This window comes from Nelumbo lutea, chromosome 4, assembly GCF_056320005.1.
Source record: "Nelumbo lutea isolate HS-2025 chromosome 4, American lotus-T2T, whole genome shotgun sequence".
Taxonomy (NCBI): domain Eukaryota; kingdom Viridiplantae; phylum Streptophyta; class Magnoliopsida; order Proteales; family Nelumbonaceae; genus Nelumbo; species Nelumbo lutea.
The window spans coordinates 40312372-40456550 of NC_142687.1; the positions used below are offsets into that span (position 1 = coordinate 40312372).

The window sequence follows — 144179 nt, forward strand, 5'->3', positions numbered from 1 at the left end:
GTGTCTTCGGCGTCACCTTGGGCAAGTTCCTAGGCTATATTGTCAATCGGCGCGGTATTGAGCCAACCCGGACAAAATAAAAGCCATTCTAGATATGAAACCACCTTGGAAAGTAAAAGAGGTTCAGAGGCTAAACGGCTGCATAGCCGCTCTAAGCCGCTTCTTGTCTAAGTTAGCAGACCGCTGCCTACCCTTCTTCAAGGCAGTCAAAGGCAAAGGGTTCGAGTGGACCCAGGACTGCCAGTTCGCGTTCGACGAACTAAAAAGTTACCTCGCTAGTGTGCCAACCTTAGCCCGGCCCGAGGTGGGCGAGGTCTTAGAACTGTACCTCTCGGCGAGCGACGAGGCGGTCAGTTCGGTACTGATAAAAGAAACTGACCGGGTCCAACGACCCATATATTATGTTAGTAAAATTTTGCAGGGAGCAGAGGCAAGGTACCCGGAGATAGAAAAACTAGCATACGCCCTAGTAATAGCAGCTCGGAAACTCCGCCCATACTTCCAGGCTCACACCGTCATCGTCCTGACTAACAAACCTCTTAGACAAGTTTTACTCAAACCCGAGGTTTCCGGTCGACTGACGAAATGGGCCATCGAACTCAGTGAGTACGACCTCCAGTACAAACCGAGAACCGCTATCAAGGCCCAAGCTTTGGCAGATTTTATCGCCGAGTGCACTTTCAGCCACGAAGCCCCACAGGTCAAGCCCGAGGTCCCCAGTTCGGGCAAACCCGGAGCTCCTGAGCCCATAGAGTCCGAATCCCGTGAAGTAGCAGCCAGTGTGGCATCTCTCCTGGTCAGGCGAAGCGCGAACTGGGATGAGGAGCCCTGGATCCTTCACGTGGATGGTTCCTCGAACCGGCAAGGCAGCGGAGCTGGAATAGTCTTGTGCGGCCCGAGCGGCACAAAATTAGAATACGCACTACGCTTTGAGTTTGCGGCATCCAACAACGAGGCAGATTACGAAGCACTGATCGCCGAGCTGGACCTAGCGCGAAAGGTAAAGGCAAAACACTTGGTCATCTGCAGCGATTCTCAGCTCGTGGTGAACCAAGTTACCGGCGAGTACGAAGCACGTGATCTCTCCATGATCGCATATTTGGCCAAAGTAAAAGAAGCCCTGCTCAAACTTCCGGTCACACATCATCAGGCAAATCCCAAGGTCAGAAAACACTGAGGCCGACGCCCTGTCCCGGTTAGCCAGTACGAGTCACAACAATATGAGAACTGTGTACATAGAGGACTTACCTCGGCCTAGTATTCTCGGGGGGACAGAGGAGGTCGCTCCCGTCTTAGAAGCAGAGCCGAGCTGGATCGATCCACTCGCGAGCCTCTTGATAGACGGAACCCTCCCTGCAGAACGCAATGCGGCCAAGAGGGTGCAGCGCCAGGCGACCAAATACGTCATAATAGACGAGCGCCCCCTCCTCATCCAGGGGCAGCTCGTTACGAGTTCGCTTGGCGACCCGCTTCCTCCTCTTCATACCTTGGAACAAACGCCCCCCACGAGTTCTCTCCGCGTCCATCACACCTACAGAAACGAGTTCGACATCAGAAAAAAAATGAAAGAACAAAGCAAGCAAGAAACCGCATAGCTAGAAACCTACCCGAACTCAGGCCGGCTGCAATAAGCTTGGCCTCCGTTAAGTAGTGGTGGCACTTTAAGCCTTGCCGTGCCCATTGCCGGAGACCCTTCACCGTCTCTTTATCAAGAGTTACGCCCAAATCGGGAGCGGCCTCACCCCACCCGGTCTGAAAGGGCCATCCTTGTGCACTTCGCACACCGAAGTAGTCCCGCTTCCAAGTCGGGACCTTATTAGGAAGATCGTGCAGAAGCTTAAAACCCTGGCGAGGAGAAAGGTAATACTCCCGTCTCCCCCCAGGAAGAGAACCCGCCTGTCTCTTGAGCATCAAGATAGATGAGAATATCTCTAAGTCTAAGGGGAAGTTCTGCTCGCAAAAAAGGGAAACTGTCCCCACCAGGTTTCGAATAGAGTTCGGATGAAGCTGGCCAATGGTGACACCGAAGTGGTTTATGACTTCGACGAGAAGGGGATGGAAGGGAAGTCGCAACCCTGCAGCGAACTGCTCTCGAAAAATCACGATCTCGTCTGGACTGTGTTCCCAAGGAAAGCTACCCGAATGAATAAAATATGTGTACCCCCCAGGAAGATTGTAAGACAGAAGTATGGATTGAAGCCCCTCAGGCATCATGGTCGAAGGACCAAATCTGTCTAGCATCCGACCTCGGCGGGAGGTAGACGCCAAACTACCCGAAGCGACTCGGCCCACTAGTTCATAGTCCTCAAGCTCCACCTCAGGATCACTGAGGCAGTCTGGGGACACGGCTCGGTTGGTGGAACCTACGTCGGCCCTACTCGAAGAATCGTCTGAGCTATCAAAGCTAGACATTGGGGAAAAGACGAATTCAAGAAAGTACTCACCGGAAAGTTTGAAGAAAAAGCCAAAGAACCGTGAAGACTATATAACCAGCCTTGACGTGAACTGGAAAAGACTTGGACGCGAGCTGAAAGGTTGGACGCGAACTCAGTAGACAAACCGCAGAAGTGACAAAACAACCCGGGTCCCCCACTATTTATAGCTACAGTAACCAAGAATCGACCGTGCAGATCGAAAACGATCCGACGGCCCACGTTCCTACTGACCACACGACCCCTAAGGTCGAGACGTGATTGGCGCACGTCTTTCCGAAAAAAGTGAAACGTCAGCGCACGTCTTTTTGAAACTGACGTCGCTTCGACACGCGTCTTTCCGAAACTGACGCGTCGCACGTCTCCCTGACAGTCGCCCGCGCACGTACAACAGTAGCGCACCTTTTTGAAATGACCCGCTGTCACATCCTAGCGGCACGAATTGGTTTGAAATTTAAAACGCGCGGTGTCACCCACCAGCATTCTTAAGCACGTTTCCAGCTTTCTCGGAAATCGAAAGAACCCTAGCAAAAGCGTCTCGTGCAGTGAAGGTTAGAAGGACGGGACAAATCCACCTGCTACCTCGCGAAAACTCCCCGCACCATGGCAAGACCCCCGGTGCAAGGAGTGGGGGGCAATTGATGAAGGAAGATTTGGCCCGACCTCTCTATTATGTGACACGTGGCAGAAACAACAGCTCGGCAAAAGGGGCCAAGCCTAGGCGGGAACAAGGGGACACACTTCGCCGAACTGACCCTTGTAACAGCTCGGGACACACTTCGCCGAACTGACCCTTGTAACAGCTCGGGATACACTCCACCGAACTGACCCACCTTGTAACAGCTCGGGTTATACTTGCCAAACACCTTGTAACAGCTCGGGATACACTTCGCCGAACTGACCCACCTTGTAACAGCTCGGGATACACTTCGCCGAACTGACCTGCCCTATAGATACCTCCGAGCTCAAGACCGCCTCGCTCAGCACTTCGCATCACTTGGCATCGAAACCAAACAAGTCGTACCACGCCTGACACTAAGGAAGTTCGTGCCCAAGGGCGCCGCGCCTGACTGACTTGGGATCTGACGTTTGGCGGTAGCACCCTAAACAGCCACCTGCCACCGCCACTGACACCGCCATCTCCAGTTAGATGACGGTTAGGCAGTGACGGTTCTGTCTCAGCAGAAAGGACGACGGCCGAATTGACAAGCACAAGGGTAATCATACTTGACCTGACAAGGGCCCCGGGACGAGTGCACGAAGTGACTATAAGAGCCACCTGCCCCCCGACAACGGAGGTATGCAAACTTTGCGCTATCTGGTATTACCTTGCTTTTGAAGGATTCTAACTTGAGCTTCGGAGCCTCTACACCAGGTTCCCCCCGAAGCTTCTCCATCTCCTCTGTTTCAGGTTCCCTGCTACCCCGTTCGGAAGCAAGGCAGCGGACAGTTAAGACCGGCCGGATCATGCCCCATCAGGTCCTGGATTGAACTCAAATTACCCAACAAAACACCTCACTAATTTATATTTATCAGCTCAAAATATTTTATAAATAAAAAACAATAATAATAGTAAACACAACTTAAATCAACATAAAACAGAAATCTTCATTAGATGGTCAAGTGAGTCATGTTACTTTCATAATTAATTATGAAAAAGTACGGACAGGCTTAACAAAGAAGATTTCTGATTTCCACATTTAAAAAATAAAAAAAAATCATATTTTATGCACTTATACCCGCCGCCCATGAATTAACGTCAATTCCAAACCACACTTTTGTACTTATAAAGTATAACCCTGTGCTGAACCGTCATTCTCCCACTTAATTAGCACCATATTTAAAATGTCTTGTCAAATCAGAACTAATAAGCCATATGAAATGGAAGCGTTAGGATCACGTTAATCCGATATATTTTTTATCCCATGTAGGATGCTATTTAGTATAGCGTGGTATCACATTAACCAATGAAACTGTCTAGCTAAATTTTAAATTCAAGAGAGCTTCCAGTTCCTATTGTAACGGGTCCAATGTCCCCCATACCAGATTTAATGGAAAATTAACTATACACAAGGCAACTATATATGGTACCTTATAAACTTTAACCAATCCGAAACCCTACTTAAATTTGAATTTGAATTTAAATGAATACTGTTGCAATGGCTGTTGGGACTGTTTTGGGACCTTGTATATACGAATCCGATTAGTTACCCATTGATTGATTTATCCGTAATTTTGTTGGGATGAGTGTGTGTTGCAGTACAAAATTGTATGCCTTGCATTGATGCCAATAATTAAAATAATGTATTTATTAAAGCCGAAATTCCTAATAATACATCCTAACCTGTATTTTTCAATGAGAAGTAGGGGAGATGTTCTCAATAAATGCTGATATCGACATATGAGACATGCTCTATCAGATGTCAATGTGAATTCATAATGCCCATATTGCCCTAAATTCAGTACAGATTATAAAAGTTGAACCCAAATACTTATTTCTACACATGCACAAAACTTCTCATGAGTAAAAATGATTCATTTGAAGGGAATAACTCTTTTATTTTGTTCCTCTGAAAGTCATAACCATAAATAGCAATTGTTGGCACTTATGTAATTCCAGTTTGTACTTTGTGAAGTTTTGTTCCATCGAGTGTTGCTGTACAAACTTTTCACCTTGCATTGCTGCAGACAATACAAGATATAGATGGAAAAGGAATAATGGGAGTATAGTGGGTCAGAAACACATGAACCAAATAGGGTTTGTTTTTCATTTTGTTGGAAAGTCACGTACATAAATGGATGGTTGTACCAAAAGTTAATAAAATCAAGTAAATTTAAGGGGAAAATTCTTGATTAGTTCCGCGTAATTTGAATCTAGTGCCACTTTGGTCCTTAACTTTAAAGCGTGATAATTTAGTATCCAAATTTTCAAAATATGTCATTCTAGTACTTATCGTTAATCTGTTGTTAAGTGGCATGTGAAAAGATACAAATACCTTTTGAGTGTCATCTAGTTCTCTTTATCAACCGTCCAATCATTAACAAAATATGAACAGTCCCAAATCCTTATTTCTTCTATTCAAGAAAGTTGGGGTCATGTCTCGGTGGGCATTTTGGTCTGGTGATCTCAATTTTTTTAAATAGAAAAGGCAAGGATTTTGGACTGTTCATTTTTTTTTATCAACATTTAGATGATTTATAAAGAAAATTAGATATTAAATTGTGTCTTTTCAAATACCACTTATCAGGCTGGTTAACAGTAGATATTAATCGGAAATTTTCCCTAAATTTAACCATCTGATTTGAAAATTTTAGTTAAAACTTATTTTAATTAACTTATAAAAATCATCATCCAATCGTAGTTCATGTATATTTGAAAGGGAGTTTTTCTTTTCTTTTCGCTCACAGAAAAGGAAGATTTTTTCCTCCTTAAGTAAACTCGTAGGTTATATTAGGGAGATTTGGACTAAATTTTTGCTCTTCATTCTCTTTCCATTCCCACTCAATCCTTCAACTTCTATTTATTTCATTCCACTAGAAATAATGAAAAGGAGTGCATAACAATGTTTGATTCCATAGACGATTTTTTCATACATTTTTTGCCAGTACAAGCAAAAACAGGAACCAACAACAATTTAACAAAAAACAAAGAAGCTACCTAAAGCCACAAATAAGACAAAACAGAGGAATTAAGGGCAAGAGAAAAAGGCTATTAGAAGCCAAGACCTCCTCTAGCCAGAGAGGGCTGGTCTACAGCCACTCCTGAGTGTGAGAGAAACCCAGTGAAGACAAATGATGTGCTGCAACATTTCCAACCCGAGGAACAACAAAAGAGGAGAAAATAGCCAAAGGTTTCACCAACTCTAAAATATCTTGTAGCAAAAAGTAGATAGACATGATGCAATTTTCAGCTCTCGAACGTTCGAGTGAATTAATAACAGGTTGGAAGTTTGATTAAAAGATTACCTTTTTCAACCAATATTTAGGGTCATTAATAATTACCTTCCTTCAAAGCAAAGGCTTCAGTTTCAAGAGTAGAACCTACATCAAAACAACCAATAGAAACAAGAAAAAGGACCTTTATCATAATGGGTTACAGCCCTAAAAGGACTAAAGGACTAAAGGACGCCTGAAACCAACATCTGTGTTAGATCTTTAAAACACCCGACTCCAGACCTGTTACTCACAAAGCGTACCTCACACTGGCCTCACAGTCTGTCCTGGCCATACATTCATACATTGGAAATATCTCCTCTACTTGTAATTATTATTTATGGGGAGATATTTTTAGTATAGGGTGAGATGTGGTTGTAAGGTCGGTGTGAGGCGTGCTATGTTAAGAACAAATTCCAATTCAAAACACCTCTACTAGTGGCACCAAGCCATGGGTTTTGTGCATGCATGTGTTGATCTTTCTGAGGACGTTTGAATCGAGTCTGAATTTTTTGCCTACATTTATTGCAATCACACATGGAGAATATCTCATCCTCTGCATAGTATTATGCAGAGGAAGGGGATAGTGTATCGAGGATAGGCGTGGACAAGGTTCTCATAAGCAGGAGATCCGGAGTCGTCTGAATCATCTCTGTCAGATTCCTGTGCAAGACAAAGAGAATAGCTGAGGTGTTCATCCCTATGAAGAATTTCGTTCTTGCTGCTCCAGATACTCCAAGATATATTACTGAAATGCAAGCAAGGGTCTTCATTTTTTTTTTTTCATTCTATTATCAAATTGAGAATCAGTCCACGAAGCAACCCAAGCATAGCTCTAGCTAGAACAGTTGAAATTTTTATTTCTTAAGCAGAGCAAGCTTCCAAACCATAAGCTCCTAGTGTGGTCATATCTCACCAGAGCATGATAGATTGGACAGATAGGGTTTGTAACAATCTTCTTGATTGCATAGTTTTAAAATATTGGGATGGTGTTCAAACAGGTTTTGTAAAGGAAAGCTTTACTCTCAGAATTACAGAAAGTTGTCAAATTTCCTTCCAATAATGCTTAAGGAGGTTTGAGCAATAAGGACTAGTGGAGGAGTCCTCCTCCGGGATTTAGCAAGAAAGTGGGCAAAGCTCACACTAAGTGGGTGTTCAGTAACCGTGATCAGACCATGATATATTGCGTTTTGAAATGCACTATATTAAGTTAATGGTGTTCGGTTAGCCTGTGGTGTGGACACACCACAAGTCAATTTTTCATCTACATGTTTTTATCGTGAATTAATTCACACTGTAATAGAATTTTTTATTAAGAATGATCTTATGCTTCACATGGTATGTTTTATTCAATTTATCTCACAATTTTATTAATGTTTTTGAACCAACGTTGATTTGGATGGTTGAACCATTTGGCTCGGGAGGCAACCAGTTCCGTTTTACCCCAAACTCGGTCCTTGGCAAAAAACCATTGAATTGGTCAACAACCTATTGACCCAAGCAATCATACCGTCAACCCATTTAACCTATTCAATAGTTTTTAACCATTTTTATTATTTTAATTAGTTTTTTATACTTTCTTAATTTTGTTGTCAAAATGGGTCATTTGTTCGAACTAGACGGTCAAACTATCAACCTGGGAACCAGTGGCCAAAACAGTTCCAGTTTTGGGTCATTTTTTAAGACATTGTTTTTTATTATGTATAGAGATACAAACAGATTGGATTGAATTCGAATTAGGGTATATTCAAATCCAATCCTACACTATTCATGGCGGATCCACTCCGATCTAAAGATCCAATCGGATCTGATAGGCAAGTATATGAATTCAAATCCGATCAAGAAGTCGGATCTTCAGATCTGATATGATCCAACCCAATTTGTTTTCTTTAAAAATTAATAAATTATTAAAAGAAAAATATACCAACTTAAATAAAGAAAAACAAAAAATACAAGTATTTTTTAATTATTTCATCATATATATACATAAATTTACAAAAATACAATATAAATAATATATTTATAAATAAATAAATAACATACATATACGTATTATATGTATATATATATATAACATATATCTATATCGGATCGGATCTTCTCAGATCAGATAGGGGTGATCCAAATCCAATCCAAAGATTCGAATAGGGGTGATCCGAATTTGGCCAAATAGGATTAGAACTCGGACCGGATCATGATTTGATCTATTTGCACCCCTAATTATGTATATTATTACAAAATAAAATATTACTTCTTTGTGTTATATAATATTTAATTTTATTTACATTTTTAATTCAATATGTGTATATTTTATTAATTTTTAATTAAATATGTATATATTTTATTAATTATTATTTTTATGTAAAATTAGTACTCTTGGAAACCTATTGATTTTTTAAAAAATTAAATATTGTTTTTCCTTATTAACACCCAAAAATCCAAGGCTCATCTGACATTCAATCCAATTATCTTGGATTTGGATGATGTATTTATGTAATCGGAAGATTCAAATTTGACCCCATTCATATCTGATTATATTGTAATATTTATTAATTTGAATATATAAATTTTATATAATTATATTAAAAATAATAAAAATATTATATATATATATATATTATATGAATTTATTAATAATAAATTTGGTATGTTATTTTACATTAATTTATTATAAATAGAAGTTGAAAAATAATTAAATATTTTAATTTTCTGTATTTTAAAATTTTAAAGCAAAGTCAAGTTAAATCTGAATTCAATCCGAGTCTATTAGGATTCACATTCGAATATGAGTCTTTAAATTGTATCGAGTTCAGATGTAGGTTTTCAATAATCAGATCAAATGCATCCAATCCATGTCCAATTTGATTATAACCCTACATATTATAGGTGAGATGCATGGAATCAAAACACATGGTATGGACTGAAATGCACCACACCTTGTAGAATGCCTATGTGGTGTAGTGTGGTGTGTTCTCATCTACACCACAGAAAACACACCACCCAATTTCTCATCTACATTTTAGAACACCCCCTAAACCTATCCTTGTGATCAAGGAACCAAAACAGCCTATCAACCAAGGCATGCTCATTTAGCCTTATTTTTAAGATCTCATTTGCATCCAAATCTCTTATCATAGAGAAAATCAAATTTTGGTTCCAAGATCTTATGATCAGGTTAATGGGTTCATGGACTTTTTCCAGACTAAGAGGTTTGGGATCAGAGACCAACATTTTAAATCCATCAATAGTGGGCACCCAAGGATATTCTCAAATGTTTAGATCCTCACTAGAGCTCACCACCTAATAAAGACTAGGGGTGAGCAAATGGGTAGGTTCTACTTGAAACCGAATGGAACCGACCTTGAACTGACCCTACCAATTTGTTATAGGGTAGGGTCTGGTTCCAAATTCTTGGAACCAACCCCTACCCAGGCTGGTTCCAGGGTCTAGGGGTTTGCCTTACCTGAACAAATCCGATTAACCGACCTTGGTAGAACCTGCCTTGGAATCGAACTTGCCTTGAAATAAACCCCAAAATACTTTTAGGGATGTGAAAATTTAAACCCAAGCACTCATGATTATAAAGGCCATGGTCTCACGTGAACATTTAGTTACTTAAGTAATTTGATCATTTGTTTTCATTATAATATTTGAATGTGTATAATAAGTAATGTAAAATGTATTATTTATAAAAGTTAAATTTAAATTATAAGTTATGAACCATACAATGATAATCTACATATTAAGTTACTCAATTTATCAATAAAGATAATATAACTTTTAAATTATATATTATATTTATTAAAAATCAAGTTTTTAAAGAACATGCTTCTTTTTTTTTTAATCTTTTTGAAAGGGGAATAAATAAAGAACATGTTCCACAGGTAGACCCTTGAAATGAGCCTGGAACCACCAAGGGCAAAACTAGCCCTAGAACTGACCTTCACAGGGTAGGTTCTGGTTCCAAAAAACCTAGAACAGACCCCTATAAGGTAGGTTCCAGTTCTGTCATAGAACCAAACCAATCCGGCCCATGCTGACCCCTAATAGAGACCCTTCTTTAAAAGGTCACAACCTGCTAGAAGACTTTTCCAACCCCAAGAACCATTCTTGGTGAGCTTGTTCCTTAGGAAGTTTTTTCCATGAAAATATTTGCATCTCATTATTTTCACCTAGAGATTATTTCTCTCATGGAAAACTCTCCAAGCTAGCTTAAACAAAAGGGCCAAATTAAAAATATGGGGGTCTCTCACCCCTCTCCTACCATTCAACCTATTCTTATAGATCCCGTTCCATCCAATCCAGGCAACTTTCTTATCATTATTGGAAGAATCCCATCAGAAGTCCTTTTGCATCTTCATTTGGTATAAATTTCCTTTGGGATTAAAAAATGAGGCATTGCATAGGATGAAATAGCATCATTCCTAGGTTGTAAGTTTGAAACCCATGCCTTTGGCCATTATCTTTTGAAATCTTGGACACATATTCCTGTTAAAATGGATCTTTGACTTATTCTGATTTACCCATTGGCCTGAGGCTACACATGATGATGCCAGAAATTAGACCATTACTACTCATTTGAGCTAATCTTAAAAAAAATAAGAGTCTTTACATACAGAAGAAAAGGATAGGGAGACAGAGGGTTTCCATTTATGAAAAGCTGATAAGACACAGTGGTGACATATTACATTATCCAACTAATCCATCTCTAACCGAAGCCCATAGTTTAATGGCCATCCATCTACTTTTCCGTTTCTCGTTTCTCATGGTATGTAGGAAAGTAGGATTTCATGATCAGAGCCCACAACTCTAAAAGGTTCAGAAACTTATTTCATAATAATAAACATTCATTTGCTTTGCATGTGAGAATAGTAACAATTCTGTCCAAATTTTGTAGAAAATAGTTAAGTATGTCTCTACTATTATATATTTATTAAATTAATTTATACACATAAAAATAAGTGTAAATAATAAGAACTGTTCTATACAAATAGAAATTATATTATTATAATTTAATATTATAATATTAAATTAATCTATAATATAATATTATAGATTAATTTAATGAATAGATAATAACTCTACAAGGTTGAGAAACTTATTTCATATACTAGTAAATATGCATTTGCATTGCATTGGATAATAGTAATATTTTTTCATAATTCTTTTGTGTTTTTATCTTTTTTTTTTAATTTTTATTATTTAATTATGATATCAAGGGTTGATACATTTGGTTCAAAAGGATGAATTATTGACTTACCATCAAATAAGAAATCAATTTAATTTTTGGGTTTGTATTAATTTTTGGTATTCCATTTTCATCATCAGTAAAACAATTTTTTGTTAACATACTTATTTTTCTTTAATATGATTAATATAAAATATTAGAGATATGCACAAGTTTTTATACATTTTTTTGTTTTTGTATTTTTTATATATTAATTTTTTTTACTATTTACATATGACATATGGGTTGACCCATTTGATCTTGAGTTGCTTACCTACCACATCGAAGAAATAACAGTTCTGTTTTTTGGTTCATTATAAAAAACATAGGTTTTATATTATTAAAAGTGTTGAATGTAAATCTAGTTAGTAGAATTTATTGGTGAAACAATATACCTCAAATATAAGATTAATGAGAGATAAAAGAATTTAGTATCTTTAATACAAGACTTAATGGGGAGGAATTGAATGATATACACTTTCTGCCTCTTACAATTAGAGAATGAATAAATTCAAAAATATGGGTATTTTAGTCAAAAAGAAAATTTCTAGTACTCCCAATAATAACATAAACATAGACATAGATGCATTCTATGAGAAATATATACTATGCTTGTTGGTGTAGTATTGGGCTAAAGACATAAATAATCATGGTTTTTAAAAACGAATCGGTCAGGGGTCCGGTTACCAGTTCGAACGGTCTGATCGTTCAACCCGAACGACTGACCCGTTCTAACAAAAAATACAAAATTAAAAAACAGTCAAAACCGTTTGAACGGTTCAAACGGTTCGAACAATTAACTGGCCAATTCAACTATTTACTAACCAAAATCAACGGTTTTAGGGGAAAAAACGGTTTTAGAAGAAAACGGAACTGATCAAGTGACTGGTTCCCGGTTTTCTGGTCGGACCATCCGGTCCGATACAGTCCGATTTAATGAAACTAGCTGTTGAAACCCTTTGGGGGGGCCCAACGGCTAATGTAAATAATGGTCGTTGGTGCATTGAGTGACCCCACCTTGAATGAGATGAAGTGATGTTAATGTGGGACCACATAGTACACCAAAGGTTATAATTTCGCGAGTTGCACCATAATTTCGTGATGTTAATGAGATGAAGTGATGTTATGTGAGTTGCACCACATAATACACCTAGGGCTGTTCGTAAGTTGCACCATATCAACCAATCCGACCCAACTCAACCCAAGTTGGTTGGTTTCTAAAGTTACTAATTGGTTTTGGTTTAGGAAAAATAATTAATAATAAAAAAAAAACCAATGGTTGGGTCAATTGCGGATTAAGTGTGCAACCAAAAATAAATTGATCTTAGTAGGCCAATAAGATAACTTTTAATATCTAAAAGATAATTTTAAATATCTAAATATCTACCTAGTACTTAAGTTTAGCTAGTAATAGCTATTGCCTAATCCTAGAGGTGTAAACTGGGCCAGGCTGGCATGATTTTGGACCGGCCCGGTTTGGCACAACACGAAGGCCCACGGGTCATGCCAGGCACAGCATGGAGGTCCGTGTCGTGTTGGACTAGGTGTTCGAGGCCAATGGGTGACATGGCACCACACAACAGCTCGTGCCATGCCACCCACGTGCCAGCACAACCCACTGGGCCCATAGCGGGCCGCGCTCGGCCCACCCAGAATATAGCCATTGTGCCCTCCAAAGGGGTTCAATAGCTAGTTTCAGCTTTTTAGAGAGGATTTTTACAGAAATACCCCTCAACAGCTATAAACAACCATATTAGGGGGCTATTTGTGTATTTTGCTTATGGGGGGTTGAAAAAATGACATAAATGCTCCCCCAATAGCAATATAACAACTAGTTTAGGGGAGTTTTTTGGGTAAAGTTATAAGTAACTTTATAATGACCAAAATACCCCTCCAACAACTAAATAACAACTAGTTTTTTGGGTATTTTGGGCAATTGAATTATGTTCAATTCCTATAAATAGCCCTATCCTCCACCATTCTCATCACACCAATTCAATAATTCTCTCTCTCTCTTCTCTCTCTCTCTCTCTCTCTCTCTCTCTCTCTCTCTCATACTCATACATTCTCAATTCTCTACAATCTGAGTAATTCAGATTAGCTGATTGTCTGATTCTACATTCTCCAATTCTCAAGTCTCAACTTTATTGAAGTTTCAACTTTCAACAAGAAGAAGGTTTGTGTCGTGCCAAGCCCATGGGCCGGCCCGGCTCAGCACGGCATGAAGGCCCACGGGTCATGCCAGGCTCAGCATGGAGGTCCATGTCGTGTTGGGTCGGGTGTTCGAGGCCAATGGGTGACACGGCACCGCACGACAGCTCGTGCCGGCACGACCCACGGGGCCCATAGCGGGCCACGCTCGGCCACCCAGAATATAGCCATTGTGCCCCCCAAAGGGGTTCAATAGCTAGTTTCAGCTTTTTGGGGAGGTTTTTTACAGAAATAACCCCCAATAGTAATATAACAACTAGTTTAGGGGGGCTTTTTGGGTAAAGTTATAAGTAACTTCATAATGACCAAAATACCCCTCCCAGCAACTAAATAGCAACTAGTTTTTTTGGGTATTTTGGAAAATTGAATTATGTTCAATTCCTATAAATAGCCATATCATCCACCATTCTCATCACACCAATTCAATAATTCTCTTAATCTCTTCTCTCTCTCTCTCTCTCTCTCTCATACTCATACATTCTCAATTCTCTGCAATCTGAGTAATTCATATTAGCTGATTGCCTGATTCTACATTCTCCAATTCTCAAGTCTCAACTTTATTGAAGTTTCAACTTTCAACAAAAAGAAGGCTTGTTCAATCAGCTCAAGTATATCAATTTGGGAGGCTTGGACGTTGAAAGGCTTCAACCGTTGAAATCAAGTTGGGATTTTGAACCGGTAACCCCGGTAAGTCAAACTAGATTAATTTTTATCTTTTTAGAATTAAAAAATGGCCAATCTTCTGAAAACCAATTCCATAACATGTTCACCACGGATAATATTTAATTGCATCATGGTAGTGCTAGCATCGATGCGATTGATGTCGATGGAAGTGGAATTTTCACCCCCGGTACTGATATTAGGGGAAAATTGAGGGCTTCCAATCTGAGTAGCCCGGTTTGGAAAATTTTCAAAGTAGAGGATATTGAGAAGAAGGGGAAAAGGGTCGTTTGCCAAAAATGTAGGAAAGACTTTAGTTATTGTAGTAAGGTGATACGGGTCATTTGAGAAGACATTTGCTCACACATGAGCGAGAGGAAGATGAAGTGAGAGAAACAACCCAAACACAGATTGGGAGGAGGAGGAGTTTTGGTACTTCTAAATATTCACAAGAAAAAAATGAGACAAGAACTTGCTAAACACATTGTACATGCAGAACAACCATATATATTAGCTAAAGATACAAAGCTAGAAAAATAGTTTCGTAGTTCTGTAAACCCACAATATAAAAAAGTTTCTAGGAATACTATAAGAACTGATGCTTTCAAAATTTTTTATTTATATAAAAAAAATTAATTTCTTTGTTAGCAAATCTTAATTCTAAAGTTACAATTACTTCAGATGTTTGGACATCCAAATTTAATATTAGTTATATTTGTGTTACCGACCATTTCATTGATGAAAATTGACTTTTGAATAAAAGAATTTTAAGTTTACTAGACTTGAATGGTGGTCCAACTATTGCTACAAGTATTTTAAATACTTTGCATGCTTATAGATAGTTTTGATAATGCCAGAAATAATGATTCTGCAATAAATATTTTAAAATCTTAATTAAAACCATGCTTAAATGGTAAATTACTCCATATTAGATGTGCATGTCACATCTTAAACATATGTATTCAAGATTCCTTGAATATTATTTCTACTCATATTTTAAAAATTAGAAATTGTATTATATATATATATATATATATATATATATATATATATATATATATATATATATATATATATATATATATATATATATATATATATATATATATATATATATATATAAAGTTCAAGGGCAAGAAAACAAGAATTTAAATATTCATGTCAAAATTATGGTTTAAAATATAAACATTTTATATTAGATGTAAAGCATAGGTGGAATTCTGCCTATGATATGTTAGAAAGTTGTATAAACAAATTCTTTCTAATTTGTATAATTTAAAAATGCCTAATGATATGATATTTGAGGAAGACTAAGAAATGACAATCTGTATAAGAGATTTTTTTAAACATTTTTATGGTACAACTAATGAATTATCTGGAATTTATTATCTAACAGCTGTAATTTACCTTATCAATTAATGGTAATTAGTGATTGTTTTGCAAAATATAGAAATAGTCCACAATTTCAATGTATTATTGAAATTTTGAAAAATAAATTTAAAAAATATTGGGAGAACATTTTTCCCCTTTATTGTTTAGCTACAATATTAGACCCTAGGATTAGGAAAGAAGGTTTAGATATTTTACTTGGATCATATTGTGAAAATATAAATACTGATATAGGAAATGAAAAAGAAGAAATTACTATTTTATTATTTGAAATGTACACTTTGTATGAATTTGAAGTTGTAGGAAATATTCCTACAACTTGTTTATCATCTTCTTCTACTTTTGACCTTGAGCCCAATAGTAGAAGAGAAAAACTTTTTTATTTAATAGGTAGATGGCAAAAATCTGTTAGGTCTACAACAAGTTCATTTATTGAACTTAATTTTTATTTACAAGCAATTTTTTCTAATTTAGGTGAAGGATCAAATAATTTTGATATTTTAGCCTTATGGAGTGAACATTCAAAAAATAATCTGATTCTCATCGTCATGGCACGTGAACTACTAACCCTTCTGGTGTCTACATTTCCATCGAAGTCTTGTTTTAGTGTAGGTACCAGGGTACTGGATAGAGATGTGCATCTGCTTCAAGGATTGGCTAGATGCAAAAGATAGATTACAAGACAAGGGAGGGCATGATACTGCACCAGATATTTCACCCAAAGCAGATGATGAAAGTCATGAATGATGATTCATGAATTTGACTACTCGTATAGAATTTTTTATTTTTTCAAATTATTGTAATTTTTTAATTTTACTTGATGTATTTCATATATTTTTTTTTAATTTTTTAACAATGTAATTTTGTATTTTAAATTTTTAACCAAATTGTATTTTTTATATTTTATTAATTTATTCCATTTTCATATTTCATTCATGATTCATCCAAGTATGCCATGATCCAATCATTGTATTTGTAATTTGTTCCATTCAAATTTAAATGAAATAAAATTCCTTTTCTTCCAATTTGTTATTCCATCATTCTTATTTCAATTTGGTTAAGTATTTTTTTTTTCATTTATGTGGTAGATAACTTAGATTTATCATTTCTTAATTCTTAAATAGTTTCCAATTCCCAAAGTTCAAAGGAAAGTTAAATATTTTAGTTTTACAATTTTACTTAGATAAGAAATCAAACTTTTCAAAAAAAAACAAAAAAATAAAAATAGTGCAGCCCGGTTCGGCCCAAGGCTTGCCCTTTGGCCCAACCCAACACGGCTTGCAGCCCAACCCGACCCAGGCCCACAGCATAGCACGGCCCGGGCCTGCCAAGGCCTAGGTCGTGGACCATGCCAGAACGACCCCCAAAATTTCCATCGAGGAGGGCGACACGGCCCGCCTTTAGCACGACCCGACTGGCCCATTTTACACCTCTACCAATCTTCTAGTCTAGAGTCTTGGATGCAAAAAATGGGAAACCCAATTCTCTCTCTCTCTCTTACATGTCCCAATATGCATTAGAAGTTGTCCTTTCTCCTTTTAATAGTTGTTGATGCTCCTTCATTATCTAATCCTCGGTATGGGGCAAGTGAGCTATGTTCTCTCCTATATTATTTTTTCTTCCTTTTGATAATTAATGGTTAATAAATTCTTAAGGTGGCCACCCCTCCATCTAGAGTAAAGTTTGGGGCTTGAAAAAAAAAATTGATGCTCCTCTAACCTCTAGCCTTTGTCCTTTAGCTTCTTTTAAGATGAACTTGAAGGTGTTATAGTATCTCAATCTCGATAGACTTGTGACTAGGATAGTTATCTCAGCCATGATAGCTATCCTAGATAACTAGGATTACCTTATCTCATTATCCTGTACATTACTATGATAGTTTGTCTTCTGATAGTTTCCTTGTTAAACTCTAACTCTGTAATTGTTATCTCTTGTACATAACTATCCCCTTGTAACTAATTATCTATTTAATGCTCAAAAGACCAGTCATAATTCGACTCAGTCATTCTCCCTTTATTGTTTTGCTCTTTCTCTTATATGGTATCAGAGCCATTTGACAAGCGTCCACGGCTTCAGAGACAAGCACCACTGCTCATGCTGTCCAGAGACAGATGCAGCCTAGACCGACAGATTGTAAAAATGTATCATACCAAATTCTTGCTTTGGAGCTCTCAAACTACACCATCTCTCAGAGGGCATCATCTATATGGCTATGTAGGCGGATCTTTTCCCTGTCCCCCACTCTTCTTGGAAGATGGAAGTAGCCAAGGATCCAACTACAGCAACTTGGATCATGCAGCATGGATCGAACAAGACCAGTAAATCATAAGCCAGTTATTATCTTCGTTAACAGAGCCAGTTTTGACTCAAGTAGTCAGCTATAAGATGTCCAAAGAGGTATGGGATCGACTTCATGTCTTATTTTCTTCCTCAAGTCAGACTAGAATCCATGATTTGAAATTAGAGTTAGCCTATCTGAAGAATGGTACTCCCATTGTCACTGATTATGTTCAAAAAATTAAAAGTTTGTTTGATGCATTAGTTGCCTCTAGACATTTCCTCACTAATGTTGGTCAAATTCATTATCTTCTTGGTGGTTTACCTATTGAATATGATACTTTTGTGCTATTTATGACTACTCGACTAGATAGTCTCTATTTTCCTAAAATTCAAAGTCTATTACTTACTTTAAAAAGCACTTAAGAGTGTCACTCTTTTCACAATCTGTACTGGAATCTCCCTTTGCTAATTGGCCAATAAGAAGAAAAACTTCAATCACAATCAATCATCCTCTTATAAGCCTCGACAATTCAATAATGGTGGTGATTATGACAATTCCAAGAAACTTCCTACAACCATAACAATAATCGAGGCAAATCCAATCTTAAGCACACCACAGTAGTTTTCCAACTATGTGGGTATCTTGGCCATACAACAGCTACTTGTTGTTGTTATCTAGAACTTACTTCCAATAAAAATAACAAGCAAGCTCATACAACATCATCTTCGCACTCAGTTTGTGATGACAATCGATACCATGATTCAAGAGCAACTAATCATATGACTACAGATCTTGTGAATCTCTCTTCACAATCGGAAATGGTACATGTCTAGAAATATCTCACATTAGCTCTTCTATTATGAATACTGATTTTGGGTCTCTTGTTTTGAATAATATTCTCAGAGTTCTTAATATCTCTAAGAACTTACTCTCTATCAGCCAATTTTGTAAGGATAATAATGCAACTTTTATTTTTGACGCTACTGGCTTCTCTATTAAGGACAATGTGACTGGGAAAATTCTCCTCCAAGGGTCGATCAAAGGAGGGCTCTATCAACTGAAGGCAAATTGCACAAATAAAGCTCCATCGGCATTCATTGGTGAGAAAGTATTTGTTTCAATATGGCATAAGTGGCTAGGACTAGCAAGCGAATTGCTGCTCACATCTTATCTTCATTTTACTTCCAGTTTCAAATAAGGACATCTCTTTTTGTTCATCCTGTCCTCTGGGCAAGAGTCATACCTTGCCATTTTCTACTAGTAATTTTGTCGCAAAGTATCCATTAGAACTTTTATTTTCTAATGTTTGGGGACCAGCCTTTGTCTCTACCAGACATGGTTTTCGAGATTATTTGATTTTTGTTGATGCTCTCAACAAGTATATATGGATTTTTCCTCTGGCTTCTAAAATTCAAGTTATTTCTATCTTTGTTGTTTTTAAGAAGAATGATGAGAATTTATTGAATACTTCTATCAAAGTTCTACAAACAGATGGAGGTACAGAGCACAAGCCACTTCTACCTATTCTCTCCAATTTGGGCATCACTCATCGTCTCTCATGTCCTCATATTCATGAACAAAATGGGGTTGTAGAATGATGCCATTACCATATTGTTGAAATGGATCTCACCCTCCTAGCTACGACTTCAATGCCCAAACATCACTTGTATGATGCTTTTGAGACTACAGTTTTTTTAATTAACCGACTTTCTACTCCAATACTATAGATGAAATTCCCTTTAGAGTCTCTTTGGCACACACCCTGATTACAATATATTGTGCACTTTTGAATGTGCTTGCTATCTGCATCTTAGACCCTATAATCGATCTAAACTAGACTATCGCTCCAAATGTTGTTTATTTCTGGGTTACAGTTTACATCACAAAGGGTATAAATGTTTGGACTTAACATTCGATCGTCTCTATATTTCTCAGAATGTGGTTTTTGATGAGCATACCTTTCCATGTACTTCTAGCAACTCCACTCTAGTTCCCAACTTAGCTACCAACACTACAATTGGCCCACCTATTGTTACATATCTGTGCCCTTTTCCTGTACACATTCCAGTGGCCACTGGAACTACCTCCACTAGCCCACCTATTGTATCCATTGATGTTGGTTCTGCTGAATTAATCCAGTCATCATCATCCCCATCAAATACACCATCTTGTTAAACTACACCACCACTTAATAATCATCCCATGGTGACACATGGAAAAAGTGGTGTTCGCAAACCAAACCCTAGGTATGCTTTAGAAGCCTCTGTTGACCCCAATCTTTAACCTTCTTGCTACACTATTGCAAAGAAAGATCCTCATTGGGTGCTCGCCATGGAGGAAGAGTATAAGGCCCTATTAAACAATGATACATGGGATCTTGTACCTCCGCCTCCTTAGAAGAACATTATGGGAAACTGTTGGCATTATAAGATTAAGAGACGTCCAGATGGGACCATTGAAAGATACAAGGCATGATTGGTTGTGCAAGGGTTTACTCAACAAGCTAGCATTGACTTTGCTGAGACGTTTAGTCCTATTGTTAAACCTACCACTATTCGGTTAATAATATCTCTTACAATTCACTATAGCTGGAATCTTAGACAACTTGATGTGAGCAATGTCTTTCTTCATGGCTACCTCAATGATGAAGTGTTTATGAAACAGCCCATGGGTTTTGTTGATCAAGCATGACCACATTTTGTATGTTGGCTTAAACGTTTCCTTTATGATTTGAAACAAGTCCCACGGGCTTGGTTTACTCGATTAAGGAATCATTTGGTTCATCTTGGTTTTCTGGAATCTCGAGCGGATAGTTATCTATTCATACATCGGATTGGCACTGATATCATCTTCCTTCTTGTATATGTGAATGACATAATGATCACTGGATCTTCTAATTCTGCACTTACTCAACACATCTCCAGCTCTCTACCACTTTTTCTCTTCAAGATCTTGGGGAAGCTCATTACTTCCTAGGGTTGGAACAGACAGTGTGCAATCTATCCCAACGTAAATATATTCATTATCTTCTCGTCAAGACCAAGATGCATGAGGCTAAACCAATTCATGCACTTATGGTGGCATCTACCAGACTTGATGTCACTCATGGTTCTCCTCTTCTAGATGCCACTAAATACCGCAGTATGGTAGGGGCACTGCAATATATTATACTTACTCGGCCGGATATCAGCTTCTCTATTAACAAAGTTTGTCATTTTATGAAGGAGCCCACTGATGTTCATTGGAGTGCAGTCAAGAGGATCCTCCGTTATCTTAAGTCAACAATTGACCATGTCATTATTTTTTGTTCTTCTCAAGAATTGGCTCTCGAAGCCTTTTCTGATGCTGATTGGCTAGTTGCCCTGTTGATCGTCGCTCCCAAGGGGGTTTTTGTGTTTACCAAGGTCGTAATCTGATTTCATGGAGCTTTCATAAACAGTCCACAGTTTCTCGCTCTAGCAGAGAGTCAGAATACGGTAGTCTTGCCTCCACTATCGCTGAACTTCTTTGGCTCCAGATGTTACTAAAGGAACTTGGATTGAAGCTCCCTCGACCACCTATCATCTGGTGTGACAATTTGAGTGCCAAGTTTCTCTCATCCAATCCTGTCCACCATTCTCGCACCAAGCACATAGAATTGGATGTTCACTTTATACGAGAAAAAGTTGCAGTTGGATTTCTACTAATCAATCACATCCCCAACCATGATCAGATTACAGACATTTTTACCAAACCTCTGCCATCAACGAGGTTTCATGAACTTACAACCAAGCTTACCATCTCCAAGAGACCGCTAAGCTTGCGGGGGGATGTTAGAGTATCTTTGTCTCAATAGACTTGTGACTAGGATAGTTATCTCAGCAATGATAAGTATCCTAGGTAACTGGGATTACCTTATCTCATTATCATGTACATTACTAGGATAGTTTATCTTCTGATAGTTTCCTTGTTAAACTCTAACTTTGTAATTGTTATCTCTTGTACATAGCTATCCCCTTGTAACTGATTATCTATTTAATGCTCAAGAGACCAGTCATAATTCGACTGAGTCATTCTCCCTTTATTGTTCTGCTCTTTCTCTTATAGAAGGATTTTGTGCCTCTATCACTCTAAAGTTCAAAACCCAAACAAATTCTCCATTCTGCAATCTCCATTTTCTTCATTCTTCAAGAAAATCAAGGAACAACCAGTCATACAACCTACAAGTGCAAGGCTGCAACCTACAAGCACTCAAGATTATAGAAGACTTCCATACATTTTATCATCTCTCTCTTTAATACTATATATTGTTCAATTAATTTGCATGTTTTACTGTATTTTATTATCTTAGATCCCTCTAAATTCTAATATCTGTGGTTTATTGATTCAAATTAGTGATTGGAGTTTTGTCCCTAAACAGTATGTGGTTAATTTATAACTCCTTTTAATTTGCAGCTTTTCCCTTTCACATGGGCTAATAAATTTTGGCTCTAAATAGTTTGGACCTGATCCGACCAAACTGAGGAACCAACCAAAACTGGCTCTTCATGTTTGGGTCAGTTTTCATTCAAGTTCAGTTGCTTTCGAGTGGCCTACTTCATCAAGCCGAGCAGGTAGGTTCGATGGGCCAAATAACTTGCAACTGAATCAAACCGACCCATGTACAACCCTAGCTATGCCATCTCTCTCTCTCTGTCTCTGGACTTGATAGTTTCTTCGTTGAAATAACCAGATCCACTTCCGACTTTGCAAGTTCAATATTGTTTGAGTGGTAATGATAAAGCAGGAGTTAAGCTGAGTAAATGGAGCTTCATCTTCTCCATTGATGAAAGAAAAATCTATTTGAACAAGTATACATCACGAATTTAATTTTAGGCAGAGTCCCCATGCATATAGGGGGAGACGATTAGCAATCACTTCAAGAGAGAAATACTGTAAATAAAACCACTCTGAAGCACCTTATTATGCATTCAAATATACATGAAAAACTTCAAATCCAAGTAATTAATCCATTCTTGAACCTTCTTAGTACTTCTTCAGTCCCATGGCATCCCTCTTTGTTGCTGCATCCTGTGGCTTGGTTTTATATAGTGAGCGGGTAAACCATTCAACAAGCTCAGGGCACAAAAATTGGAACTGTAGCAGGATCCTGTACCATGATGGCTCTATAATATATCTATCTCCGCGGCATACCCCATCCACAATCGCCCTGGCGCAGTCCTCTGTACTTTCAACTGGGAATTTTCCGGACATAACCTGTCCATTGATCACATATATCACCACTGCTTAACTATCACTAAACAATTCTCATATATGAATTCATTAGACAAGCTTTTAAGACCTTTTACAATAGACAGGATTTCAAGAGCAGGTTTATTGTGGAATAGATCAATGCTTATAGCAACTGATTTTGTATTGGAGCCATAAACAGCATTTGGGGTGGATGTTGTGCATAAATTTGATTATGTTGAATGTTCAATGAAATGCAATTAGGATATATTGGGTTTGGCCAATTTGTTTCCTTGGTCTGTCTGCTGATGACCAAATGGTTACTCCCATTGTGTAGGTTTCCATGTTATGGTATTAATGGGTCTTCACATTCTCCAGTCTCTCTCCCCACCCTTGAGTCCCAACTAACCTCTACTGATGACTGACTGACCTGACTGTTACACTATCAAAAATTAAAAGAAAATAAGACACTGACCTGTCTAGGATTTTGCAAAACCATGAAATACCCATTAACCAATCAACCAGCATCGATCATAAAAGTGGTAACCAATCAATAAGTGGGTTTTTTCATGCATATATTTTTTATATATAGGTTACTTATTTCTAAGAGCAATTTTACCATAATTTTTTTTTACCATAAAAATTGTGCATAATTGGTAGGGATGCATTTAGGACAGGTTTGGGTTGAGAATTTATTAAAACTTGAATAGGACACCCTAAGACCAATCTACACTTTGGCTATAAATCTTGCAGTCCAACCTCAACAGTTCTGATCTGTCAATTTAAATGTATGAGAGGACAGAATAATGCATCCTCCGTAGCACATCATAAGAAGCATGGTGTTAGGAAAGTTTTGAGACCTTCTGTAATGCTAATTAACCCTTGTTTGGAGGGCAGATTCAGTACTTTACTGACCTTTACAGCTGTGCATTGGAAAATTTTCCATACTCATATCTTTTTATACAAATACATATAATACAAACACATTTAAATTAATACAAAATGCAAGGTTTTGCATTCTACATATTTATATTTATACTCCTTTCAAACTGAGCTTAATGCATAGTTGAAAAGTATTATGAGAACAGTGTGAGCACCAAATCCAATTTCCCTTATTTGGGTGCTCTCAAGTATGTAGAGCAAATTAAAAGTGATCCTTACCGTGTTGGTGGCAGCATTTATAGCTTGCTAGCTGGTACCACAAGTTTCACACATGGTTGCAGCATTTTCTCATGATCCTCAATTGAATTTAAATACAACCACCAGTGTGTCGGTATCCCTATTAGACTCTGTTTGCAGTGCAAATTTAATTTGTAGTGATGTAATATGGTCCCCATTTTATATGAGAGATTTAAGGTAGGAGGAAGGTGGTACAAATTTTTATCAACATGTAGGATGTAAATTTTGCACTGCCCTTGAATGTAAATGAGGCAAAAGCACAAATTCTGCATTAGGTAAAGGTGCAAGTTATAGTAACAATAATAAATGTATGCAAAGCTTAACTACGTGCAAAATTTGTGTCAAGTTTAAATCTAGAGCAAACGAAGCTTAAGCTGTGTTTTGTTGTAGTGCAAATTTATTTGCACTAGTACAAATGCATGGGAGTGCAAATGTAAAAAATGCAAATTCTTGTTTATATAATTTTGTTTTGGATTTTACTTCATCCTACTTTATGTTTTAATTTACTTCACTTATACTGCAATCAAACAAAATAAGCTAAAATTTGAAACAAAAAATAGGTCATAATTTACACAATCATTTGCACTGCCATGATTTTGCATCAGTGCAAATTGATTTGTATTGCAACCAAACACAGCCTAATAGGGAATCAGAAAGATTACAACAGATGTTTCAATTCCAAAAAACCGATATCACATCTAGGGGTGCTCAAACTGAACCGTGAGCCTAAATTTCAAACTGAATCAGTAGTATCAGTTTTCCAAAAATCGGTAACCAAAATCGAACCAAAGTCGATCAGTTAACTGGTTGATCGATTTACTTAACTGTCAGTTTGATTCGTTGGATTTTCGGTTTTTTTACTTTATAAAATATATTGAAAAATATATAAATATATAATAAAAATTATAAATATATATAAAACATTATATCATAAATAATAAAAATATATATAATATATATACCAATCGAATTTGATTAATGCCGATCTTTTATATTAGTTAACCAAAACCTAACCAACCAATTTGATTAACCCGAATTTTTTGTTCGGTCTCATCGGTTCAGTTCAGTTTTTCTTGCTCACCCTAATCACATCTGCTGTGACCATGGTTAAAGCAATATCCTATGCTGTACCCCCAATGAAATACCCGTATGCCATCAATTAAGATAGTATTTGTACTACTCTGTTTCTACCTGAAACGTTTTGGATTCATCACATATGAGATCTAGTCTGTTCAACTATAAAAATGCATTCCCGAGATGGGTCATTGACACTGGTTGCAAGTCAAATTTGACATTACAAGTATAAACAATTATTTATATTCATCTTCATCAACCCACAAGTTTTCATTGGAGTTGGGGGATGGGGTACCCCGTTGTCTCACCCCATGAGGCCATAAGGCGCCATGAACCAGAAACTAAAAGCAAAAAACAAAACCGGCCACAAAGTTTCAGCAGAAAAAATCACACAAATTTGTACTAAACGCTTTAGGTAGAAGCAAAGAAATCCTAAATAAAAAGCATATGGAAGAACAAAAATAGTTTTCCACTGGGCCATTGAGTGGCTGCAAGAAAGTGCTGCGAAACTTCAGAAAACATGCTTTTAGTTTTGTACCATAAAATTTGTGATTTTTGAAAACAAAATCACTAGTAAATTAAAGCATATCTGCCAAACTGATAATCTGCTAAAGTACAAAAAAAAAAAACAAAAGAAAAAAAACAAAAATCAATAAGCTTATTTCACCTTGCTCATTTCTTGATCTACCTCCACTTCACCTTCCTTGGATATGTGTTTTCCTTGGGTGATTTCTGAATTTACAAACCCAGGTGCCACTATGGTTACTTTCACATCCTGTGCCAACTCAACTCTAAGTGTTTCGCAGAAGCTAACTATGGCAGCTTTGCTTGCCTGAAAAGTGAAAACCCCCACAAAGAATTTCAGCTTAATGAAGGAAACCAAAATAATTAAGAAACTAGAAGATCTACTGAGAAGTGGGTTCATTCCATTGGTAAGAGATGACTTACTCCATATAAGATCGACCAGGGTGAGACCAACCACGCTTTCATTGAAGCATTCACTATGATCCTTCCTTTGCTCTTTCTGAGGTGAGGAAGAGCAAAATGGGTAGCATAAACTGGTCCCCAGAAGTTAATATCCTGAAACAAATATACCAAACATCAATAGCAGCTTCTTACTGTTAATTAGTTTGAACTCTGAAGCAGTTGAACATGTCAATTACAGACAGACAGAAATATGTTTAATTCTATCTCTTCATAGATTACCATCACAGGTCTCAACTTTTCAACATTGGTTGTATCTTCAACGGGGCAATAGACAACAACTCCGGCGTTGCAGACCAAATGATCCACTGCAAAACCAGACCCAATGAAGCATATATTACACTCTATAGGGGATCCAAATTTCACTGGAACCAATTATTTAGAACTTGGGCTTACGTCGGTCAAAGTGATTCACTGCTTCTTCGACAAATCGTTTACATTCTGCAGCCATGGAAACATCTGCAGGAACGATCACAACATCCGGGGAGCCAAGCTGACGAGCCCTTTCTGCGACTGATTGAAGTTTGGCTTCTCTTCTTGCAACAAGGACCAAGGAAGCTCTCCTTTTGGCATACTCGTAAGCGATATGCTGCAAAATATAAGATCAAAGATCAAGCGAGCGTGGTGCAGTTTAATAAACTGATGAAATGCAATAGTGAACTGGAACTGATCTCCAGACAGTTGAACTTCTGTAAACCTCTCCGATTCCTGAAGAAGCTCCGGTGATGACTACGACTTTTCCAGCCATGTTCTCGCTAAAGATGGAGCGTGAGATACAAGAGAACAACCTGAAGATCAACAAGAAAAGTGTGCTGACACAGAGAATGATGAGAGCTATAGGAGGAAGCACCAAGTTGAGGAACTTGTGGATCAGATTCATGGCTCTAGAACCACCAAAGTTGGTAAGTGATTAGCACCAGCAAGAAGTAAACAACAAACAATGGAGAAAAAAAAAGAATAAATCACAGTTAGAGATAATTAAAAAAAAAATCCAACAATGACCCGGGCGCCTCACAGTTACTGTGCATTGAGAACATCTCTCGTGAATAATTAATAAGTACGTCAGATGTTCCCAATTTATAGTAGGATGTGCGTGTGAGGCGCCAGATGTGAGGAGCAGATCCAGTCTTTTACGAACCAATAGTGGGTGAATTTCAGTGAGTCCGGATCTCCTCTTCACCGGGCAACTTCACACCGATCTCACAGGCACATCCCTCTGTGCATTGAGATTCTCTCTCGTACTTACATGTTATTACGATAAATTACAAAGACCCTATACTATGGCGTTTGTGACAAAGACCCCCTATATTTTGTTTTACCACTCTTCTTGTACCATGACTGTGAGACAAAGACCTCATTACATTAGTTTTCCATCCACAAAGGTACGAAAAAATACTATTCATCTTCTCCAACCTTACTCTCCCTCTCTCTCTCTCTGATCTCTCTTCTTCCCCTTCATCGGCCCTATCGTCGTTTTGTTTCTGTAATTTTATTCCCTCTACGGGTCTTATTCCTCAGTACCAAGTCAAGATGCTCCACTACACTACAAAATCATAACTTGAAACCAACCTCCCACATTTCTCTCGTTTCTCCCCCCTATTTTTCTCTCAAGTCGTTAACATTAGCAAAAAATAATTAACTAATTCAAACCAAGGTTCAAAGTATCGAAAACGTAAGGTGTATCGGAAAGATAATTTTAAGAAACATATCGGGATACGCTTTGGATACGTATGGATACAGATGAAAAATCAAAATACGCATAAATATGTTAAAAAACTTAAATAAATCCTAAAAAATATATTAATAACATTAGTTATAAGTTTTAGATGATTATAAATAAATTATTTAAAAGTAAAAAACTATAATTTAATGGTCTATATAAAATTCTAGATATCAAGACACACTTAATAACTATTGGCAAATGATGGAATAACTAAAACATGAAAATTTAAAAAAAAAAACTAAAATGTATATTGATATACATTAGTTTTAAAATAATCAATATAACTTATCTTAATATTTATTAATACATAAATTTTAATAATTAATTCTAACATTTATTGATAAGCATACACTAAGAAAAAGAAAAAATTACTTAAAAATAAAAATGTATAAACAAATAACAAGCAAATGGGCATGGCTTAGTGGTAATCCTCTAGTTCTTAAAGCCTAATGTTTAGTGTTTGAATCTTGCTATTGTTAATTTGTAGTTTTATACTAACAAAATGAATTTAATGAGAAAGAGGGTTATTAATTAACAAAATTAACGAGAAGAGAATTCCAATTAATTAGACGCTAAAACTGAAATTTAAATTTAAAATTATGCATTAATTATAGAAGTAATTAACTAATTAATGAGAGAGAAGTTCATTTAATATTAGGAGCAAATATATAATTAATGAGAGATAATTCGGCCTTAAATTTAATTTAATGAAATTAATGAGAGAAGGGGACTTGTATCAGGCTGTATCGGTCTGTATCGATCTTGTACAAATAATTTATATGTATTCCATGTATCGGATTTATACCAGAACGATACGTATCGGTTGTGAAAATTTTAACCTTGCTTCAAACAACTGAACCAGAGTGCGAAAGACGTGTGAGAGCTCGCTCTACTAAACACCAACCCATCAAGAGCGGGGCAGCAACTGGTTCGGCGGAAGTACAGAGGTGGTAACAACTGATTCGGCGGTGACAGAGGTCGCGCCAACTGTAAGAAGGAGCTGAAATAGAAAAAGAAAACGAATACGCCGCCATGGAAATTGGTGACGGGTTTGAAGGCAGAGGCGGTGGAGGAAGTGGAGGGGGACATCTTCAAAAGATGGACGCCACTGCAATCCTCCACCGATGGAAGCGGAGGTGTCTGTGAGGGGTTCGAATCTGCCGCCTCTGCAATCCTCTGATCTCTGATCCCCATCGAGAGCGGGGCAGCAACTGGTTCGACGGTGACAGAGGTCACGGCAACTGTTCATCGAGATAGAGATTTCTCCCCGAAGTTATCGTTTTACCTGTTTATCGTGATAATTCTTTTGGGTATTATATATTTTCTTTCTGGAATTGAAAGGTAAAAGAGGACAGTGAGGGAGAGGGAAAGGAGAGAAGAAAGGGAAAACACTAGGTTATATAGGTTTTAAGAGAAAAATGGCAAAAAAAAAAAAGAAAATACAAAAAATTTAATAAGGTATTTTAGTAATTTAACACATTCCATTATTTTGATTTAACGGACAAAAAAGGTCTTTGTCTCGTCTTGATACAGGCGGAGTCTTTGTAGCAAAACAAAGTATACTCTGTGACAGTCCTGTGTGAAGAACATCCCAATTCTCCAAACACCGACCTAACAACATGTTCCCAATTAATATATATGTGTATAATTGGGAATTGGGATTAATAGTTACATGTGGGAATATGACACAATAAAAGGAGTACTTGCTACAGAATTCCGATTTATTCCTCGTATACCGAGCCTCCCACTAACCTCAGTAGCCGTGTATTATTTGGAAATATTTTTTCATGAATAATAACATCAAATACGTTGCAGTAAGGGAGATATTCATGCACACCTTCAGCCTTGTGCAGCGTATTCTGTGAGAAGCAAATTCAATCTCCTTGCTACAAAAAAGAAAATATCATAAATACGATTTTAAAATATCATAAATATGATTTTAAAATAAAATAAAGAAATAAATAAATAATTGTAAAATGGAATAACCTTCCGAAAGGACTGAAACCAAACGATATATGGCCTATGCCCTATAGTAATAAAGGAAAAACCAACCTAATTATTAATCTGTACAATTAGGCCTGAGCCTTAGACCAAAAAAAGGCCTGAGCCCGAGACTAACCCATCATAATTGATAGCTCTTTTTTTTGTCTTTTTTACACTCCAATTTGATAATGACATCACAACTACCCCAAACGGATATTTCAGCATTGGGAACATTTTTCAAAATTGTTATTGGGAGATGTTTCTAATATGGGATTAGACCTCTTCATGGGACTTGTTCATGGGTCGGGTGGCTCGACGGGCCAGTCTGGCCCGGTCCACCCCCGTACAGGCTTGAACAGGTTTTTTGACCTATAGACTTAACTTCGAGCCAAAAAAGCCTGGCCTGCATAAAATTCGAGCCGGATTCAGGCTTTGTCAAAATAGTCCGACCTATAGTTAAACCTAACTAAAAACCCTATGTGATGTCTATTTGAATAAATTTTTTAATTTAAGAAGGTTGTTGATTCACTTGTAGGGAAAATTTTGAATTTCTTTTATTAGGTCGGGTTTCGGGCTCGAACTCGGGCTTCGGGCTTTTTATCAGGGCCAGGTTCAGGCCCAAGTTGTAGGCCCGTTGGTTGGGCCGGACTCAGACTCGGGCCTAACATTTTTTTGTTAATAAAGAGTAAAAACCCGGCCCATGAACAGGTCTATATGGGATATGCTACAGGGAGTTTGTGGGGATCTCAAATATCTTATCCACGGAAATTTTACCCGCGTTTACCTGCAGACATTATAGTTGTGCATTGAGAACATCTTCAAAATTTACATGTTATTATTAATGGAGAGATATTCTCAATATATAGCTGTAGTGTCATACTGCCATGTGAATAAACGTGGATAGAATTCTTGTATATAAGAGATCCAGAGTCATTAGTGGGGCACTCCGTGGGGGGCAGATGTAAATTCATTCATTGATAATAAATCTATTAATTTTTTAAATTTACACATTTGGACAAATTACAAGTATGACAAGTATGACATGAGAAAGAAGGGTATCTTAGCAAAATACATTCAGCGGGTCTTAATTAATTCGACAAGAACAAAACCAATCTCAATTCATTTGTAATTGGAACGTAATGTCAAAACCCGAGACCAATCCGATACTGATTGGTGCATGTAAAGCAGAACCACTGAACCTGACCAATAGGAGAGGTTTGATTTGGTTCTGTTGGATCTTCCCGATCATAGATAGAATGACTAGGGGTATTCATGCATCGGGTTGGGTCGGTTTGAGTTATTTTCTTCAACCAATCCGATATATCAGTTTACTTATTGATTAAACTGAAATCGACTGACCTTGAAGCAAAACCGACTCAAACATGAAGGGTTAGTTTGGGTCAGTTTATTGGTTTAGTCAGTTTTTATATATATTTTAAATTAAAATATTTATTTATATTTAATTTTATTTCTTTTTAGTTTTTATGCAAAATCAAAATATATATTTAAATCAACTAATTTTTTTATGCAAAATTGATTTTTTTGTCAGTATATATTTATATTTATATAAAACTGAATTAAATATTGTACTATTGCATTATATTTGTATTGGTTTTACGTTTATACATGAAAACTAAAACTGAACCGAGTTATTGGTTTATTTTTTTATACAAACCGAAACCGACCGATGATTTTAAAGAACTGACTAACTCGGATTGGGTCGAGCGGATTTGGTTGGTTTGACATTTAATGTGAACAACCCTAAGAATGACAACCAAGGGAAGGCCACTGGAATGAAACCCAATACAATTTAAAAAGGATTACTTGGCACTTGACATAAAGCATTGGCAATTAAAACTCTAGTGTAGAGCTAACATTTATATGGGTGGACTGAACAGTTAAAACCCCATAATGGTTGATAAGGCAAAGTCCAAATTTCCTGCCCATGTTTATCGCAGTCACACATAGAGAACATTTCATCTTCTGCATAATATTATGCAGGGGGAGATGTTCCCAATTCGCGGGGAGTGGTGTATTGTGAATAGGCGTGGGCAGGAGATCCAGAGTCGATAGGGCGAGATTGTATTCTGCAAATCCGAATCTCCTGCCCACGAAAACTCTGCAGCCAGGGAACAACGTTAAGGGAGCTGTGATCTCCCACCAAGAATTGTTCCAACACCCAATCGGCAATTCTTGCTTTGAAAACCTAACACGGAATTCAGCTGACATGGGGACCATAAGAAGAAAAACCATCAATTCAGCCACCACGTTTGTAACTAAAGCACCGTTGATGGGATATTTCTACGGCCTGGGACCTCACGTGTTTAGGAGTTGGGATCACCTGTTTCAACACTCTTCAAACGTATCTGGCACCGCACATCTCATATTTTTATGGTGAATCCCACTGTTATAGTGAGATCTGTGGTGTCAAATCACGTTGGGAGAATGTTGAAACGTCCATTGTTGGCAGGTGATCTGGTGATATGGACTTGGAGTTCATTTCAATCCAAATCCAACCTCAACCAAATCAGATTTATTCTTCACAGAGAGGTCCTCGCACCAACCTCTCAGCTTTTGCAAGCTTTGCATTGGGACATCATTCATATTTTATGTTGTGATTCATCATTCATACTTTATCTGTGATTCCTGAGAGGAGCAACTCGTAATTCAATGGGAATCATCCCACTCTCATGTCTTGTGCACATATAGGCTAAGCAAGGTTTGATACAGCTCGATACCTCCGTAGAGGCATATTGGACTATACTAGGGGCTCATTCCCCTATTTTTTGGTTTTTTTTTTCAAATTTGGTTCAGAGGGATCGGTTTAAGGTCCGTCTACCCTCTGAACTGGGTTAAATCTCGAAACATTCCTTATAGGGGAGTATCGGGAAGCCTTTGATACGATATGTATCAGCTAACCAATATAGCCTGCTACGTATCAAAATTTCAAACCTTGAGTCTAACCAAGCCTATCTACATCTATAATACTATTAAAAGTAGTTAAAGTTTTGCTTGACTAAAATAGTCTTAATTTTGAATTTAGTCCCTCTCAATCTCTAAGGTTGTATTTGGTTTAAAAGAAATGGTAAGGAAAAGAAGGACCTTGTATAGGTTTCCCTACCTTTCTTTACCTTCTATTTCAAATCAAATGTAGCCTAATTGTGAGGATAAAAAAAATATAATTTAAATTATTTAATTTTACTTAATTCAATTTCCTCTCCATTAAAACTTATATTGAAGGTATCAATCCCATTGTTATTCATTGAATCCTATTCTTTGAAAGGTGACAACCAGTTGGTTGGCAGGGTCTTCGGCTATAGCAAAGACTTGGATCAATTAGGCTATGTTTGGTTTGAAGGAAAAGTAGGGAAAGAAAGGGAAAGGTAGGGAAACCTTTACTAAAATTACTATCATTATGAAATTATCATATAACAAAATAATTATCAATAGTTATTACTGAATTATCAATATTTTTGTAATATTTGTAAATCATTTTAAAAACTACTACTATTATTTTTTAACTATTAATAACCTTAATAATTTTGACATTAAAAATAATTTCAAAATTTTTAAATTATCAAATTATATCCTAGCATTTCTTTTACATCATAATCTCCATAGTAGCACACCACATATACATTGCCATGAAATTTTTTGCCTTCATGTAGAGCCTCCAAATACAGTTTTAAATAAGACTACTTAAAATAGAAGTGAGTCCTCACTTCTTTGCACGTGACTTTTGCTTGCCTTATCTAATCTTCTCTTGAAGTACCTACCTGACGAACCTCTTCATTGATTAGAGCCAACACATGTCAAGTATCAAATAGTTTGTCCAAACCACGAATTTGAATTGAAGGGAGGAATGGATTTTTTCAACCTCTCTCTTTTCATCATTGAACAATCCATTAGATGATTAAAATGAAGCTTTTTTTTGTTTTGTTTTTTCCATGTTTTTTTTTTCAATTGTCTTCATTAACGTGATAAGTTGTATTGGATCAAGAAATGCTCTTATCGTTATATTGATTCATTTTAGGGTGTTTTTTCTTGACGATCATCAAGCCAATCCGGTAATCTAGCACCCTACCAATGTAATACTGTAGGGGTTGCACTTGGTAGGTTTGTAGGGGTTTGGAATGCATTTTGTTGGTAGGAGATCTGGACTCTTCTATATTTTCACTGCAAAATAATTATGAAAAACAAAACATGAAGAAAACAATATAAATTACAAAAAAGCAAAGAAATACATATAAAATTTACAAAAATATAGAAAATCATAGAAATTTCTATACCCACCTACTGTACTAAAAAATGAGAATGTTGAAATTGGTTTGGTCAAAACACCCTGATTATACTTTCCAACTTTACCCTCAACTTTCTATTTTTTCCCGTTGTATATATGTCATTGCAAAATCATTATGAAAAAACACATAAAATGAAGAAAATAATATAAATTACAAAAAACAAAGAAACAGAGAGAAAATTTACAAAAAAAAATATAGAAAATCATAAAAATTGAAGAAAAAATAAATTACAAAAAAAAGAAAACCATAAATTATAGAAAAATGAACAAAAATTGTAGAATAAAATAAAAATTTATATCCACTACCATATATAAAAAAATGAAAATGATTTAGTTAGTATGGTCGAAAGACCCTGATTTTTCTTACTAATTCTACCTCTTAGTTTTTTTGTTATTCCAACATCCCAATTCTATATGAGGGTGCATGATAGTTTTTGGCAAAAAAAAAGAAAAAAAAAAAAAAACAAAGCCATTGTCGTTTCTAAAAGGAAATCGGGTGGGTTAAGTACTTAGGTTTGGGTTGAGCTTCACTTGACCCATCAACCCACTAAGGACCCATTTTGGATTCAACACAAACCTACCATAACCCAACCCAACTTGCCTAACCCATTAATTTTTCACATAATACATAAATTCTAGAGAAATATAACTATAAATAATACATAATATATAAACAAAGATATAAAAGTAGAAAATAACATAAATTACAAAAATAAAAATTACAAAATAATTATAAAAACACAAAAAATGAAGAAAATAATATAAATTACAAAAAAAAACAAAGAAATACACAAAAAAATTACAAAAAAAAAGTAGAAAATCATAAAAAATGATGAAAAATAACAAAAATGACAAAAAGCAAAGAAAACCATAAATTACAGAAAAATGAAAATATAAAAATGTCATTCCATGGGCCCTGGACATGTTTGTCAATTAAGCCCAAGTCTTCTAAGGGCATTTGGCCACTAGGATTGTATGTTATCATGTGTGTGGTTGTTAAGTAGGGCCTACAACTAATGTCCTAAGTCGTATGCAACATTGTGACACATTATGAATTGTTCGATTTTTTTATTCTTGGACAAATGTGCGAAGGTGCTCAACATGCTTAGAAGGTGTTTGCATACATGTTACTTTAGTGGTTAGTTGATAAATTTTTCTTTCAACTAATTTCTTTATCTCCTCTTAGTTAAAAAGTAAGAAAAAAATATTTTAGGCTTAAATGTAAGTCATTTAATAGTCATCTTAGATAATGACTTCTGCTATTCAATGGCTACTTGTGTAAATTAGCATAATAGCTTTGTCTACTTCTAACCATTAATAGTAGTTATTTTCATAGGTTTTAGGTTATTACAAAACAGGAGATCGGTTAAGACTGAAATCTCCTATTCTCCATAAATTTTGTGTTTCATTGGGATGAACTATATCTGTATATAATGTTGTTGAATGTAATTTTATCATTGATTTGGTGCACTAATATTTCAATCTAATGCATTTGCAACCAACATTATATGCATATTATAAAATTTAGATCTTGGCATTTTGTGAGGATAGTCTTTTTTATGTATTATATAATTGTCATAGGACTTGAACAGTTTGTAAACTTTCATCTATGCCTGAGATATAAAAGTAGAGTCATACATCACCATCAATATCAAATACCACATGCATCGCATAGGCCATTCTACTAGTATTGAATAAAAGTAAGTCAAGTTCATAAGAAAAAAGTTAAAATTATTGAATATGTTTTTTTATTGTTTATTCATGTGTAATCAGACATGAGTATTAACTAAGGGATCAAAGTTAACCAAACCTCATAATAGGTTGACTAGCCCTTAATGGCCATTATAACATGTTAGAAAGGATTTAGGTCTAATTTGGAATGATTTCAGGCAAGAGAGAATGGTTTTAATTGAAGAAAATCAATTCTAGGCATCAGGAGATGACCTCTGCCTAAGCAGGAGACATTCCCAACCTTTTCTTTCAAACCAAACAAGCATTAGATTAAAAATATTTAAAGTTTCAAAAATTGAGCCCGAGCATCTCATCTTTAAGAAGGGTATTAACTTTCAAAAGTCACTACATGCCCTTACTCCTAGGCCCCATTCACTTTTCGGTAAGTTACGTACCTAGGTAAATGCAATTACCTAGGAAACACCTACCCAGGTAAGTGCATTTACCGATGTTCTTTTATTTCTCATGTAAATAAGGCAATGACCAATTTATCCATAAAAGTCCATTATTAAAAGGGGTATTTTTGTCCCATTCAAGTGTTGGCAACTTTCCCCCTAGGTGGGAAAGTTATTTACCCATGTAGGAGATAGGTATAACTTACTCGGGTAAGTTATACCCAGGAAAATAAACTTTCCCTGGTCCCCACATAAATCTGAAAAAAGAACATGAGATTCTTGGTCAATGGGAGCCAAAATCCCATTGACCAACTTTTCCCCCTCTCAAAATCCGAAAAAAGAACACCCCCCTAGTGTTTAACGTATAGGTGGACTCAAAAACAACTATGTATCATACAATACACACAACACGTATTAATACTTCGAACCTTATTTTTAATGTTTTTATAGAGAACCTTACATGGCCTTTTTTTTTTATTTTTTTTGGGGTGTGTTTGTGTGGTGGGTGGGGGGGGGGGGGGAGGGGCTTCGACTATGATATTGAAGGATATGATATCAGAAAAGTTTACCACCAATGAATGTTCAAAGTATTGATGGGCAGATACGTAGAATGTCAGGAGCTTCCTGATACGCCCCTATAGGGGTTGTATCAGGTCAGACCATGCTTCAGAGGGTAGTCAGAACTTAAACCGACCCCTCTGAACCGATTTTAAAAAATAAATAAATAAAACATAAAAAAGCGTTGAGACAGGCCGATAAAAAATGTCCTATTAGCATATTGGCCAGTGTCGATACTTTGAATCTTGCCACCGATCAACTGGGATCATAAAACAAGTGACCAATCAAGTGATATTAATCAAAATTCATGGGAGTGCTTTGATTGGTCAAAGCTTTACCGTTATCATGTATTTCCGGTACCATAGATTTTCTCATTTTTTGACTACATGGCATTGTTGGTAACAATAAGAAATTACATGCTAAACAAAATTTAATGGATCGCTTGTCTAAAAATTATATTATAACCAGATTGAATATGTTGCAGGGCATGCTTGTTTGCTTCAGCATTGGAAATTAGGCTGTGTTTGGTTGCAGTGCAATTTTATTTGCATCAGTACAAATGCATAAGGGTGCAAATGAAAAAAAAATGCAAATTTTTGTTTAATTTTATTTTAGGTTTTATTTTATTATTCTTTACGTCTTAATTTACTTCATTTATAATGCAATCAAACAAAATAGGCTAAAACACTGAAAAGTCTGAAATAATTTGCACTATCACAGTTTCGCATCAGTGCAAATTTATTTGCATTGCAACCAAAGAAAGCCTTAGGGTAAAATCATGCTAATCCTAGTTCTTTGCTTAAAGATCCATTTGATTCTTTAAACAAGTCCAAAGTGGATTGGATTCTATTTCTATTATATTTGGATGACTAGAAATTTTCGGCACCGAGAGCACCTTTGCAGGGTGTGCACTTAGCGATTTCTATTGGGTGGAAATCTATCAGTTTTGAAACTGATACTCTTTTTTGATTATCTCAGCCTTAAAAGGAAAAAATTTCTCTCATTCCATGGAAATGTCTACGTATTCTTAGACTTCATCAAAACCAACTGTAAGTTTTTCTTTATTTTTTTAATAGTAGAGTAGCAACTTTTGGGCCCAGGTTACCTTATGTTGGGCCCAAACAGCCCATTGGTGTAATAGTGGGGTGCAAGTGTGGCCGGGTTAAGTTGGGTTGAGGCGTTGAGCTAAACCCTAACCCAAACCAAGGTTCTGAACTTCCAACCCGACTTTCAATCCGATTTAATCAGCTGTAACCCTAACCCAATTCAACCCAACCCAATTCAACTCAAAATTGACTCTGGGTAGGACCCAACCTGATCTTTCTCCCACCCTTTTAAAATTTCAATAAAATATCTCAACTTCTCTCTTTAACTAAGAAACCTAAACTGAACTTTTATGACCATATAGTGATCATAATTTTTATTCATATTTGCTTGTTTAATGTTTTTATTGGTTTTTTGGTACAAAAGTGAAAAAGAAAGAATGTTTAAAATAATTAGATTTTTTACTATGAACTAAGATAGATGCCCTATTAAAAATCTAAGATCATGAAATCAGCAATGATAAAAAATAAAATTATAGAAAGAAAACCACTAATGAAAACTTGTCATTAAGATTGGAAGTAGATTTGGGTTCGGGTTGGCCCAGGTTGTTCAAGGGGTCAACCATAGACCAACCTTAAAGTGAACTCAACAAAAAAACCCTAACCCTATGTTAGGATTAACCCAGCCCAAGTTGCAGCCCTAAGTTTATCTTTTATATCCTGGGTTCCCATGGTTTATACTTTATAAACCCTACTATGAGCATGAGGTATTAAGGTGAATCCAATCAAAGATCGAAATTTGGATACAATACCCTCCATATCAAGCGTATCATATCGTATCTTTTGGATTTTAAAACACCCATCTTAAAAACCCTTTTCTTTAATATATATATATATAATTAAAAATAATAATATATATAAAATTTTTAGTACCGATACACCCTGTGTATCTATACTTTGGACCTTAAGTCCGACTAAAAGTTGCAATGGGGAGCCCAGCCCATCTCCTCTGACTCTTGGGGCTATCACATAAAGTTTGGGCCTCCTCGATTTGGGCTACTGAGATATTCTATTTTATACCTAGTCAGGTGTTATTGATTAAATTTAGGGGCTTTTACGGTCAGCTCCAGGGCAGATTTGATAGTGCCCGATAGTTGTTAGCCAAGGACCCGTCAAAATCTCTTCCGATAACATGTCTTTCCGGTATTTAGTTATTAACTTTTACAATTTAACACTTTATGAAATAGTTGTTACTTGCTAGCTAGGTCCCGTCAGGAGAGTTTATTTATATATATTTCTGTGGGACCCACTAGACGATGGCTTCTCACCGTTGATCATTCTTACATCATCTTGAGCAAAGAACAGACGAAAGGGAAAGAGAAAAAATTGGAATTCAGACTCATTTCCATGAGAGATATTAGAAGAAGGGACTAAGGAGTGTCAGTGAGTCAGTGACAGATTGGTAGCGCCAGCACTACCTCCCCTGAAAATATTTTCTTTAATTTTAATTAAAATTATGGAATCAGATTAAAAAAATAAAAAAGGGGAAAAAAAAGGAGGCATGGATGTGCTCACTTTTGGTGTTATAGTCGCCATTATCGTTCTCTTCTTTGCTGCGATCTGTTTCATAACCATTCAAGGCACTTGCAAACGCAGGCCTACTTGAAGGCTTCACCAGTTAGTCGGCTCAGATAATTGGGGTATCTGAATTTCTCCAAGAATGGCGGGTTCGTGGATGCAGAGGGGGTTGGTGTTGATTCTGGTCACTGTTTTGGGTCTGAAGCTCTGTTTAGGGCACGAAGGGGGTTCTGAGTCTTGTCCTTTCAGCCAAGCTGAATCTTCTGATCATCATCATTGCGAGCACGACCACCACTTGCACCATCATCATCATCATCATGAGAATGAGCACCGGCATCACCACGGAAAGAGTCTGCTCAAGTCGAAGCTCCCGGAGGAACTGGCGGAAGAAGAAGATCTCAAATTGTTGGAGCATGAGTCGCACCATGGTCACCGTCACGATCACGATCATGAGCATGGGATCTCGGACCTTTCTGGGATTGGTAAGTATTCGACTTATTGAAGATTGGTTCTCGTTAATTTGTGCTGCAATACCTCTTTTTTATGCTTCCTGCATAATTAAAGTTTTCTTTGGTGGGTAAGCCAAACTATATGTTAGAACAAGCGGGAGGAAGACATACCACTGGAAAATCCATATTGAATTAAGACATGCTTGTATCAAGTTTGCATTTTGATCAAAAGAAATACAAAATCTGAAATTTTGTTATCTTCTCTCTGGAGATGCTTTACTTCAATGTCTTTGAACTTGTGAAGGTGGCTGTTTGTTCTAATGGAAAGCCATTTTCCGTCCATTTTCTGGCTTAAAACGCTTGAATATATTTATAGCTTCTATTGCATTCATTCTATCAGTTTATCTTGCTTAACAATGATTCTCTCACTAAATGTGTTTCTTTTGGACTGTGAGGTATCTTAGTTAAGCAACATAGGAGCAACTTGAAATGTATGACAGAACCAAGACAACATTTGTCCTAGATTGCCTCATTGTGTTCCATAGTCCATACTGGAGTCAGGTTGTTCAATGTGCTATTGAACTTCCTTCTCCCTTTATTTTATACTTGTTTTCATAACCTGGAGTCCTTAACTTGTTCTGATTGATCTACATATTTAATAACGGAAATCATTATGCACGTGTGACATGTCTTAGTATGATTAATTTCCATAGTGATCCTTAATTATTGATTAGCAAATTCTAACATTGTATACTTCTCTCCCTCCCTACCCTCCTTCACTTTATGCTCCAAAGAACTCTGGATTCATGCGATGGGCTGTTCACTGTTGGTGAGCATGGCTTCCCTCATTTGCCTGATTATTTTGCCAGTGATATTATGTAAGTATCTCTCTTGTTAATACTTTTTAATGCTATTATTAACTTTAGCATTGATACTTGTCCAATTCAGATTATCTTTTGTTTTAGAATTCCTATCTGAAGTCATGATACCAATGTTCTGTGATATGGCAGTAAAAGGAAAACCATCAAAGGCAGTTGTTGATTCATTGGCTGTATTTGGGGTTAGATTCTTGATCTCTTTTCGTTGGTTTGATAACTTGTTTGCATTTTTTGCTTCATAAATTTTCATAGTGTTTACTGTGGAAATGTTAAACATCTAAGCCTATAATTTCTATGTATTGGAATTTATAATTTCGGTTTTGTGATCTTAAATGCAGTTTTGAGATTTCTAGTTGCTTTTGATGAAGAATCTCTTGTTAAACTCTAGCCTGTATTGAAATCGAATTATAATCATGTTCTCTTCTAAAATGATGGAGGAAGATGTACCACTCCTTTTCCTTTCTGTTTTCTTTGTTGTGATTTGGGAACTCTTGTTTTTTAAAAAGCAAATAAAAATGTTTATGAAGTATAAACAAGGTTAAAGTATCGATATAATAGATCTGATACGGGGCATATCGTAATGGTTTTTGAACCCACTGAAACTCAAAATATAAGTTCTATGGATGTTTAATCAACTGTAAACTATACCAGTGGTCACATTAAGTCTAATTCATACAGTCAAAAGAAAATGATTAAAAGGGGTGAGTATCGAGGGTTGAAAACACACGATATTCAAATTTTTTGTATTTTGCATCTTGATACATTGAACCTTGAGTATAAGGATGTTTACAAAGGCAGGTGTCATCCTCTATTTTACAATAGCCCTTACATTCAGAACCTAACCTTTGCCATTTTTGCACAAAGTGGCTGCTCTAGACAGAACCTAACCATTGGCATTTTTGCACAAAGTGGCTACTTTTACCATTGCACTGAGTAATGGCCCTTTAATTAATTTTGGATTAATTTGTAATGGATTTTGTGCAAATTGAGGCCTGTAAAAGTAGGTTGAGATTGTTTCTGTATTGCTGAAATTGGTACATTTTGGAAGGACTCTGTTCTGTTTCTATTTCTCCTTTTTTCCTTCTTCTTTTCTCCAAATGCTAGTTTTATTTTGGTGCTTAGTTGGTATGGAATGACTTTGCTGTTTGCAGGCAGGAGCTATGCTTGGGGATGCTTTTCTTCACCAGTTGCCACATGCTTTTGGTATGCTATGGGTCATAATGTCATATCTATGAACCATAATTATCTTGCTTTAGTTTTTCTTGTGGTACTAGTCTTTTTAGTTTTTTATTTGCTTGATAAGTCATATCTACTTTTATCTTATTGAATACTAAATAACATTGAAGAAGGGAGTTTCAGCATTATGGCATTGAAGAAAACTTTAACTGAGAACTCCCCACTTTTGTTCCCTTTCCATACTAGAGCATCTTCAGATTGCAAATTCAAAACCTGGGACTGAAGCAAAACCAAGAGATTCCCCACCTGTTGAATCTCCCAATCATTGTAGTCCCTTCTGAAGGTAGGGGCCCAGCAAACAACATTGTCCCTTAACACAAATGCATCCGCAACCACTGCTTCTTTGTCTTCAGTCACATTGAACAGGGTAGGAAATAAATCCTTAAGGGAATTTTCCCCTGTCCAGGCAACCAACCAGAACTTGATCCTTCTCCCATTACCAACTTTAAATCTGACTTCTCTTCTGAACAGGTTGGAAACTTTGCTTATACCTTTTTCCAAAGACTGCATCCATAGGTTGGCATGGGTGGACCACTACTCCAACCCCTTTCATCCAGCCTGTATTTTTCTGCTATGACTGTCCTCCAAAGGTTGTCAGGCTCAGTAGCAAACATCCAAAGCCAACTTCCTAGCAGAGCTAGATTAAAAGATTTTAACCTCCTTAAACCTAGCCCCCCTTGAGATAATGGTTTACAAATCTGCTCCCATTTAACAAGATGATATTTATGAGAGTCCTTCTGTCCCACCCACAAAAAGTCTCTCATCTTTTTTTCTAAAACCTCTGTCACTTCTGATGGGATAGGAAAAAGGGTCATGTAGTATGTTGGTAAACTTGCTAGGGCACTCTTGATGAGTGCTACTTTCCCTCCTTTGGAGAGATACCTTGCTTTCCAAGTGGCCAACTTCTGATCCATTCTTTCTATTATTGGGTTCCAAATGGTTTTTGAATTGCATTTGGCTCCTAGGGGTAACCCTAAATACTTTGATGGTAGCTTACCAACCTTGCAGCCTAACAAGTCTGCCACACCTTGAATGTTAGCAACATCCCCACAGCTATTAATTCACTTTTAGCAAGGTTCACCAATGCACTTCAAATTTAGAACTTGCTCTTCTGAAGCCTTACAAAAGAAGAGAGTGTCATTAGCATATTGTAGGATTGGGATAGCAGTCCCATTGGGCTTCACCTGAAAGCCTTCTAGCAGCTCCCCCTCTTCAGCTCTATCAACCAACTTACTCAAACCCTCCATTACTATTAAAAAGAGCATAGGAGGCAGTGGGTCTCCTTGCCTCAAACCTTTAGCACTGCTAAAATTTCCTTTAGCTGTTCCATTTACTAACACTGAGAATCTATGAGTTGAGTAGCAAACCTTCAACCAATTTCTCCACTTGGAGCCAAACTGCATTCTTCTCATCAAATAATCCAAGAATGACCAATTAACATGATCATAAACCTTCGCTAGGCCAATTTTGCAGGTTAGACCACTCTCCCCACTTCTTAGTCTGGAGTCTAGAAGCTCATTTGCTATGAGCACTACATCCTGAACGTGCTTGTTGTGGGCGAAAGCCCCTTGATATTTAGAAATTAAAAAGTCCATCACCTTCCTTAATCTGGTAGCCAGAATTTTTGATAGGATCTTTGTAGACACTTCCAACCAAGCTGATTGGTCCGAAATCTTTCAGCTCATTTGCTCCTTTCTTCTTAGGGATCAAGGATATAAAAGTTGCATTTAAGCTTCTCTCAAGGGCAGTATTGTGAAATCCCTCCAAAACCCTTAGCAAATCATCTTCAAGGATCTCCCAGAACTTCTTAAAAAACAGCATTGTGAAACCATCTGGCCCTGGTGCCTTCTCCCCTTCCAACTCTTCAATAACCTTCTTTACCTCTTCTTGTAAGAAGGGTTTTTCCAGCTCTGAAACCTGCTCCTCAGACAAGCAATTGAAGATCAAACCGTCCAGCCTTGGCCTTATCTTGCAAAGTTCCTTGAACAAGCCTTTGTAGAAACAAACAAAAGCATCTGCTATATCTTTCTCTTCTTGAACTACCCTTCCTTCCATCTCCAATTTTTGAATAGAATTAACCTTCTTTCTAGCACTGGCCACCTTGTGGAGAAAAGCAGTATTATTGTCACCTGCTTTCAGCCACATAGTCCGAGCTCTTTGCTTCCATTTGGTGCAGCAAAGTATCTAAAGTCTTCTTCTCCTCTTCTCCTCTTCTAAAGGTCCCTTCTTGTCCTCCGCATCAATGTTTGCAACTAATTTCAAACATTCTTCTTTTTTTTTTCGCCTTCCCTCTTCGAAGTCACCTTTTGTCATTATTTAATTTTTTCTTTCAACCACTTCAGCTTTTTGAAGAAGATGTGACTAGCTGAACCTTCAAAGAACATTCCAACCACCACCTTTTGGTGTTTGTCACTAAATCCTCTGAGTCCAGCCAGCAATGTTCCAGCCTAAAAGTATGAGGGTTCTTTTTTAATCCTCCCGTACCCAGGATTAAGGGAATGTGATCAGAAACTACCCTCGTCATTGCTTCCTGATTTGTGAGAGGGAATAAATCCTCCCATTCAGGTGAAATTAAAAATCTGTCCAGCCTATAACTAGCGAAGGGTTTTCCTGATTGTTGGTCCAAGTAAACTTTTCTCCTGCTAATGGCAGATTTATTAGCTCCCACCTTTGGATAAAACCTCTAAAATTTCTCATTCCTCTACTCAGCCGGTTGCACCCCTTTTTGTCTCAGGACTGAGAATTTCATTAAAATCACCCCCTAACACCCATGGACCTTCCCATCTTCCTATGACAGTGTTTAACTCATCCCAGAGAGCATTCTTTAAGTTGTAGTCAACTGGTCCGTACACCCCTGTTACTGTAAATTGAATATTCTTAGCCTCCCAAAGCAACATGGCAGAGATTGAGAAGTTCCTCACAAATTTGTCTACTAGTTTGAAAGTGCTATTGTTCCATATCAGAGCTACACCCCCTGCAGTGTTCACAGCAGGGATTTCAAGCCAATCACACAGATCAAAACCCCACACACTTCTCACTACTCTGAAAGACAATTTTTGAAGTTTTGTCTCCTGTATCAGCAGCACATTCGCTTTCTTGTCTTTCAGAAAGCCCCCCCACACTTCTCATAATGCTTCATTATGATGTCTAAGTTAATAATTTGGAAAATGAATGATAGCATGGGCTCTTGCTGTTATCCTGAAAAGTCATTTGATGATTTATACCTCACATCTTTGTTACATTTTTGTTGCCTGAATTATTATTGAATCACTAACTACCTTTTCCATGTATTCTGCACTTTTGTAGTGTAAATTATTTATTCTTGATCAATATAAACCTATTTTACTACATCAAATTATCAAGTGGCCTACTCACATGTCTAGTCATATTATAATACTTTTTTTTCAGAGTTTATATGCCACTCTTTCTGATTATATTTTTCTTCAGTAGTTCAATAGCTCAAAGTAATCAATCAAAAAAGAAAAGGTAGTTCAGCAGTTCGACTTTTGGTGATTGATGTTAAGATATTCTCCTCTACAGGTGGCGAGCACTCACACTCTCATGAACACCATATGGACCATAGTCATGATCATCATCATTTTGGACATACCCCTTCACATTCACATTCTTTAAAGGATCTCTTTGTTGGATTGTCTGTTCTATGTAAGTGCAAATGTGTAATATGTTTTTATACATGTTATGTGTCTTTTAATGCTTCTCTTTTCACATTCCATTGTCTTCTGTTTCACTCAATGTCATCTTCAAAGTAAAAGCAAATCACCCCATAACACATAACATGTGTATTGTGTTATGAGATTGTATTGTGACCAAGGCTCCTGTAAGTGTACCAATCACCCCATTCTTACTTAAGCCTTCTTCTCTGTACAATAACTAGACCGAGAAAAGTTCTGCCATCTCTTCCAAGAACCCACCAGGCCACCACTCTCAGCTGCTCCAGCTTCCCAAGGAAGCTTCTGTTGAACTGAAGGTTGACCTCATCATTAATTAAATGAAGCGATTGCCTCTAGTTAGAGAATGACCAGTGTTTTAAAAGGCACATCTTAGGTGTACAGGGGAGGTACATTTTAAGGCAGCAAATCACCTGAACCCAGGCACTGTCCCTTTCGAAAGGCATATCCTTTGTTTTGTTTTTTATATATATATATATATATATATATATATATATTCTTATGTGCCTTTCACCTTTATAATGGTCTGTTAACTTTTAAAATAAATAAAAACAAGGGCCTGTTAAATACCTGAACCCTTAGTTATTGCAAATAGAATCTCAAATAGCAAAATTTCCACTTAAGAAGTAATAAGTTAATAACAGTACAACCAACATCTGATCCCTGATCTTAAATTGGAATAAAATGCAATTATCACAGAATCAACCCTTTTATATATATGGACCAAACATTTAGGTTGGGAGCACTGTCCCAAACCCTCACATGGACTTGTTTGGAATTGCTTCAAGGGGCCTTTATGGAGGCAGAGAGCCAACCTTCCAAGATTAAGAATGCAAGATGTTTAATACTTTAATATCACACTAGATACTCAAAATAATGCAACTAGGAGATAAATAAAGACACTGAAATCACATGCTTGAATTGTTGAATGTTTGTGGCTCTTTCTACAATTCACATATATTTGCTTTCACTTATTTTCATTTCAAATATGTTTTATATGTCATGCTTATATATTTTATTAAAGCAAATAGACTTTTTAAAACATTTAATTTCTTTTAAAATCTTATACCTTTTTGTATTACTGTTTATTTTTTGTTAAAAAATTTGCACCTTGCTTCAAAAAGGTGCATGCCTCACCTTGTTCCTTTTTTCTTGCATTTTTAAAACAATGAATATGGCCTCCTCATCAACCACATGAAGAGAAGGACCACATTTACAATTTATATTGGCATCTTTACCATGATCCTCATTGTTTTAAAGACTACTTTTCTGATAAGTAAAAGGTAATTCATTGTGTTAGTACCATAAGTACAAGAAACTACAAGGAACTTAGGTCACTCCATATGCAAAAAGATGGCTGTTTTCATAGCAACTCAAACACTTTATACTATTCCCACTTACCTTTGATGGACAACAATCATTGGAGCTTTTTTGTGGTTAGCATTTATAGAAGCATTATATTATCAAAAAGGGAGCAGAAGTCCTATTTACAAGGCTAGCAAGGTAAAATATAGGACAAGGTTTAAAATGTCAGTGTCAGTGGAAATGTCTGTCACCCAAATATAAGAAACATGTCAAAAATATCGTATTGAAATCTTGTAAAAATTATAAACATAGTGGAAACATTGTAAAATATGCAAAATATAGTATGTTGTGTGTAATGATAAAAGAAGAATAGCACACTTTTTTAAATTATAATCTTGTTCCAAATCATTAAACAAAGCTAAGAAACTAAGGCTGTGTTTGGTTTAAAGGAAAAGGTAGGGAAACATAGGGAAACCTATACAAGGTTTGTAAAGGTTTCCCTACATTTCCCTTCCTTTCCCTACTTTTTCCTTCAAACCAAACACAACCTAAGGTTATAGACAAAAGAATGTGTTCTGAAGTTGCCTTGTAAACCTTAAAATTAAGAGCTTCATGTTAGAGAGTGTAGAGGAGATGGGCCGAATGACCCATAGACTGTCACTTCATGTTATGTTATGTTTCTCTCTGTTATGGGCCTTATTCTGGGCCCATATTCTGTAGTGTTTTGTTTTTTTGTATTTTTCTGCCCACTCAAGGGCCTCTCTGTAATTTATCAAAGATTAACTTAATAAAAGAGTATTAGAGTGTTAGAGGAAGGTTAAGTTCGAACTCCTCATCCTCTAACTCTCCTTGCCGCAGTTCTCTCTCTCTCTTCTTCTCTAATCTTCTCTTGTTAGTTTTTCTGGATTACTAGCACAGTCCCATCCTTCTAGGACTGTTTTTCAACTTGGTATCAGAGCGGGTCGTTAATTGGCATGTCCTTCATGTGGTTCTAGTTCAGCCAACTGCATGAGGAGGTTCTAGGGCTGAATGTTTACAGTCATTCGCCTGGTTCTTGGAGGTCATTGGAGGGTGCCCAAGTTTCTATACACTTGGAGAAGGGTTCGGTGACCAGGAGGAATCGGAGAGCAAGTTTTTTCAGCCTGATTTGAAATCAGAGAAAAGGGATTTCGAAGCTAGCTCAGAGAGCAAAGAGTTCGGCCTGGTTTGAAGTTCAAACCAGAGATACTGTAAGTTGTTTTCTCAGTTCTTTGCTGAGTTATTTTTTGTTATTTGGGAGGATTGTTAAAGCATTCAAAGCACAACTCCATTCGGCCCACTGTTGCTGGACTGATTTCTGGGTTATTTTGGAAGTGTTGTTCGGCTGTTATTGGGCTTCCAAACTGCTAAAAAAACTGATTTAAATTAAGTGGTACAAGCCTCTACTTTAGTTCAGCTGCTTCTTGGACCTAGACAAAGTGTTCTTGAAGTGATTTCTGCTTGTTAACAATGAAGTGTTGACTGCTGCATACATAGTGTTTGTAAAAGGTCCTCTTAGGTACTATGGAGTGTTTTCTTTGTTCTCCTTGGGAAATTATTGTTGGGAACCAAGAATACATATTGTTTGGAGGCCTGTTGATTGTTCCTTGAAGGCTGAACCAGGGTTTCTTCTCTTTGAAAGTGCTGCCATCGAACTTGGTTCTCACGGCTATCAGTTCTGAACTGAGTTTGTGTGTTGTTGTGTTTGTTATTATTTCAACTCAATCTGAGTTCTTTGAAGTTAGATCACTTTTAAAGGCTTGCCAAAACCCTAATTGAAGTTGTTACATAATGGACTACTCAGAAATTGAGAATAAGAGCATTGCTGAATATGGACATAATTCGGGAACTACAACTGATTCCTTGTTGGTTGTAACTACAGTTAAATTGGATGGAGCCAATTATTTGGCCTCGTCACAATCCGTAAAAATTCATATTTGCAGTAAAGGAAAGTGGGGGTTTATCTCTGAGAGTAAGAAAGCTCTCCCAGAGGAGGATCCCTCCTATGAGAAATGGGTGCAGGAGAATTACACAGTGATTGAGTGGCTTGTGAATTCAATGCAGCCACAGATTAGCCAACATTACCTGTGGATGAACTCGACTAAAGAAATCTGGGATAGTGTTGCAGAAACCTACTCCCAGAAGTTGAATGTTGTCAGAGCCTACAAACTGAGAAGTGATGTGAAGAATCTAAGGCGGGGGGAGAAGTCACTTGCAGCATACTTCTCAACCCTAAAATATTGATTTGATAGAGGCTGTGACATGGGATACCCCCAAGAATGCTGAAACATACAGGAAATTGGTTGAAAGGAATAGGGTCTTTGAGTTCTTGACAGGGCTAAACTCTGAATACGACATTACAAAGCAAAACATCTTGTCCAAGGAAGATGTTTCATTGTCACAAGCATATACTTTGGTCAGCAGTGAAGAAAGTAGGAGGCAAGTGCAGGTTCAAGGAGTCAGTATCAATGATCATTTTGCAAATATGGGAATTAAACCCAAAGGGGTTACAGGAGATCACAGTGACACAGGAAGGAAGGAGGTGGTGTGTGAATATTGTAAGAAGCCGAAACACACAAAGGACAAGTGCTGGAAATTGCATTCCAATCTTGTACCTATCAGATTCCAGAAGAAGAATGATAGTAGAAAGATAGGAAGTGCACATGCAGCCACAAGCACAGATACAGAGGTTGAGTCTACCAGTGCACAGTTGGCAGCTATGAAAGCTGAATATGAGAAGTTTGGAAAGATGATCAACCAGCTTGAAGGTGTAACTTCATCATCCATCCCTTCTGGAAGTCTAGCCACCATTGCATTTGCTCACTCAGGTATAAGGGCTTTCGTTAACTATGCATCCACCTCAGGTAATCACAAAACCCCTTTGATCATAGACTCAGGTGCTTCTGATCACATGACCAACATTTCCACTTTGTTTGTTTCATATGATTTACTTCCTGGTTGTGACAAAATCACCTTAGCTGATGGTTCTCTTGCCCCTATTTCTGGCAAGGGAACTGTCAAGGCTACAGGCTCCTTATTCTTATCTTTCACTCTTCATGTGCCTAAATTAAATACCAACTTATTATCTGTAAGTAGCATGACCAAGTCATTGAATTGTTGTGTAACCTTTTTCCCTTCTCATTGTGTGTTTCAGGACCTGAAGTCTCAGAAGGTGATTAGGAGTGACCATGAAGCGAATGGAATATACTTGCTCGACACCCCTGGCCAATGCTTTGATCATCCCATGAATGTTGCTTTTGGTTCTACTTTTTCAGAGTCTGTTAGTCAAATTATGTTGAGTCATTGTCAGTTGTGGCTCTCCAAGGAAAGGAATTCTATTTACCAAGCATGGTCATCTGAAACTTGAAGCCTATACTGATGCTGATTGGGCTGGAAATATTGATGATAGAAGATCTACTTCAGGGTATTGTAGTCTGGTGGCTGGTAATGTTGTCTCTTGGAGGAGTAAGAAATAAACTGTTGTGGCCCGATCCTCCACAGAAGCAGAGTATAGAGTCATGGTACATGGAGTCTCGGAATCGTTGTGGCTAAGGTCCTTAATGGAAGAACTTGGGATTGATCATGACAAACCCATGATGTTGTACTGTGATAATCAGGCTGCCATCAACATTGCTCACAACCCGGTATAACATGATCAAACCAAACATATTGAAGTTGATCGACACTTTATTCGAGAAAGAGTCTCCTCCGGTGAAGTGTGTCTTCCATTCATTACTTCTGAAGGACAATTGGCAGATTTTCTCACCAAGGGCATTTCCAAGGCAAGGCTTCATCATGACACTGGCAAGCTGGGCATGATTAACATCTATGCTCAGCTTGAGGGGGAGTGTAGAGAAGATGGGCCGAATGGCCCATAGACTGTCACTTCATGTTATGTTATGTTTCTCTCTGTTATGGGCCTTATTCTGGGCCCATACTCTGTAGTGTTCTGTTTTTCTGTATTTTTCTGCCCACTCAAGGGCCTCTCTGTAATTTATCAAAGATTAACTTAATAAAAGAGTATTAGAGTGTTATAAGGAAGTTAAGTTTGAACTCCTCATCCTCTAACTCTCCTTGCCGCAATTCTCTCTCTCTCTCTTCTTCTCTAATCTTCTCTTGTTAGTTTTTATGGTTTTCTAGCACAATCCCATCCTTCTAGGACTGTTTTTCAACTGAGAGAAAGGATTAGCTGAACGTAGTAGCTGCAACAGGCTGTGGAATCAATGATAACTCTCCACACCAGTAATAAAATACATGGAACCCACACGTCTCACAGTGGGACTCATGAATTTATTACTGGTGTGGAGAGATATCATTGGTTCCACAGCCCGCTGAACAGCCACCATGTTCAGCTAATCCAAATTACATGTTAGAATGAATTAAAGCAAAATTTGAATTCAAATGTAAATGGTTGTAATAGATCAATCAAATAATCTATTACACAGACAAAAACTAATATTTAACTTCATGTTTGAAATGACTATTGAGATAGATCAAAGTGGTAATCATGTAAGTTAGGCGGACAATAACGCTGTTACTCCACATATCTACAATATCATCACCAACTTATGTTTTTCTTTTGATAAATAATGTCATCAAGTTATGTTATAATACTATCTGTTGTACTTCGCATAGTGCTGGTAATGTTCACCGGGGAATATGTTGATTCCAGTAAAATTTCATGTTACTACTACCCATGGAAGTTGAAATGGAAATATGTCATGGAAATTGTCTATTGTACTCCACATAGTGCTGGTAGTGTTCACCGGACTTAATTTGAATGACCGATTTGTTTTCCCATTCTTCCTTCCCAAATTTAACCAGCAGCATGGATTTACTAGCAGCCATTGCTAAGACAGATCTGTTTTGTTCATCTGCCAGCTTAAAATTCCTCACCTTCACAGCTTCCTCTGAATCTCTAGAGAGCTCCCTCTTATCTCCTTGCAGTCTTATTAGCATCTCCCTCAGAGATTTAGAAATGGCTTTCCACCTTTGATTCCTTTTTCCCCCAAAGAAAGCAGGCTAATCACTTCTTCCCGTGCACAAAAAACTCAGAAAGTGCTAAAAAGGGCCTTTGGCATTTTTCTTACACTCAACAACATACCTTGTTCCTGTATTAGTGGTCATCTCCTTCCATACTGGTTGCTTGCCTTTCAAACTTGCTTCCAGAACAAAATCTTTCGGCCATTGAATCACCTGTAGCCCAACCAGCAAAACGGTTGCCTTCTTTGCTTCTCGAATCTTCAACAACATACCTTGTTCCTGAATTCCTCACCTTCACAACTTCCCTCTAATCTTCAGTTTCTCAAGCAGAAAAGGCTTTGCCTCCACCTTAACAGTCTTCCTCCAACAAGCCACCTCCACAAACACTTCTTCCATCTGCTTGTTTCTCATATTCATGTTAAAGCTAGACTGCTAGAGTACCAAACAGCCCCGTTATTCTTTGTGTATACTTTTTCTCTCTATTTATTTGTTTTTCTCCCCCATTTCTCAGTCACAGCAACCTGATATTCACAATAGAGAAGACCCTTATCTGTTCTCAATCCTATTACTACTTTATTATAAAATAATTAGTTGACCTTTGTAATTAATCCTAAGTCCTAATGCTAAGCATCTGTTCCTTAAATTGATCCTATTTGTTCAATCATTGCCAGCCCCTGTTTAACCCCTTTTGTAGACTGAATTGTAATAGTAAATTGCATTATTTCAGCCTCAGAATGCCTAACCTTAATAGTGGAACAATACAATGCATCCATTAGAAACCAAACCAAAACACAGTCATCCTAAATTTGTTCAAGAAGATGGGCCAAACTCTTCATCGGTTATTGGCAGCCCTTTTTTCGGAAGGAAGAAACCATCTTTCAGCTGACATCATGTGAGGAAGGAGCTTGATAAAGGCCAGAAGGCTTGTCTTGAGCCTGTGCCAGATCAGCTGATGTGTTATGTGGTTCAGATGTCAGTGGTTTTGTTGGTGGTAAGAAGGGGGAGCTAGTTGTGGACTCATGTGGGCCGTTGAGTGCAGCAATGACAGAAGAAGGATGTCTGATTTCAAGTGACTTTTAGACTGTTATCTCAATTGAAAAGGAAGTTGAGCAGAATTCAATCGCAAAGACAAGAGATGTTGAACAGGGTCCTTTTGAGTTGGCACTGGAAGAGTTGGAGTTTAATAGATTTTTTTCTGATCAAGTCTCAGGTGAGAGTATCGTTGAGGGTGGAAGTTACGTTGAAATTGTTATAGGGAACCTTGAGAGATATTTGGGGAGGAGGAAGGTTGAAAGAAGTTAAGGCAGGTTTGACAGGAGAGTGGAGGTATCAGTGGAACTTCTCTGGCTTCGAAACACTTGAGAATTTCAACCACTGGCCAGTTGGTACATGTGACCAAAGTTTTCTCTTGGCTGAAAATGGGGATCTTTGGGGCTGGTCCTTGCAGTAAATAAGAGAACGTAGAAAAGAAGACTTCATCCAAAGCAATGCAAAAAAAAAAAAAAGGAAAACTGGAAGATTTACCACAAGTCAAAGATCAAGATTTGAAGAAGGGTGTTGTTCATGACAAGGGGCAATCAGAGTTGGCAGATGTAGACCTTGGTGATGTGAGTTCAGATCTGGTTGGAAAATATTTAGAGGTAGTGAAGAGTGAGGATGAAACAGGTTTTAGGTCAAACAAGACCAGTTGAAAAGAAAAAGGATATGGATAAGGTGGTTGAGACAGAAGTGCAGGTTAGCAAGATTTTGGCTCTCCACTTCTTGGGAGGAGAAGAATTCACCAGGAAAGTTTTTTTTTTTTAGATTTGAAAAAGGTTGAGCAAAGTTAATCAGTTATGTGTCAGAAAAAGAGAGGTGTCTGATAAAGGTTTTGTCAGTTGGGAATCTTGGAATAGTAGGGATGCAGTTAGGTGGTTTTCAGGTTTTGGTTGGGTGGCATTGGGCAGGTTTTGGATTAGAAGGTTATTTTAGGTTTTTCCTGTTCTTGGTTGGTGGTGAGATGTTTGTGGGGGTTGTTTTGTTTGGTAGCTTTGTCTGTTTCTTTGGGGTGATTTCTCATCACCTGCCATTATATCCTTTTTTTTTGCTTTTTTAATAATTTCTTTTTTATTTATCCTCAAAAAAACACATTCATCCTGGTGCAGACTGGCCCTTAAGTCATCAAATGACATTATAACTAACTTGCCCTTAAGTGATCACATGAAAGTCACATGATATTATAAATAATTTTAAAACAAAAAATATGATCCTATGTGGACTTCCTAACAAAAGAACAAAAGGAAAACAAAAATGACTCAGAAAAGAGTAAAAGGTGTTCAAACCCTTCACTTCTCCAGTTGCTTTGTCCAATCTTTCTTACTAGGAAATCTAACACTAGCTGGTCTGCATCAATTGCATTAGCAATAGTATGAATTTAAGTTGGTAGTGTCTTCTGTCATCAGTTTGTTTATCAGATTTTGTTAGGACTACACAGAGACTTGCAGTTTCCTGAATTCCTGGTTCTTATGTTTGGTTATTGCAGCTGGAATTGTACTTTTTCTTCTGGTTGAAAAGGTTGTGAGGTATGTTGAAGACCATTCGAGAAAAGGAGCAAATGCATGGGGTCATGGTCATCACCATCATCATCATCCTAAGAACAGTAACAAGTTGAAGGATGATCAGGATGGTCCCAAGGATCTGAATTCAGGGTCTATCCATGAAAAGAATGGAAATGAATTGGGGACATCATCTGAAGGCAAAGTTATAGATCAAGTATCTGGAGCTTTAAATGTAGAGAAGGAAAATCAACAGGAATCTGTTCTTCGTAAGGTAATCCAAAAAAAAACAAAAAAAAAAGTTAATAGGGCATCTCATGCGACAGAAGAACTAGTGTGATGTATTTGTACTTCCAGGCTTTACTTAATTTAAAGTTTCCAAGACAGCTTTAGTAGTTTGATTTCAATTATTGTGCAAAAGCGATCTCTCTGCACTCCCTTCATGCATACCTTTATTTTACACTTTTATGTGCTGATTAAAAAAAGACGGTTTTATCTCCTAATTGCATTTTTCCTCGCATTAGTTATTTACTTGTAGCCACTCATTTAATAAGATAAGGTGCCTATGATAATGGTGCTGCACTTTAAACTGCATTTGTACTCATAGGCTACTCTTAAGTTATGATGTGTTATTGACTTTGTTCATTGTGTCTGTTCTGCACAGAGAATCACAACTTCTGGTGGCAGTGAAGCTAAACCAGATTCAGATTTTACAAATGGAAAAACAGCATTGAGTGAAAAAGGATCTAATCCTCCATCTAACTTGGTGTTTGGTTATTTGAATCTCTTTTCTGATGGTGTTGTAAGTTTGTATCCCTTGATATCAACCCAGAAACTCTTCTTTAAGTCTTTTTGACTTCTGGATATTCTTTATGTATTCAGACTTTCTCTGTAAATATTGCAGCACAATTTTACTGACGGAATGGCTCTAGGAAGTGCTTTCTTGCTTTATGGTTCTGTTGGCGGATGGTCTAGAACATTGTTTCTACTTGCACATGAGCTTCCTCAGGAGGTTTCTGTTCTGCCATTCTACCCTTATCTTCATTAATCACTATAGAAGGATTAAAGTTATCTATTATCAATTCCAAGAAATTTTGCCAAGTATTGGTTTTAATTTTATAACTATTCTAATCATGATGTCAAACTAAATTGAGGAAGATGGTTGAATGGCTGCTTCATGTAGGGAAGAATATTTTTTGGCGTAGTTGTAGTGTCTGTCCATGCTAAATATTGAAAATCAATTTGGGTATAGGTGGCACATGCTAGCCTTATTTAAGGAATACATCTTTTTTTATAGGTAATTTGTAAAACTTTATTAAAAAGGATGATAGAGTATGCCTGCTTTTTTCCTTTTAGAATTTCCCACCTAATACTTGAACACCTATTTGCTTGTCTCTTCTTTCAATTTTAATGCATATATTTACTACCATTAATCTATATTGTGTGGTTAAGCCTTCCCCTAAAATAACTTAACAGTCCTTGTACATCATTTGTTTTGTTCGCTTTGGCAAGGAAAAAATGCATTTGACGTGAATCTGATCCATTTTAAGTGCTATTAAACATTTATCATTCCTATTAGAATATGTTTTATTCTTGTCATAACCTCTTGCTGTTGCAATTTCTAAATTCATATTTTCTGTTTCATGTTTCTCTCCAAACTCAAATCCTCCATGCACCCTGTTTCATTCTAAAATTCCTATCTTGCACCTTTTCCACATGCCCTTCAGATTTCATCCTATAAAAATCTTTTCCATTTAGATTTTTTTTAATTAGTGCACCTATATTTTCCCAAAATTGTTTCTTTACGTTTTCTTCTAAATCCACTTGAAGTGCATAAGCACTTATTATGTTAATGATTTCCCCTTCCGAAACAAGTTCAGTTAAAATTGTTCTATCCCAACTATTTTTAACATTTTATTCTTTTGGTCCTTACCTACTATTTTCACACACCAGTTCATTTTTTATACATGGATATCAGCATTTGCCTGTCGCCTGAACAATGACTCTTCTGCAGGTTGGTGACTTTGGAATCTTGGTAAGATCGGGTTTCAGTGCCCCAAAAGCCCTCTTTTTCAACTTCCTTTCAGCACTGGTGGCGCTAGCTGGAACTGCATTGGTTAGTAAATGTTTCCTGCAGCATATTTTTTCCTCTCTAGATTCTTGCGAAGAATGATAAAATATTACTTGCTTCTGTAATATTCCGCAGGCTTTGCTTGTAGGGAAAGATCCAGGACAATCTTCTTTGATTGAGGTAAAAATAATATCTATGAAGAAAGATGTGTTGGTTGGATCCAATGAAATTACTAACTAATCACCCTTTATTTCCTGCAGGGATTTACAGCGGGAGGGTTTATTTATATTGCAGTTGCTGGAGTTCTCCCAGAAATGAATAGTGGGAGCTCAACATGTAAGAGTACAATGATCCAGTTAGTCTCGCTAATTTTGGGCATGGCTGTTGCCCTTTGTATCTCTCTGGTGGAGTGAAAATACATTCACACCGATATCTGCAACCATGTTTGTGCAGTTAGAAATGTTGATGTAATATCTGTTTCTCAAATGTCAGCTTAGCCTCTTTAAATGTGGAGTTTTTATCCTCTTCTACAGCTGATGAGGCATCATGGTCAACATATCTACCTCAGTTAATCACCAACAATTAAAAAATTGAATTGCAAAACTGATGGGCGTATAATCCATTAAAAATTTTGGGAAATTGTCTAAAATTCATCATGAGTTTTCAGCATCTCTTAAACTCGCAACTTTTCAAAATGTCTAAAACTCACCATGTCACTAACTTGATGTTAAACAGACCAACAGGTGTTAATAAATTACCATTTTAATCTTCTAGAAAAATATAAAATATATACAAAATAAATTAGCGGGTGTTAATATATTATCATTTTAATATTTAGACATGAAAAAAAAGAAAATTTCAAAAATTATAAAAACAAATTATAGAAATTGCAAACAAAATGAAAAATTATTTTCAAATTATAGAAATTGAAAAAACAAAATCAGAAAATGAAAATTGTAGAAAAAACACCAAATATTATAGAAAAGCATAGAAATTACAAATAACAAAAAATACGGGAATATTTATAGATTGTAGAAAATAGAAAATGTAAAAAAACAGAAATTATAAAAAACATTGAAAAATATAACAAAGCACTAAAAATGCAAAAAAAAAAAAAAAACAAGAAAATTGAAAACTGAAAAAGACCATTTCTCATCTAACTCGCCATTCAAGGGTAAATTGGTCATGAAAATTGTTATTTATGTTAACATGGACACCTCTGTTAAGAAGCATTAACAGTGCACTAACGGAATGTGAGCTTTGGAAAATAAAAACTTAGTGATATGGTGAATTTTAGACATTTTGAAAAGTTGTAATGAGTTTAAGAGAAATGAAATTCATGATGAGCTTTAGACAATTTCCCAAAAAAATTTGATGTAAAAATAAATACTAAATTTCCAATCCAATTCAGCCTAGCCCCAATTTATACAACTATCTGTGCTGGCTATACCATTTTTGTCCCACCATTTTGCTGTATCAAGAACCATGTTTCCTGATAGATTAAATGCCCTAGAATACGATTCAGAATTCATGTTCATATTGAGGTTTTAATATCAGTGACCAACCTAATACAATCCTTTTTATCTGGGCTTCGAATCAATTGTGTAGGATAAGCAGACACCGGAGTCGTATAGAAAATTAGGCATTGAAAATATTTTAAATTTTTAAGACCTTCTGTCCCTTGTAACACGTGAGGTTTTTGTTGATCAGACGGGAATACAAGCCTGGATTTGTTAGTTTCTTGATTTTCAGTGGGGATATTTCCTACTGGACCAACTCTATTTCTAGAAAGTGGAAGGATGGCTTGGCAGATCCAACAAAAATGAGCCTTCAGAATTTTAATGTTATAATAAAGAATTATCCAAATGAAGAGTTTATGTGGACACTGGGCAAGTGTTTTTGGCTTAAACTTTCTTCAGGAATAACCGGTGTCGTCCTTTTGGTCTCCAAACTAGTTTGCCCCTGGGGATGCTTCAGAAAAGTAGATCTGCATCTTCAGCGACCACGGCTGCAGCAAAATCTTGCAATTGCTCAATGACATCAAGCTTGCTCATGATTTAGTTCATTTTGAATGTAAAGGACAAGCATCTCTATGTTTTCACTCTACAGGCTACAGGTCCTTGCGTACAATCAATGAGAATGAACTGAAGCTGCTCTTTTCTTTGCCAAAAAAAATTAAAAATAAAAAAATAAAAAGATGTTGACTAATGAAGATGTGTACAATGAATCCGGATTTACTCTTCCCAACATCGATCTCACATCACTTGCAGCCACACATTTAGAATCTTCCCTACTTGTATATTATCATTCATGCGGATACATTCCCCATGCACAGCTGCAACATACTGTGAGATTGGTGTGTGGCTCTACCGAGATACTCCCCATGCACAATTGCAACATGTTATGAAATTGGTGTGAGGTGCGCCTGTTAAGAGTAAATCCAAATTCGTGTATGAATTACATAACCAATCAAGAATGAAGAGGCCATTTTTTTTTATGAATGATAATAAATTGATTAATTCAGAAACAGATTTAGAGTGAGTTCATACAACATCCCAAGGAGAGGCGCGAGCTGCAGCCCCTCCTTGAATCTTGCAAGTAAACTAGGAAAGAAAGGCAAGAATCAAAACTGAGCCCAAAACAAATCTTCCCTATTTACCCCTTACTTAGTTCTGACAAAGTATTTGCTGATCTCCCCACCTACTATACAGTGACTAATATATTCCTTATCAACCAACTAAATTTCTTCATTTCATTCTTGTAATGCCACATAGCCTCTTTAGCATTTTTCAACCAACCCACCACCACTTTGGAATCCCCCTCGGTTGTTAGGTGTTGTACCCCCAGCTGGTTTGCAAATTGCACCCCTTGTACAGCAGCTAAAAGTTCTGCCTTGATGGAGTCCTCAATTCCCAAGAGACCTGATTAGAGCAACAAAATCTCTCCCTTCTCATTTTCAAAGCACCCCTCATTCCGGATAATCCTAGATTATCCATGCTACTTCCATCAAATTTCAACTTCAGTGAACCTTCGAATGGAGGAGACTAGTTTGTAATTGATTTTCATTTAGGGATGAACACCTCGCTACTATTGACAATTTTTTCCAAAGGTCATTAAAGGAGAATTGATGAAAGATTTCCAAGGTATTGCCCTATTTAACACACTGTCTTTCAATTCATGATTGCTCATTTCCTTTTCTTGAAAAATTCTAACATTTATTTTTTCCCAAAGAGTCCAAATCAAGGCAGCACGAGAACATCCCCATATAATTCTCCCTATTTTTGTAAGCCAACAAAATGTAGAATGGTTAAAGAGCACACGAACTTCTATTGGTAGACTCCAACTACTCCCTTACAACGAAAGTAGCCAAGCCCAAAGATCTGCATAAAAGGGATAAGATATTAATAGGAGGTAGCAATCCTCACTCTGAGCTCTATAGAGGATACACCAAATAGGAGAAATACAGAGAAAATGTCTTCTCTTTTGTAGGTTATCTAGAGAGCTTACTTTCCCATGGAATACTTCCCAACAAAACACCATAATTTTTTGGGGAATTGGCCTGCACCAAATTTCTTTTGACGGAAAGGGTTGGTGAATAGAAAGTTGACAAATGGACTTGAAGAAAGAAGCACAAGTGAATGTTCCATTGAGTCTAGGAGTCCATACCCTCTTATCTGGCTTGGAGGGATCCAAACAAACCTGATTAAGACAACTAAGCAAACATCCCTAAGTCCTCTACGAAACCCAAAATCCCAAGTAAGATCTAAGGGTGTTCCCAAAGGTGAGACAACCTCCTTTTTGTACAAAGAATCAGAAAATAGCAAAGGGAACAGATCCTTTAAAGGTGTGTTTCCTACCCAAATATCCTCCCAAAAATGAACAATATTGCCAGAACAAACTTCATACCTGATAAAATTGAGGAATTGAGGAAGGGTGTTGTGAATGGCCTTCCAAGGTGCTACTAGGTTAGCTTGCCTTGATACACCAACATCCCATCGATTCTCTGACCTTCCTTGAATGCTTTCCACCACCTCATGCTACAATATCTCTCTTTTCAATGGTCATCGCCACAACCATTTCCCTAACAGAGCTTGATTTTTTCTAGTTACCCTCCCAAGTCCCAAACCCCCTTCTTCTTTACTTCTGTACACAATTTCCCAATTAACCAAGTGATCATTTTTTTCTTGTCCCGACTCCCATAAGAAATCTCTCAACTTCTCCAGTTTCCTAGCTTCCCTAACTGGTATCCTAAAAACAGACAAAAAATAGGTAGGTAAGTTAGCCCGGGTAGCTCTTATTAGGGTAATTCTCCCTTCTAAAGATACATAGTTCCTCTTCCATGAGGCTAATCTCTTTTCAAACTTTTCTACCACTGGGGTCCAAAATCTACTCTCCCTAGGATTTGCCCCTAAAGAAAGCCATAAGTGTGACATAAGCCAAGTAGAGGTGGAACACTCAAGACACTCCGCAATAGCCTCGACCTCCCCAACCTCCAAATTTATACCCGCTATGCAGTTATTTTCCAAATTTATTCTCAAATTAGAAATACTTTCAAATCCTTTGATTAGCTCCTTTAGGTTTGCTACATTTTCACTAAAACCTCATTCACAAAATATCATTAGGTCATCTGCAAACTAAAGGTGGGTGACAGGGACTTGGTGTCTCCCTATTCTCCAACCCCTAATGGCATCTTCACTGTCAGCCTTAGTAATGATCCTACTAATCACATCAGCTACTAAGGTAAAAAGGAAGGGTGAGAGTGGATCCCCTTGCCTGACACCCCTACAAGCTGGAAAAAAGTCCCTCACCATACCATTTACCATAATAAAGTAGTGACAAGTACTGATGCACCCAAAAATCCAACTACACCACTTGTCCCCAAATCCACAGTTTCACATAACTTCTAATGGAAACTCCCAGTCCACCAAATCATAGGCCTTTTCAAGATCCAATTTACAAATGAAACCTCTCTTCCTAGACCTTCATTTCCTCTACCCACTCATTCACAATTAAGATTTAATCTGTTATTTGTCGCCCTTAAATGAAATCCTCCCGGGTTTCACTAATGATAGAAGGGATGACTGTTTTGATCCTCAATGAGAGCGCTTTAGCCAAAGTTTTATAGATGCTTGTCACCAGACTAATAACATCATTCTTCTTAGGTATCAAGGCCAAAAAAGTGGCATTAATTCCAAGACTTATAATGTAATTATCTGCAAATTCCTTAAAAACTTCAACTAAATCCTCTTTCAACACCTCCCAACAGTCTTGATAGAAACCCATTGTAAAACCATCTGGACCTAGAGCCTTGGATCTATCCATTAGAAAGACAATTTTCTTAATCTTTTCTTCCTCGAAGTCCCTTTCCATCCACCTTGCCACTCCGTCATCAATTCTTGGTCATTCCACCCCTTCCACGACGCTCTCTCACTCAAAGGTCTTCTATAAATCGTTTTGAAGTGGTCCGCAAACTTTATGGCTATGTCATCTTGATTGGTAATCACCTCATCTCTTATCTCTAGCTTGGTCACAAGATTTTTTCTTCGTCTCCCATTTGCCAAATCATGGAAAAATCTAGCCATCGCCTTCCTTAATCCACTTGTGTCTAGATTTTTGTCTCTAATTGATTTCTTCCCTCAATAACACATCTTCCAAATCTTTTTTCAATTGTCTCCTTAACACTCTGTCCTCCTCAATCAACCCATTTTGAGATTCCTTTACATCCAAGTTTTCCATTTGAGAGATTAGGCACAATTTTTGCTCCTTAATTCTACCAAAATGATCTCTATTCTACTCTTATTTTGGCTCTCAACCTTTTTAATTTCTTATGAAACTTGATCCCCTTCCATCTTATCCCCCTTTCCTCCTCACCCCACCATTCATTCACTTTTTTCACAAAATCTGGATAGATAAGCCACATATTTTCGAATCTAAAAAGTTTGGGCCCTATAGCAAAAAAACTCAATACCTATCTGGATAGGACAATGATCGGAGGTGACCTTGAATAACGCTCTAGCAACCAAGTTTTTCAAACTATTCTCCCACACAATATTAAATAAGAACCTGTTCAACTTCGAACACAAAGGGGTTTCCTAAAGGTTGGACCAAGTGTAACTAACTTACAGCAGAGGTATTTCCTTCAATTCACATTCTTCAATAAAACCATTAAATTTTCCCATGCTTGTTGTAATTACCTGTTGGGGATTACTGGTTTCATCAAAGAATCTAATGACATTAAAATCCCCACCCAAGCACCAAGGGTCATCCCATATCCCCTTGATTGCATATAATTCCTCCCACATCTCATTCCTCTCTATAGGAATTAAGGCCATAAACATTGATTAAGACCCATACACACCCATCTTCTACATTCTTACACTTAATGAAAACTAAGAATCTGCCTATCAATTCTTCCACTACTTCCACCACATCCTCCCTCCATAGTGTTACGATCCCCCCCCCCCCCCCCCAAGGTTTCCCAAGGAGACAAGCTCCAATTTTCGGTATACATGAACCCACACCTTATGTGCAGACAGAATTGGGATATGCTCCTTAGAGCACTCCTCACAGCCACATCCCACCGTACATTGGAAACATCTCCCATGAATAATAACATACAAGTACAAGAAATATTTCCAATGTTCAGCTGGAACATGTGAGGACACTGTGAGGAGCAGATCCGGACTCCACAGAGCAATGGCATTTTCACTCTAATAATCCATTGTGCATGCAATGTTTTAAAAGTTGTTCTGAAGTCTAAACCATAGCATCTTATATTCTTCTACTGAAGCGTTGGAACACGTTGAGCTTCAATTCACTTCAGCTTGGTCAAGAATCCAGATAAAAGGCCATTACCTAATGTTGGTCGATCTTAATAGACTAGGTACGGTCCTGACCTTTGGCATTTTTTCCCACATAATGCGCCTTCAGACCCAACCTGCGTTCTCACTTCTCACGTTTGTCAACCCGATATTTTACCATTAGACAAGCAATGGCCCCTTTGGTCCAGTATCCAGATGTTGTATATTAAATTATTAATATCAACTGAACTGTGTTAAAACCTTAAAGTGGGCAGAAGCCCATACGGTTCAAACCAAATGATGGAACTTCTCATTCAATGACAATTCAGCTTTTGATTGAATTTTTTCATTTTTTTCTGATCCTTTCCCAACCCTTTACAGTGCATTATCAATTTGAACTTTTGAAGATTGATGTAAGTTGATAAATGGATTAAACTGAACCTGCTCCAATCTCAGCTCCCTGTCTGATCTACTGATTGTTAATACTGTACCTTGAAATGATCTTGACCACAGAAAATAGTATCTTATGATCCAATAAAGTCTTCATAAACATCTTTCAAAAGTATAAACGAAAAAATTATCTGACCCCCTCATGTCACCATAAAACAATTTCAACTGAAAAGGTACTCTGTAATAATTGTGGAGAAAGCACTTCTTGCATGGTTGCACCTTGCCCCGCAGTGCCTTCCTAACATGCCACTTGTGCTATAACCAGAGATTGAAATATCAGTTTTAGTGTGGCAAATGGGGAACTTGCCTGTGATGCCTACTTATGGATGGTGGTGCAATTAGAATCCGGAACTCTTTACTATGAAAATCATTTTCCAAGTAGCCTTCAGATCAGTGGCTCATGCAGGTTTCCGCAGCAGCAAAGCCAAGAGAAAGCAAAGGGCTGAGTCAACAGAAGACAGCGCAATGATAAGCAAGGCTACAAGCACAAGAGTGAGGGTTGCGGTTTTCAGCTGCAAATAATAAAAAGAACCTGGTTAGAATACAAGTTTTCATGTCTCATTTTGCTGCCCAATCTGAACATCTGAAACCAAAAAAAAAAAAAAAAAAAACTGTATATCTGGAAATCTGCAGGATCCATATTTGATCTGCCAACCCCAGGTACATTGAATACAATATTCAGAGTTGGAACTCCTTATGTCTCAGCTAGCACAGCCTCCTCTTCCCCCTTCTGGCATCTATTCACCCTCACCCTCCAGATCTCTATTTACCCCAGGTACAATGAATACATATTCCCGGGAACACCTGATCTCTATTTACAACATGCCTTGCCAATGCATCAGCCATGCTGTTGGCTGATCTGCATACCTATTTACACTATATGATTCTGCCCCTCCCAGCAATTTTCAACCTTTCTCAGTTTTTCTTGCAACACATAAGCTATGATGTTTCTTCATCCATGTCATTGGCTTATCTGCATACCCTTTACATTTTGCCTTACCAATTCAGTAGAGGGGTTTCCTAATTGAATTGAACTTTGGATGGAGATGGACTAAAAGACTAATCCAACACAATTGGCCTTAATAGTAAGACCTATGGTTAACATGTCACAAGATAGATAAATTCTTCAGAGGTTACTCTATTTTAATAAGCAATTTACATACATAAACACAGGAGAGAGAAAGGGAGTGAAGGGATTCATAAAACTTACAGTTACCCACCTTAGCAGTGAAGTTGGAAAAAAAATCACCCAAATATATTTGTTTGCTAAGGGATATGGCATGGTCATGTTGTTTGGGAGGGGTAATATTGTAAAGCCCAGTTTAATAATTAATACTCTCCCAATTTGTTGAGGTTTTAGACAAATTGTAGTCTATAGTGGTAGTTTTTTATTATTTATCGTTTAGATAGGAAGTGGGGACCACAGCACTCTTGTTGGGTCATTTTTGAGCAGTTATTTTAATTGTTTTATGCTGTTTTATGTGCTAGCTGCCCTATAAGGGCATATTGGTCTTTGTACTTTTATTATTTTATACTACAAATAATAGTGAAGAGGGTGGCCAGTATTATTGCTCTCATTTCTCTCTCAAATCTCCTCTTCCTTTTCTCCTTTCTTCTCTTCTTCTTCAAGAAAAATTCTTTTCTTTTACAGATTTTTTATTTCAACACCTTTCTGCTTGGTATCAGAGCTCAACTAGGGTTTCTTGAAGTTTTTTCCATGCAGTCCTAGATCAGCTGATTGCATGAGGACATAAAGGGTTGATCGATCTACTTCAGATTGCCTAGTTCTTGGATTTTTTGGTGTGATCTAATCATCAGGAAAGTGATCTATGTTTTGGCATCAAATTCAGGAAGAACTGGAGTGCGGGGAAGAGTCCTAGTCAAATTGGACTCTTCAATTTTGATATGATCTTGGGCGCTCGAATATTGTATAGGGGGCGGTTAGGTTTCTAGAATTTTCTAGGCCTTCTGGAGTGGCTGATTCACTTTTCTCTCCAGTGGGAGACGGTGGGAGGAGAGAGATTTCTCTCCGGATAGGGTTTTCTTCTTTCTAAAAGGTCTGTTACCTTCCTATGTGAGACCGATTTGACCTTGGAGCCTCTCTACATAATTATTTTCTGCTTTTGAACTGTTTGAAGTAAAATGGAGAGTTGGAGTACCGAGCAAAAGTCCGTCGGTAACATGGGTCTGTGTGTTGGAGGTAGTAGTGATATTTTTACGTCTGGAATTATTACTATAGTGAAGTTTGGTGGTACAAATTATCTAGAATAGGCACAATCAACCAGAATGGCCATTGGTGCTCGTGGAAAATTGGGGTACATCACTAGGGAGGAGAAGAAACCTGATATAGATCCCTCCTGGTGGGTACAGGAGAATTACATGGTAATGACCTGGCTATGCAACTCTATGTTACCTCACATTGGTAAATATTTTTTTGTGGGCTAATATTACAAAGGAGATTTGGGATGAAGTGACTAAAACCTATTCCCATAAACAAAATATAGTTTGAGCTTATCAGTTAAGGAATCAGGTGATTAGTACAAAAAAGGAGATAGACCTCCTGCCCCTATTTCTCCGTGCTGAAAACTTTGGTAGGAGATTGACCACTTAAAAACTATGGTTTGGGAGAGTATGAAGGATACAACAACCTATCAGGGGTTGATAGAAAAGAATAGGTTTTGAGTTCTTGGTTGGGCTAAACCTTGAATTCAACATTGCCAGGCAACATCTCCTTTTTAGAGAAAGTGTGACTCTTTCTCAAGCTTATGCATTTGTGTTTGGGGAAGAGAGTAGGAGGAATGTCATGTTGAGACAGCCTAGGATTGATCAGTCTGCTATGGTCAGTACAATTAAATCTAAGCCAAATGGAGACAGGGAGAATAGTGAGGCTAGGAAGGAGGACAAGAAGGACTTGGTGTGTAACTATTGCAAGAATACTAAGCATACCAGAAACACCTGTTGAAAGCTTTTCCCTCATCTCGTACCAGCTCGAATCAAGAACAAGAAGGGAAATGCGAATGTGGCAATTACAGGAGGCCCTTCAATACCCCTCTCCCAAGCTGATCTGAAGTCCATTGCAGCAACAACAATGAGGATTGAATTAAAAGTATGAATAACTTATGAGTAAGAAGGATTCAGCTAGTTCTAGTTCTTCAAATGGGTAGAGCAGTGCAGGAGCCAACCATACTACTTCCTTTGCTCATACAAGTAGTTCATATACAGTTGCAAATCATGTAACCACCTCAGGTTAGGAGGGACTTCCCTGGATTATAGACTCATAAGCATCTAAGCACGTGACTAATATATTTATCCTCTTTAGTTCTTACCAGTTGTGTTCTGGTAGAGATAGTCTTTACAACAGGTGGTTATCATATTCCCATTGCTATGAAAGGAACAATTAGAGTGATTAATGACATTACATTATCCTCTGTTTTACATGTCCCTAAACTCCACTTAATCTTCTTCATTTTTTTTTTGATTGGAAACGGTAATTTCATTAAATAACTTTAAAAATAGCTTTCCAAATTTAAGTACAGTTGTCAACCCCTAAGTAGGTGTTGAGCCCCCAGTAATCTTTCTTACAGAGCTGCCCAAAACATACTCTCCCTCACAGTCCCTTGTTTAGCCAACATGTCAACTAAACCATTAGCTGATCTCCTTGTCCATTTGAAGCATGCACCGATCTCCCTTGTTATATTGTGGATTTCCCTTATGGGCTATCTATAAATCCAGGCTCCCAACTTACCAAATTGCAGCCACTCAATCAACAATTAAGAGTCTCCCTCAATCTCAATTTGGTGTAACCTCGACTGTTTTGCATATCTTACACCTTGAAGCAAGGCCATCACCTCCGCTCTCAATGAGCCCCCCACTCCTATTGGTCTTGAAAACAAAGCCACAATTCTGCCATTTTCATCTCTGAAAACTCCTCCTATACCTGAAGGGCCCAAGTTACCTCTTGAACTCCCATCGAAGTTCAATTTCACTCTTTGTTGTGTTGGTGGGAACCACAATTCCTGCACAATAGGTTTCATGGAAGTTGTAGAAGCCACCACTTCCCAATTCCTGTAAATGTCTTCAGCTGAGAAATCTTTAAACAAATCCAAAGTCTTCAACCAATGAATAGTTATAATAATAATCCTTTCTACAATTGCCTCCTTGGATTTCTCCACACCTTTAAAGATTTTATTATTTCTTTCTTCCTAAACTGATCATAAGATGGATGCTCTTGTGGCTCTCCACATTAATCTTCCACACTAATCTTCTTTCAGTAAGCTCTCCAATAAAAAATTTGAACTACTCAGTGACCTTTCTTCCTAGTAATTGTGTTTTGCATGATCTGGAATCAAATAAGATGATTGGGAGTGGTCATAAGGTGAATGGAGTCTACCTTCTAGATGAGATTCCGAGACATCGAAGCCATCATGTTAGTAGTAGCAGTAGTACTGGAGCAGAGTCAATGAGTCGGATTATGCTTGGGCATAATCGTTTGGGTCATCTTTCTTTCATTTCATTGAGGTTTTGTTTCCAAAGTTGTTTAAGTCTATTTAGTTGTCTAGTTTGGAATGTGAAAGCTATCAATTGGGAAAGCATTGAAGACATTCTTTTAAACCAAGTAATAAAAGAAGTTCCTTTGCTTTTGATATTGTTCATACTGATGTATGGGGTCCTTGCCACATTTCTTCCATGGGTGGTTACCATTGTTTTCTCTTGTTTGTGGATGATCATACATGGTATTCTTGGATATATCTGATGAGATCATGTGATGAAGTACCCATTTTGGTGTGACGGTTCTACCAAATGGTTCTCACACAATTTGGAGTGAGGACTAAAAGTCTTCAAATCAAATAAAGCTAGAGAATGCTTTGAGAAGGACTTGTCCTTATACTTTTTGGAGCATGGTGTGATTCATTAGAGTGGTTGTGCATACACAACACAATAGAATGGGGTAGTAGAGAGGAACTGTGTTCCTTTGATAATACTTTTATAGTGTGTACCTCAATTCCTATTCGTTTTTGGGGGGATGCAGTTCTCACAGTCGTGTATCTAATTAACTGTGTTCCTTCACGCACTTTGGGGTTTAAGGCACCTTTCAGCTTGCTTTTTCCAAATGGGGAGATATTTCATATACCTTTGAGAGCATTTGGGTATGTCTCCTTTGTTCACATTCTTGGTCCTCGTCGCAAGAAATTGGATTCTATGGCCAAGAAATGTGTTTTCCTTTGGCATGCTCAAAATCAAAAGAAGTATTGTTGTTATAATCCAGTGTCAAGGAGCAGGTTTGTAGCAGGTTTGTCACTAGATGTTACCTTTTTTAAGTCTTACTTTCTTTTTCTTGGGTAGTTCTCCTCAAGGAGAGTGTTTTGGGGAGAACTCACAACCTGTCCCTCTTCCAGTGTCATTTGTTCCTTAATCTGATCCACCTATTCCACCATCAGCAACTATAATCTCATTGTAGGATCCACTACGACTAGCCTCACAGGTCTATCAGCGCCACCAGAAGAGGGTTGACTCACATGCTTAGATCGAAGAACTTGCACCACTCTTCATCAATCCATCTGAGATCTCAAATTCAGCTAATACAGTTCCAAGTATCTCCCTTGAGCCTGAGCCTATTATTTCCCCTAATAATGATGTTTCTGCACCTAACACTATTGTGGCAGTTGATCCCTTTGATCTTGATCTTCCCATTGCACTCCACAAAGGGAAGAGAAAGTGTATAACCCATTGCATTTCACACCATCTTTCCTACAATGCCTTAACACCCTCCTACCGTGCTTTCCTTTCTTCCTTGGATTTTGTGTCTATACCTAAGAATGTCAGTGAGGCTCTCCCTAAACCTAAGTGGAAACTAACTATGCAAGAAGAAATCAAAGCCTTAGTTAAAAATCAGACATGGAAAATAGTTGATATTCCTACAGATAAAAAGACGGCCAGATGCAGATGGGTGTTCACTGTGAAGTACAGGGCTGATGGCAGCATAGAGAGGTACAAGGCAAGGTTGGTTGCCAAAGGGTATACACAGACCTATGGTATTGATTTTTTTTTAGAAAAAGGTAATGTAAGTTTATTCATCATAAGCAAAAGAAGGCTGCAATTCAGACCCAAGAAGGCAATCTGAAAAGCAACCAAAATTACAACATCCACCAAGAGCAAGACTGAAACAAAACAGACATACTAAGATCTCTGAATTCCCCAGATGTGGAAATCCAAGAGATCAACTTGCCCACAACTTTCTGAATTACATGATCAACATCCTTATACCTATTACAAAAGATTCTACTATTCCTTTCAAACCAAATGGACCACAGGATTGCAGCTGGAATTGTCTTCCACAAGCTTCCCTCTCTTACTAAGACCTTTCAGCTTCCAGGAACACAAGTGATCCTTAACTGATCTCAGCAAAACCTAGTTAGCACCCAAAGCTTTAAGAAAATGCAGCCAAATCTGTAGAGAAAATGGACAATGAAGACAAAGGTGCTCCGTAGATTCTTCAGCGGTCCCACAAAGCACACAACTTGCACCCAGAATTGGAATACCCCTTCTCAATAAGTTAGACCTGGAAAGACATTTATCAAGGGCCATCGTCCAGAACAAAAAGTTGGCTTTTGAAGGGCTCAGAGGGTTCCAAATCTGCCCAGCAGGGAACTCAGAACCTCCCACATTATCTAACTTATCAGCCATGGATTTCACAGAAAACACCCCATCTGGCTTCCATTTCCATCACCACAAATCCTCCCCCAGCACATCAATCTTCTGAACAAGAAGCAGAGACATCAGCTCCAAGAAGTCATCCAATTCCCAATCAAACAAATTCCTCCTTAAGAGAGGGGACCAAGACACTGAATTCTCATTCAATGATAAGTAATCAGCCACAGTAGCCTCCTGATTGACTGCACATCTGAAAAGGCGAGGGAAGGAACTAGCAAGGGGCTGTTTAAACACCATTTGTCTTTCCAGAATTTTGTTCCATCTCCTTTGCCCCCACACACTGAAATCCCTTCCCAAAGATAGGAAAGCACCTCATAATTCCTTTCCAGAGAGTTGCCCCAATTTGGAGGGGGATCTCTCATTCTCCAATTTCCCCAATCAACCCCATATTTTTCAGCAATGAGAGATCTCCACCACGCATTCCTTTCAACTGAGAACCTCCAAATCCATTTGCATAAGAGAGCAGAATTAAAATTCTTCAATTTCCTGATTCCTAGACCACCTTCCGCTTTAGGAAGACAAACTTGGTTCTAATTAACCAGATGGACCTTATTGTCCTCCTCCCAAGCTCTCCAAAGGAAATTTCTCTGAAGTTGTTCCAACCTTTTAGCCACACCAACCGGGATAGGGATAAGGGATAAAAAATAAGTGGGAAGATTTGAGAGTGTACTTTTGATCAAGGTTACCCTTCCACCAAAAGAAAGGCTTTTTGCCGTCTAAGATGCTAGCTTTCTCTCCATTCTCTCAATGGCAGGATCCTAGATCGAGGAAGAGAGCTAGTTAGCCCCCAAAGGGAGACCCAAATGCTTCACAGGAAGATAATCAATCTTACATGCCAAGACCTCAGCACATTCCTCTATATTATCAACCGGCCCCACTGGAATGATAGAGCTTTTGTTCAAGTTCACCTTCAGACCAAACACCACTTCGAACCATATTAAAAATACCAAGGATGAGATTCAATTGGGACGAAGAAGCATCCAAGAAGCACAATGTATCATCAGCAAACTGGAGAATATAAACATTTTCTCCCCCCAGGCAGATAGCAAAGCCTTCCCAACTTCCATCATCAACTGTCCTTTTACAAAACAGGGTCAGAATTTCCATTACACGTATGAAAAGCAAAGGAGACAGAGGGTCTCCCTGCCTCAGCCCCCTAGAACTATCAAAAAAACCTTCCGATTGGCCATTGATCAACACTGAGAACTTAGGAGAGGAAGTACAAACTTTAATCCAATTCCTCCACTTTTGCCCAAAATTCATATGGTGCAGGACTAAGTCAATCAATACACCTCCAATTAACATGATCATATGCCTTCTCAATGTCCAACTTGCAAATTAAACCTTGAACTCCCTCTCTTCTTCTTGAGTGAAGTAATTCATTAGCAATGAGGACTGAATCAAGCATTTGTTTACCAGGAACAAAGGCACTTTGATTGTTAGAGATGACACTTTCAATCACTCATTTCATTCTCTCAGCTAGGACTTTAGCCAAAATCTTATAAAAACTGTGAAGGAGGCTGATCAGCCTGAAATCTCTCACATTAACCGACCCTTCAATTTTAGGGATAAGAGTGATGAAGGTAGTATTCAAACTTCTCTGGAGGGAGGCATTCACATGGAAAGCCTGAAACACATTCACGATGTCTTGCTTAACCATATCCCAACATTTGATGTAGAACAAATTAGTAAGGCCATCCGAGCCAGGCGATTTATCAGCCACCAACAAGAGAATGGCCGATTTAATTTCCTCCTCCGAAAAAGGCCTTTCAATAAACTACTTTTGCTCTCCACTTAGCTGTTTAAAAGGAAGGTTTCTGGGAAAGGGTCTGCAAGCCCAAGATTCTGTATAGAGATGTTTATAAAAACTTATTGCCACCCTCTTTATATCAGCATCAGAGCTCCCAATCTTGTCTTCCCATTCCAGCTTAGAAATAGAAGATGCCCTCAACCTGGCATTAGCCATTTTATGAAAAAATTGGGTATTTCTGTCCCCCACTTTAAGCCACTTCACTTTAGCCCTCTGTCTCCACTTGATTTCATCCTCCACTGCCAATTTGTCATATCTTTGCTTAGCTTGGGATCTCTTAATCCTACTTTCCTCAGAAATAGGGCCAACCTCTTCAGCTGAATCCACTTCCTCAATGATACTCAACAGGCTGCCCTTTTCAATTTCTGACTTCAAGGAGAATTCCTTCCTCCAGATTTTTAATTTCTCTTTAACTGTTCCAAGTTTTCTTGCCAAAATAAATAAGCCATACCTTCCATTTGCAGCCCACTCCACACATGCTTCAAAATTTGGGATAGGTTTGCCTTTTCAAACCAGCAATTCTCCATCTTAAACAGGGCTTTGACATTGTCTCGTGTTAGCGTAGGGGTATTTCTGTCTTTATACATTGATTAATGTTGCTGATCTGTAAGGTTGTGTTGGAACAAGTGCTCTTAACTTAAGTAAGGGCACATAGGTCTTTTCAGTTATGTTTTAATAATAATATAAATACTTACTGGCCGACTGGGAGAAGTCAAGTTGACTCTTTCAGTTCGAACCAGAATTCTCTCTTCTCTCTTTCTCTCTCTCTCTGTCTATCACCTTTTCTTCTTCTACATAACTGAACTCAGTCAGGCCGAACTCTAAGGCAGACCTGAATTCTATCATGGTATCAGAGCATCTTGAATCTGCCTAGATTTCTGCTTGCCTAGGGTTCATTCTCTGCGCACCCTATCTAGGGTTTTCCTTTTTTTTTCTGTGTTCGATTGGAGATAAGGGAGAGGGCTGAAAAGGAGTGATCGCCCTCTTCCCTTGGAGGTCTCTATGCCTCCAATCAGGTCGTATGTGGCCGGTTGCTGTGATTTCTGAGATCGCCCTCTCCTAGTAGAGGAAGAATAGAGGGCCGAACTGTGTGGGCAGTGGCTGTTGTGTGTGCAGCGGCTATCGTGTGTGAACTGCTTTCCTGCTCGTATGGGTGTTACTTCAGCGATAAGGTAAGAGATTCAGTGCATGATATCTGTTATGGATTAAATAGGAGGTGTGTTTCAGACCATATGCTAGGGTTTCGGCCAGTAAGTGCTAGGGTTTATACTGGTTTCTTTGTGCATTTTGAAGGAAGATATATGATCATATAGTGGTGAGATTTCAGGTAGTTGTAGGAGTAGGGTTTGTGGTGTGACCACACTTTTCAGCAACAACAAATGCTGAAATCAGTGTGACAGGTTTGATCTAGGGTTTGTGGCGTAAAGAGCACACATTCCAGCAATGATAAGTACTGCAATCAGTGTAACAGGTTTGACCTAGTGGTGTGTAGTGTGCAAATTTCAGTGATAATAGAATTCAGCAAGTGGGCAGAATTGGTGATAACATAATGGGAGACAATAATGATTATAAACCTAGTGTGATGGTGCCTACAGACTACCTGAATGTTCAAGTGACTTCCATTAAATTAAATGGAGAGAATTATGTGTCTTGGGCTAAATCCGTTGAAGAAGGTAAAACACATCAGAGAGGAGAAACCCTCCTCTGACTCTCACGAGTATGAAGATTGGGAGCAAGAGGATGCTCAGATCATCACATGGTTGTGGAACAGTATGGAACCCAGGATTAGTGTGAACTTCATGTTCCTTCATACTGCCAAAGATGTGTGGGACCATGTGAAGAAATTGTATTCGGGGCAGGACAATACAACCAGAGTTTATCAGCTTTATCAAGAGTACTTTAACCTGCAACAGGGCAATCAGAGTCTTGAGGAGTACTATGCTAACATGAGGAACATACGTAATGAGTTGAATGTCTATCATCCTCTCACTTCTGATGTCAAGATTCAACAACAACAGAGAGAGCAGCTTGATGTGACTAGATTTTTTATGGGACTAAAGTCTGAATATGAACCAATACAGGCTCAGATATTAGGGGGATTAGCTCTTCTGTCCCTAGAAGAGGTATTTGCTCGACTCCGGAGGATTTCTATCGGATCTACTGAGAACTCTAATATCTCAGATAGATCTGCCTTTGCTGCATCGAGAGACCGTGGTGTTAGAGGTGGAGCTCGGGGAGCTCAGTCTGGCCGTGTTGGTGGTAGTGGTTTTGCATATGGCCGAAATGGCAATGGTGGGTCTACTCATAACCGTGGTGGTGGTCGTACTGGGAGCAGAGATTCAGGGGGAGCCCATGGTAAAGGACGTAGCTTAGGCCCGAGGAAGTGCACTCATTATGGTATGGATGGACATACCATCAACTATTGTTATGATCTACATGGTCCTCCCTCAACCTGGGCCAATCATGCCGCGACCGGTGACTCAAGTTCCAGCTTTAGTCAAGAGAATCATTCATCTGACCAGATGCCTCCTACATCCACGGATGGTCCCATGAAGGAGATGGTGAGTGTTCCCCGTGATGAATATGAGAGGTTTATCCAATCACAGCAAAACACGGCGACTTTTGCTCACTCAGGTATGGCTTGTCTGGCATCTACACCCAATCCCTGGATCATTGACTCTGGAGCCTCCGATCACATGACTGGAACTCCAGGTGTGTTTTCCTCCTTATCTCATTGCTCAACATCACAATCTGTCACCCTTGCTAATGGTTTCACATCCTCAATTTATGGTGTTGGTAATGTTGACCTAGATCCTGTATCCCTCTCTTCAGTTATGTATGTTCCTAAATTGCCTTTTAACCTTATGTCTGTTAGTAAGTTGACCAAATCACTTAACTGCTCCATTATCTTTTATACTTCTATGTGTGTTTTTCAGGATCTCAAGACGGGGATGAAGATTGGTGGAGGGCATGAAGCAGGTGGACTGTATTATCTTGACGGTGGTGGTGATAGAACCTCAACAACTCTCCAGTCATCTCTTTCTCCTCTCCAGTGGCACTGTCGATTTGGTCATCCATCGCTAAAAGTCTTGAAGTCCTTGGTCCCGTCCTTGAGTCAGCTTTCTGTTTTGGATTGTAAGTCGTGTCAGTTTGGGAAACACCATCATGTTCCCTTTAGTTCTAGGGTTGATAACCATGTGTTGAGTCCTTTTTCTTTAGTTCATTCAGATGTTTGGGGTCTTTATAAAGTGATGTCATATAATGAATACAGATATTTTGTCATTTTTGTAGATGATTTTTCAAGGATGATGTGGCTCTATTTAATGAAAGAAAGAAGTGAATTGTTTACCATTTTCCAAAAATTTCATGCTGAGATTCGTAACCAATTTGGTACCCACATCAAAGTTTTTCGTTCTGATAATGGCCGCGAATATTTATCCTCATCATTTCAGGAATACCTGGACCAACACGGCATTATACATCAGACCTCGTGTACCTACACCCCACAATAAAACGGGGTGGCTGAAAGAAAGAATCGCCATCTCCTTGAAACAACAAGATCCCTAATGCATCACATGCATGTTCCCAAACCCTTTTGGAGTGATGCAGTGCTTACCTCTTGTTTTCTGATTAATCGGATGCCGACGTTCATCCTTGATGGTCATTCTCCATTTCAGGCCTTGTTTCCCACTTTGTCTCCGTTCCCTCTTACGCCGAGAGTTTTCGGGTGTGTCTGCTTCGTCCATAATTTGGGTCCCAGGAATGACAAGTTCGATGCCCGTTCTCTCAAGTGCATCTTCCTTGGCTATTCTCGGACCCAGAAAGGGTATAAGTGTTACCATCCTGGTTCTCGACGGTCCTTTGTGTGTGCTAATGTCAGTTTCTTTGAGTCTACTCCGTTCTTTTTGGGGTCCGGTGATGCTCCTTCCTCCTCACCTCCTCCTCTTCCACTTCCAGTTGTCGATCCTCCTTCCTTTGTTCCAGTCGTGACCAAATCCTTGCCTCCAGTGCTACCACCTGTTGAACGCCCACCTATCCGTCATGTGTATACACATCGCCCACGTGCACCAGCTACTACTTCTCCCGCTACATCTCCGTCGACGAATCCGGCACCAGACCCGCACTTATCATCTGAGCTTGATCTACCCATTGCTTTGCGGAAAGGTAAACGTACTTGCACCCTTCATCCAATTTCTAATTATGCTTCTCTTACTCACCTTTATGCTTCCCATTGCCAGTTTGTTACCTTGTTATCATCAGTTCTTGTTCCTAAAGCTGTCCAGGAAGCCCTTGCCTCTCTAGGGTGGTGCCGTGCCATGGAAGAAGAACTCTCAGCCCTTCATCATAATCATACTTGGGACCTCACTGCTCTTCCTCCTGGGAAGCAAGCTATTGGTTGTAAATGGGTTTATACGGTTAAGTATCTACCTGATGGTAGTGTTGAACACCTGAAAGCGCGATCAGTTGCAAAAGGGCACTCCCAAACCTATGGTATTGACTACACAGAGACCTTCTCACTGGTTGCTAAGATAGGGTCAGTTCGTGTTGTGATCTCTCTTGCAGCCATGTATGAGTGGCCACTATATCATCTTGATATCAAGAATACCTTTTTGCATGGTGACTTACTCGAGGAGGTCTACATGGAGCAACCTCCAGGGTTTGTTGCTCAGGGGGAGGATGGTAAGGTGTGCAGAGTAAGGAAGGCTATATATGGGCTTAAACAGTCTCCTCGAGCATGGTTTGGTAGGTTCAGTGAGGTGGTAAAGAAGTTTGGTATGAAACAGTGCAAAGTTGACCATTCTGTATTTAGTCATGACTCTCCGGGAGGAAAAATACTGTTAGTAGTGTATGTAGATGATATTGTTATTACTGGGAATGATAACATTGGTATTGACAGGCTGAAGACTTATCTGCAAGATCACTTTCAGACAAAGGATCTGGGTAAACTGAAATACTTCTTGGGGACAGAGGTAGCGAGACCCAAGTATGGGATTAACCTGTGCCAGAGGAAGTATGTGCTTGATTTGCTGGAAGAAACAGGCCTGTTGGGTGCCAAACCAGCTGACACACCCATGGACAAAAATACCAAGCTAAGCAGTGATATGGGTGAAGTGTTTGAAGACCCTGGTAGATACCGGCGACTTGTGGGCAAACTGAACTACCTAACCATCACCAGACCAGACATCTCATTTGCAGTTAGTGTGGTAGGCCAGTTCATGCAAAAACCTCTGATTCCTCATTGGAATGCAGTTCTGAGAATTGTGAAGTATCTAAAAGGGGCTCTGAGTCGCAGTCTGATATACAAGAGTGGGGGAAAACTTGAAATAGGAGAGTATTCTGATGATGATTGGGCCGGGTCTATGTCTGATAGGCGGTCTACTACAGGCTATTGCACATTTCTGGGAGGTAACCTGGTAACATGGAAAAGTAAGAAGCAGACAGTTGTGGCAAGAAGCAGTGCAGAAGCAGAATATAGGGCTATGGCGCACACCGCTTGTGAATTAGTGTGGCTAGAACCTTCTACAGGAAGTAGGGTACAACATTAACACTCCAGTGAAGCTCTATTGTGATAATCAGGTTACAGTTCATATCTTCTCTAATCTAGTGTTTCATAAAAGGACCAAGCACATTGAGGTTGACTGTCACTTTGTGAGGGAGAAGGTGCTGAATGGAGAGCTAGACACTACACATGTTAATACAAGAAATCAGTGGGCTGACTTATTTACAAAAGGCTTGAATCGGGGAAGAGTGGACTACATATGTAAGCTTGAGGGGGAGTGTTAGCGTAGGGGTATTTCTGTCTTTATACATTGATTAATGTTGTTGATATGTAAGGTTGTGTTGGAACAAGTGCTCTTAACTTAAGTAAGGGCACATAGGTCTTTTCAGTTATGTTTTAATAATAATATAAATACTTACTGGCCGACTGGGAGAAGTCAAGTTGACTCTTTCAGTTCGAACCAGAATTCTCTCTCTCTCTCTCTCTCTCTCTCTCTCTCTCTCTCTCTCTCTCTCTCTCTCTCACCTTTTCTTCTTCTACATAACTGAACTCAGTCAGGCCGAACTCTAAGGCAGACCTGAATTCTATCATCTCGAAAGCCACAAATCAACTGAATTAGACAATGGTAAGAAACAGGTCTAGGGAGAGCAACCTATCTGAAATCAGGAAACAGATTCTCCCGACTTTGAGAAACCAAGAATCTATCAAGTCTCACCAAAGTAGGGGAATCTTGATTATTTGTCCAAGTGAACCAACTGCCCTGAAGAGGAAGATCCAACAACTCAAAACTGTTAATAAAGTCTGCAAACTGGAGCATCTCTCTAGGTCTCCTACACCTTGTATTCTTATCATCAGCATAAAGACAGACATTAAAGTCACCTCCAATCATCCAAGGAATGGACAAATTGGCTCTCACCCCTGCCAATTCCTCCCAGAATTCATTCCGACGACTTCTATCTGTAGGGCCATAAACGTTTGTTACCTGACAGACCTCATCATTTGTAAATTTCAGCACCAATAAAACTGAGAAATTGCGAATCTGAACAGAAACAAGACTGCAGAAAGATGGGTCCCAAAGAGTCACCAAGCTTCCTGCACTACCCACAGCCATTTTTGCTTTCCATCTGACATCACCCTCTCCCCAAATACTTCTAACCGTAGCAGCTTCCATAAAATCCAATTTGGTTTCCTGCAGCAAGACAACCTTAGAACCCGACTTCTTCAAAGAATCACAAACCGCAACTCTCCTTCCTGAACACAAAACCCTAACATTCCAGAAAAGAATTTTCAAATTCAGCTGAGCCATAACAAAACAGCAGTAACAGACAAGCAACTCTCAACCTGACCTCAACACTTCTTCCCTCCTCTCGCCATCCCCTCACTACACCCTGCCCTATCGTTCAACCCCCAAATTAACATCATCAATTCCCTGTTCCTTTTCGAATTCACTCCCCCTTTCTTCGCTGCACTCTTCCCTCTCTCTAACAGAACCCTATGCTCAATCCCCTCCAAAAACTTGATAGTTTTGTCCTCCAACCCCTCCATCGAAACCCCTAAGTATTTCCCTAAACCCAGCAGTTTCGAAGTTACCCAGGTTGAAGACGGATTATCATGTTGCAATCCACCTTGAAGAATCAGGTTGGGAGTGTTATCTCTAAGTCATCTAGCTGAACAGCACTCCCATTACACTTCTAGGAACCACCTGCTTTCTCCCTCCCTTCCTCTCCACTTCTCTAAAAACACTCCTCTCCCCTCTCCACCGAATCAGTAGAGTCTACCACCACTAAAGGCCCGGCTTCCACAATGTTTTCTTCCATTCTCGCCACAATCAATTCCTGTGAATCCTAGCATGACCTCACTTGCTGATGAGGAGAACAAGAACACGAAGGTCTGGGAGATTGGTTAGGCCTGTCGTGATCACCGCCCCTACCGAACTACTCCACCCCCTACAAATTTTGCATGCGCCTACATTCAACGGCTTGAGAACCAGTACTGGGACTAATGGGCTTCCCGAACCCAGGGCTAACCACCTCTTTTCTTCGGTAAAGGGACCTAGGCTCACTTAGAGCTTTCGACCCAGACCCGTTATTTGACCCCCATGACTGGCCCCTACCCATATGTAAGTGACTTAGTTGAAATTTCTCGGTTTCTAAAAAACCTTCCTGCCCTTCTAATAAAGCCTCCTGACCCGAACAAGACTCGAAGACCGTGTTCTGACACAAGTCTTTACCATAGTTCAGCGCATACTCCTCTGCGGTGGCCACGTTTAACACTCTCATGCACTCCTTGATTAATTCTTTTAAATCCAGTGCCCGCCCACACATCCCTTTTTCAGAAATTTGAATTCCAACCTCAGGGCTATATCTAGAGGACCCATCCTGACCCTTCATCTCATCCGTGATCAGACGTTTCGGCATACAACGCGCCCTTTCCTCTTCTTCTCCATCTCTGGTCGCCGGAAAGCGCTTAGGCGAGCCGAAAGTAGCATGGGTTTCCATACAGGGAGTCCGCAACTGAGGAGACTCGTCCACATCCTCCACCAATATGGGCTTTGCATTGTCCACGTTCACCATCCTCTGAACCTGCTGAACTTCGACCCCCACTGGTCCCCCTTTCCATCTACTCATCCTCAGAAGAAGCTCGGGCCATATTTGCACCAAAATAAGTGACTCACCAGCCACCACCTCCACCCTGTTCGGAATACTTTCCCCTCTACAGACCATCATTCTAACCCATTCACAGGTAGCGATTTCTGAAGGGAGTCGTCTGTTTTAATGAAGCCCCTACAAACATCTCCAATTGCTTTGATAATGTTAGGGCACCATAGGAGTGGGAGACCAAAAGCCCTAATCCAAATGGAATCTGAACAATCCTTCTCATCTTCAGCTTCCGGGTAGAAATACCCCGCACTAGCACCCCACCAATCCAGAAGAAGAGGGTTTTTGTCCATCTGCCATGGCCCTTGGTGCAAGATCCATTCCGCCTCAGTACTCGAAGGGCAAATGAACAAAAATAAGTCATCTGCCATCTTCTTCACCTTCACACCCCATACCCCCCTCCATGTTCTAGCCACCCATGCTTCCACCTCTCCGGCTTCCACCCCCCATCTGAATCTCCCCACCAAACACTGTCGTAGAAAATTCCTTCTTGCTTCCACCGCTTGACTTTCTGTCATCACCACTAACTTATTTTCCCACTTTCTCACCTTCGCAGTACCAATACGCGGCCAAGCACCTGCCATCGTCACCTTACTGTAAGATACTTTAGATCTGGTTCTCGCATCAGCCCCACCTCTCCGAGACCAATTCCCAGCCTCCCATCTCCTATTTCCACTCGGATGGAACTTGGAAAAAGATCTACAAGACATCGCAAACCTTTCTCAAGGCAGCCTCACCATTGCAAACCCTGAGGCGAGCCAATAGGGTCCTGTTTGAGCTGGCATTGTTTTATTTATTTTTTTATTAGTAATAGAATCAAAATTTATTAAAGAAATAATGCATGTACAAATCATGGGTAGCCTCGGCTACCTCCCTGAACAAACAAGAAGAGCCCTAATATCTTTAGTCTTGCAACTGAGCACTAGACCATTAGCCGATCTTGGAGTCCACTGGATTATCAACTGCATATCCCTTGAAAACCTTCTAACTACCTAGAGACTTTTGCACTAGTTGCTAAGATAAGCTCAGTTCAGATTCTCTTGTCCCTAACAGCTACCTATTCATGGCAAGGTTCAAAGTATCGATACGATACGCATATCGGCAGTATCGTATTGGTACTTAGAAACGCCCAAAACACTATTTTCTTTTTAGTTTTTTTTTCAAATTTTGGTTTTTTGGGAAGCTAAAAACATGTTTTTTATTATTAAAAAAATTTGGGGTTCCGAAACACCTAGAAACAGAAGTTTTGGAACGTATCTCTTTCAAAAGATACGATACATATGCCTTATACGGGGCATATCGTATCGATACTTTAAACCATGATTCATGGCCTTTATTCTAGCTTGATGTTAAAAATGCTTTCCTTAATGGTGATATGCAAGCTGAGGTATATATGGACATTCCAACTAGTTTTTATGAGAATGTTGGTAAGGGAAAAGTTTATAGGCTGAAGAAATCACTATATGGTTTGAAATAGTCACCTAGGGCATGGTTTGACAGGTTCAGAGAAGCATTTATCCATTTTGGGTACACACAGACTCAATCCAACCATACTCTCTTTGTAAAAGGGAGAGAGGCACTCTTGTTAGTATTGATTGTATATGTAGATGATATAATTGTTACAAGAAATGATCTGAAGGAGATTGATGCACTTAAGAAGTCACTATAACAAGAGTTTGAGATCAAGGATCTAGGTGAACTGAAATACTGTCTAGGGATTGAGGTTGCAAGATCCAAGTATGGGATTTTCATCTCTCAAAGGAAGTATGTGTTGGATTTACTATAGGAGACTAGGAATCTAGGAACTAAACCAGATGATGCTCCTAGTAACCCAAATCGTAGAATTAATGCTTTGGATGGTGAGTTGATTAAGGATGTGGGAAGATATCAAATGATGGTAGGTCAGCTACCATATTTATGTATGACACGTCCAGACATCCCCTATGTTAGTGTTGTGAGTCAGTATATGCATCCTCCTTGGGTTCAGCAATAGGAAGCCATTGAGAGGATACTTGTATACCTAAAGAAGCATCTTGGCAGAGGGATTCTTTTCTCAAACCATGAAATTTAAAGCTGGAGTCCTACACAGATGCATATTAGGCAGGTTGCATAGATGACAGGAGATCTACATCAAGGGTATGCACCTTTGTGGGAGGAAACTTGGTCTCATGGAAGAGTAAAAAACAATCAGTTGTGGCTAGATCAAGTGCAGAGGTTGAATATAGATCTATGGCTCATGGTATTTCAGAACTACTTTGGATGAGATCTCTACTGAGTGAGGAGTCCATGATGTTATATTATGGCAACCAATTTGTAATCAATATCACCCACAATCCAATTCAGCATGACAGGACTAAACACATTGAGGTTGATAGGCACTTCATAAGAGAAAGGGTGACAACTGGAGAAGCCTACTTGCCTTATGTTTCCTCTGAACTACAATTGGCTAATGTCTTCACCAAAGGGATTGCAAAGAACAAGCTTCAATACAATCTATGCAAGTTGGGAATGTGTGACATTTACTCCCAACTTGAGGGGGAGTGTTGAGATTTTAGACAAATTGTGGTCTATAGTGGTAGTTTTTTATTGTTTATTATTTAGATAGGAAGTGGGGATCACAACACTCTTGTTGGGTCCTTTTTTAGCAGTTATTTTAATTGTTTTATGTTGTTTTATGTGTTAGTCGCCCTATAAGGGCATATTGGTCTTTGTATTCTTTATTATTTTAGACTATAAATAATAGTGAAGAGGGCAGCCAATATTATTGCTCTCTTTTCTCTCTCAGATCTTTTCTCCTTTCTTCTCTTCTTCTTCTTCTTCAAGAAATGTTCTTTTCTTTTACAAATTTTTTTTATTTCAGCACCTTTCTACTTAATCAATTGCATTCAGATCTACGAAGCGTAGAAACCTGACTTTGTGGACATTCAATTGAAAGTGTCTCATTATCACACCTTAAAGTAAATATGTTAAGCATATCATGGAAGCAAAATCAAGAACCAAAGTTTCACAAACTGTTTCTTGTGATGAAAAAAGACCATTCAGTCATTTTCAATAATGAAGAGAATGTGAAGGATATTTCCCCCACTTGCATTGGTAATTATACTTGTCACAACCTTAGAAGAATAGCAACAGATTCTGGTGGTGTTAAGGTCCAAAATGGCTTTTCTTATGTAACAAACCAAATTGTTTTGCCAAACTGGACCGGTCAAACTGTGACCTAGCCCCTTGGCCGGTTTGGCCATACCCTAAGAATCAGAATTCATGAAAAACCAATCAAAACTGGCTGACGGTTTAACTGATGAACCAGTCTCAATTTTATATAACCATCCAGGTCAATAAATGATGGAATTTCCAAAATGCTAATGGCAAGACTTGAACCCCTAACCTTTCATTCATGTGTAATGTCTTGTTACCATTAAGTCATTCCTTTATTTGTGTTTATTTATGCCTCTTTAATGTATATATTGCTTTAATATATACATATTTTAAAGAAAATAAGAGTTCAAGAGGCTTGAGCCGTAGTTATTTGCTTTAAAAAATGGGGAACTTGCCATCTATCCACCACATTCAAATGTAGCTTTATTTGTAAAATAGTATATATAGTATTTAACAATTTATGTGATATATACTTTATCATGGTTCAACCTCTGATTTGGCCACGACTGAACCTCTGACTCATGAACCTCTCCCCTTGCCTGGTCTGGTTTTCTGAACATTGCATATTACTCTTTCTTGTATTAATTACTGCTTATCTGAAATTTTCACCATGCAGGCAATAATTAAAAAAATATGAATGAGAGACTACAATAACCCAGACAAGTCTAGCAAACCATTACGGGTGAAAAATCACAAAAGACTTGTAAGACCATAGTAATGTCTAGAGATCAAACTTGGATTACATATGAGAGAACATTCAACAGGAAACAGAGTTCAAACCCATGAGTACTTTCCAAACTCTAGATTATGTGGAATTCAGTGAATAAGTAATCAAAAATCTTCTTCCAGAAGATAATCAAGCTATCGCCAGTATGATCAATGTGATGAAGCAATGACTAATTGGTTTGGCCTCTCTAGTAGATATGATGACTAATTGGTGCCTAGGCACTTACTAGCTCATAGACTGCAATCTCATAAATAAGTTAATATAGATTACAAGTATGCAGGAAAATAATTATTGAGCATCTAGTTTATAATTTTTGTTAAGCAAACATAAAAGAGTTAGAGTGGATAGGCTAGGATAGGAAATTACAGCCTTTATTTCCCAACTGGAGCTGCTTGGTGATGTGTCCACCCATTAGAAACACCCTAATTTTAATTTTCAGGGTATCCTCAACAGATGACTAAAGAACTATGGTATGCTACCATAAGGATTAAAAATATCCCCAATGCCTGCCTATTTGCATGTTATATTTGACCAGAAAAATCAATCTCCAACAAAAAGAAATATGGATAGAGCAGGAATTGGTTGTAAAGAAGTTTGTAACATCGATCCTGATCACAGAAATCCATCTCCACAGGAATTCCAGGGAACCTCATGTTATCATTATGGGATAGAAAATTAAAAAAAAAAAAAAAAGAACCAGACTTAAAGAAGGAATCTCTTCTTAATAGAGTGTGAAAGAAGTTTCAAATAAGAGATAGAACATTTAAATTGGACAGGGAAGCCCACTCTCTCCACAGATAGAAGAAACTTTGTAGCTAGAAGATAGTTATCAATTAACAACTTGCTCTATACAAAACAGAAGGCTGTTATTTTTTCTAAACTCCAGGATTTTAGGTTGCCATAGCCAAATTTGAATGCATACATTGTACAACATGGAAGAATAAAGAGATGACACCAAATGTAACACAGAAGAAAAAAACGAGAAATGTAAAGAAAGAATATATGCTGACAACCCTTGCAATTCTGAAAGTAGTCTACGGGTGAAAAGGCTGAAATGGACATCAAACTGCGATCAATCATTCACAGATTTACTCATACAAACCCATCTTGTCAGCCACTTCACCTCTTCTAAAGAAACCTCTGAAATGCATGGATGAAAAATATATGACAAGCCCCAGATCAAAGTTGAAATTCTAGATAAGGATAAGAGTATTTGCAGAAATTAACTTGCAAAGTCCCACCCTGTCGGCCACTTCACAATTTCTGATAAAACCTCTAAAAGATAAAGCATTTTTAGTCAACAAATAAAACCCCTGAATGAAAACAATGACCCTAGAGTACAATATTAAACAAGATGCACCCCCAACCAAAAACCTCCCTGAGTTCCATTTCTGCTATCCAAATTTAAGATGGATTGAAGAGTCAACTACAATAAAAGATACCAAAGGAGTCCTAAGGGGTCATATGATAGCAGCTGAAATGGATAAACCGAATAACTTGTTACTTTGCATAATAGTGAACAAGTTTTAAGGAGGTTGTGAGTTTCTAAATGGTTGGAAATGAAGATAGGTTGCTTACTATAAGATCAAATGCTTCATTATTTAATTATTTTATCAACTACAAGTCTACAAGACAAAGCAATAAGTCATTTAGTTCTGCCACTTCAGCTGTTATCAAACAACCCCTAAATAAGAAATGGGTTTTAGATAACATTTAAAATAGTTAATGAATAAAGAGGAAAAAATATAACCATTTCACCAGTGGCAGTCACAATAGAAACACAGTAGCAAGTTGTTGGGGTAGATTTCAAAGAATAGACAATTGCAGTGGGGAGTGATAACAGGGAAAATGAAGTTCATAAATAACATTCACTAGGCTCTAGTGAATATATAAATATTTCTATAATCTGTTATTGGTATATAGTAAATAGCTTGGACTTTGAACTTCAGATTTATATTTTCTCTAACATGTTTGTTTATCATTAACAGATATAGAAACGTTATCCAAAGGTATTATCGGCATAGATATATGAATCTCCCAACTGGAGTAAAGTTGAGCCACAAAACTCACCCATCCCATATGCATAAAAGACTCATCAGTCAACCCTAAGAGTGCAGACCTCCAATACAATTCAACCCAATCTCCTCCCTCTATTGCAAGTGAATCTGCTAGGGTGTTGACTGATCTTCTAACCCATCTAAAAAGCTGTTCATTCTAGAGACCAGAGATCTAGTCTCCATAATAAAATGTTAAGAGCACTGAAAAAGGTGAAAACCTACTTTATCTGTCATAATATGGTCTGGTTTCTATTCCTTTATGACACCAGGCTGAATTAATATTTAATTTTTGTTCCTTCTTCCTTGGCACCCCAGTTAATCCTTTTTATGCAGAATTTTGTACCTCCAATCTGTAAGAAGGCAGGTCAAGTGCAAGTCGTACACTACGGTTCTTGGAATTTCTTAGTTCTTCATTCCCTTTCTTATTTCTTCTTACCCTAATTTATATCCAGTTCTTTCAATTCCATGAACTGGGATACTTATTGCTGCCAAGACCATGTCATGCAAGATATCTTATAGTATACAAACAAAGGTAATCCTCAAACAGTTCACAATTAAAAATAAGATAAGAATCACCAAATAAGCAACAAAGTAAAAGAAAATCACTAAAATTCCCTTTTATTCAGCACATTTAGGCTGTGTTTGGTTTGAAGGAAAAAAGGTAGGGAAAGGAAGAGAAAATTGTACAAACCTTGTATAGGTTTCCCTACCTTTTCCTTCAAACCAAATGCAACCTTAAAGAAACAAGAAGAATTTTATAACAATAGAAAAATGGGTAAAGGCCTACCAGTACACAGCAAATGTCACTAAGGGGAACCAATAGTATAGCACAATTATGCAATCCAAACAATTCCTAAACTGTAGAACGCAAAATGCTTCTCCAGTTTATCACATAATGTGATAAATGAGGCATGCTCTTTTGCAAACAATCCCTACAATCACTATTACAATAAAATAAATGCTGCACCAAAAAGCTGGCCAAAGTAATGGAATACCAACCGTGCTTTGAAAGCTTGGCCACTCTATATACCTCAGCTGACCAGGCTGTTCGGCCAGAAACACAAACAGGGATTTCAAGGCCCTGCAAAGAAAATAAAACAATGGTTACTTACAGAACACAAACGACAAACCTTCAGTCAATTCTGTCATTTCTTCTGCAATTCCTCCAAATGGGTTATCAATTTTTGAGTTCTGTATTTCGTTTGAAGTAGTAATGCAACTGTTTAACACGTAAGTATTAAAAGATACAGTACCAGTATGCTTCTTTAGTCAGAGTTAGCCAATAGGGCTCTGGACGGTAATCGTCAAAACTCGGTTCTTGATAGCTCCTTCCCGATGAAGTAGCACATTTGATAAGGGTATGCCGCCCAAGAAAATGTCGAATCCATGTTCCTGATATCTGTTTAAAGATGAAATGAACAAAACCCAGAATTTCAAATCTGAAACTTTCTTGCATACCAATTGGCTTGAGAGAATTCAAAGGGAAAGCTACCCAAACTAACCCGTCCCGCCGCAATTCGAACTGAATTAGAACCTATGAATCTGGTTCCATTGAATCTATGATTGCTAATGGGTAGCTTAGGAATACTTAGACAACCCAAACCTATACAAGGAATGAATAAGAGATAAGTATATTATCCTTTTCCACTACAAAATTCACAACCAGAATGATGGAGAAAATAAAAAGAAATAAAGGAAAGAAAGTAGAACCTGAACTTTCTAACATTAACCCAGAAATCATCATCGTCTGTATTTCCGAGATCAATTTCTTGTGTAGAAATACAGAAGAAATGAGAAAAGCACAGAAGGTAAAAGAAAGATAAAAGGTGAGGGACTGAGGGACTGAGGGACTGAGGGAGTTGGAAACTTGGAATATGCTTTGAACAGTCGGTACTCGCTTAAAGCCTTAAATTGCACAAGTTTAGACTTTAGAGTGCAACTTGGGCGGGCTCATCTCGAACCTGGATCGACCCAAACAAGGCTACGATTGGATTTTCAGTCTTAGGACTTAGAGCCCAAAGCACTATGCTTTGATGATTTCTATATTTTCGGGCTGGACCCGGACCTAACTCTTAGATTGCCAAAGCCCGGTGCAAGCTTAGGCCGACCCTAACCCAGCCTGAACTTGGCACGATTACGCATATATCTTTTTTGACACACGCCCAGTTACAAATGCATACATAGAGAATGCATGGGTGCTCATAAAAAAAACGAATCGAATCAAGCAAACGGAATTGAAAGATGCAGTTAGTCAAATTGATCGATTTGGTTTTGGTTTGGCATTTTTGAAAAATCGAAGGATCATTTTCAATTAACTTACCAAAAACTAGCAGTTAATCAAATCAACCGATATATATATATATGATGTATATATATATTACATTTATAATCATCTATTTATAATATATGATATATTATAAATACATTACATATTATATATAGATATTTATAATATTTATAATATATTTTATTATATATTTATTTATAATATATGTTATAAATATAAAAAACCAAAGAATCAAATCAAACAAAATTTGAAACTAATCAATTGGTTAACCGGTGATATTGGTTCAGTTTTGATTTGGGGATACGAAAAATAATAAAACTGTTTCGATTTCAAAAAAAACCATGGTTCAATTAATCAAACCATGAGCACATGCATGCATACGTATGGAGACTTTAAAAGAACGACATATATAGAATATTATTTAAATAATGGTGCTAAATGGGTTCATCATTAACATTTGAAATAATAATAATAATAATAATAATAATAATAATAATAAAGAAAAGTGCACCACCAATTTATAGCGAGTAGAAGAGATGAGAGACAGAGATAAAGGTGTGAGGAACCTAGTAGAATCAATGATATCACCCCACGCTGGTGATAAAATACATATATGGCCCCATAGTGGGAGGTTGAGTGGTTGTGGGTCCGTATATGACCAGTGTCAAGAGCTATTGTGTTCAACTAATCCTATCTCTAGTATGTCTAATAGACCAGCAGCCTAGGTTTGTGTTGAATGCCTCTCTCTATGTTGTGTCCCAATAGTGAAGAACAAATAACAATAAATGGGAAAGAAAACTTTATTAGGTAAGCCATTATTTTATATATTTAGATGCCACTGGCACTAACATAAAAATTGCAAAAGCCTAAATAAAAGTATAAAACTATAAATGTAAATATGAACATAAAAGTCAGATCAATTAAATATAATATATACAATTATGTATTATATACCATAGAAATTCATAATCATCTTCTCCCAACTATATTGGGGCAGCTACATGAATCTTGTTTTACCATTCCATTTTATTCATTGTCATATCCATCATTAAGTTTAAGGACACTTAAACCATTTCTTATTACTTTCACCCAAATCCTTTTGTGTCAACCCTTTCCTTGATCCCAAAAAAACTTTCTCTTAAATTATGGGATTTCACCTTAGAGAAATACTTGAAAACCTACAAGCATTGATTGCATTAGGCACAATTGGGCAGTGGACCCATTTGCAAACTACTAACTCTGAAATATCTTAGCTTTTTCTTGCAAACCAAAAAATTTAAAGAAAGCAAACATTTTCTTTATTTCTTTTTTAATTTATTTCACTTTCTCCTTGGCAACTAAAAGGATCCTAAATAAAAGAAAATATATCTCTACCTTTGTCTCAGCAGGTAGAAAACATTAAAAATCACAAAAAAAAAAAAAGCAAATTAAACAATAAAAGTAATATGGTATTCAAAGGCTTCATTGAGTAATCTTTCAGCCTACAAAATCTAAATTTGCAAGATCAAAGAGAGAGAGATTAATTATTAGTATTAACTAATTTCACAATTAAAGCGTGGCCTTAATTTGTTGGGCGGCATGGGTGCCAAACCCATGCCACAACCCTAGCAGCTTACACAAATGTTGCACAAAGGCCAAATACATGTATTTTATATATGAGTCATATGACCAATTTAAAAATGCCATTTGGAGATACAATAATAAATTAGGTTATATTTTTTTAAATAAAATAATTATAACTATATTCTATTATGAATAATAAACAAGCACGTAGAATCAGTCCTAAACCGATTATTTAATTGGGATCAAATCATAGACCTCATTATATTGAAAGCAATAGTCAAAATAATACGAATTTATTTTTATGTTAATAAGTTAATCATTTTTAACTAATATTATCTTATTTATTATTTATCAAATTTACTTTTCAAACATAAAACATGATAAAAAATTATATACTTCATAAAATGTTTGGTTCCGGACTTGAATCAATTATGGGCAAGTAAGAATGAGAATCAATACAATAACTAATCAAGACAAATTCATGAAACCAAAAAGTGTTATAATTATGTTCAGTCAATTTAGCTCCATCCGGATAGTCCCAACCCATTGGTTCAGCCCTAATTTTTCTTAAATAAATTAAATAAATAAATAAAAGTCTATTAGGATGGGACTAGTATAGGCTATTTCAAACCAGACCTAACCCGTTGACAACACTAAATATTGGGCTCAAGGGGAGAGAATAATTTGTTAATAAATTATTTCTAAATAAATAAATAAATGTTTATTGAAATCTATCTCTTAATGTCACATCTCTTTTATTATACCGATTATTTTATTAAAATAAATAATTTATTTAATTTTATTAAATGAATAAATGTTTAAATAATAAAAATAAAATAAATAAATGAATAAATAAAAGTTGAGATAGAGAATAGGAGAAAGAAAGAGAGAGTTGAGAAAGAAGAGGAATGGCGTTTTATTTATAGTATGTGATAATCGTAAATAATTGTATGTGGCACTACTATAATTTTTGAATGCCATTGAATCAATTATATAAAGAGATTTATCTTATATGTGGCATTGTTGTAATTTTTTAATATTATAAAGGTGAATATATAGGGAGGTTTGTCTTATATGTGGCATTCTTTCAATTTTCCAAACAAAGAGAGGTGGGAGAAAAGAGAGAATAAAGAAGAGAAAGGAGAGAGAAACATGTGTCAATAATTTAGAGAACAAAAAATGTGTAAGTGTAAACCTCCCAATGTTGTCCTACACCCACCCAATGCTTTAAGTATATAGATAGATATCATCAAGTTCAACAAAAGGGATATACTTCTACTTGATACAGTTTAAGCATGTTTTTTATTTTTTGCTAGAATTGTAATTTCCTTTAATAAAGATGTTTTTCCTTTCTCTTTCATGATAATTGTAGTATGTTTCCTACCACCATCACTTTCTAGGACAAATATGTAGAGATTGGAGAACATTATTTGAGACAAATAAATGTCGGAATTATTGTAATGGCAGCTACAACTATGAAAGTTATAAGATTTTATGGTAAACACTTAAACACCGTGACAATATTTTGTTAGGTTGTAATCAAGTGTATGTATTTACAAAATTTTTCCTCAATTTGTTTGTATGTCATGTTTTCGGAAGAATTGTCACTTTTAACTATAAAGTATATAAGGGTGATGTTTGAACGTAAGATTGATGAAGCTCAAGATCTCTTTAGTTGGTAATTCAGCTTATGAAATCTCTTCCCATACATGTTCTTATGTATTTTATTACAATATTGATCTCTACAATTTATTACATTTAGGATTGAAAACTTGTCTAGTAGGTATAGAATTTCAACATACATTGTATACATTGATATTGATCAAGGTCTTTGGTATAAATCCTATGTTATTTGCAAGAGAAAGGTGAACCTTGTTAACCAAGTGTACAATTGCTCATATTGCAATAAATCACTAGCAAACACACTTTCAAGGTAACACACAAGCGTAGAAAAATGCTATTAGACATATATTAATATTGTTTAAATTTTACAAGTGTAAACTATGCATTCATTCCCAAGATTATATTGCTAAAAGAATACTTATAATATTTGACAAGCAAACAACATTTATTGTTAGAAAGCCAATATCTTTCGTTAAAAAGTTTCTTTCTCTCATGTAGCATACTTTACATTCTTTTCACTATTTTCATTAAATTAATAAGAAAATCTAATTAATAGCTTACGCAACCTTACTTTACCATGCCTTTGGAAGCCTTTTACTTTTATCATAGAACCACCAAGGCAGACCTCACCTATTGTTAGCTTTGTAACTGACATCAACTAGGCAACAGAGAGCTTGGAACTCTTTAATGAAATTACTAAAATTTGGGTGTAAATATTTGTATGAATAAGAAGTAAATATTTCTGCTTTTCCTTATTTGAACAATTGTAGGTGTCCTTATTTCAAATATTTCAATCATGGGAAATTCTCCACAAAGTATAAGATCAATTACTTACAAAATAAGTTAAGAAATAAAAGTATGTACATTAAGTAGTAGCATGCATTTTTCCTTGGTTTCCTTCATGTTTTGATTAACTAGTATCACTCATTACTTCTTGAGGTTTTGATCATTAATGCTTTATTTCTTTCCTTCTTGAACTAATAGTTGGAGGATCTTGTTGATTAGCGCGAGCTAGTAAAGTTATAAAAAAAGTAAAGGGGAAGGCTCATTGCTATCCCCCAAGGTAGATAGTCTCATTTTTGCGCTTTTTTTTCATACTTCAAGAGATGACCATTTATTTAATGTCTAACCACTAACTTGCTTCATTTTGTAGAGATAGCCCCTCCTAGAGACATTAAACCACTAAATGAAAGTTCCCATTGTAAGAATACAACATTCATTTTCGTTCCCTAAATTACTTAAAAACTATACATAGTAAGCCATTGATTATGTTTTTATGGTTTTATCTATCTAATCTAAAGTTCAAAATATCATTAGGTATTGGTTCGTATCAATCGATATGTATCGTATCATGGAATTTCCGATACACCCTTCTAGGGAGTGTTTTAGGTCAGACCACAATTCAAATGGTAGCCAAACCTTAAATCAATCCCTCTAAACCAGATTCAAAAACAATAACACAAAAAAAAAAAAAAAACGGTACAAGCCTATAGGCCTACACTGATACTTTGAACCTTGATCAGATCTAGGTAAAAAAAAGGAGGCTCGTCATTGGAGAAAGTACTTGAGGGCGAATTTGATGATTCATGTCAAATTAAAGATGCTTGCCCTTATTAACTTTCTTATTATCATTTTTGGTTTTCTTATGAACATACTTTTTTTAAACAACATAACACCTTTAGTTGTATTACCTAATCTTTAACTACTATCTCTAAATTTATCATCACAAGATAACTCAATTGAGACTTTACATTTGATCATCTATGCAAACTTTTTCCTTTGAAAAAATTACATGAACCCCCTGGGGTCTGTGATAGATACCCCTTGTACTTTTTTTTGGTGACAAACACCTCTTGTACTTTGACCATTAGTCAAAGACCCCCCTCTGCTAGCATTCCGTCAGTTATCGTTGAAAAAAATTAGAATTTCGCTATTACTTTATATTTAAATACCCAAACCACCCTTTTTGACAATTTTGACCATTGTACCCCTAATAAAGCTTGGCTTTAGCGACATATCTCCTTGTGCATCAAAGTTTCAGAACTCATGTGTTTTTTCTTTCAGCCGCCTCTTACCCTCGCTTATCTAATTCTAACGAAGCCATAATGTCATAAGTGACTCCTTAACCGTGCCATCAAGCACCTACCGTGTGCCATCTGAGTGCCAACCACGTGCCTTCATGGTGTCAGCATGTGTGTCATGGGTGGGCTATGCATGTATTTTGTAAGGGGGGACCACCAATGGTGTTATTGTAATTACATAGTATGATTTTTCATCCTTTTGATGTTTCCTATTGTCACTCCCCAAAAAGCTTAACGTACTCTTTGAGGGGAGGTATGTAGCAAGTGAGTCATGAGCATGTAAAGGTTAAGCATGAGATCTCCTCGACACTGAACTGTGTGCTTATGCTTGTCATCCATTAATGCAATACAATTTGCCTCTTATCTAATTTGTGTGCCATCTTTGTTGTATTTTCTTGTATTGTTGCTTGTTACTTAGGCTTACTCGTTGCATCCGAGTGTCGCACGGGTCCCAACGACTAGCCCCGTGATAGTTGGCATTAGAGCAGGAGCTCCTACACACACTCTGGACCTTGTCTTTGTCCCTACGTCAACACAATGAAGAGCAACCGTGGCATTGCCGATGACACACCACATGGGCGGCTCCAAGCCCACGACACTGATGAAGCTCCACTTGACGAACCTACCAAGACACAAGCCCCAAAGGGCCACACAACTAAAGCTAGCAAGCGAGACAAATCGGTCGACCAACTCGCTAGCATGGACATGCGCCTCCTACGTTGTGAGGTGATAGTGGGAGAAACCCGAGATCGGGTCGATGAACTCCACCTCAACCTAGAGACTGTTGAGAATGCTGTGGTGGAACTAGAAGGACGTTTCAATGGCGCCCTTCAGAGACATGCACACCACCATACAAAATTCGGGAGTTGGGCCTTCCCAAAGTAGCCTACAGGGCTCTCTAGACAGATTTCAAGCGCAATTGGATGAGATGAGAGATGAGATGACTCTCCTAAGGAGGGCAGTGGCCAACACACCTAGCACTCCCTCCACCCTAGCTTCCTTGAACATCAAGATCCGTGAGCCAACACCTTACTTGGGTGCCCAGGATGCTAGGGAGCTTGACAACTTCTTGTGGCAATTGGAGCAATATTTCTCCGCCACTGGCATCATTGACAACCAAACTCAAGTACATACAGCTGCTATGTATTTGACTGATATCGCAATGTTATGGTGGCGTAGGTGTTGCCAAGACATTGAACGTGGAACCCACACCATCTACACCTGGGTTGGATTCAAGCGTGAGATCAAGCATCAATTCTACCAAGAAAATGTGGAGTACATGGCATGCCGAAGAATGAAGAATCTCAAACATCAAGAATCACTACATGACTATGTCAATGAGTTTTCGGCCTTGACGCTGGAGATCTCCAACATGTCAGACAAGGATCTCCTATTCAATTTCATGGACGGTCTCAAGCCATGGCCGAGCTCGAGCTCCAACGACACGGGGTTGAGGACCTCACCACTACCATGGCTGTAGCTGAGCAACTTGTTGATCTGAGATCACCTAAGGAAGATGCGCAAAAACCATCCAGCCCACGTACCATGAGTTTGAGTGGGGGAGATCAACAATCAACCTCTACAAAGGAGAAGCCAGTGCCCACGGACAAGCCCTACAATTACCAACAAGGGAAGAAGCCAGAAGGACGCCCCAAGCTATCAGGGCCACCAATTCACTAGGAGACCTCCTTCTGTGCCTTGTTACCTTTGCAATGGAAAGCATTGGACGAGTGATTGTCCAACCCGAAAGAAAATAACTGCCCTCATCGCCAAACTCAACGATAGTGAAGAGAGCGATGAGGAGAAACCCCTAGCGGCGCCAAGAGTAGGTGCCCTCCAGCTCATCAACGCCATGGTTAAGAAAGATGCCACATCCAAGCGGCCCACCAAAGCCCACAAGGGGTTGAATTATGTAGACATCACCCTCGGTGGGAGGCCGACCCAAGCCTTGGTGGACACTGGGGCCACCCACAACTTCATTTCGCTTGCGGAGGCAAAACGACTTGGCTTGACCACCACCAAACAGACAGGGTGGGTCAAGGCTGTCAACTTCGGGGCTAAAGCAGTAGAGGGCATGGCTCGTGGAGTAGAACTCCGAGTTGGACCATGAAAGGGACCCATCAATCTATCTGTGGTACCCTTGGATGATTTTCAGGTTGTTCTTGGAGTGGAGTTCCTCACGCAAGCGGAAGCAACACTTATGCCACACATCAACAGCTTACTTATTTTGGACAAACACTCCCCTTGCATGGTTCCTGTCTCATCAACCTTGCAAATACTTGGGAAGCAGCTTTCAACCGTGTAGTTGTACCAAGAAACCAGCAACCATGAAGACAGCGCTGCGTCAACAAGGAAGAACCCTTGTCAAGTACCTCACATCGACACTAGAACTGGTTGGGAAGTCGTCACCAAGAAGAAGTCACCCCCAAGACAGTTCCATTTACAGCGCCAACGCCAAAGTCAGCGCCTAAGTCAGCACCAACATCAGCATTAGCATCAGCTTCAACACCAACCACATCAGTGGAAGTCGACTTCGCAACAAAAGCCGCAGGCGCCTGCAATTGATGGGCCCAACAGAAGACCCATGGCCATGTCAAACCTTGCCCACATCTACTACCACAACCACCGGGGAGAGCGAATGCCACCCAAGCCATCTAGGGACCACATTCACATCATCCCTCAGGCTAATTACCGTAGTAGCCATGTGATCACCCTTGGAAAAAAATGCATGGGAACCCATACCTTAATAATCCAAAACACCATTTTGATCCTTACCTAGCCCAAACCTTCCCCTTAGCCAAATTGAACCAGTCACTAACCTACCTTGAGGCTGCCAATAAAGGACTTAGCCATAGAAAACCTCAACAGAATGAACCAACCCAACCATGCCACCAAAATATACACCTCGGCCTTGGACAACAGTTGGTTTGGGGAGCAGCAAAAGAACCTTCTTTCCGCAACAGTGACTCTAAAGGACCAGCAGAAGCAGATCTCCGAGGACGTAGATCGAATTGAGTGGGGGAGAATGTCATAAGAGACTCCTTCGCCACGCCATCAAGCACCTACCGTGTGCCATCAGAGTGCCAACCACGTGCCTTCATGGTATCAGCATGTGTGTCATGGGTGGGCTATGCATATATTTTGTAAGGGGGGACCACCAATGGTGTTATTGTAATTATATAGTATGATTTTTCATTCTTTTGATATTTCCTATTGTCACTCCCCCAAAAGCTTAATGTACTCTTTGAGGGGAGGTAGGCAGTCGAGTGAGTCATGAGCATGTAAAGGTTAAGCATGAGATCCCCTTGACACTGAACTGTGTGCTTATGCTTGCCATCCATTAATGCAATGCAATATGTCTTTTATCTAATTTGTGTGCCATCTTTGTTGCCTTTTCTTGTGTTGTTGCTTGTTGATTAGACTTATTCATCGCATTTGAGTGCCGCATGGGGTCCCAACGACTAGCCCCATGACAATAAGGCAGGGAGCGTGGAGTCATCGGAAACGTACCAAAGGCTTTCTAGTTATGATGATGCCTGTTGCTCATTGATAAATCTTCGGATTTGCCCTTAGAAGTGGCGATTGGGATATTGAAGAGCTTTTGATTGGTAGTGATGGCACTGGCTGCGTTGTTGTTGTTGGATGTGGGGTTTTATAAGATCGAAAGATGAAGCCTCGTAGAAAACTTGGATCCTAGATCTTCCTCTTCCTCCAAGGCTTGAGAAACTGTGCTTAAAATAATCGAGAGTCTCTGTTTCGCCTCTGCGAGTTCTCTAAACCTCTTGATTGGATATGAGTTTCTTGATCGTCTTCTTTACTTTTCCGTAACAGTGAGGTCTCGAGATGTTTGATGTCTTTGTTTATAATTAAGTTGGAGTTTCATGTCCTACATATCTTTATAAATTATGGATAAGTTCAAAACATCTGTAAGCTAGAAATAGTACAGTGCATTACCCCATCTGTTGCCAACACAATAAATTGGTCTCTGGTGGTTATACTCGTTTGTGTGACTTTAGTTGCCGAAATAAGTCTGAAATCCTTGACACAATAATCACCAAATGCTAGACATCGCCAGCCCAGGTGTTTCACTATTTGGTAGCTAGACCCTGTGCACCCTTGGTTCATCATGCAAAGAGAAAAGCCGTCCTTTGCCTGAGTGATCCGCTCAGCCTCCTCCGTAAGCTATCTTGGCATCTTGCTAGTTACTACTCTCCAGCATTTCTGCTCTTGACTGACATCCTCTGAACTCTCATCTCAGGCCTCATCTAACCTCACTTGTGCATTGGACTAATTTGACGTCGGAGATTCTGCCCCTGGGATAACATGCAGGGACTCTGACGTAATCTCATGTTCTCAAGTTAGATACATCAGCGTCCAGTTAAGAAAATAAAGTTACCTTGTTGCCCTCAGCCCATCCGTTGGGTGGGGGTGGAGGGAATAGTAGAGGGGTAAATTTGGCTTGAAATCAATAGTAAGCTGAACTGGCACCAAGCTGCCATTGAAAAGCTTTATGCCATTTCTTATTGAACTTGTATATACTAATAATGCAAAGATAGGGGCATAGAACTTAGAAGGAAAGAAATAGTAATGGCTCCTAAGAATTCTGGATTGTTTCTTAAGCTTCTAAGAATTTCGGCATAATTGATAAAAGGAAAACCAACAAAACCAATGGTCTGGAATACATGAAAACTGATATTACTTGCATATGTATCATGGATGGACTAGACAAGCTACTAGGGAAAACAAATAAAACAGAACACAAACAAGAGAAGGAATGAATAAAAGCACGACTTAGGAATGCTTGCTTTTAACCATAGATTTGTTTAATTAGTGAATTCATGCTTATGCAAAGTAGGTATTGGTCTCAAGTGGATTTTGATCCTGTGCCAATAAAGGGAATATCTCACATGAAAGGATCTCACGAGAACAGTTCTCCCTATCAATGCCTCACATGCGGGTTTTATGCCAGAGTTGATGCAAAATCCTTTGAAGTTAGAGAAATGGCGGTCGAAGCACTCAATCGCTTGATTTGAGTCCCAAGGAATCAGCAGAGATTCATCCAGGAAGACGATGACATTGTCCGGATTCTACAATTGCTCGACCTGGGGGAAATTACTCGTTGAACTCATTTCAGGTGATATCGTTGAACTCAGGGTAGGCGACAGGGTTCCAGCTGATATGCAAGAGAGTTGATCAAGATAATCAGGAGGATTCTAAGCGTCATCTTCATTATTTTCAATTTGTTATTTATTCCTTTTGCTCTTATTTCAAGTTCCCTCTGAGTGTTGAAACATTAAAAGAAGTCCCTTATACCAACCATATAGAAAATGCATTGAAACTTAAAAATAATAGCCCAACAAAAGAAATCAGAATTCCCTCTGTATTTCTAAGTTTTCTAATTTCTTATGAGTTTCTTTCTTCCTTCTCTATACCCAATGACTTAATGGAGGGGTATTTTGGTAAACCAGCAGAGGGGATCTTTATTGGAAAAAAGAATACAGAGGGGTATCTATCGCAGACCCCATAGTACGAGGGTCCGTCTGTATAATTTACCCTATAATATGTCACACATTTTATCTATATCTATATATCTATCTATATATTCCCTCTGTATTTCTAAGTTTTCTAATTTCTTATGAGTTTCTTTCTTCCTTCTCTATACCCAATGACTTAATGGAGGGGTATTTTGGTAAACCAGCAGAGGGGATCTTTATTGGAAAAAAGAATACAGAGGGGTATCTGTCGCAGACCCCATAGTACGAGGGTCCGTCTGTATAATTTACCCTATAATATGTCACACATTTTATCTATATCTATATATCTATCTATATATACTTAAAGCCTGGGTACTCTCCAAGTGCTCTCGATACGTCTACAATTTTAAAGATTTTGTGTTCGACACGTGTTTGGATAGGACAGATACCGATTACCTGTTGAACAATCCAATGACCCGTTGGACCGATGGACAAAGGCAGATTGGCCTTAGGCAGAGCCCGATGGAGATGCTTGATCACCTCTCTCGAGGAGATGCTCCTCTCTTAATTCTCTTGGCCGTGGAGATAGAGGCGATCGCAGCCGCAGAAAGGCCGTGGTGGTGGCTGTATTGATCAAGCTATGGCGACTGCTATCCGTGGCTTTCTCAATCTCACTTCTTCCCCTTTCCCCCCTTTCCCCCTTTCCCCCTTTCCTATTTTTTTGGACGGTGAACAATGGAGACTAGTCCGATGGACAAAGACTAAGTAAAACAGAAATATGAATAGTCCGATGGTCCGATGGATTCTAAAAACGATTTCTTCTGGGGAGCGAGAGGAAGAGAGATAGTGTGAGGGAGCAAGAGAGACAGTGTGGGAGCGAGAGGGAGACATGGCATATGGAAGATTGGCTCTGTTTAGCTCTACTTTGCTCTATTTTTTCTTTCTTTGGCAGGTTGGCTCTCTTTTTATTCTCTTTCTTTCGTTGGTTTGTTGCTCCTTCAGCCTTTTTACTATTTAGTTTGGTTTTGTTGTTAGGTTTTGCTTGGGATTTAACTACAAGTATTTGCTTATATTTTATATTTTTTCGACTTTTTGGATGCAAGGCACGCATGTTTCTGTGGAGGCGCTATTTCTGGTTGCAGTTGTGGTTTTTAGGGTTCGAGCTTTATGTTTGCAGAGGCCGTCAAGTGGTGGTGGTTGTTCGTGGTTAAAGCTTTGGTTGGCCGCGGTTTCCCTACGGTGGTGGCTCCGCGTCCGCAATGGAGCATGGGTTCGCGTGCCTTCTCTCTGTTGGGTACATTTTTTTCTCTTTGTAGGCTTTTGGCATTTTGTATTAGATTCATGGATGTTGGGCTTTGATTTTTCTCTTCATCTTGCATGGTGGAAATGGGGTTCACATGCGACTTGAAGGAAGAGAAAGAGGGTACGGAAACAGTTTATCCATGTTTCAAGCAGATTTTCACTGAATACCCCTCTGGGTTCTCTCTCCCCCTCTCTATTTTCTCTCAGATTCACGGGTCGGGTCAGGTCCTTTTACTGGGTTTTCTCAACCGATCCGACCTGATCGGGTTACTTGAGGTGGAAACCGAAACCGATCGCAAAACCGACCTGATCGGTTTGAATCGGTTTCGGTTTTGCTCCTGTGTTGGGAGAGCCAACTTCAAAAATCAAATGATGGCTTGAGTGGAGGACTTGAGAGGGGCGGACCAAGTTAGAGTTTTCAAGTCAAACTCTTTTATAAATTCTAATATAGGTAAAAAAGACATAATTCTAATTGTAATTGACTAATGGTTGCCTATTTGGTGTAAAAGACTTAAGAAATTAGGATAGATACAATTTGACTAAAAAATGATACCTAATTCTAATAGAAGACAAAGTTATCAATATAATAGAAAATCAAATTGTTTTATAGAAAGAAGGCTGGATAAACTTTCTAAATTCTAATCTAGCTAAAAGATGACACCTAGTTCTAATTATAATTGCCTAATGGGTTGCCTATTTGGTGTAAAAGACTATAGAAACTAGGATAAATACAATTTAGTTAAGTAGGAACTATCGAACTAGAAGACTAATTGGTTTATGAATTTGCCCAACCCAAAACCGATCGGTGCTAATGAAAACTCGACCGATTCGGGTTGGGTCAGTCCAGGTTGGTTGGTTTGGTCGGGTTGGACCTTCTTATGAACAACCCTAGGTATGTTGGTATTTCAGGTAGATTCGAGGAAGGTGGTTTGTGTTGAAAAATGGGGTCACTGTAACTTTGGAGGAGAAGTTATGAGTTGCGTCTAAAGACAATAGAACGTTATCTTCCCCGACTCAGTTTTATCGAGTTTGTTGTTGGGTTACAAGCAAATACGCTCTCAGGATACAATAGAGCATTGGGTGAGAATCTGCAACCAACAAAGTTGAAGAATCTCTGAACAAACTTTCTATGAGACTATAGCAGATTGGGTTGAGAGAGAGAAAGTGGATTTCAAAATTGTATGTTTTTAAATAGTTTATGAAGAGGTATGAAGAAAAAAAAAGGCACTTTGAACTGTCACAATTTCTCAAATATTGTGATTATTTAAAAAGTGGTTAATGGTTAATGACCATTAACTTTGAATTATGCCTCTTGATTACATTTGATTGAATCGTGACCGTTGATCTCATCAATGGTAATCAATGGCTATTACCACACCAAAACTAAAGTCGTTTTGTGTGAGTCACGCGAAATACTATGTCTCATTGTACCACACACATGTGCGCATGTATTGCATGGTCAAATCCCCATATTTTCCTCTACTATTTCTAAAGACCATAAATCAACTTCTATTAAAATACTGAAAACCAAGTTCAATATGTGAAATTGAAAAGCGAGTTTTGTAAGAGAAATTAAATTTTCATTAAGTGTGAAGTTACAATTTGTCGTGTAATTGCTCAATCAAATCCATTAGATTTAATCATTTATAAAATTAAATGTATACAATTCGAGAAGATTTGAGCATAAGGCAACCGTAGTTCGAACTTTTTTTTTTTTTTGGTGTAGTGATGTGGCTTTGTGAAATTATGAATAAATTACACTCATTTGTAAGATTTTTTATATGACCATACGATGGGTCTTTGTTGATATGTCAGATCACATCGTAAATGGGGCTTTGTTATTTTATTATATTTTTTATCTCTTTTGTTTTTTTTTTGTTTTCAGTTTTGTCATTCTTTTGAGGTGCAGAAAAGGGTAATAGTATTTTAGTCCTTAATTGATATTATTTTTGAAAAGTTAATTTAGTTTTTAATTTGTTTTAAATATATTATTTTTATTGATATTAAACCCCAAAAGTTGCCTTCATAGGCTATTACCCTCTTTTTCATTGTTATAGATTTATAATGAAATTCAGAATTCTACAAGTGGGTGCTTTGTATTTTTCCTTTTTTTTAGTTCTTGATGACATCTCTATTTCTCTCTCTTCCAATTCATCTTAATTTCTGTGCTTTTGTCTAACGTTCGAATATTTACAAGTGCCACATATGCTATCCATATTTGAGACGGGGGTTGGATTGGGTGTTCTCAGGTGGTGGAGTTGGGTTGAAGGTTGGGTTTAGGGGTGATAATGGCCAAGTCAGGCCGAGTTTAGAACCAATGATTAAGTGTTTTAACCTAGGCTTAGGCCCGGCCCGACCTGCATCCTAGGTCTAAATTGAATTTTAAGTCTTGGGGTGATCATTATTGGACCGGCCAAGAAATCAGAGCCAGCCTGGGCCTGCATCAATCCTGGAAATTCTGGGTTGAGCTTTGGGCCCATCACTTCAAGCCCGCATTGGGAAAAGCTGACATCATAGCTGAGAGTGAAGAGCTTCGCTGAATTTGGGTGAGCAGATATTGTAGAGCAAAGCTGGCCGTTGAAGTTGTAATGGCCAATTATCTCGAGGTCGCCGGAGTCTGTCACACGTGCGTGGTAAGGCAAGTCATCCTCGAACATGGCAAGAAGTTGGCCGTTGAAATAGACTAGGCCAGTGTACAGGAATGGATTGTTCAGGTATTTGGTGCGAAATAGCCGATGATTTGAATAGCTGGGTTGGCTGTCATGGGTAGAGGGTGGTGGTGCTACACATGTCAGCTAAACTGCACAAATTTAAAATGACAAATTATGGTGGTCAGTTTAAGCTGCCGGTGGTGATTATTTTTTCCTAATTGAATTAAAATCACACTTTTCCTTTCTCGATGTTTGTATTAGTTATGCATTAAGTTATTAATGTCGTTCGTATTTATTACTCATATTTGGTTGTATTGCTGTAATCTTTTTAATATTTTTGTTTTAAACTTTTAAATCCGTTCAACTTTTTAGTTTAATTTCTTGCGCATTATTAATGCCACATATACTCCAACGACAACTGACATGATTAACCCGTGGTGATTATTTTCTTAACTTTTTGATATTAATGTTTGTTTTAATTCCGTTCAGTAAATGCATTATTTAAACCTATTAATGCCCCTACAACGTGCATCTCGCTAGCCTTGGGTGTAAGCTTTGTTGGTGGATAGCCCAACGAAGAAAGCCAGCCCGCTGGACATAGCCTCTTGGGTCTAAGATCGGGCTATATCTTGAAGGGTGATAGAGGGTAGCGGTGGCAATGGCGATGGCAATGGTAGTGGTATTTCTCTGATTAAGGGTGACAATTTTCTCCGTAAAATCCCGCTCCTCCTTGTTCCTAATTGAAAATGGGAAATTTTTCTTGAATCTTTCTCAAACTTAAAAGTAAAATTAGTAAAATATTTCTAGGTTTAATATTGATATTTAAAATATTTTTAAGTTTTTTCTAAATTTTTAAAATATTAAAACCCTATAATTCTATTTTTAAGTACTCCAAAAGTATTATAATTCAATTTCTAAAATACTTCCAAATTTTTATATTGTATGTATAAATTGTCACAAAATAAATAAGTTTTAAGAAGTTGTCTTAGAGGGGGGGGGGAATTCGGGGATTATCCATCCTTGATAGGGAGTGGATGCCTTACCCCGCCACCGGGGACAAAGCCAAGACGGGACAAAATATCTTGACTTCGGGCCCGTTACCATTCCTATCCCTAACTAAGATTGGCCAGATCTTGGAAGAGTGAGGAGAATAAGAAGAGGGAGAATGTCTGAGAGTGTGGGGGAGATGAGGGCTTAACTAAGAAGAGAGAGTGTGTGTGGGAGAGTAACTGTTGTAGTGGCGGTGGCGCTATGGTAGGACATGGGAAGAGAAGAAGAAGAGAGAGGGAGACTAAGGGAGAGGGAGCGTCTATAGTGGCGGAATAGACTAATTGAAGAAGAAAGAAAGGAAAAGAGTAGCGGGGAGAGAGAGGGAGGGCAACTACCATTATAACCAAAGGGGAGAAAAGAAGAAGAGGAGAGAGAGAGAGAGAGAGAGAGAGAGAGAGAGAGAGAGATGTGCACAACTTCTTTTCAATGGCGGTGTTTTGACAATGGAGGTTATATGAATGGTAGTTGTCTGAATCATGCAACACAACTATTTATGTTATTGAACTCTTTTAACAATTAATACTAGGATTACATCTACATGCAACACAATTTATTGGATTTTAACAAATTAAATCCAATGGGTTTGATTGGTCAATTACATGGGAAATTGCAACTACACACTTGATTGAAAAATCCAATGGGTTTTGAATGTCCCACATTGGAAAAATACAAGTTTTGTTTTGATTATTTCAATAGGAGTTGGTTTACACTCCTAGTAGAGGAGTGTATGGGATTTGATACTGCGCAATGCGTGCACAAGCGTGTGCGCACGTGTGTGTGGGGCAATGAGGCGTTTTAAAGGCACACTTTGCTCGCACTCGTGATGGGCGGGTTTGGTTTTTGTGCGTTGTTGACCGTTGATCACTATTGATGAGATCAACGATAACGATTCGATCGGGTGCGATTAAGGTGCCTTCTCTAAATCAACACTTACATTTTTTTCATACTTTTTTACAAATTATTTAAGGAGTATGAATCAGACTCCAAAACACACAATTTTGAAATTCATTCATTCTCTCTCTCTCTCTCTCTGTTCGGTTTGTTACAGTCTCACAGAAGGTTTTTTGGAGACTCTTCAACTTTGCTGGTTGTAGATTCTCGTCAAATGCTCTATTGTATCCTGTAAATCAACAGTAAACTCAGTAAAACTGAGAGTGAGGGCAAATAACGTTATAAAGACAGTGTCTTTCTTCAGACGTGCCTCAGAGCTTCTTCTCTCCAACTATCACTTCTTTTGTTTTATTATTATTTTTATATAATTTAATTTTATATTCCTTTTCATTAGGCCATGCAACGTAGGGCCCGCCCGCAAGAAGTGAAGCCCTAAATAACACGCAAAGAACTATAAAGAACAAAAATCCTAACATTTGAAAACACTATAGAAGAAGAAAGACTAAGCTAGATACGTTAGATTCTTTTTGTTTGAAATAGTTGTTCGTGCTCTATTTTGATTGTAATTTTAGCATAAAAATAATGATCAAGTGATCAAAGCTCCCGATTCTCACTTCTCAATTTTCTATAAATATTGTGTCCAATTGATGTTGCCAAAAGTATCGCAGAGTTGATCCCTGAAATCATACTGGATAAATAAGTTTTGTCATCTTATTGGCCGATAATTAATAACCATCTATGCTTTTAGGTTTTTTTTTTAATTGTAAAAACTTATTTGCACATTTGACATGTTGCATGGCCTTATTATTAAGCAATCTCCAACTTTATTGGTATTTTAAACTTTAAAATCCTTTCTCTTTCTCTTGTATCCATTCTTTAACAAGTATCAATAAATTGAGTTATTTATCCCAAAGAATGAGGTAGCACAGAATTAGTGTAAATTTCTCAAGGTTAAGTTTTAATTGAAAATTATATTAACTTTTTGCTTTATTTTTAATTTCCCAATTATCAATAAAGAATTGTTCAAAATTGTTTCCTTGTTTTCTCATTTGCCCGTGCTCAGTACGGGCCCTTTCTGCTAGTAGGTGTACGGACACCCCCGCCGTTCAACACGTACCCTCCAAAAAGCTTCCTTCCCACTCCAAGCGGTCCTCATCTTTGTATTTCTCGCATGGAGTCTCTGGCATCGATAGATATTCTCATTGCCTTCTGCCATGCTGAGAAGAGACAGTTGCCATCGGCCTCGACGTCACCCCCATGCGGGAGAAAGGTGACCCTGGGGATGCTTCCACAGGACTCCCTTTGCTGGTCTTCTAAACCGCTAACAGTTTCCAGCTCTTATTGCCTGTGAGAGCGACGGTGTCGGGAGCATAGAAAGAAGTTGATGTAGCCTCTCTCCATGGAATAATCGGTGACGAAACATGAAAAGTCGCAGCGATGGCGGTTGAATCGCAGAGAAGCTTTCCCATTTTCTCTTCTTTTTAGTGCGTAGGGCTGGCATGCATGGCAGAGAAAGCGGAGAAGACGCCGATGATGTCGGAGGTGGCGAAGATGATCGTGGATATCACGGTGGAGCAATCCCCTTCCCCCTTGAATCCAGTGCGTTTTTGACACGTCAATCAGTATTCAACCGGTTGAAACTTTTTAAATAAAAAACATATAGATTATCAGTAAAAAACAAATAGATTATTTGTATTCAACTGGCGAGGTTGTCTTCCGTTTTGGCGACGGAGGGTGAGAGGGAGTAGCGTGACTCATTCAGGTCCAAGGGGGATTGCTTGATGATCCTGTTTTGAGAACTTCTCAGTTTTCTTCCATAAAGTGAACTTCTTTACCTAAGTGAGTTTTTATTATTGTGAACTTTATTACCTGCATCATCTCTTCTATACAGGTAAGTGCTTGGTTGTGTTCTCCTTCAACATTTTTATCAATATTTGAACTTCATTAAATCCTGCATCATCGACTCTGTTCTCCTTGAACGTGGGGATTAGTTGTAAGTGATTGAAAGGACGATACACACTCCTTATGGTTGTTTTGAAGGTTTTAGAGAGAGTGAGGGGAGACGCACTCCACTACTCAACTCCTCTTACCGGCTGTGATCAGACCCATGTATATATTATCGTTCTTCGTTTATTTTTTATTCAAGTCAATTAATAATTTTTTTTTTCTTCCTTTGTGTATTGATTGCACTAAAAATATCACCAAATGGGGGAAAACCAGCCTATTTTAGCCACCCAACAAGCTCTACTATGCCACTGTTGTCGCTCTGTTGAGCGAATGACTTATTCTTTTTCCGGGTCAAGAAGGTGACCCTAAACGGGTCATGTATGGCCCATTTAAAGCTTATGACGATTGATGAGGGTCAACCTGGACCCAATAACTTCCATTTGTTTATTGGGCCCAATAACTTAATCACGGGGCTCAGCCCAATAACTCCAATTTGTTTGTTGGGCCTAAAATTTAATGATTTTAATTTAATGACAAGAGTTAGCCCAAAAACCCACAACCTGGTCAACCAACTACCGAGTTAACGTAAATTAATTTAAGTAGAGATTTTCTTAACTTAGATATTGTACTAATTTATAATAAATTTAATAAAGTTAGATTAATAAGTAAACCACATAAGTTAATTAATTAATTATCTTATATTGTCAATTATTTAAATTAGATTTGAGCAAACTAATAAAGTTGGCATAAATTACTTAAACTAGATCGGTTAGTTTATTAACAAAACAACAATTATTAATTTTAGAATTATTTTTTAAATCCATTAAAAATTAAAATAATAATTAATAACTTTATAAACTTTAATTTATAATTAAATATTATAAATTATTAATAGTTAATTTATAATTACTTGTAACTATTAAATTTAATTATTAGTATAATAAATTTGTTATATCCATTTACAGTTCTTAATTTAGAATTAAATATCAATAATTTAAAACCCATTTAAATTTGATCAAATTTAAATTTTTAAAGTTCTAAAATTATTTTTTAAATTTTATTATTGCAACAATTGTTTATTTTATTATTAAATGTATAGTCATTTAAAATTAAAAAAAAAACAAAATAATAAAAAATGTTAATTGGTATGACTTGCTCTGAGATGGGGAGTGAAGTTCCCACCCCAACCTGACCTTTGAATATCAAAATTTGAAAACAGTTCTATATAATGACAACATGCCATTATAAATATTGGATAAATATCAATTTTTCATGTCATATTGGTTGTTTTTATGTTAGTTAAGTGCTAAATCAATTTATATTAATGATTTTTTTCTTTCTTGTAAGTAAATATTTTATTCTAAAGCAAGCTGTTAATTAAAAAAATTGAGGATTTGAACCCCTTGATGGAAAACCCTTCTCCATCCATTGAAGATTGTTGGTAATTAAGTAATAAATTTTCTAAACAAAACTTTGATATAAATCGGCTTAACTCAATCAAGAATGTCATAGGGTTCATTTTAATTATCTGACTAGACCTTTCAATTTGTTTCCTTTATGATTTTGTGCCAGGCCCGACACGGTCATGCGGGCTGTGCTGGGCCTATCTATCTATCTATATCTATCTACCTAATATATATATATATATAATAAACAATTGTTTTGTATACATCAAAATTTATATAAAATAATTTTTTTAAGGTTTTTTTTTTCAAATTTTTTAAATAATTTTTTTATGGCTTTGGCCTAGCGTAGCCCAAGGCGCAACCCATGGACCAGCTCAGCCTGTTGCACATCATGGGCCCACACAGGCTTGAACCATGGGCCATGTCAGGCCAATCCCCAAAAATATCTCAAGGGAGGCATGACCTGTGGGCTAGTACGACACGTCCCATTTTACATCTCTAGTTAAAATGGATATCACATATTTGTTAGGTTATTTATTGGGTTCATCTTCAAGGAGCTCTTGTTCTATATAATTATGTAATTTGGTCTAAAAGCCTTCTATAGTTGGTGTTGTATGCTACATAGTGGCCTAACGTTATGTTTTTTAATAACACTTTCCACTTTGTGGTCCACCTAATCCTATATTAACCTTTTAGGAAATGTTGATCCAGTTGATATTGCCAAAAAGTATCACTGGGTTGAACCCTGAAACCATATTAGACCACCATGTTTTGTTATCCTGAATTAGCCGATAATTAATAGCCATCTAGGCTTTTTGTTTTTTTTTTAATTGTAAAAAAAAATGTTGCTTGGTATTATTATTGAGCCATCTCCAACTTTATTGCTATTTTAAACTTTATAGGGCTCTTTCTTGTATCCATTCTTTTATAAGTAGGAATAAATTGAGTTATTTATCCCAAAAAATGAGGTAGTATAGATTTAGTGTAAATTGCTGAACTTCGATTTTTAATTGAAAATTATATTAACTTTTTCCTTCATTTTTAATCTCCCAATTATTCAATAAAGAATTATTCAAAATTGTTTCATTGCCTTACCATTTGCCCGTACTCATCACGGGCCCTTTCTCCTATTATATAAACTAAAAGCAAAATCGAACCCCTAAGGACGCGAAATGGAATCTTTCGCCTCCCCATAGCTCGCTAAATAGAATCTTCGCGTGCGAGCTTATTTAAACTCGCATGTTTCTATCTAAACAAAGCCCGCTGGACAACACTGGTGGCCAAAGCCCTTATGCTTCCTGAATTCATTATTTCACTTCTGAATTTACTAAACAATTGACAGCACTTCTAATTTTTTCTGATTTAACTACCGTCTGCCCCCATTCAACGGGTTCGCATCTGCCACCCACAGACTTGCTCCCTAAAACGTCCTACAAAATCTATACGCGACGGGTGTCATGACACACGCGCATTAGGCGCACGCGCGGATTCTATTTCACTCCGTTTCCAGCACCTCCGTTAATTTCTCTCTTGCCCAAAAGACTTTCTTCTCCCATTTTACTTCGAACTGAGACTCTTGCGCCCAGAAGGATTTTGCACATCCGTTTTCAGCATCCCCGGTCGAGTTCCACCGGCCGAGGCCGACGGTGATACCGGCCGCCAGTACCTCAGGTCGATTAGCACAGACCTAATCGATTTGCTTAGCGTCCGAGTTGATTGTATTATCTCTACATCACTACCTCTTGCCCCTTCGGTTCATTCTTTGCCTACACACTGGACGAGACCTCTTACAGGCTTCATTAAAATTCATTTTAATAGCACCATTTGTTGGGGGATTCTTCTCACTCACCTTGGCTTGTCTGAAGCTATCCAGTTTGCAATTTCTCTTGGTCTCTCCAATGCTACGTTTGAAGATGATGTAGAATTTATCGTAAAACTCTTGGTGGGGGGGATTCTCCTCACTCTCCTTGGAGCATTAATCTTAAGCTCATTTCTAGTTGCAGGTGTATTTCGTCGCATCACCCCGATTCCTTCTCAGTTACTTTTGTTCCAATTAAGATCTTACAATCAACTTTGATCGTTGAATGAATTAGTGCGGGCATTTCCCAAAAAACAATCACCACCTGGGCTTAAAAAATACTTATATGTAGTATTTTTTTTATTTTACTTCTTAAACAGCATTAGTTGCATAACAAGGTTAAGTCGTCGAAGTTTTAGTGGGAAGTAGTTAGGAACTCGAACACTTATTAATCGAAACCGGTTTTCTTTTATTTTACTTCTTAAACAACACATATCTACTTACCTCTTGCCGGTATAGCCGTGGGCGTCGGCCGGCGAAACTCGACGGGAGGTGCTGGAAATCATTTTGGGCGCTAAGGTTTCAGTTGGAAGTAGAATAGGAGAAAAAATCCTTTTGGGCGAGAGAGGAATTAACGGAGGTGCTGATAACGACGTCAAAGTTGCGCCCAGCGCGCGTGTATCATAGCACGCGTCGCGCAAAAGTTTTGTGGGACGTTTTTGGGGGGCAAGTCTGTGGGGGGCAGACGCGAAACCCCATTCAACTCCCTCCGTAATAAACTTTAGCTCTCCTTCTCCTGATGGATCAACAAATCAATGCCTGGATCTCCTGCGCCGAATTTTCTCCACTGATGTTAATTGATCCCTGCTTCTTCAAACTCTTGCATCATCTGTTTCATCTTGGGGACCGGAGGAGATTTCAATTGCCGTTTCTGCCTCATCGACGGTATCAACTCCCTCCGCAAGATACTTCAGCTCTCCTCCTGATGGATTAAGGCCTAGATTTTCTGCGCTGAATCTTCTCCGCTGGTATTAATTGATCCCTTCTTCTTCAAACCCTCGCATCATCTGTTTCATCTTCCAACCGGAGATGCCGTCGAGATACGGCCTTGGATGGGGAGACTAATCTTCCAGCTTTACCTTCGACCGACAAGAACCTCCACTGTCCGACCCTGGCCAATTTTCACCGCTCTCTCCCCTTTACTTCCCCCTCCTCCTCCTCATCTTCTTCTTCACCCGCCAATTTATTTCGGGATCTGCATGCCGTGTTCAAGCGTCACAGGCCTCTTGGGAAATCTCTCTACAGACTTCTTACTTCTAATATTGACAAGTTAGTATCTATCTATTTTGGCTTCTCAAACCATCTTCTCTAACTCTCGCTATAGTTGCTCGGATTCTCTCAAAATATCCAGACAAGTTCAAACGGGATCTGGTTTTCTAGGAGCATGATATCCCTCACCACTAGAGCCTCTTTGTGGTTGCTTAGCCTGGAAGAAGTATCATAACCACCGCCGGCCGCGTCTAGGTCTGGCGTCCAATTGCCGAGGCCCTGTTGCATGAAGTTCAAGATGAAGCAGATGTCCACGAACATCATCATCGGGATCTGATTTTCTGGGAGCATGATATCCCTCAAAGAAAAATTGATGCTCCTAATTTGCTGTAATTTTCATGTGGTTCTACCTTGGTGCTTTGCTTGTGAGGATTGAAATAAAAATTCCGGTGGCAATGACTTCTTTACGTGATAGCAGACTAGACCAGTCATGGCCTCAAGGAGCAACTGGTGACAGGAGCACGGTTGCCATTTCAAGCGACCAGATTTGTATCTCTATTTTCTTTTGGATTAGTGCGCTCAGTTTGCCGTTTTCTTTTTATCATTGTTGCGGATTCCTTTTTACTTATGTTCTTTGGGTTAGTGCATTTGACATGCCATTTTTTCTCTTGTTTTTTACGTTGTTCAATCCGAGGAAATCAACCACATAATCCATGTCAATAAGACGAATGAGGAGAGCAACCAGATAAATCATGTCAATAATACGAATCGAGGATAACAATCACACAATCAATGTCAATAAGGTTGAGGTCGCCCTGCAAGACCTATGATAAAAAAAAGGCGAAGTAGGGAGTTATCCCCTCCAACACTCAAGTTAGTAGGAGGTGGTAGATGGTCGGGCCGAGCTATAAAGGTGCTAGTCCAAGCTAAGTAGCAGTACGGGTGTCAAAAGTTGGGGTCTCTTACTTTGAGCATGTAATATCTTCTTATAACCGCAGACCTGTGTCCTGGTCGGATTGGGCTCCCCGGGTTATCGGGATGAAGTAAGTTGTTGAGGTATTCGGGATAGACTCTTAATCCCGGGCAGAGTTGTCAACCTTACTCCTCTTTATTCGTAGTTACACTTATCCATGTCACGGGTTGCTGACGTGGCTGAGGGGATAAGATGGGGGCCACAGTAATAGCGTAGCTCGGCCTAGGCCGTGGAATGAGTGCATGCTGCAGAGAGAGCCGAGCTATGCCGATGTGGCTGGGCTAACCAAGCAATGACTAGATGGCCACGTGTCTCTTTGGACCAGCCTAGCCATAACCCGAACACCACTCCCCCAATTTTGAAATCGAGGCATGAGGTGTTCGGCCGTGGTGTAGCACGGTAGGATGCCTTGTTCCTTGGCTAAGGAACTCCAAGTCGAAGTCTGGTTGAGCATCTAGTCCACTTGATGTTCCTTGGTGTTTGCCAGAATGTGAGGTCCGTGCAATGTGGTTGTGGCTGGGGAGTCCTTTAATCGTCGGTTATGGAGCTCTAAGAATTCTAACTTCAGAATCTGAATACCACTCCCCCAGTTCTGTAGTCGAGGAGGGGGAGTGCTCGGCCGAAGTGTTGCATGGTCGTGTAGCTCGACAGGGCACCGAGATGTCGAGATGAGCTTTGAGGTCCATCTTCCTGGTGGAGCTGAGGAAGGGCTCTTCGTTCCTCGGTTGAAATGCTGCGTGATCGCTTAGCTCGACCGGGTGTCGAGGAAGGGCTTTCTGATTCCTAGTATGCCGAGCTCCAGAGTCGAGGGCTTAGCTCGGTCGGGTGTCGAGGAAGGGCTTTCTGATGCCAGTGGAGGCTGAGCTTCGGTGTTGAGGCCATTGTGATGCTTGGCCATGGTGTGTCGAGCTCCGGAGTCGGGGGCTTAGCATGGTTGGGTGTCAAGGAAGGGCTTTTTGATGCCAATGGAGGACAAGCTTCGGTGTTGAGGCCATTGTGATGCTCAACCATGGTGTGTCGAGCTCCGAAGTCGGGGGCTTATCTCAGCTAGGTGTCGAGGAAGGGCTTTCTGATGTCGACGTTGAGGCCACTGTGATTTTCGGGCATGGTGTGCTGAGCTCTAGAGTCAGGGGCTTAGCTCGGTCGAGTGTCGAGGAAGGGGCGACTAAGGCAGGAGGCCACCAAGGAGGCGGTACCTTGGCCAAGGTTTGGGGTTGAGGAAGGCCATTGTGTGCATACATACATCATTTTTTTTTTGTTCCTCGACCTTACCTTGGCCAAGGTCTGGGGTTGATCGAGATCTTCTGTCTCCGGCTAGTGGGCCCGGAGTATATTTCAATCTCTCATCTTTGGGATGCTTAGTTTCTAGTGTCTGCATCATCTTGAAGATCTTATCGACTTTCTTTTGCATTGCTCAGAACTGTACAGGATCAACCGCGGCTGGAGGCTGTGGAATTTCTTGATGCGGAGGGCTGCGATGCCAAGATTCCCGAGATGAGGATCAACGTGTTGATCATTCGGACTGGTTCTTGGGCATCTTGATCGATTTCTTGATTGTCCGGTGAGGAATGAAAGATTTTCGGGAAAGGCTTTTTGTGTGTTTCTCACAGATGGCGCCAATATGATGCTGCTTAATCTGAGGTGGTGCACGAACTGAGGAGAGCAACCAGATAGTCCTTGCCAACAGGGCGATGCCGAGCTACAAGGACAAGGCCGCGCTGCAAGACCTGTGATCAAGAAAGGAGAAGTTAGAGGTCCGAGGAGTTATCATTGAGTTGTCACTCTGACGCTCAAGTCAGTATGAGGTGGTAGATGGTCGGGCCGAGCTATAAGGGTGCTAGTCCAAGCTATGTAGCAGTACGGGTGTCAGAAGTTGGGGTCCCTTATCTCGAAAATGGAATACCTTCTTATAGCTATGTAGTAGTACGGGTGTCAGAAGTTGGGGTCCCTTACCTCGAAAATGGAATACCTTCTTATAGCCCTGGACCCATGTCCTGGTCGGATTGGGTTCCCGGGGTTATTGAGATGAGGTAAGCCACCAAGGTATTCGGGATAAAATCCTAATCCCGATGGAGTTATCTTCCTTACTCTTCTTCATTCATAGTTACACTTATCTGCGCCAGAGGTAATTGACGTGACTGAGAGAATAAGATAAGGAGACACAATAATAATATAACCTGGCCTAGGCCAGAAAATGAATGCATGCTGCGAAACTGGTCGAGCTATGTCAATGTGGCTGGACTGATCGAGCGATGACTAGACAACAACGTATCTCTGTGGACCAGTTCTGGAACATGCCCTTATTGTGTTGTGGTTGAGATCATTGGCATTGGCCACTGCTCGCGGCAAAGGTGGTGGTTTATATTTTTTTGCATTGGCCGGATTCCTTTTTTTCTTATGTTCTTCTGGGTTTTGATTGCATGCTGAATTCGTTATGTTATATTGTTATTGTGACATTTTTTTTTGTATTCTCTCTACTATCCAGGTATGTTGGTATTTGGAGTAGATACGTGGAAAAGGTGGTTTGTGGTTTTTCTCCTCGTCCTACAGTTGATGGAAACTGATAATGGACACGGTTTTCTAGCAAGAAGGTAGGCCCAGAGACTTGGGAGGGCGAGTATGGGTAGATTGGCAATCATCACAAAAGAGCAGTAAAAAATAAAAAGAACAAGAAAAATGGATTCATTGTCCATTAACTATTTTTGATTTTTCATTTATTATATGCTATTTATTTATTTCTCTTATATACCTTCTTCTCTCCAATGGCTTATCTTAGTTTGAATAACTATTTTTTTCATTTGTCTCTCTTTTTCGATTTTCACTTATCATCCGAATGAGGTGACCAGTTATATGCTTTTAATATGGGTCTATGTGAAATTATGAATAAAATACAATCATTTGTAAGATTTTTGGTAAGATTATAAGATGGGGCTTTGTTGATATGTCAGTTTACATCGGAAATGGGGCCTTGTTATTTTATTATAATTTTTTTTCGGTTTTATCATTCTTTTGAGATGCATTAAATTAACGGGATTAGACAATTTTTGGGCGTTAATATTAATAAAAATAATATTTTTATTAAAAATTTTAAAATAAATTAACTTTTTATAAATAATATTAAATAAGGGAAAAATACTATTCATCACATTCATCCACCGCCTCCGGCAACTCCGCCCACCTCTGTCTCCGCTCTCCTCTGGCAACGTTGCCGAAGGCGGAAGCGGAGATGAAGGTGGGCGAAGGCGTTGGACATTATAAATGAAAGGCGTGGGTGGTGTAATCACTCCGGGTTCATTTGATATTTGTTGCACTTTTTGAACCAAATATATGCGGAGGAGATATCATCTCCGATTTCATTGCCGTGAAGTGTAATCGTAATTTGACGGCACAAGACCTCTGGTCGGAATTGACACCACCTCCGATCTTCTGGGCTTCGACTTCTTCGACCCATCAATCGAGCAAAGGTGAGAAACTAAATCATATTCCAAACAGTTAGACAACATTGATTGGTTTTGAGAGTTTTTAATACCAAAACGCGTTTGCTCTCGGAATGCCGGAACCAGTGATAAGACTAAGAAAAGGAGCACGGTTGGAGTAGATCAAAGCAAGGGTAAAAAGAAAACGGCCAGAAAGAATATTTACAGGGGCATCAGACAGAGGGCATGGGGGAAGTGGGCTGCTGAGATACGTGACCCGCGGAAAGCGGTTCGAGTCTGGCTCGGAACTTACAACACCGCCGAAGAGGCTGCCATGGCTTACGTCGTGACTGCAAAGAGAATCCGAGGCGACAAAGCCAAGTTGAATTTCGTTGAAAAACACCATTAGTTCCAACACCACCGCCACCCAAGCGGCGTTGCTTGGTCCCAAAGTCGATTCAGATGAGTTTCGAGGCTAACAGCCCACCGACGACTAAAGATGAAATCTGTGAATACAATCATCATCAACTGAAGGATGATATGGAACTGAGAGAGCAGATATATAACTTGGAATCATTCCTGGAGATTGATCCAGAACCAGCGGAGTCAGTGGGGAGTGTAGAATCGGAAGCATTTGATCTTTGGTTATTAGACGACGTTCCCTTCACACCTCATTGTCACATGGTTTACTGAATAAAAGAGAGTTTCTGTCGCCATGCGTCAATCGTGGGATGCCACTCGTCTTAAATTTTGCTACAGTTTTCGATAGACAGAGGTAGGCGGAGACGGCAAAGGCAGACGAAGGACTACCAGAGGTTATCGGAGGCGGCGGCAGGTAGCGGCAATGATGAGAAAGAAGATAAGCAGTGTTTTGCATAATCCCTAAATTAATTCACATCGAAAATGGTACGTGGATCAATTGCCGAAGGAAGTGGGTGACATTTTGCCTCTTCTTTTTTTTTTTTTTAAATGTATCGCATGTCTTTTTTTTTTTTTTAATTATTGTAGATTGGAATTCAGAATTCAGAATTCAGCAAGTGGGTGCTGTGTGTATTTTTCCATTTTTTTTTCAGTTCTTGACATCTCTGTTTCTTTCTCTCTTGCAAGTCATCTTAATTTCTGTCCTCTTGTCTCCCTTCTCTCTCCCATTAAAGTTCGTATTTTTTACACGTGCCACATATGCTATGCATATATGGTGAGACGGGGGTTGGAGTGGGTGTTCTCAGGTGGTGGAGTTGGGTTGAAGGTTGGGTTTAGGGGTGATAATGGCTAGGTCAGACCGAGTTTAGCACCAATTATAAAGTGTTTTAACTTAGGCTTAGGCCCGGCCCGACCTGCACACTAGGTTTAAATTGCAAGTATAAATCTTGGGGTGATCATTATTGGACCGGCCGAGAAATCAGGTCCAGCCTGGGCCTGCATCAAGCCTGAAAATTCTGGATTGAAATTTGGGCCCATCACTTGAAGTCTGCATTGGGCCCGACCCACAATATTCAATATAATGTAATATATATTTCCAAATACATAATATATATAAGATCTAAGAAGAGGAGAGAGAATCTGACCATCTAGGAAGAAGCTGACATCATAGCTGAGAGTGAAGAGCTTCGCAGAATCTGGGTTGAGTTTTGGGTGAGCAGTCATTGTAGAGCAAAGCTAGCCATTGAAGTTGTAATAGCCAATTCTCTCGAGGTCGCTAGAGGCAGTCACACGTACATGGTAAGGCAAGTCATCCTCAAGCATGGCAAGAAGCGTTGAAATAGGCTATGCCGGTGTAGGGGAATGGATTGTTCAGGTACTGGTGCGAAATTGCAGGTGATTTGAATAGTTGGGTCGGCTATCTTGGGTAGAGGGTGGTGGTGCTTGCTGGAACATACACGTGTCACCTAAACTGTACAAATTTAAAATGACAAATTATAATGGTGAGTTTAGGTCGCCGGTGGTTATTATTTTTTTCCCTAAGGTTGCGTTTAGATGGGGTGTAAAATCCGGTTCAGTGTATTTTTACATTCCGATCTAATTTTGCAGTCGTTTGGATGGGATGTAAAAATATACTGAAAATCGGTGTAAAAGTGATTTCTGATTTTGTTTTACCTCGATTATCGATGTATTTTATACATCGATTTTTTTTTTTTTTTTTTTTTTTTTTATGTAAAAGTCCATTGAAGTAAACAAGGTGTAAAGCCAATGGTTCTTCGTCTTCGTCTCATCTGATCGTCTCTCTCACCGTCGAGCACTTCGCAAGCCCTCTCACCGCCTTTCTGCTAGTTGGGTTAGGTGAACTTCCTTGCTCATGTACTCCACACCTGTGTTCGAACTTGATCAGAGGAGGGTCTCGAGGAGCAAACATTGCGTGGTTGTGCAGGGGACGAGGGCTCATCTCGATGCCCCGGCAAGCTGGAATGGTTGTCAACGACTAGGTGATGGGCTGTAAACCCTGCCACCAACGACCCATAAGTGAACCTTGTGAATTGAACCTGTAGCAAGGCTTCTGTCTCCTTGAGACTGGGGTGGAGGCTTAGCAAAGCTGGCGATGGCTTGAAGGGCATGGTCTGGTCGAGCATGCAGTCAGCCGATGCTTCCACAAAATTGACGCCATGGTCTTTGAGCAGAATGAGAGGATCACCCTTGTCTGCTCCTAATCTGCCAGCCCACTCTCTGTACTCTGCTAGGGGCTTGTCGATGCCTTGCTCTATGGTCGCATTTGGAGGGATTGGTGGTCGGTACACAGAGATTACAGCTACGTGGGTGTTGTAGGTGACCTTGTCGAAGACGCTCAGAGGAATACGAGAAGTGTTTGAAGGAGGAATATCTCCTTCGTAGTTTGGCTTTACAATCCTAGAGCTTGGGTTTGATAACACATGCTTGGGTCACCGACGTGTGTTTGGGTTTGATAACATGTGCTTGTTACAGTGGAAGACGCTTGTTACAATGGAATAATCTTCCAATGTTGAAGATGCTCAACGGAAGATGCATAGATTGCAACTAAACCAAAAGTAGTTACATGTGTGGAGGATACAAAGCTTTGTGCATTAATTGAGTTTGACGAATTGGGTTAGACCTTAGACGCGTTTATATACTAACACTCCGACACCACTAACCACACGGTTTGTGACGAATTTGTCACAGGAAGTAAGGGAGAAAGCTCCATGAAAACAACAGCAACAGAAATAAATATATAATTAATTATTGTTGCTTCATCTCTTCATCTCTTAGTTACTATAGTGTTGGCAATCTTATTTGTCATCGATACATGGGTGTAGTTTTACACCACTGTTCATCCAAACGCATACAGAAATGCATTGATATTTTACACTATTCTTCCAAACGCAGAGCAGTGTAAAAGCTGCATTTATTCGTTTCATTTTTTGCACTTGTATATTGGGCCTATCTTCTTTTACACCGATGGAGTTTTGCCTTTACACCTCAAACAAACACAGCCTAATTTAATTTAATTCACATTTTTCTTTATCGATGTTTGTATTAGTTATGCGTGAAGTTATTAATTTCGTTCGTACTTATTACTCAGTATTATTATTGTTTTTTTATATTTTTGTTTTAATTTCATTCAATTTTTTTAGTTTAATTTCTTGCACATTATTAATGCCACATATATATACTCCAACAACAATTGACATGATTAACCCATGCTGAATATTTTCTTAACTTTTTTATATTAATTTTTGTTTTAATTCCATTCAATAAATGCATTAAAATACAAATTTGAATTAGTAAAATACATTTTCCCCGAACTGGGGATGGGTTTTGTATATAATTCCTTGAACCAACCCTGAACTAGAAGGTAAAAGTAGTAAAATATCTTTAGGTTTAACATTGATATTTAAAATATGTAGTAAAATATCTTTAGGTTTAATATTGATATTTAAAATATCTCTAAGTTTTTTCTAAATTTTTAAAATCATAGAACCCCACAATTTCATTTTGGAAGTACGTCGAAAGTATTATAATTCAATCCTAAAATACCCCCAAATTCCTATATTGTATGTGTAAATTATCCACAGAATAAATAATTTTTAAGAAATTGCCTTAAAATGAGGAAAATTCAAGAATTACCCGTCCCCGATGGGGAGTGGATGCCTTGCCTTGAACCTGCCCCACCATCGAGGATGAGGTGGAAACGGGGCAAAGTATCTTGACAATGGGGGAGAGGGTGCCCTGCCCCAAACCCGCCCCGTTGCCATTCCTATCCCTGATTAAGATCAGCCAGATCTTGGGAGAGTGGAGAGAATAAGAAAAGAGAGAGTGTGTTTAGAGAGTGCGGGAGATGAGGAATGGACGAATTGTTGTAGTGGCGGGACAGGGGAAAGGAAAAAGAACAAAAAAAGAAGAAGAAGAGAGAGGGAGACTAAGGGAGAGAGAGGGTCTGTGGTGGCGGAATGGACGAATTGAAGAAGAAACAAAAGAAAGGGAAAGAGCAGCAGGGAGAGAGAGGGAAGGCAACTGCAATTATAAGCAAAGGGTAGAAGAAGAAGATGAAGAAGAAGAGGAGAGAGAGATGGGGGGGTTGCGCAATTTCGCTTAAATGGCGCTGTTCTGACAACCTGGCTGGTTATCTAAATGCGGTTGTCTGAATCATGCAACACACAAGCATTTATGTTATTGAACACTTTTAACAACAAATACAAAGACTATACCTACATGCAACGCAACTAATTTACATTATCACTTCTTTTGCTTTATTATTATTTTTTGCATAGTTTAATTTCATATTTGTTATCATTAGCCCCTGCAACACAAGTTACGCAAGGGCCCGCCCGCTGGTTTTGATTAGTTGTGATACATAAGATACCAATTTAAAGTCAATCAGCACGGCGCTTTTCTAGTGCCCAGTTAAATCGGAATTGGACCGGGATGGTTGATCATTTTTAGCACAATCCAGAAATTTCGAGCTTGGACCTCTAAGTTTGGTGTTCAGGCCCGGCCCATCTCGGATCTGGGCTATAGCCTTTATCACTGGTGACTGGTGCTAACTGCAAAGCCTGTCTTTGGTTCGACTCCGAATCTCCTGCCCATAAAAACTTTGGCTCGGTCCATGATCATCGTAGGTGGATCCATTTGATCCAACTATAAGGGGACCGAATTCGGGTCACCCTCAACTGAATGGAAATCGGAAAAATGGATACCGTTTGCAGCCTTCAGCCCTACTGGGCTCTATGACTACTGTGCTCGACTTGGCCGTAGAAGAGAGGAAGAATAGAGTGGGAGGACGCAGTGCCGTCGACGTCAAAGACCGCCGGCGGCGACGCTATTGGATGTGATAAAGGTAATTTCTCTTTCTCTCTCCCCTCTTCTTCTTCCGTTTGTTTTCTTTCTTTTAATCTGTTATTGGTCGATACATATCGACTATTTCGACTTATATTGCTTCGTATCGCTGTGTTAAATATCCAAGCAAAAGGGATACATGTTGAAAATGATCTCTTTCATTTCTGTCATGGTGTAGTGGAAGTCTTTCCTTTGGTTCTATACACTGTAACAACAATGGCCGCGGCAATAGCAATATCACAGAGAACTTGGTCCCGTTTCAGTGCTAATCAAGTCTTCCGAAGATCCATTATGCCTCTACTTAACCAATCTAGAACGAGTTCTTCTGTTCCCAAATTTCAGCCCCAGATTCTTCCTTCTCAGAGACCCATAGCAAATTCTTTTCCGGGATTTCCTTCATCTGATCACCGGTTCTTCTCCTCCGTTTCCTCGGTCTCCTCGGAGAGAGTGGTTCATGAGCTTCTCGCGGAAGTCGAGAGGGAGAAGCAAAGGGAGAGAGAGGAAAAGAAAAGGGCTGGCATAGAAGTCGATGACGACGAGGATGAAGAGGACTACATGGGTGTTGGGCCGCTGATTGAGAAGCTCGAGAAGGAGAGGTTGAAGGATACTGGAGACCTTAACATGTATGAAGAGCCCACAGATTCGGAGAGTGAGGACGATGAGAGGTTCTCACCTGATGCCGTGAAGAAGCGAGTGGATGAGTTTGAGAGGAAGTACAAGAGACATGAAGAACTACTCAAGAACTTCACCGAGGCAGGTAATGGGTTTTAATATCTATTCCTTGCGTTTATCTTAGCTTGAATCATTCAACTGGTTTCTACAATTTGTGAGAACTAGCGCACATTCAGTGTCAAATTTCTTGTTTCTGGAATAACTGTGATTGATATTTCTTTATATAAATGGTGAGATTATATGTCATTGGATTGCCAATGCTCTTTTAACCCCCTTAAAATTTATTGATTTAAAAAACATGGGTTCCTTGTGTATTATTGTTGTGTTATTAGTAGATGACATGGGTGCCTTCTTGACAGAGACACTTGATGATGCATTCAAATGGATGAATAGAATTGACAAATTTGAACAGAAACATTTGCGACTTCCATTAGAGTACAGGGTTATTGGGGAGATGATGAACCGTCTGAAAGAAGCCACTGGAAAGGAGAGATTTATGCTTCTTCAAAAGCTAAATAGGGCTATGAGGATGGTGGAATGGAAGGAGGCATATGATCCTAATAATCCTGCTAATTATGGAGTTATCCAGCATCAACAAGTAGGGCCCTCTGTTGAATTTCTAGAACATGCTGGATTTGAAAGAGAAAAGCAAATGATTCAAGGGGCTGAGTTGGGGGAAGATTCTGATGAAGACTTTAGTGATATAAAGGATAAAGATGATGTATTGTTGGAGAAACTTAATGCCATTGATAAGAAACTCGAAGAAAAGCTTGCAGAATTAGATCACACATTTGGGAAGAAGGGAAAGGTTCTAGAGGAGGAAATCAGAGACCTTGCAGAGGAGAGGAACTCATTGACTGAGAAGAAACGGAGGCCTCTTTACAGAAAGGTTAGTGAATATTTAAGGTTATACTTGATATTTGTATTGCTAACTATGTACCCAGATGCAACAAATATACGGTATTTGATATGAAATTTACACTAAAAAATGAAATATTTGATATGATATACCACCATTGTACAGGTATCCTGGTATCATAGATGGCTAAATTAATGAGTTGGAATTTGAGAAACACACAAATAACTTTGTTTGATGATTTGATAAATGTACAAGCATGATTTGAATCATTTGATGCAATTATTTTGTGCATTAGTTATTCTTTTTCCTTTTCTATAATTTGTTTGTTCTTCCCTGTGAGGCATTAAAATATTTAAGTTTTTTAGCTTTCCCTTTTTCTGTTTTGTTCTTCTTGTATTGGGCATTGAACAATTTCAGTTTTTTGTAGAATAGGACAAGAAGCCTGAAACATATAAACATTATTCCCTTCCCTATTTTTTCCTTCTTTTATGTTGTATGTGATTCATATGACTTCATGCATATCTTGTGTTCTGAATGTATAATAAAGCCATGTGGCAATAGATAGCTATGGATTTACATTTACATATGAAAGGAATGTACATGAAGATGGTAGCTATCTTATATAATCAACCATACAAACAGCAAGGACATGCTTGGATAGTGTACACTGTACATTTGAATGAGTATTGGTTATTGGAAGTCATGTTCATAGTTGGCCTTGACTTTTAGCAACTAGGTGCCCTTCTAGGCTAGGCACCCACCTAGGTGACAAAAATGACAAGGCGAGCACCTTTTATAATATCATTTATATTTCTGTATCTTATTAATGTATGTGTTAAAACATTTTATTATATATATATATATATATATATATCAACTATACTTTGTTTTAATGTTTTACTATTGAAATTTAAAAGATCAAAGGGTTTTGAGGAGAGAAAAAGAAAGAAAGAAAGAAAGAAAGAAAGAAAGAATAGAATTATAAAGAGGTTTTTTTTTTGTATTCTCTCTTTCTCTCTCTAATTAAATGAAACAAAAACTCCATCCTTGTTTTTTCTATTTTACTTTCCATCTTGAATATGTATCATATAAAGTTAATAACCTTCTTTAGTTGCTAATTGATATGAAATTTCTCTATTAAATCCTTATTATAGTAGTATTATATTTGAAAATAATGAAGGGAAAATTCTTGATAAGTACCTTGTACTTTGGGCCTAGTGTCACTTTGGTCCCCAAACTTTAAAACGCAACAATTTAGTTTTGAAACTTTTAAACCACTTTGTCAATCCATTCAATTTCCGAGAATCCATTTAGGCGAGTTCTAATTCGACCATCAAGGTTGTGTTTTTTCTGCTCTTATAGGGTTTTGTTTGTTTAACTAGGTTTAGGCAATGATAGAGCTGGAGCATTGAATAAGCGAAAATAATGGATAATCGATAGTTAGAAAAAAATGTCTACATCAATTTGAAGAGCAATGGATAATCAAATAAATTCGCTCTCACACCAATGTTGTACCATGACGAGCGTGATCCAATAGCAACATTTGAAAAGATAGAAAAGAAACAATGTACCTTGGTTTGACTGGAAATGTAGTCCTTTAGGTTGATATTGTGCCTCTTGTTTGACTTCCCTTGGTGGTGTGTTGGGAGGGCCTGTTTTTGTGGTTCAGTAGTCATGGCCAAAGTAGTGAAATGCTGAAACCAGACATCGCGTGGACTATTTGATGCTTGTTTTGGATCATTTTAAAAGAAGAAAATGTGAGAAATTGCAGCTAGTGATTGAGACAGACAGGGCAAGAAGCATTGGGAACAGAAGTAGAACTGGTGGAGTAGGGGTGTCAATGGACCGGATTTGGGTTGGACTCCATCCAAATCAAATTTCATTTGGACGGATTGGATGGACCAATAAGACATATTGAATTTGGATGGACTGGACGGACCAATATGACATATTGGATTGGACCTGGTCTGTCCATAATGAATTTATATTGGATCGAGCCAATCTGGTCCATTGATAGAAGATAAGAACATAGGTGTCAATGGACCAAGTTTGAGTTGAAACCAATCTAAATTAACAGGAATTTGAATAGATTGGACAATCTCTGGATTGGTCCAAAATATTTATTGGACTAGATTGGACCAGGTCCATTTGTAATGGATTCACATTGGACTGGACTGGATTGGACCAAAACCAGTCCAATTGACACCACTAGGTGGAGGAATAATTAGGAGGAAATTCTTTTTGGAATAGTTATTTGAGTGGTAATGGCTGAATAGTTTGGGAGATTACGCTTTTGATAATTGTTTTTGTTTGTTATTAGGCTCAATAATATATTTTTTATTTTTTAAGTTGTTAAGTTAGGAAGTTATTGGGCTTTAGGCCCATTAGTTTATGTTTTTAAGTTGTGACTGTTCAGCTACTTAAAGTAGCTGCCCTACTAAGGGCATTCTTGTATTCTTTCATTATTTTATTTTAAGTATATAAATCAAAGAGGGGTTCGCGGCCAAATCTATTCTATTATGGCTTCATCCCACTCTCTTTTCTCCTTCTCTCTCTTTCTCTCTTGCTGAAACCTTTTAGTGTCTTCTACTTTTCTTCACAAAGTATACATCAGAATTAGTTATCAGCAACTTCTACTTGGTATCAGAGCAGGCCGAAGGTTTCTTGAGTTGCTCTATCATTCAGCCCTAGATTGGCTGACTGCATGGTGATATGAAAGGCTGATCGAAGATCTCAGGTAATCCCAGTTTTTGGATTTTTTGGTGTATCTGTTTTACCCTGTAGCTGGTCCAGCGTTTTCCATCAAATTCAGGAAGAACTGGAGAAAGGGGGAGAGTCCTGCTTTTGTAGGACTCTTCAATTTTGACCTAGGAAGTGGCACCCTAATTTTTTAGGGTTCCTTGGAGTTTGAAGAGGGCGGTTCAAGTCCTACCTTTTTTGGAGGTCTTTGGAGAGAGCGGCTGTCTCTTCTCTCTCTTCTCCTATCCCGTAGGAAGGGAATTTTTTGTGGAAGGATCATTTGAGGTACCAGAAGGGTGTCTGTGGTACCTAAAGGGATTTATTTCATGTTCTTTCATCTTAAGTGACCTTCTAACCCTTTTTTGAGAATTATGGAGGGTAACGGAGCTGAAAACAAACTCGGGAGTGAAATGGGACCAGCGGGAGGAGGTGTCAGAGACCTTTTCGGGGCTTGGACCATCACTACAGTTAAGTTAGATGGTACAAACTATTTAGAATGTTCACAATCTGCAAAGATGGCCATCGGTGCTCATGGGAAGTTGGGGTATATCATTGGTGAGGAAGTAAAACTCGAGACTAATAGCTCCCGGTGGGTACAGGAAAATTATATGGTAATGACTTGGCTGTGCAATTGGATGCTGCCCCATATAAGTAAATTTTTTTTTTGTGGGCAAATACAACTAAGGGAATATGGGATGGAGTTGCAAAAACCTACTCATAGAGTGAAAATGTTGCTATGACCTATCAGTTGAGGAATCAGATTATTGCTACCAAACAGGGAGATAAACCTATTTCTGTCTATTTTTTGGCCCTTAAAAGCCTATGACAGGAGATTGACCATTTGAAGACAATTGTTTGGGAAACCACTAAGGATGTAGCTATCTACCAGAAGCTCTTAGAGAAGTATGGTCTTTGAATTTCTTGTTGGTCTTAATCCCGAATATGATATTGCAAGGTAGCATATCCTTTCCAGGGACAGTGTTACTCTCTCTCAAGCATATATGCCTTTGTATCAGGGGATGAGAGTAGGAGGAATGTGATGATGAAGAATTCTGGTTTTGAATAATTAGCCATGGTCAGTACTACGAAACTTAAACAGAGTGGAGATCGGGGTGGCAGTGAAATCGGGAAGGAAGATAAGAAGGATTTCATTTGTGATTACTGTAAAAAGCCTAAATACACAAGAGATACTTGTTGAAAGCTTCATCCTCATCTTGCGCTGAATAGACTTAAAAACAAGAAGGGAAATGCTAACATGGTTGTCACTGGTGACGTACCTGGCCCCCTTAGTCTGTTGCAGCTACTGCAGTGAGGGCTGAACTTGAGAGATATGGGCAGTTCCTAAGTCAGCGAGATACAGTCAACCCTAATCTAGTAACAGGTGGATAGCTAGGTACAGGTGGTTTTGGTGGTGGACATTCTACTTCCTTTGCTCATACAGGTAGTTCACATGCCACTGCAAACTATGTTTCTACTACAGGTAATGAGGGACCTCTTTGGATTATAGATTCTGGAGCCTTAGAGCACATGACCCATAGTTCCACTATTTTCTCTTCTTACCAACTCTGTTCTGGCAGAGACAGTCTCCACAACCAATGGATCTCATGTTCCCATTGTTGGGAAGGGGTCTGTCAAGATTATTGATTCCATTTACCTACCTTTTGTCCTTCATGTTCCTAGATTGAGTACTAACGTGTTATCTGCTAGTAGTTTGATTAAGAACTTGAATTGCTCAGTGATTTTTTCTCCTGGCCATTGTGTTTTGCAGGATTTGGATTCAAAGAGGACCATTGGGAGTGGTCGTGAAGTGAATGGAATCTACCTCCTGGTTGTGCTTCCTCATCATCAGATTCATCATGTTAGTAGGCATATTGAGTCAGAGTCTGAGTCAGATTATGCTTTGGCATAATCGTTTGGGTAATTTGTCTTTTTCTTCTTTGCGCTTCTTATTTCCAAAGCTATATGAGTTTGTTAATTTGTCCAGTTTAGAGTGTGAAGGTTGTCAGATTGGAAAACATTGTAGACATTCCTTTAAGGATAGTAATAAAAGGTGTTTATCTACTTTTGATGTTATTCATTCTGATGTATGGGGACCATACCATGTTCCTTCTATGGGTGGTTATCGATATTTCCTTTTGTTCGTGGATGATTTTTCTCGGTATTCTTGGATTTACTTAATGAGATATCGGGAAGAGGTACCATCCTTGGTTCGACAATTTCATTAGGTGGTGCTAACACAGTTTGGGGTATGAGTGAAGGTGTTCAGATCAGACAATGACAGGGAATATTTTGAAAAGAACCTTGCTTCGTATCTGTTAGAGTATGGAGTTATCCGTTAGAGCAGTTGTTCTTACAATCCTAAGTAGAATGGTGTTGCAGAGAGGAAGAACAAACACATCGTTGAGATTGCAAGAAGCATGATGATCACATCTACTGTTCCAGTTCGGTTTTGGGGTGATGCAATTCTCACAACAGTCTTCCTGATTAATAGGGTGCCCTCTCGTATGCTTGGATTCAGCACCCCATTCAACCTCCTTTTTCCTGAGGGGTAGATGTTTCACATTCCTCTCAAGGTTTTTGGGTGTGTTTGCTTTGCACATTTTCTTGGTTCTCACCGCTCGAAGCTCAATCCAAAGGGAAAGAAGTGTGCTTTTCTTGGGTATGCGGAAAATCAGAAAGGGTACTACTACTATGATCCAGTCTCTGGGAGTCAGTATGTTACTATGGATGTCACCTTTTTTGAGTCCACATCCTTTTTCTCGAAGGATCCTTCTCAGGGGGAGTGTTTTGGGGAAGTGAGTGAGTAGTTTATTCCTCTTCTAGTTCCAGTTCATGTGTCCACTCCTGTGTTTGACCCTCCTATGTCACCTATCTCACATCACTTTCTATCGGTTCCTTGGAGACTCCAGATTTAGTTGACATGGATTCAGGTATTCCTCTTGATCCCTCTAATGTTTCAGTTCCTATTGATTCTACTAATCCCATTACAGATGACCTAGGCCTTCCTATTGCACTCAGAAAAGGGAAGAGAAAGCGTACTGCTCATTCCTATCGAGCTTATCCTACAGTGGACTTTCTCCTTCCTATCGAGCTTTCCTTTCTTTTCTTGACTCTATGTCTATACCCAAGGGTGTCAATGAGGCTCTCTCCAAACTTAAGTGAAAGACAACTATGCAGGAAGGCCTTAATTAAGAATCAAACATGGGAGATTGTGGATCTACCAAAGGGCAAGGAAACAGTTGGACAGATGGATTTATACAGTTAAATACAAGGTAGATGGAAGTATAGAAAGGTACAAGGCCTTGCAAAAGGGTACACTCAAACCTATGGCATTGATTACTTAGAGACCTTTGCACCAGTTGCAAAGATGACTTCTGTTTGGATCCTTCTCTCTCTTGCTACTACATATTCTTGGCCCTTATTTCAATTTGATGTAAAAAATGCTTTTCTAAATGAAGATTTGCAAGAAGAAGTGTGATCTTCCTGCTGGTTTCTACAGTGATGCTGAAAAGGGGAAGGTATGCAAAATGAACAAGCCACTTTATGGTTTAAAACAGTCTCCTAGAGCATGGTTTGATAGGTTCAGGAAGGCCTTGATTGGTTTTGGCTACACTCAGATTCAATCAGACCATACTTTGTTTGTGAAGTGGAAGGGGCCCCTGGTGCCGGTCCTGATTGTTTATGTGGATGATATTGTTGTCACAGGAAATGACCTAAGTGAGATTGGTAGTTTGAAGTAGAATCTACACAAAGAATTTGAAATTAAGGATCTTGGGGAGCTGAGGTACTTTTTGGGCATTGGGGTTGCAAGATCAAAACATGGAATTTTTATTTCTCAAAGGAAGTATGTTCTGGACCTTCTACAAGAAACAGGGAAGCTTGGAACAAAGGCAGTCGGTACTCCTATTGATCAGAATCATAGAATTAATGCATCAGAAGGTGAGTTGGTAAAGGACATTGGGAGATATTAGAGACTTGTGGGGCGACTACTATATTTATGTATGACAGGACCTGATATCTCCTATGTAGTGAGTGTGGTGAGTCAATACATGCATGCCCCACGATTCTAGCATTGGGAGGCTGTTGACAGGATTCTTGCTTATCTAAAGGGACACCCAAGCAGAGGCATACTATTTCCTGACCATGGACAGTTGAAGTTAGAGGCTTATACGGATGTTGATTGGGTAGGATGCCTTGATGACAAGAGATCTACATTAGGAGTTTGCACTCTTGTTGGGGGTAATCTAGTCTCATGGAAAAGTAAGAAACAAACAGTTGTGGGAAGGTCAAGTGCAGAAGTTGAATACAGATCCATGGCACATGGAGTTTTATAGATTCTCTGGATCCACTCCTTATTAGGAGAGATTGGAGTTGAGGCAAAAGAACCTATGATGCTGTATTGTGAAAATTAGGCAGCAATTAACATTGCCCACAACCCAGTTCAATATGATAGGACAAAGCACATTGAAGTGGATAGACATTTCATAAGAGAATGGGTGAATTTAGGGGAAGTTTGTCTTCCATACATTGCTTCTGATTTGCAACTTGTTGATGTTCTCACAAAAGGTGTTGCAAGGAACAGGTTGGAGCATGATCTATGCAAGTTGGGAATGTGTGGCATTTACTCCCAACTTGAGGGGGAGTGTTGAGTTGGGCTGATTTCAAATTATTGGGCCTAGTTATTTATTTTTTATTTTTTAAGTTGTTTAGTTAGGAAGTTATTGGGATTTAGGCCCGTTAGTTTATGTTTTTAAGTTGCGACTATTCAACTACTTAAAGTAGCCGCCCTACAAAGAGGGGTTAGCGGCCAGATCTATTCTATTCTGGCTTCATCCCACTCTCTTTTCTCCTTCTCTCTCTCCCTCTCTTGCTGAAACCTTTCAGTGTCTTCTACTTTTCTTCACAAAGTATACATCAGAATTAATTATCAACAACTTCTGCTGTTTGTTTGTTTGTTTGTTTGTTTTTTGAAGTGGGCTTCTTGGTTGGTTCCTTTGCCTCTAGGATGGTTTGGGTGTTTTTTGGATTAAAATTAAAAACTGGGAATTTATTAAAGTAATAAGAATATACAGTATAAATTTGGGCACTTGGAGGGTTGATAAAGAAAATTAGATGACACTTGAAGTGCATTTGTGTCTTTTTGCATACCAATTAATGGCTGGTTAACAGTAGGTAGTGGATTGGCACATTTTGAAAGTTCAGGTACTGAATTATCGCATTTTGAAGTTCGGGGACCAAAATGGCATTAGGCCCAAAGCACATGGTACTAATAAGGAATTTTCCCAATAATGAAATTAACATATGCAAATGATTTTTATCTTTTAGATGTGATGTTTTGCCACATTTTTAGAGGAAATTTAATGTTCTTAATAAAAGAAGTGCTATTTTTTTTTTCAATTAGTATACATGCTGAATGGTATATAAAACTAGGGAACTAGCCAAAAGTTAGTTTTTTTATATTATAAAATTTTTATTGTCTAGGTGACTAGGCAACTAGGTTCCCTAGTGTCGCCCAGAATTGCCTAGATGCCTTGAATACCATGGTCATGTTTAGACCATTATCCAGTTTGTAGGGTTTGAGCTTTGAAAAGATCATAATGATCAAAATGCAACTTAAGAGGTCAAGAGCAAGAAAGAGATTAAGAGCAAAGAGTGTGTTATGGATGCTTTCCTCGGGAAGACGTACCATCGCCGCCGGCAGCAACAGGCCCCGGGCCCACTGCCAACAACAACAAGGATTTAGTGATGCTCATCCTACCTAGTTCGGCAACAACAACCTTATCTAGATTAGATTAGCTCATTTTGCTTGTTCTTATTTTATCTTGTTAGTAAGTTATCAGATTGGATTAGTTTATCTTGTTATCAGATTAGGATTAGTTTATCTTATTATTAGATTAGGATTAGCTTGTCTTATCCTTAGCAAGATAGAATTGGAAGTCTCCCTATTCAGCAAAGAGACTCCCTAAGATTAGGACTCTTGTAATCTCCTATTTAAGGAGCTGCTATCAGTCAATAAAGATATCGAATATTCAGTTAAAGAAGTGAGTTAGGAGAGTTGGTGATTTCTTGAACAAATCACCAAAGGCACCAAGATAGGTTCATCAAGAAGGGACAAGGGAAAACAGGAGGTTTTCCCCGTGGACTGACCCGTGACGAGATCCTATTCTCGGGCCCATAACAACTTGGTATCAGAGCCTACCATCATGGGAGATCTGGAGCAGCTATCATCCAAGGTCCACGAACTGGAGCATAGGCTCGTGGAAACCCGCGTGGAGGTTTGTGAGGTCAAAGACGATGTCCGGGAGCTGCGACGCTTGCTGGAATCGTATTTCTCTAACAAGGAGAGGGATCTAGAAGGGGCTGTAACCACAAACAGACGCCGACCAGACTTGACGGAGTTGTTCGGCAAACAGCAGGTCGTCGCCCCGGTAGCCGCAGTCATCCCCAAGTACAGCAGGCTGGAATTCCCGTTGTACAACGGCAACGGAGACCCTTTAGGCTGGCTGTATCGCTGCGAGCAGTTTTTCGGAATCAACAGACATATGACCGGGATAAGGTAAATCGTTCTATATTGCTAGAAGAGGATCATGTTAAAGTAGAAACAGAACGTGCTAAGGCACCAGTAGATTTCACTACATTGCAGCTTCACAATTTGATGTATGAGAAAATTCATTTTGGGAAAGCCATAAAGGTGCGCAAAGATTTCAAGTCAAAGTATCCGGATATTGAACTTGTGCCTGAGGAAGAGTTTTTCAGTTCAGCCCCTCAAGATTTAAGGGATCTGTACTATCAAAAGACAGTGCACATGACCTGATGCTAAGGCGGCTTAATTTTGAGCTTTTCCGGCGAAAAGAACTCTGCAAACTTCATGAGAAACTGGAGCAACACAAGAAAAACCTTATGGAGACCATTGCACACCGAAAGAAGTTCCTTTCAAGTCTCCCGAAATCTCTGAAGAAAGCATCCTTGCTTGTCCAACACCAACTAGGGGTTCTACATACAAAGAAATTAAGGCAGCATAATTTAGTAGAATTACTGCCATCTCCATTTTATGTGATTTACAGCAAGGCTGTAAGGGAAGCCATGTGCCTTCTGATGGACCCTCAGCTTGGAAAGAAGCTAAGTTATGTCCAGTTTCCACAGGGGTTCGACGGTATTGATCGCCACGATAGATACGCTAATCGCAATATAGTGTTCCTTGATATCAACAAGAAAGGCTTGGATGGGATCCAAGGACCAGTCTACATTGGAACTGGTTGTGTCTTGAACAGGCAAGCATTGTATGGCTATGACCCACTGGTGTCTGAAAAGAAACCAAAGATGACTTGTGATTGCTGGCCTTCTTGGTGTTGTTGTTGTTATGGTGGATCAAGGAAAAAGTTGAAATCAAAGAAGGGAGAAAGAAGTTTGTTTGGAGGGTTTGAAAGCAAGAAGACGAAAGTGATGGCAAAGGACTATTCCAAGAAAGGCTCTGCCCCTATCCTTGATCTTGAAGAGATTGAAGAAGGGCTTGAAGGATACGATGGGCTAGAGAAATCATCTCTCATGTCTTAGAAAAACTTTGAGAAGAGGTTTGGACAGTCACCTGTCTTCATTGCTTCAACACTTATGGAAGAAGGTGGTCTTCCTGAGGGTACCAACAACACAACCCTCATTAAGGAGGCTATTCATGTTATTAGCCGTGGCTATGAAGAGAAAACTGAATGGGGAAAAGAGCTTGGATGGATTTATGGCTTAGTCATAGAAGACATATTGACTGGGTTCAAGATGCTCTGCAGAGGATGGAAGTCAGTGTATTGTGTTCCTAAACTTGTTGCATTTAAAGGTTCAGCTCCTATAAATCTTTCAGATCGTCTGCACCAAGTTCTCAGGTGGGCTCTTGGATCAGTTGAGATATTCCTTAGTCGGCATTGCCCTCTATGGTATGGCTATGGAGGAAAACTAAAATGGTTAGAGAGGTTGGCCTATACTAACACCATTGTTTACCCTTTAACTTCCATTCCTTTGCTTGCCTACTGCATCATTCCTGCTGTCTGTCTTCTCACTAGAAAGTTCATCATTCCCACTCTGAATAATCTTGCTAGCATATGGTTCATTGCCCTCTTCCTGTCCATCATAGCCACTGGTGTGCTTGAGCTTCGATGGAGCGGTGTTAGCATTCAGGATTGGTGGTGCAATAAACAATTCTGGGTGATAGGAGGTGTCTCAGCTCATCTTTTTGCCATCTTCCAAGGCCTTCTTAAAGTTCTTGCAGGAGTTGACACCAACTTCACTGTAACTTCAAAGGCTGCAGATGATACAGAGTTTGGTGAACTGTACATCTTCAAATGGACTACACTTCTCATTCCTCCTACGACACTGATTATCTTGAACATGGTTGGAGTTGTTGCTGGAATATCGGATGCCATTAACAATGGTTATGGCTCATGGGGCCCCCTATTTGGGATTGATGGCTCTCAAGAAGGACCTCAGAACAACATCTTATGCAACTTGTTTCCTGATGATACTGGTGAGCTCTTTGTTGGTGCTGCTGTTAAAGTCTTGGTAGAATGGTGTAATTTACCATCGGCCGAAGCCACATGGCTCCCATTGGCAGAGTTCCCAGGCCACATATCCAGCTTTTGAGGTTGAGGACAAGCTCGTAGTCCAGGAGGGGAGTAATGTTATGGACGCCTTCCTCGGGAAGACATACCATTGCCGCCGGCAGCAACAGGCCCCGAGCCCACCGCCAGCAGCAGCAAGGATTCAGTGATGCTTATCCTACCCAGTTCGGCAACAACAGCCTTATCTAGATTAGATTAGCTCATTTTGCTTGTTCTTATTATATTCTATTGTTCTTATCTTATCTTGTTAGTAAGTTATCAGATTGGATTAGTTTATCTTGTTATCAGATTAGGATTAGTTTATCTTATTATCAGATTAGGATTAGCTTATCTTATCCTTAGCAAGATAGAATTGGAAGTTTCCCTATTCAGCAAGGAGACTCCCTAAGATTAGGACTCTTGTAATCTCCTATTTAAGGAGCTGCTATCAGTCAATAAAGATATCGAATATTCAGTTAAAGAAGTGAGTTAGGAGAGTTGGTGATCTCTTGAACAAATCACCAAAGGCACCAAGGTAGGTTCATCAAGAAGGGACAAGGGAAAACAGGAGGTTTTCCCCGTGGACCAACCCGTGACGAGATCCTATTCCCGGGCCCATAACAGAGTGCTCCCAAAGGATGGTGAATTTTTTGACAATAGTTTTCTCTTTGGTGACTGGTGAGGGTAATGAAGAGATGTGGGTGGTTAGTTTGTCCTTGTTAATAGAGTATTCCCAAAGAATAGCAAATTTGGATGTACTTGGAGAAAACTTAATTTGTAGGAATCAATATGGAAATAGAAGCATATCCATAGAAGGTTTACCTAGTTGAATGAGCAGGTATTGGCAACCCATAGAAGGTTGGATAAATTCTTATTCCTAGGGGACTGGTTGGATTATGTGGGGGAAGTGGTGCAAGAGACCTTGATCTTAAGCATGTTGTCATAAGCCCATACTATTAACGAATTTTGTTGCTGAGATTGGAACTAGACCTTTCAAATTCTAAAATGTATTGTTGCATGAGCCAAAGTTTTCTAGAGTGGGCGGAGAAGTAACGAAGTATGCACGTATAGGGTTCAATAAGGCTTGGGCTGGTTAGAAAGCTGTAGTTATTGAAGGAGGAGATTAGAGGTCTTTGGGAGAATAGAGAATATGAAGGTGTTGGAGAAGATGGCAAAGCTAGATAGATTTGAAGAAGAAGGGGTTTTTATGAGAGAGGCTCAATTGGAGAGGAAGGGTTTGGAAGGATAGTTGGAGAGAATAATATTGAGGGGAAAGGGAAATTTGGCTAAAAAGGGGGATAAAAATACAACATATTTTCAAGCATTTGCAAATGCTAGAAGGAGGAGAAATCTTATTTCAAGAATCTAGGTGGGGCAAGATTTGGTGGATACTTGGGAGGAGATTCAAAGGAAGGTGGTAGATTTCTACAAGGGACTTTTTTCGGAAAATGGGCTGGAGTTGGGTGGCTCTAGGAGGGTTGGAGCCTAGAAAATTAAGTGATATTTTAGCAAACTAGATAGAGAGGGAGATTGAGACTACAAAGATCAAAGAAGCCTTGAAGAGGACAAATGGGGATAAAGCCCTCGGACCAGATGGATTTAATTTTAACTTTATAAAAGCCAGTTGGAGTTTCTTGGAAGAAGATTTTGTGTGGATGATCTAGGAGTTTTGTGATTTTAAAGAGTTAGACAGAAGACCTAATGCTAGTTTTATTTCGTTAATTAAAAAAAGCGATAGGGTTGTGAATATAAAAGATTTCAGACCAATAAGTTTTTTGGCAGCCCTTATAAACTATTGGCTAATGTGTTGTCCAAGAGGTTGAGGGGAATAATTCATGAGATGGTAGGAGAAACCTGAATGGCATTTGTGGAAGGAAGGCAGATTTTGGATGGGGTGCTTGTGGCTAGTGATAGATTCTAGGCTTAGAAGCGGGAGACCTGATTTGGTGTGCAAGATTGATATTGAGAAAGCTTACGATCATGTGGAGTGGGGTTTCGTGGAGGAGATGTAAAGATTGATGGGATTTAGGGAAAAGTGGAGAAGCTAATGTATGCCAATTTCTCATCTATCTCCTTCTCTGTACTCCTTAAGGCTTCGTTTGGTTTGTGGGATGGGGATAAGAAAAAGGGAATATTCCAAAAAATTCCCTTTTCTCTTGTATTTTGAGGGAAATAGGGGAATGGGATGGGAAAAACATGGGATGCGGGATCCCAAAATCGTGTAATCAGGATTGCACCAAAACAGTGCGACCCTAGTGAGTTATCTCGTGAAAATAACTTGGGCCTTTTCAAATAGAGCCTTTGAGAGATTCTTCTTCAACCTTTACTTGTCCCAACGGTCAGATCTCTGACGTTTTTTTTGGACATTTTGTTCAAAGTTAAGATCAGATCCATGGCTCAAGAGTACCAAAACAACTGGAGTTTGTGAAATGGTTCAACGGGATGAAGGGCTTTGGAGCGTTGCTGAGGGAGAAAAGGTTGAATCCGTGATTGATACCGCTGAAGATGTAAGTATTTCAGAGATCTTATTTCAGGTGACCAGCCCCGATGAATCCGCTATTACCTCGGGCGATGGTGACCAGCCCCGGTGGATCTTGTTTCAGGGAAGTAGGAGGGATGGTTACGGTGGACATAGTGGTGGGTATGATGGCAGGAGTATGGTTTTAACGGGGGTGGTGGCAAAGGCGGAAATGGTAGAAGAAGGTACTGTGAAGGTAGAGAAATGATGATGATGGCCATCTTCAAGCAGCACTTCGCAACAATGGACGCAACAAGTAGAGCTTCATTTCCTCTGCTCATCATGACGATGCTTATGAGATGGAAAAAATGAGGATGCGGAGGTGGACTCTGTTTTGTGTTGGGCACTTTTCCTACTATTTTCCCTTGTAAAACCAAACAATGGAAAGTTAAATTTTTACACTTTTCAATCTCATCCCATCCCATCCCAACCCATCCCAACCCATCCCATCCCATCCTTTCCCATCCCACCCAAATCTTCCCACAAACCAAACAGATCCTAATGGAGTTTCCTTGGAATTCTTTCAAGCATCCAAAGGGTTGTGGCAAGGGGACTCAATTTCCCCTCTTTTGTTTGTTTTAATTATGGAGGTGCTGAATCTGCTTATGGATAAGGGTGCTCAACTGGGTTGGATGCCTTGGTGGACCAAGTGCTGAGTTTAAGGGCCATATTAGCCAACTTTGAAATGCTAACTTGTTTGAAAGTTAAACTAGCAAAGAGCCTGTTAATTGGACTAATGGAGTGGGGGAAGTGAGGAGAGAGGGTTTGGAGTAGTTTGCTACTGTCTTTGAATGCTAGATTGGGGGGTTACGTTTTCTTTCTTTGGGTCTTTTGGTGGGGTCTAAGGCATCTGTAGTAGGGGTTTGGAGACCAATAGTAGAAAGGGTGGAGAGTAGGCTAGAGAGGTGGAAAGTAAAATAACTCTCTATGGGGGGCAAGATCGCACTCATTAGGAATGTCCCTTCAAGTCTTCTACCTTTCATTGTTTGAAGATTCCATCTATGCTGGCTGACAAGATAGAGAAATTATAGAGGGATATTCTTTCAAAAGGAGTTGGGGGTCATAAGAAGTTCCATTTAGTAAAGTGGGGCGAGGTGTGTAGATCAAAGGAAGGGGGTGGGCTGGGATTTAGAAGGGTAATAATCTTTAACAAAGCTCTCTTAGGTAAATAGCTGTGGAGCTTTGAGTTAGAGAATGGAGAGGGAGAGGGAGTTTCTTTGGCGGAGGGTAGTAGTTGGGAAATGTGGGATGGTGAGGATTGGGTGGAAATCGAGGGAGGTTTCAAATTCTTATGGGGTGAGTATTTGGAAAGGGATAATGTGATTCAACCAAGAATTCAGAGTATTGGTTAGTTTCAAGGTGGGAGATGTATTGATTTAAAAGGCACACCTCAGGATGTATTGAATTCAGAGAATTCAGAGTTTTTTGTTTTGCTATTTTGAACCTAGTGGTTTGGTCAGGCCCTCGACCATGCCCCTTGAGGCAAGCCCAAACAAGTCTATGTTAGGGTTTTAAATTCTTAATTCTCACAAAAAATAACGATTTTATAATTTTAATTGCTTTTTAAGAAGATATTTTATTAGGATGAATGAACGAACAACATTAGCAAACAGGGCGTTCATTAAGAATTTGAAACCCTAACATAGACTTGTTTGGGCTTGCCTCGAGAGGCGTGGTTGAGGGTGCGTGGAATCAGGAAAGGAATGCAATATGTTTTATATCATATTAGCTACTTGAAGTAATGCAATTGAGGAAAAAAAGAGATTATGGGTTTTACATGCTTGAAAATGTTTTATATGTTTGATTTTATTTTTATATTTTCATTTGAGTATGCTTTACATGTTATGTTTATGTATTTTAATTTTAGATAATAGGTCTTTGAAAACATTTATTTAAAATTTAAAATTATAATTTATTATTATTATTATGTTTAATATTTTTTGATTTTATTTTGCATTTTTTGAATTTTTCGACATTCTTTTTGATTTTTTTGGCGTTTTTTTATAATTTTTACACCATGCTTCAAAAAGGCATGCGCCTCGCCTTGCACTTTGTGCCTCGGGTGCAAATTGCCCCTTGTTCTTTTAAAACATTGAGATGGAACAAGGGTAAGATTTTGGGAGGATGAGTGGTGTGAAGTAGGGAAGCTGAGTGAGATGTGCCCAAGGTTATACAGGATGGCTGAACATGAAGTAAGGGTTGATCAGTGTTTTGAGGTGAGGGGTGATCAGGTAGTGTGGTGCCCTAAATTTAGAAGACTCTTGTTGGATCATGAACTAGAAGAATGCATATTGCTGCTGGAAAGGCTTCAGCAAACAAAGGTTTCAACTTCTTCAAGCAATGGGCTGTGGTGGAAAGAGAGTAGGGATGGACAATTTACTGTGAAATCTTTCTATTTGGCTTTGGTAAGGGATCATCTGGACTCAGACTGAGTAAAAGGTGTTTGGGGGAATCCTGTGTTCCTCCTAGAGTGGAAGCTTTTGCATGGTTGGTAGCTTTGGACAACATCCTAACTTCAGATCACTTAAAAAGTAGTGGTTTCAGCATGGTAAATTACTGTTACTTATGATGTTTGGATGAAGTGACTGTTTGCTACTTGTTCTACTCGTGTAAGATTGCAAATTTTATTCCTTCCTTTTTGGGGTCAGAGTATTTCAGCAAGATCTACAGCAGAAATAATCTCTTACTGGCCTAGATTCAGTGGTGGCGGGAGAGCAAGGATAGTATGGAGCTGCATCCCATTTGTTTAATGCTGGGTCATTTGGAATGAAAGGAATAGGAGGTTGTTTGAGAATAAGTCCAAGAATATTGAAATGCTAGTGTCCTTGGTTGGAAAACTAGTGTTGGATTGGTTATTGGGGCTCCCAAATTTTGATAAGGTTAACAGATCAGATTTGGGGGAGAACTTCTGGAATGTACTTGATAATCGAGCTTGTAATGCTGAAGAGTTTTCTGTAAAGTAGTTCATAGTTGATTTGTATTGGTGGGGCATCACATCACCTTGACACCTCTCAGATTATAACTTTCCTTTTAATGATTAATGAAATATTTCTTTTTACTCTTCAAAATAAAACCTTAAATATTTTATTGTGAAAGAGGTGGCATGGTATCTATATTTGTCAATGAAAGTATGTTTTGGATCTTCTCAAGGAGTCTCGGAAGCTAGGGGTGAAAGCTATTAGTACCCATATTGAGCCCAAACAAAGGATCTATGCTATAGATAGGGATTTGTTATTAGATCATGGTATGCATTAGAAGTTGATGGATAGGCTACTCTACCTTCGTATGACTTGTTCTAATATTGCTTATGTAGTTAGTGTAGTGAGTCAGTATATGCATGTCCCACATAGATCCCATCTGGCTTCTGCAGTGAGGATTTTTGTATATTTGAAAGGGAATTTTGGCAAGATGATACTATATTTACAGCATTCTGGTGTGAGGGTTGAGGTCTTTGCATATGCAGATTGGACTGGTTCTCTACATGATAGGAGATTGACATCAAGACAGTGCATTTTTATTGTGCAAGGCAATTTGGTGTCTTGGAAGAGTAAGAAGTAGGCTGTTCCTTCTTTTATTCATTTTTGTGCAGAGGCTGAGTATAGAGCTATGACCCATGGGGTGCCAAAGGCTATGTGGCTGTGGTCTTTACTTGATGAGTTGCAGATACCTATATATATATATATTTTTTGATAAATGAGAATAGTTTTATTAATTCAAATAACAACAATACAGTCAGCCTAGGAGGAGGCACGAGGTGTTACCACCCCCTAGGACTGAACTATAACCACTGAACATATACAAGCCTGAAGCACAATTATAAAGTGGCCCAAAACAGATCTCCCCTTGACATCCCTTGCTTGGCCAGAGAATCAAACATTGCATTTTCTGATCTGCTGACCCATTGAAACCTGTCTGACATATTTCTTGTCAGCCATTTAACTTTCTTTAACAGATTCCTGTAGCCCCAACAAACTGTTTCTGGATTTGTCAACCAGCCCACTACTACCTTGGAATCCCTTCTACTATCAAATTATTCACTCCAATATGACTAGCCATCTGTATACTTTGTACTGCTGCTAGTATCTCTGTCCTTACGGAATCACCAACACCCACTGGTCCTGAAAATAAAGACAACATGTTACTGTCTTTGTCTCTTAGGATCCCTCCTATTCCAGATGGCCCTGGGTTACCTTGGCAGCTACCATCAAAATTTAATTTTACCACTTCATCTGGTGGGGATTTCCATTCAGCTTGTGATTTGTTCTTTGTGCAGACTATGGAAACCATTACTGCCTAGTTCTCCTTAAGTCATCAAAGGAGTTATCTAACAACAAGTGTGAAGATTTCAGCCACGAGAATGTCCTTGTCAATATGCATTGCTTAATTTCAACAAGACTTCTTTCCTTTTCTTGAAATATTCTAGCATTTCTCTCCTCCCATGATGTCCACAAGGTAGCAGCTCTGAGACATTTCCACATTAGTTTCCCTCTTTTTGTTAATCTCCCAAAGGCAGCCGGAGTGAACAACTTTACTTCAGAAGGCAAGTTCCACCTGCACCCAAATAATGATATAGCCTAGTTCCAAATAATGGTAGCAAAGGAACACAATATCAGCAGATGGTTATAGTCTTCACCCTTCACTTTACACATAAAGCACCAATTTGGGGACAAACACAAGTAAGGTTTCTTCTTTTGCAAGTTTTCCACCGTATTGATCTTACCCAAATAGGCTTTCCAATAGAACACTGCTATTTTAGGAGGAACTGGCCTTGACCCGACCACTTTAATAGGAACAACCTGAGAGGAGTGGTTAGAGCAAAGAAGTTCTTCTTCCCTTAACCCTCTTTGAAACCCAAAATCTCAATTTAAAGCCAAAGGGCAAACCGGGGGGGGGGGAAGAAACCATGAAATGGGTTTCTTTTTAAAGAGGGAGATGGAATACAGAGAAGGAAAACGCTCTTTTATGGGTTGAATGCTGACCCAAATGTCTTCCCCAAAAATGGAGTTTCCAAAACAGGCATCATACCTTACAAATCTGATGAATTTTGGGAGAATGCCGGAAATAGCCTTCCAAGGTATTGTGAGCAAAGCCCATCGGGATACCCCCCCATCCTAACCTGATTCAGAACAGTCATGGATACTCTTCACTACTTCATACCACAACCTCTCCCTCTCCAAGGGCCACCTCCAAAGCCACCTACCTAAAAGAGCTTCATTTTTACTCACCACATTCCCTAAGCCTAGGCCTCTTTTTTTGCTTCGACTCACCACCTCCCACCTAATCAAGTGGTCTTTTTTCTCTTCCCCAGGTTCCCATAAGAAGTCCCTCATCAATTTTTCCAACCTCTGCCTCCCTTTTAGGAATTCTAAAGACTGACAGGAAGTATAAAAGCAAGTTGGCTAAAGTTGCTTTAATCAAAGTAACTCTACCCCCCAAGGAAATATAGTTCCTCTTCCAAGCTGCCAATCTTTTTTCGAATTTTTCCCCCACCGGGTTCCAGAAACTACTTTCCTTTGGATTTGCGCCCAAGGGAAGTCCTAGGTAGGATAGAGGACACTAAGACCAAGTGCATTCTAACACGGCTGCTATAGACTCCATCTCCTCTCTGTTTAAATGTATTCCCACAAAACAACTTTTCTCAAAATTTATTTTCAAATTTGAGGCCCTCTCAAAGTGAATTATCAAATCCTTCAAATTCCTTACCTCCATCGGATCACAACCTTCACAAAAGATTATAATGTCATCTGCAAATTGAAGATGGGTTACTGAAACTCTATCTCTACCTATTCTCCACCCTCTTAAGGATCCGACTCTATCCGCTTATGAGAGGAGTCTATTGAAAGCATCAACAACTAAAGTGAATAGGAAAGGTGACATGGAATCACTTTGTCTCAGACATTCATTTGCACCATCTATCCCCAAACACACACTTCTTTAGCACAAGTAATAAGAATCCCCAATCCACTAGGTCGTATGCTTTTTCAAGATCTAGTTTACAAACATAACCTTTACAACCTGATCTCCTCATCTCCTCCACACATTCATTTGCTAATAGAATCTGGTCTATTATTTATCTCCCCTGAACAAAAGCTCCTTGGGCTTGGCTGATAAGACAAGGAAGCACCTTTTTAATCCTCAAAGATAAGACCTTAGCCACAATCTTGTATACACTAGTCACCAGACTAATAGGTCTATAGTCCATTGGATGCTTGGCCTTTTTCTTTTTGGGAATTAAGGCTAAAAAGTAGCATTAATTCCACGACTAATTACTGAATTATCCTCAAATTCCTTGAAGACCTCAATCAAATCTTCTTTGACTATGTCCCAACAATCTTGAAAGAAAGCCATTGTATAATCGTCTGGCCTTGGTGCTTTAGATCGGTTCATGGAGAAAACAGCTTTTCTAATTTCTTCCTCCTTGAAATTCCTTTCCAGCCAATTTCTACTCTCTTATGGAAGCCTCTGCCAAGTCACACCTTCCAACTCCACTCTAGGATCTAGGGGCCTCCTTAAGATGGATTTGAAATGGTCAACGAAACAATTGGATATCCTCTCTTGGGAATCAAGGACTAGTCCATCCACTTCCAATTTGAAAACTAGGTTTTTCCTTCTCCTTCCATTGGCTAGTTCATGAAAAAATTTAGTGTTCCCGTCTCCTTTCTTGAGCCACCTACATCTAGACTTCTGTCTCCAAGAAATTTCTTCTCTCAAAATGTCTTTTTAGTTTCCATCTCTGATTTCTATCTTGAGAGTTTACGACTCTTGGGATTCCTTCGCATCTAATTCCTCTATTTAGGTCATCAAAGTGGATTTCATTTCTTCTATTTTCCCAAAATGCTCCCTATTCCAGTCATTTAGATGTGCTCTTAAACTTT

General features: G+C 38.7%; 5 protein-coding genes, 1 long non-coding RNA gene and 2 pseudogenes across 8 annotated transcripts in view; 6 read left to right on the forward strand and 2 right to left on the reverse strand.

The window, feature by feature from the left end:
* Nucleotides 1-22901: 22901 nt before the first annotated feature.
* Nucleotides 22902-29672, reverse strand: LOC148855361 (11-beta-hydroxysteroid dehydrogenase A-like). Of its 2 annotated transcripts, none has more exons than XM_088984348.1 (6): nucleotides 27276-29672; nucleotides 26975-27167; nucleotides 26801-26886; nucleotides 26543-26674; nucleotides 26262-26426; nucleotides 22902-23368 (listed from the first exon to the last, which is right to left on the reverse strand). In XM_088984348.1, exons 1-6 carry the CDS (start codon nucleotides 27456-27458, stop codon nucleotides 23138-23140), a joined length of 990 nt encoding a protein of 329 aa, XP_088840474.1. In that variant the 5' UTR covers nucleotides 27459-29672; the 3' UTR covers nucleotides 22902-23137. The 2 variants fall into 2 exon arrangements, with proteins under 2 accessions (XP_088840474.1, XP_088840473.1); XM_088984347.1 differs by having other exon boundaries at nucleotides 27258-27594.
* Nucleotides 29673-39682: 10010 nt separating this feature from the next.
* On the forward strand, nucleotides 39683-57559 carry IAR1 (ZIP metal ion transporter family). The gene is made up of 11 exons (XM_088983408.1): nucleotides 39683-40371; nucleotides 41133-41216; nucleotides 41349-41398; nucleotides 42368-42419; nucleotides 45993-46115; nucleotides 54969-55255; nucleotides 55646-55783; nucleotides 55886-55993; nucleotides 56996-57097; nucleotides 57188-57232; nucleotides 57313-57559. Exons 1-11 carry the CDS (start codon nucleotides 40032-40034, stop codon nucleotides 57463-57465), a joined length of 1482 nt encoding a protein of 493 aa, XP_088839534.1. The 5' UTR covers nucleotides 39683-40031; the 3' UTR covers nucleotides 57466-57559.
* On the forward strand, nucleotides 48447-51510 carry LOC148855363 (uncharacterized). Its single transcript, XM_088983409.1, has 2 exons — nucleotides 48447-50328; nucleotides 50619-51510. Exons 1-2 carry the CDS (start codon nucleotides 49950-49952, stop codon nucleotides 50642-50644), a joined length of 405 nt encoding a protein of 134 aa, XP_088839535.1. The 5' UTR covers nucleotides 48447-49949; the 3' UTR covers nucleotides 50645-51510.
* A 6796-nt stretch (nucleotides 57560-64355) lies between the features above and the next one.
* Nucleotides 64356-88883, reverse strand: LOC148855364 (uncharacterized). The gene is made up of 5 exons (XM_088983410.1): nucleotides 88631-88883; nucleotides 88423-88523; nucleotides 88174-88319; nucleotides 87920-88001; nucleotides 64356-64814 (listed from the first exon to the last, which is right to left on the reverse strand). Exons 1-5 carry the CDS (start codon nucleotides 88662-88664, stop codon nucleotides 64701-64703), a joined length of 477 nt encoding a protein of 158 aa, XP_088839536.1. The 5' UTR covers nucleotides 88665-88883; the 3' UTR covers nucleotides 64356-64700.
* An 11450-nt stretch (nucleotides 88884-100333) lies between these two features.
* On the forward strand, nucleotides 100334-101415 carry LOC148855365 (uncharacterized). Its single transcript, XR_016112463.1, has 2 exons — nucleotides 100334-100900; nucleotides 101052-101415. It is a non-coding gene; the product is annotated as an uncharacterized LOC148855365 (long non-coding RNA).
* A 5930-nt stretch (nucleotides 101416-107345) lies between these two features.
* LOC148855366 (ethylene-responsive transcription factor RAP2-3-like) lies at nucleotides 107346-117710 on the forward strand (annotated as a pseudogene). Its single transcript, XR_016112986.1, has 2 exons — nucleotides 107346-107441; nucleotides 116501-117710. The product of XR_016112986.1 is annotated as an ethylene-responsive transcription factor RAP2-3-like (transcript).
* A 4003-nt stretch (nucleotides 117711-121713) lies between these two features.
* The window catches only part of LOC148855367 (Ribosomal protein S5 family protein), a 29847-nt gene continuing 7381 nt past the window's right edge, over nucleotides 121714-144179 (forward strand). The window contains exons 1-3 of the mRNA XM_088984404.1: nucleotides 121714-121935; nucleotides 122113-122691; nucleotides 122966-123495. Coding sequence (XP_088840530.1) covers nucleotides 122151-122691; nucleotides 122966-123495 — 1071 coding nt within the window. The 5' untranslated portion in view covers nucleotides 121714-121935; nucleotides 122113-122150. The remainder of the gene's footprint in view (nucleotides 121936-122112; nucleotides 122692-122965; nucleotides 123496-144179) is intronic.
* Nucleotides 133018-134829, forward strand: LOC148855368 (cellulose synthase A catalytic subunit 4 [UDP-forming] pseudogene; annotated as a pseudogene).

Coding starts and splice junctions, on each gene's coding strand:
- LOC148855361 (XM_088984347.1), bottom strand. CDS start 27,458: ATGAATCTGATCCACAAGTTCCTCAACTTGGTGCTTCCTCCTATAGCT. Junction 26,675..26,800: donor AAAAGTTGAGACCTGTGATG/GTAATCTATGAA, acceptor TATTTGTTTCAG/GATATTAACTTCTGGGGACC. Junction 26,427..26,542: donor CCTGGTCGATCTTATATGGA/GTAAGTCATCTC, acceptor TTCACTTTTCAG/GCAAGCAAAGCTGCCATAGT.
- IAR1 (XM_088983408.1), top strand. CDS start 40,032: ATGGCGGGTTCGTGGATGCAGAGGGGGTTGGTGTTGATTCTGGTCACT. Junction 41,217..41,348: donor TATTTTGCCAGTGATATTAT/GTAAGTATCTCT, acceptor GTGATATGGCAG/TAAAAGGAAAACCATCAAAG. Junction 46,116..54,968: donor TGTTGGATTGTCTGTTCTAT/GTAAGTGCAAAT, acceptor TGGTTATTGCAG/CTGGAATTGTACTTTTTCTT.
- LOC148855363 (XM_088983409.1), top strand. CDS start 49,950: ATGGGAATTAAACCCAAAGGGGTTACAGGAGATCACAGTGACACAGGA. Junction 50,329..50,618: donor TAACTATGCATCCACCTCAG/GTAATCACAAAA, acceptor TGTGTGTTTCAG/GACCTGAAGTCTCAGAAGGT.
- LOC148855364 (XM_088983410.1), bottom strand. CDS start 88,664: ATGATGATTTCTGGGTTAATGTTAGAAAGTTCAG. Junction 88,524..88,630: donor GTTAATGTTAGAAAGTTCAG/GTTCTACTTTCT, acceptor TTCCTTGTATAG/GTTTGGGTTGTCTAAGTATT. Junction 88,320..88,422: donor TTCGAATTGCGGCGGGACGG/GTTAGTTTGGGT, acceptor ATCTTTAAACAG/ATATCAGGAACATGGATTCG.